Consider the following 144,179-nt stretch of genomic DNA (forward strand, 5'->3'; position numbering starts at 1 on the left):
TAACAAAGTAAATGAATGAGACTTAGAGAAAATCAAATCAGAAATAATTTCTCAGTCAGGCATGATGGCACACACCTAGCACTTGGGAGGTTGAGATGTTAACCATAATGAAAGACATGGTTAACTCCAGAGCAGGTGCAGAATTTTAAAAAAATAGAACTTAGGAAAATGATGGAAACCAAGAATAACCAAAATAGGAAATAAAGGGAATCCATGAAATATATTCAAACAGATATGCAGGAGATTAAAAATTCCTTTGAAAGTGTATGCAGCAGAATGAGCCAATGTGAGCAAATGCGAAAAGAAAGATTTCTGATTATGTCCCTGATGGCAGGGCTGGTTGGGAGACAGAGTCCACATTCTGTGCCCCTCCATTGTACCCCAGATGACATGGTCAGATGGAAGAGTATAAGACCAATGGGAACCCCAAGACTCAGAACATCGGTGATACACACACACACACACACACACACACACACACACACACACTTTTGGAGGGTAAAGTAATCAATGAGGCAAGAAATTTAAGCATCTGAAGCAGCAGTAAGGAGGCAGCAGTTACACCCTGGAGAACTCCACAGACAGACCAGTCCCAGCCACCACATCTAGAAGCCAACATTGGCTCCATACCCTGCACATCTCTGGGATATAACAAGGATATTATCACAGAACTGTGAACATCAAAGAAGGTAGCTTGGTATAGGTATAAAGAACCAACTATATGTGGAATACATCCCTGAGGAATGAACATCTACTGTCCTTCTGGAGACAGGCTTCAATGCTAGTGGTGGAGCTATATGTTGTGGGAGGTTGGCAGGCATCAACGTAGAAGATAAAATAAAAGAAAAAACAAAAGGTAGAGAATGGGAAGACGCAGAGGCAGGATGTAGCCTCAAACCCCCTTCCCACCCGGTATAGGCCTGGAACTTAATGTGATGGATGAAGTTGGAAGTCAAACACTGGAATTTCTGAAATGATAACAACAGAAGTAAAAAAAAAAAAAAAAAGTGGAAAATGCTATAGAGAAAATGACCTCTCATGCACAAAAAGAAATGATACTTAAAATCAAAGATATTAGAGAGACACAAATAATAGATGAGCTTAGAAAAAGATGGAAATAAAAAATGCCCGCATAGGAGATAAATGGAAACTGTGAAACAGATCCAGAGATCCAAGAGATTAAAACCTCCATTGAAAGTATATGCAACCAATTGAATGAAGAAATGGTTAGAATTTCAGACCTTTTTTTAAATTTCAGATCTTGAAGATAGAATTTCAGCTAGTGGTCATGAAAGAAAGATATCTCAAAAATACCAAAAACCATGAGAAATCAGTCTAACAGCTACAAGACAAAGCAAAGATGAATAACACAAGATTGATTAGGGTCAGTGAGAGAAAGCTGGAGATTGTAATGGCTGTAAATGCCATTACAATCATGAAATTACATGCACCTATTACAGGCACACCCAGCTATATAAGACAGTTACTGGTAGACATGGAAAAAATCAAATGAGCAATAATAACACAGTTGTAATGAGAGACCTCCAATACCCCATTATCACAGAGGGGCAGATCAACTATACAGAAAATCAACAAAGAAATATCAGAACTGAACTAAACCTGTGAACAAATGGAGTTAATAGGAAGAAACCATGCCTGAGACTCTGTCACCATTGGGGGGAGCAACAATAAACAACTGACCTGTGCCTCTCCATCACTTAGGGAACCCAGATCAGAGGAACCCAGGTGCCTAGTCTAATCCACTACAGCATGGGACTGACAGCCAACTCAGGAAACCCTCAGGATGCAGCAATGGGTTGATTTGGAGGAACACAAGAAAATGTTAAAACAAAGGTAAAATATGATCTCTGACCTCCAGCCCACACAAAATAAAGACAGCAGACATAGTAGAAATTAGAACTCACATAAATGAAATAAAGAAACAGTTTAGTTCTTGTATTTCATTAATTTTACCTGCCTATGTCTGATGGTCTGGACAGCTTTTTTGAAGATAACAACTTCCTATTATCTTGTTTTGAAGTCCTATATCACTTTCATCATTTGGTTTGGTTTGGTTTGGTTTTATTCTGTTCTGTTTTGTTTGATTTTATTATGCCTGATGGTATGGGCAGCTATTTTGTTTTTTTGTTTGTTTGTTTATTTGGGTGTCAGGGATCGAACTCATGACCTTGCACTTACTAGGCAGGTGCTTATGTCGCTGAGCTAAATCCCCAGCCCATGGGCAGCTATTTCAAAGATAATAAGATATATTATGGCAGCCATTGTTGATTTCCTCTTATCTTGTTTTGAAGTTTTGTATTGCTTTCATTGTTCTGTTTTGATTGGCTTTATTCTATTTTATTTTGTTTGGCTTATTCTCTTTAAAATAAAATTTAAAAATAAATAAATTTTTAAACAAAGAAATAAAAGATTTCTTAAAAACACGAGGAGACCATGAAAAAAATCAATCTAATAGCTACTAGATGATGCAAAGAAGAACAACATAAGACAGATTCAATGAAAAAGCAGGATAGCACAAGTGACATTTTAAGAGAACCTGTTCATGGAAGTAATGACAGAAAATTTCCCAAGCATGGAAAAAGTATTTGACATGCAGATAAATGAGGCATATAAACTCCAATTAACCATGATCAGAAAAATCTACAAGTCATGTAATAGTCAAGATTCTGGAAATTCAACACAAGAACAGAATATTAAATGCTGTTAGAGAAAAGAAACAAATCACCTATAAAGGAACAGTCCATTAGAATCACAAAAGACTTCTCAGCACAAATCCTTAAGTCAAAGAGAGATTGGAGTAAAGTATTTCAAGCCTAAAAGAAAACAACCTCCAGCCCAGATAGATGTATCCTGAAAATTTATCTTTCAAAATTGATGGAGAAATAAAATACTTCTATGACAAAGAACACCTGAGGATATTCATCACCATCAGTCCAGTGCTCCAAAATACTCTGAAGGACATTCTTGAAAGAGATTAGGAGAACTATAATTCCATGAATCTCAGTGGAACAAATCCACAAAGGCAAGGCAAGTAATTAACCAGAAGGGAAATAAAAGAACCATCAATAGGAAAATAACATAGCAAGGACAAGTCAGTGAATATCAGTTATAACCATCAATACTCATGGTCTCAGTTCACCAATTAAAAAAAACTGGCAAAATTGATCAGGGAACAAGATCTAACAATATGCTATATACAAGAAACACATTTAACTTAAAAGTAAATTCACAGAATAAGAGTCAGTGGGTGGGAAACAATACCCCATGTGATAGGAACCCAGTAAAAAGCAGAGGTAAAGCTATTCTATTTGCATTCAAACTAGATTTCATGTCAAGACTGACAGACAGAGACAAAGAAGATCAACATTCTTGTAAAAGGAATAATCCAAGAGGAAGAGATAATAATCATAAATATATGCAGCAAATGCTAGTGCACCCAACTATTTAAAACAAATATTAACAGATATGAAAATTAAATAATTATTAGCACAATTGTATTGGGGAAACTCCATACCGTATTGTCACAAATAGACAGATCAAGTAGACAAAAAAATCAGAACTGAACCAAACTTTTGAAGAAATGGACATAGTAAATTTTTACAGAATGCTCAACCCCACAATGCTGGAATATACATTATTCTCAGCTGCATACAGGATTTTACAAAATAGACCACATACTAGCCCATACAACATGATTAAGTAAATGCAAAAGAATTAAAATTATCCCATGCATATTATCAAACCATAGCACAGTGAAATTAGAAATCAGTGGCCAAAAAAATGCAAAAACTTCATAAAGGGGGATGGGAATTTAGCTCAGCGGCATAATCACCAGCCTGGCAAGAGTGAGGTCATGAGTTCAATCCCCCATACAAAAAAAAAACAAAAACTTCATAAACACACGAAAATTAAATAACATCCTCCTAAACAATCAATGTGTCACAGATGAAATTAAAGAAGAAATTAGACAGTTTCTACAATTAAACAATAATACTTATGCAATATAATAGAACTTATGGATGCAGTAAAATCAGATCTATGAGGGAAATTTATAGCAATGAATTCCCATATCAGAAAAAAGAATGAGCTCAAATAACTTAATACTGAACCTCAAGCTAGTAGAAAAAGCAGAACAAGCTAAGCCCAAATCTTGTACAAGGGAGGAAGCTATAAATACTGAAGCAGAAAGTAAGGCAACTGAGACTAAGAAAACAATACAAGGAATCAGTGAATCAAAGAGTTGGTTCTTTGAAAGATTAAATAAAATTGACAAAACCTTAACCAAACTTGCCAAAAAAGGAAAGAAAAGACTCAAGTCCATGCAATTAGGAAATGAAAAGGCTGAAATCACAACATACCTTGTAGAAATCCAGATCATTAAGACCATTTTCAAGCACCTATATTCTAAGATGGAAAATACCAAAAAAAAAAAAAAAAAACCAGAGTTTGCTAGATACACATGAATTACAAACCTGAATCAAGAAGACATAAAAATTCTAAATAACCCTGTATTATTCAATGAAACTAAAATTTTAATTAAAAGCCTACTAGTCCTATCAAATTCACTACTAAGACTGCCCTGGAGGAAAGTGCCACACATGGAGGAAGCTACCAAGTTCTGCCTTGGCTCGGGCTGCTGTGCGTGCCTGCATGGCTCAGCACCCCACCACCACCACCACCGCTACCAGAAGGAAGGCACCTAGTGGAGGAAGAACACCAAGCTCTGCCCCTGCTTGGGCTTCTGGGCATGCTTCCACCTCAGTGCCTCCCTGCCACTGTCACGAGAGGAAGAACACTGTGCTCTGCCCACATCAGCACCCTCCCACTGCCACTACACAGAGGATGACCACTGCGCTCCTTCCTGGCTCAGGCTGCTGAACCATACCTATGGCCCAGCATGCTCCTCCCATGTGCTGACCCACAGGACTGCTGCACTCACCCTGACTTGACCCACTGCCCTCGGCTACTCTCCCCATCTCTTAGACCAACCACTGCTGTGAAAGTTTGGTTCCCACTCTCCCTCCCAGAACCTCGAACTGCAATGCTGGTTTGACAGGAGACTCAGTGGCCCCTCACTCAGACAGAGGACCCCGGTAGGTTCCAGTTACTATAAACCCAACAAGTGGGCAGACATCAACCACACTGTAGGACCTTGGGACATACACTGCTGACAATTGTGTCTGTTGGGGTTAAATAACCAGATACTGGCCCAGAAGGTGAAAATGACAAACAAAAAGCCAAAATGCAATCTCAAACATCTAGTTCATCAGGTACAAGAACAGGTGATAGCAAAATGGAGGATTTTAAAAGTGATACACCAGACATCTCTAAAAAGATAGCAAATGACATAAAGAAACAAATCCATGAGGATGTAGAGGAAATCAAATTAGAAGTAATGTCTTACATAAAGACAGAAATAACAACCTTAGTAAAGGATTTGCTCAACACAGCTAGGGAAGAAATAGACAAAAAAAATACAGGAGCATGGGAAATTGACAAACTTTGAATGAACAATGTAGAAAACAAGCAGAATCCATGAAACAAATTCCAAGAGACATCCAAGAAACAAAAAATTCTATTGAAAGCTGGAAAAACTGTTTAAATGAAGCTGAGGATAGAATTTCAGACCTTGAAGACAGGATCACAGATAGTGACCGTGAGAAGATAAAACTTATAAAAACAACAAAGCAGCATGAAATGACAACCCAGCAGCTTCAAGATGATAGCAAAATAAATCATGTAAGATGAATATGCATCAGTGAGGATGCAGGAGATAACCCAAAGGACAATAACTAAGCTGTTCACAGAAGTAATAGCAGAAAATTTCCCAAACGTGGGGAAAAAATCTGACATACAAATGAGGCATGTAGAATGCCAAACAGTCATAAGCAACATAAATATACACCAAAACATATAATAATTAAGATCCCAGATGTACAGCATAAAAAGAATATTAAAAGCTGTTAGAGAAAAAACACAATTCACCTATCAAGGAAAGGCTATTAAAATCACAGCAGACTTCTCACACAAACCTTCAGATTAAGATGAGCTTGGAGTGAAGTATTTCAAGATCCAAAAGAAAACAACCTTCAACCCAGACTGGCATACTCAGAAAAACTGTCTTTCAAATTTAGAGGAGAAACAAGATACTTCCATGACAAGAACAACTGAAGAAATTTATATCTACCAAGCCAACCCTAGAAAAATTATTAAAGACATACTAGAAAGAGATAAAAATGACCACAATCTCCAGAACCACAACAGAAAGAAATCACTGCCTGGACAAGAAGTTAAACAAGGGTGGAAAGAGAGACACCAACAACAGGAGCATAATATGGCAAAGTCAAGCCAATACATATCAGTGATATTCATAAATGTAAATGGGCTCAATCCACCTGTCAAAAAAAGCAAGTTGACAGAATGGATCAATAAACAGGACCCCTCTATGTGCTGTATTTAAGCAACACATCTGACTCAAAAAGAAACTCATAGATTAAAAGTCAAAGGATTATTAAAAGCTGTCAAAGACAAAAACAGGTCACTTACAAGGGAACACCCATCAGAATTACAGCAGACTTCTTGGCACAAACCATCAAATCATGAAGAGCGTGGGGGGAAATAATTCAAGCTTTGAAAGATAATAACCTCCAGCCAAGATTGATATATCCTGCACAACTGTCCCTAGAAACTGATAGAAAAAAAAGGTGCTTCCAGGATAAAGAGGAAGTAGGGGAATTTGCAACTACCAATTCAACTCTACAGAGAATACTGCAGGATATTCTTAAAAAGGAAAATACCAAGATCCCAGAAGAGTGGCAGAGAGGCCACAATGAATGGAGCAGAAAGCAAAACGAAGAAGACAAACTGACAACAAACGACAGAAAAAGAGCTCAACAGAAATGAGGCAGAGAAGATTGGATGGTAGGAACAGCTGTTTTGGAGAAAACAAGACATCATAATAGCTAGTACTGATTTAATATCATCTTGTTTTGAAGTCCCATCAAACTTTTATTCTTCTGTCTCCATCGGTCTTAGCATGTTGTATCTTATTGGATTTTATTATATATGATAATATAAGCAAAAACTTTTATAGACCAGGTGATTATACAAAAACCATTGTTCATTTTCTGATAGTTGGTTCTAAATACCCTGTAATACTGTCATTCTCTTGAATGGTTTTACATTGTCTTGATATGTTTGGTGCTACAGTATGCGAAGTTATACTCAAAGATTTCAAGGAAAGAGACACTATGGTAACTACTTTTATGTCAGGATATCTTGTGGTGAAACACTGTTTTGCTTAAATGGTTCTGCTTTGACCTGCATTGTTTTGTTCTTAGGCCCTCTTTTATCTCAATCTCCTTTTTTTTTTTTAACATTTTTTTTGTCTTTTTCCTTTTTATCGGTACTGGGAATCGAACTCACGACTGCCTGCTTGCAAGGCAGGTGCTTATGCTGCTAAGATAAATCCCCAGCCCCTCAATCTCCTTTTTTTAATTATCTACTTTTTAATTTTTATCTTTTTAATTAAGGGGAAAATAAAAATAGCAGGATACATTATAGTAACCCACTTTGATTTCCTATTAACTTGATTTGAAACCCTGTATTGCCCTCACCATCTTGTTTTGACTGATTTTCCCCTATTCTGCTTTGCTTGATAGTACCAAGTTCGAAAGTATAGTCAACAACCGTGAAGACAATAAGATTCATTATGACGCCCATTCTGGTTGGCTATTATCTTCTTTTAAAGTCCTGTAATGTCTCCAATGTTTTGGTTTTATTCTTTACTGTTTTGTTCAACTTTATTATAACTGATGATATAGGCAGTTCTTTTTAAGATAGCAAGAGGCAATATGGTAACCATTGTTGATCACCTGGTATTTTGTTTTTACATTATGTATTATGTCCATCCTTTTGATTTGACTGATTCTGTTCTGTTCTGTCACGTTTGGTTTTACTCTCTTCCAAAAAGGTAATAAGAACTGTGGGAGTGATAAAACCCAAAATGTGTAATTGTCATTGTACAAAAGAAAGGAAAAGAAAGTTTTCTAAAGGACATAACTGCATGTATATTTAAGTGTATAAGATAGGTAACCATATTACTGAGTTTTATTGGATCATTGAACAAAACTGTTTGCAGTCTCACTGTTTGAAAGTCCACTTTATATGGTTTAATTTTGTAACTTGAACAACTATTTCTAAGATAACAATATGTAATCTTTTAACTAGTAATTCCCTACTGTTTATTTTTTCTGAAATTCTGTATAACTTGTACCCTTTTTCTGTTTTTTTTTCCTTTTCTCCTTAAATAAAATTTTTAAAAAAAGAAAATTTCTACTCACATATGGTGGAAAACACAGAGCAAATGCACAGATTCATAGAAACTTATGAACTACCAAAGCTCAGCCAAGAAGATATAACAATTTTGAATACCCAATATAATGAAATTGAAAATGTGATTGAAAGTTTATCAACAAAGAAAAGCCCAGGTCCTGATGGATTCATGGCTGAATTCTACAAGAAATTTAGAGATTTAATGCCAACACTCCTTAAACTCTTCAATTAAATTGAAAGAAAAGCAGTCCTCCCTAAATCATTCTTGGAGGCAAGTATTACTCTGATAACCAAAACCAGAGAAAGACCCAACCAAAGTGGAGAACTATAGAACAATCTCACTAATGATTCTTAATAAAATACTGGCAAATAGAATGCAGCAAATCTTTAGGAAGATAATACACCACGATCAAGTGGGATTTATTTCAGAAATGCAGGGATGGTTCAACATATGCAAATCAATAAATGTAATATACCACATCAACAGAACCAAAAATAAAAATCACATGATCATCTCAATAGATGCAGAAAAGGCTTTTGATAAAGTCCAACATCTATTCATGACAAAAACCCTACAGAAACTTGGAATAGACGGTATGTACCTCAATCTCATGAAGGCCATTATGACAAACCAACAGCCAACATTATACTAAATGGATAAAAACTGAAAGACTTCACTCTAAAATCAGGAACAAGACAAGGACATCCACTATCACCACTCCTTCTCAATATAGTTCTAGAAATGTTAGACAGATCAATCAGACAAGAGAGAAAAATAAAAGGGATAAAAATAGGAAAAGAAGGAGTGAAATTATCACTATTTGCAGATGACACAATACTCTACATAGAAGTCAGTGGACCATCACAAGGAACCACTGCAAGATGCATTTGCAAATTCTTATGTATGTGTAATGACTGAATATCCCAGAGCACTCTAAGAAAGAGTAAATTAGACCTTACTATGTATGAGTGTGCATGTTGAAGTATGTTCTTTAATGGGAATGTGTGTATATATTCATGTGCATGTATGAAACAAGGTATTTGAGTTGAAAGCAGATGAGAGGGGGAATCTTGGGTAGACTGAGGAAAGCATCCTGCACAAAAGAACAGCATGTGCAAATGCTCTGAGGGTCTAATGCTTTCAGGCACTAAAAGACAAACTAGAAAAAAAACAAAACTAGGCCTATCTTCCTGTCCAGTGGAGGCAGGGTCCTCTCAGACAGTCATAATGATGATTTTGGATTTTGCTCCAAGTGCAACAAGAGGCTGTGTAGCTTAGAAGAGACCTGGTCCAACTTGTATTTTAAAAGATGACTCCAACTACTTTGTAGACTATTGAATGGAGTGGGGCAAGAAGGAGTGGTTCCTGTTAGCCATGATGGTGCTCAGAGATTGGCGAGGATGACAGAAAGAAGTGAATAGTTTTAAAATAGACTCAAAGTAGAAATTAAACTGGATGCAGACAGTGAGAGAGAGTGGTGAGAATCTAGGCTGCCTCTGTTTCTGGAGGTTTTATTCAAGGTTATAAGACAGTTGAATGTTCTCCTCGCTACTATATTCATGGTCAAGACCTCAGGCACATAGAACCTGACATCACCAGGTTTGTGTTTGTGGCTTGTTGAGATATCATTTCTTGCTCTAGGATGTTTAAGAATTATGAAAAATCTGGCTTAATTGAAATTTCTTCCTGCTTCATTGTTCACTGTTATATATGCCTCATTACTTCCCATTTTCTAAGGAATGCTGCCACGGCTTTCATTTCTTTTTATATGTCATGTTGAATGAATACGACATTATGGTAAAAAAGGTAGATATGGCTAATAACCATAATAGTTAATATATGTATGTGCTCCCAGTTTTCATGTGCATGGTACATATATTGTCTCACTAGAATCTTTTAATTAGCTGATTATTCCAGTTCTACCTTACAGTGCCTGTTATGGTTTATGTCAGTTATCACACACACACACACACACACGTCTCTAGCAATCATGGACATGGCTGAATCTAGCATTCATGATTGGTTCATTGTCTGGAACTGGGATTGGTGAACTGAGAGTCACCCTTGCTTAGGGGTGGAGCCAGCATAGTGTAATGGTGGGAAGGAGTGTCTTTCTCTTTGGCAGTTTGTGCTTGTTGTTTGCAGCCACTATGAACCACTGTTCCTGAGCTATGTCATTTTGCCTTGTAGCCAACTAAGTATGGACTGAATCCTCCAACCTGTGAGGAATAAACCTTCCCTTCCATAACTTTGGGCATCAGGTATTTTGTCTCAACAATGAGAGAGAAAAGTAACTAAGACAGAATTTGGTAAAGACATTGCTGTGACTATAGCTAACCATGTAGTTCAAAAGCTTTTGGAAACGGCTTGTAGGAAGAGTTTAGAAAGTTTCAGAGAGGTCACCTGAATGCACAGAGCTGGAACAGCTTAGGCTGTTTTATAGGGAAGATTCTGGTCAGACCTCAGGAGACCAGAAGGCAAATAGTAAAAGCCTGCAGGCCAAGACCAGGCTATTAAGGTTCCTGCTGGGAAGCAGGATTGGATTGGTTGTTGGACTCCACATGATGTGTGTCACAGCTTGGTAGAAAGTTTGTCTACATTTTGCTTGTGTCCAGAGACTTTGCCTGAGACTGAGATTAAGGGTGATAGACTGATTAATCTGGCAAAGGAAATTTCAAGACAGTCGAATGTCCAGGTGGTGGCATGGTTATTGTTGGGGGCTTTCATATGGATTTATGTTGTGAATCAAGAGCAAAGAGCCAGCAGGGTTACTTTAAAAATTGTGAGTTTGTCCAGAAGGAAAGCACCAGTAGAGCTGTGGACTGAAAAGACAGAGCTGAGACCTCAGTTGCTGAGAAGGAACAGAGAGATAAAAAAGATGGGCTGGGGACATCCTGGGAAGCAGTGGGTCTCAACCCTTTGCAGTCTCCAAACTGCAAAAGTGAAGGATTTTGCTCAGAAGAGAAAACTGAAGACTACTATGTTCTAGAATGGCAGCAGAGGCCACATGAGGTTCAGATATGGCAGTGGCCACACCAGATTCCAGGATGGTGCTGGCATAGAGAAGCTGTTCCTCACAATCAGGTTTAGAGAGCTCAGTGATTCAGGCACTTGACCCCTGCAACCAAAAGAGAGGAAAGACTGGCTACTGCTCCAGCTGGCAGTGGACCTTAATGGCATCCACATGGTGCTGGTTTTAGGCACGTGGAGGATGCGTAAATTCTGAGGTTAAGGCAGCTTCCACCCCAATTTGAGAAGGCCTGGAAGCCAAGCAATGTGCCCCTGAGAGGGAAGTATGTAAAACTTAGAGTGTGAAGCCAAAGGCGCAGTGGAGACCCCAGAAGTTTGGAAAAGCCAGAAATGTGAATGTCTAAGGAAAACTGCAAAGATTGAGCAGAGTGGGCCTAAGTGATAAGCTGTGGGAGCTAAAACCCCTAAAAGTGCCGTAGGTGTGGAATCACTCAGGCCCTTTGGAGCTCACAACCAGATTGCTTCAGATGCTGAGCATGGAACTCCAGGATTTATGTTTGTTCTGCTGGATTTTGGGCTTGCTTTGGTTCCAATGCTTTGTATCCCTCTGTTTGTAACTTTTGGAATGATAGTGTTTATCTTGTGTGTCAAAAGTGTTTAGCTTTGTTTTCATTTGTACAAGGGCTTGCAGCTAAGAGTCTGCCTTACATCTTGAAGGAGACTTGGGACTTAGACCTTTCAGCAATGCTGAAACTTTGGTAGCTCTTGAAGATGGACTAAATTGCTTTTACATAAAGGATATACATGAGTATTTGCAGGCCAGGGGTAATGGTTTATGTCAGATGGCTCCTCCAAGTCTCATGCAATCATAGATGTGGCTGAATCTAATGTTCATGATCAGTTCATTGTCTGGCACTGGGATTGGTGAAGTGAGCACTACCCCTGCCTTGGGGTGGAGTCAGCACACAGAGATATGACAGGAAGAAGGTGTGTCTTTCTCTTTGGTGGTTCACGCTTGTTGTTTGTGGCTGCCATGAATTGCTGCCCCTCAGCTATGTCATTTTGCCTTGGAGTCAGCCGAGTATGGGCTGAAACCTCCAGATAGTAAGAAATAAATCTTTTCTTCCATAACTTTGGATACCAGGTATTTTGTCTCAACAAGAAGAGAGAAAAGTAACTGAGACAGTGCCCATGGTTAAGAACTTCAACTTTCGGGGCTGGGGATTTAGCTCAGCGGCATAAGCACCTGCCTTGCAAGCAGGCGGTCGTGAGTTCGATCCCCGGTACCGGTAAAAAAGAAAAAGACAAAAAAAAAAAAAAAAAAAGAACTTCAACTTTCCTAGACTCTATTTCTTTTCATAAAATAAAGATATTGGATTGACTGACCTATAACTCTGGTAGGAAACAAGTCACATCTGACTCTTCTAATAAATATGAAGGATCAAAAAGACCTGGAATGATGTTTCAACCTACAAAAGTCAGGTATCAAGATGGAAGAGATACTTCAGATGTGTGATCCCAATTTGCCAGTTATTTAGAGTGTACACACTTAGTGGATTCATTAGTAGAAAAGTGATCAGAGGAAGCCTCAGTATTTGTCCTGGATGGCAGAACTTGCTTCCCACAGGCATTACCAGGAAATGTTACCTTAATCAAAATTGAAAATAGTTGATCAGAAGTAAATATTGCCAAGTTGCAGACTACAGGAGACCAATAAAAATGCTTCCATTCTTATTTTTAATCAGAAGCCAGAATAATTAATGACTTGGCTGGGGATTTAGCTTAGCAGCGTAAGCACCTGCCTTGCAAGCAGGCAGTCGTGAGTTCGATCCCTGGTGCCGAAAAAAGGAAAAAATCAAACAAACAAAAAAAAAAGAATAATTAATGACTTGTTAGTACCTTTCTAGCCATCTCAGTTAGAATACTCAAAAGTTATCATGCTTTCTTTTAATCAATCATGTCCCTTTCCACATCTCTGTCTGAATCGAACTGTACCCATAATTCACATTGTACCACCAGGAACTAGAGAAAGTTTTGATGGATAGATACCTCTCAGTCACATTCCACCTCATTTGGGAGGCTCTTCCCAAATTAAATCATTCCCTGACTGGATCTTCGATGTCTGGCTGACCTGACAGGCTGGTTCTCTTATTTGAGGGTTTTACTTTTTTCAGAAATCTAGATGCCATGAGAGCCTTTTAAAGTTAATAAGGCTGTATTTCAAGATGAGTTCAGAAGAATTCACTCAGAAATTCATTAACTGTCATACCTCATATATACATAATAGATCAAAATTGATAGCAATAATTAAATTTTAACTAGGAAAATTCTTAATGATAGACTTCACAGTCTTTTAAATATCATATATATGCATTCATATATTTTAATTATTTACTTTTAATCTATTTGCATTTATTTCTATACTTTAGATACACATACTGAGAATACACATAATGCGAATTCATTATAAGGAATTTGTTCCTGTGCATGATATATCTTGATTCCTTTTTTATACATTTTTTAAAACATATGCAAATGCTAAATATGTGCCATGCTTTACACTAAGCATGAGGGATTTCAAAGTAAAAATACATTTTGAAAATATACCTATGTACTACCTAATTTATTCAGACAGCAAGCTGTGTTTTCTAAGATAATGTCAATCGAGTTTAGAACTCAAAAAATTTCATACTGTTGAGTTATTTGTGGTCTGTTCTCCAAAGAATAAGACCTGGAAAAATGATATTCAAGTAGAATCTCAATATCATACCCTGAGCAAATACATTCCTTGTGCAGAAAAATGGATTCTGGCTTCCGATCGTCTGTGTGTGACTTGGAAGACTTCAAATTGATCAGCGGGAACTGTCCTACATTGAGGCGGAAACCATTCTTGTTTCAAATAGCATACAGTTGTACCTCAGGAAGAGCGAAAGGCCAAAAGTAATTTCTAGCATTCCAGAAGATTAGGAAGTTGAAAACCAAATATTTGGGGTGAAAGCAAGTGTATAATAAGTGTTTATCCAAATTTTAAATAAGAATCTTATTGCCTGCATATCCCAACCCAAGATGTCTTGCTTTCACACCCATTCTTCCTTTTCCCACATAATCAAATGGCAAATAAAACTCTGAAAGGAAAATATGTAAAAATCTGTTTTCTTTGAGCTTCTTTATATAAATATGCATTTCTTGGTCCAGAACTCTAGAACGGGCCAAAATCTCATCAGTTATTTGCTTTCTACAATTTTGCAAAAGGGAAGAGGAAGGTCCTGAGAAGGCTAATGCTTGCATGCAGATACCTAATTAGTGACAGACATATGAATAAACTAGAATAATTTCAGGTTCCTGACCCTCTACTTAAAGCTGTTCCCGTAGTATTGTATGATTATGCTCTGCATGTGAAGATTGAGGCTAGACAAACACATGAAAAATGAATCTCATCTCTTCCCCTGTGGGGAGAAAGAGATTGTTGCTGAAGAGAGTAAATTCATGTAATTTTCTGTGCCCCAGAGTACTGATACTCAGAAATAATATGCTACAGTTATCCTAATGTTGTGTCTTTCCCATCAGCTGCCTTCTAGCATGAATAAAAAGAAAAAATGAAATACAGAATTCCAGAACCCCCAGCCATGAGCTCCCTTCAGCTTTCACTGTTCTGCCAGGACTTCTCAGCTGTGTTAATACTCTAGTTTTTAAAAACAGAAATGTATCTTTAATCACCACCACCCTTTTTAGGATATCAAAGGACAATCCCAGACATTCATCTTAGTGATGCAGGCACCTGCCTGATTTTCTCATTTATCTCAAGTCACGTGTAGAAAGTTCTTTGGCAGCTGCCCAGGGGAACAAAGGTGAAACCTCCAATTAAGAATAACTTATGTATATTCCTGCCACCAAGAGTCACACTGCCTTGTTAACCTTCTTTGCTCAGCTTTATAAGGTGGGGAGCCTGTGCACTCGAAATTCATTTATTCCTGCTCAGGGTAATTATCTCAGTTTTAGGTGACGCCTCCAGCCATTGAAGAGTGATGATTTTCCATTGAGATATTTCTCTCCATTTGGGAGGAAAATCCTGAGGGTTATGTACTACAAATTAGGTCTCAGTTCATAAACATGGCAATTCAACACACCTCTTTAGAGCACAAGATTCAAATTTTAGGCTCCCAACAGACTATGTGCTTCATGTCTTGGCTGTGTTCTTGAAATCCAAATTGAAACAGGCATAGACTAAAGAACTACGAAGGTAAACTGTGGAATCAAGATAATAGAAAGGACAATTATCCTACACTGGGTTAACAGGTAGCCTCTGACAAAAGGTTCCTTCCCACCAAAATAGAGCATGCTTAGAATTAGTCCACCACCAAAGAGTCATTCCTTCCTGCCCTGGCATCTTTCCTCCTCTTTCTACCCCAAAACCACATCTCTGTTTCTCTTGCCATTCCTAGACACATTTATTTTAAAATAATCACTGTTTCCACCCAATCATTTCTGAATAAATGCAGTCTTTTGGCTGTAAGTATGTCACTTTATTAAATTCTCCTCTGGAATTAGTAGCATCATCCCAATGACTAAATCCTACAAGCAAGTTCAATCCTTCTTTTATAAAACACAAGCATCACTTATGAACTTCCCTTGACCTTGGACTTTACAAGAAGTTGCCTCAATCCTTCTGCACCCTCAGTTCCGGTGAAACCCGGCAGCCCTCTCATTTGACTTTGTGAAAATTTGTGGCATCTCTATGGACAACACAACAATCCATCAAAGCAGGATTTAACAGTGTGCTTATTTTTGCAGATTAAGGGACAGTAGCTCAGGTAATTGCACAGCTGATGAGCAAGGGGCTTAGACTACAGTTAACCCAGCTTCACTTCACTTAAATCCACTCATTCTGGACTTCAGATCCTGCTCAATTCTCAGCTTCATTTTTCTTACCCTCTCCCTCTTCATCATCACACCCTCCCCAGTGTGAAAATCAGCCACTTCTGATAAATAATGATAACAATCACTTAAGTCAAGCACGCATTCATGAAGTTTTACTGAATTGTTGTGGGGCATCATGAAAGTGTCACATCACCCAGAGTCCTGGGCTATTTTCTTATCTCTTCCCCTTCCATCTCCTTTGCTCACTCCTCTGTTGCACAGCTACACAGAGACCTCCACCTTCTCTTATCCCGAAGACTAATTTTTGCACTGTTGACATGGATGACTTTATTATCTATCTAGCATTTATCAAATTTGCTTTTTCTCCATGATAAAATGCTGCTACACTGGACCAGCAGGAACAATAACCTTATGCAACTTCCAGTGGCTCTTTGCCCCTCGGTAGCACTTCTTACTACCTTCACCTTGTTCTCTGAGTTCACCCAGTGTGTCGGTCCGCTTTCTGTCACTGTGACAGAATACCCGAGAAAATCACCTTTAAAGTAGAAAATGTTTATCCTGGCTCACTGATTCCAGCAGTTTCAGTCCCCGGGCACTTGGCTCTGCTGCTTCTGGGCTTGTGTTGAGGCAGAACATTCTGGAAGGAATTATGTGGTAGAGGAAAGCAGCTCATGTTGTGTAAACAGAAGGAAAAAAGAGAGAAGAAGGGAAGGAAGCCAGACAAGAGTCCCTAAGGCCTCTCAGGGTCCCTTCCTTCAACTACATTCTAACTCCTAAATTTTTATCACTTGTTAATAACATCATCAAATTATAACTCTCTCAGAGGATTAATCCACTGATTAAGCTAGAAAAATCATTACCCAACCACCTTCCCAGTGGCCCCACCTCTGAGACCTGTCACACTGGGAGCTGAGCTTTCCACACATGAGCTCATCAGGGGACATACAACCCTACATCATGACACCGTTTTTCCCTGATTGTTCTTCTGCTCCTCTAGTTCACTATTTTTAGGGTCCTTTGGGGATGATTTCTCACATGCTCAATCCCTAAATAAGTATTTCTTCTCTATTTATTCCCTGTATACTCTGTTCTCTCATACGCAGCTCCAACCCCTCTTTGCACCTTACCTAACATGTTTAACCCAAAATATCTCACGTACAAACACAATTTTAGTTGTATCCATATTTCCCAAATTCATATCTCTAGCACACTATAGTTCATGACACAGAGATCAAATATCCTAGTCTACCTCATGTTTCTCTTGGGATATTTCAAACATCTTAACTCCAAACAATTTAACACCAAGTTTCATCTTGTTCCAGAACTTCCTTCTCCTGTGAGGTTTCCTCTCAGTTGCTTGGTCATTCAGGAGTCCCAGCCTGCATCTCAGCATCTTCCCACAAGCCTCCTCCCTCTCATCATTCAGTCAATTCCAAAGCCTCTTGATGTTAACTCCTGCAAATCTTTATGTTCACTTATTTATCTCTATATCTTCTCCCACTGCTAGGAAAAAATCAGTACAAACACTAAGAAGTTCCCTTTTCTTCCATATTGGCTCACTTTCCTTGATCAATTTTCTACATGCCTGTGAGAGACACATTTCTATAACGCAAGTGGGATATGGCCTTTGCTGTGATTAGTACCTTTCCTTGTCTAGAGAGTAAAGGTCACCCTTACCTGACTGTGCATGACCTCTGCAGCCTCATGTTACCTTGGTGCACCCCTGTCTCCGTCCCTTCATGCCTCTGTGTACCAACCAAACAAAATCATTTTTAATTCCAATGACAGTTAGCAACTCCATCTAATAGAGTCTCTTTTTGGCATTCCATCCAAAATTTCAGAAGTTCTTCTACTGATAAGAATTGGGTTTCATGACGTTTTCTGAAGCTAATGTGAACATTCAGCCTTCCTAAACCACATATGGTATTAAGTAAGAAGGTAGATTCCCCATGAAAAATCAGGACACTATTTCCAGGCCAGTGGATAAAGGGCAGGCAGACCAAGTATAGATGAATAAAGAGATAAATAAATAGATGATAGCTAGATAGATAGGTAGATATATAGAAATGAGGAAGGAACAGAAATGTTTACTTCTTTAAAATACTCTTTTGCATAACTAGATTTGCAAGACATAAGAACATTTTTTTTTCTTAATTTTCTTCAAAGAACACCATTGAGACACACAGATGGAGTAGGGAAAGGTAATGAAATGAGAACAATGCCATACTCAACTTCTTTTGTGGGGTCGCAGCCCTTTCTTACTACATTCACCCTGCGTATAAGCTCCATAAACACTAAACAAACAGGTATTAATTCAGGGGTAGGCAACACTCCAGGGTCGAGTCCTAAACATCGAATCTCTGTTTTCTGTCTCAGGGTAAAATATATAACATCCCCTAAGAGAAAGATCCAGAAGCTTGAGGCCCTGATTTCTGAAATCCTAACAGTGTAATAAGAATTAACACAACAAGAGTTAGGATCTTATTAGACAGTAAGAACAACAACCCCAAAATGAAATCAAGAAAACTAAAATGGAGTTTATTGAATTATAACCCTTCAGAGATCTTGCAAAAATATGTGAAGTGTCCTTCAGCTCTCTGGGACCTCCTCAGAGCATGATCAACAGGGAACAGTCACTGCATGAAAACTGCATGAACACTACATAGACTGGGCATAAATGATAGGCAGTCTCCTACAGGGTGGAGTTTTTATTGCTTAAGCCACAGCCTGAGCTCCCTTCTGAACCCTATAAAAACCCTGAGACAGTGGCCCACCATGGGTGTCCTACTCGGAGCTCCTGCCTGGCTATCAGGAATTTTAGTTCCCTGTCCTTACATCTTTTACTTTCCTGCCTCATCTTCTAAGTAAATTTGCTTCCTCCATCTATGGTTCCATTCTTCATCCACACGGGACATGGCCCTGGTGGTACAGTCTCAGCAGAGTGTTGCAGAGCATTCTGGCCTGGTCCTTTCATACCAAATAAAATACTTCAAGGTTCCAAAGAAACTAAATATGTGGATGTCCTCAGCAATTTCGAAAGAAAAAAATGTGTTTGAAGAAAATGTGGATTTAGAAATTGGGAAGGACATAAAACTGAAATTCCTTTTAGAAAAAGCATTTGTCAATTAGTTTTAGGGGTTCTCATCTGTTTGTTTTTAACTTTGTGGCTTTTAAGATACATGAACCTAAGCTAAGAGACCAGTATTCTTAGATTTCTGAGCATTTCACAGTTCAGCTTCTGAGTATAGTAGAGAAATCTTAGAAAGATCACGGACACGGGGCTTCAGAAATGACCAGGGGAAACAATGTATATTTTAAAATCTCAAAGAAACACCAGGTAATGAAAAGCAAAAAGGTCTGGGCTATTCTGTCTCTAAATCCCAGGGCAGACTATTTGGAAACAATGTTTGCAAGTCATACTCACGCTCAGTACCTTGTAAGTAAATCAAACTGACAAAACCCTTTGATGAGGGAGAATAAATGGCCTTTTATAAAGTACAAACTCTGCTATTACATTCCCTCAGCTTTCATGCTATCAAGATTTTTCTGTGTGCCAGAAACCATGCTATGAACTAGGAAGGCAAAAATTTGTTAGGCAAATTCCTGCCTTTAGGAGGTAGCAATCTAATATGAGAGAGATTAAATGCATGTCTCTGATCACTGCACTGGGGGAGTGGCCTAGAAAGGGGGCACAGAAAGGTGCAATCAATTTCACTACCCATTAAATTTTATAAGAAATCAAGTCTATTTTTTAGTGTAAATAATTTTAGTGTGTCACAGTTTATTACACTGTTTGCTACTGAGTTTGAATAGAAAAAGATCTATCATATTTAAATAGTTTCCTTTATTTATAACTTACTTGGATTTTTATGGGGAAGGACTTTTGGATTTTATGATGCCTTTCAGGCAACTATTGATATAATCATTGGCTTTCTTCATGTAATTTGTTGATATAATAAATTACATTGATAGATTTTCTAATAGTGAACCTTCCTCATGGTCTTAGAATAAACCCACTAGGTCATACTATTCTTTTTAACACAGAGCCAGAATCAATTGCTATATGCTATAAAAAAATTTCTATCATATTTGCATAGAAAATTATAGGATTTTTTCCATTTTTCCTAGTATATTGATCGACTTTCAGTATTAGAATTATACTAACATATAAAAAGAATCAAGGAGCTTTCCTTTTCTTTGATCTACAGTAATTCAAATAATATTTTATTATTTTAAAGGATATGTACAATTTTGAGAAGTTCATATATGTGCTTTCTTTCATACCACACATCTTAATTTGGAAGAAGAGGAAGTTTTGTCCTTTAATTCTTTAGAATGCTTACAGTCTTTGGAGAAATGTTTAGTCACTGTATAGGCACAGGCTGTCAGAGTTTGGATTTCCCGTGAAGGAGTCTGTGATTGATCTGTAGTGCAGGCAGCTTGGCGACATGTCCTAGGGAGTGTGGGCTGGAGAGGAGAGGAGAAAGCAGGAGTGAGGAGTTAGTAAGAAGCTGAAAGGGGCAGCTGGAGAGGATAAGACCACAGAGGTCTTAGCCCAATTTACAGGAACCTCCAGATAGGAATAGGAAAATATCTTAAAATCAATTAATCTCTGAAATACAAAGGTTGCTTGAGACATTACAGATACTGGCCAGAAAAAGGCCAGGTACAGGACAAGTACCCAAGTTATCTGCAGCAGGGCTATGGAGCACTTGGGAGGGAACATGTCCTTCAGCTCTATAGCTAAAACCATTTTTATAATGAATGTTTTATAGAGAAAAATATAAAGTGTTTACAGTGAACCTACATTGTCTATAGACAAGAGGATCAGGGAAACATAAAATGGGGAAATTCTTGAGATAGGAAGACATTTCCTAGGAAGCAGTACTTATTGCTTCCAGAGTGATTGGGACTCCAGCAGCACGTGATGGTGTGATTTCCAGTCCTTGTCCAAAGACCTAAGCCCTGGAAGTGATAATAATGTCAAGTTTTAGGCTGAAGATGGGAGAAAACTTCATAGCTTTATGTACCAGCTCAAGCAAGACAGAGACACAGAGAAAGAGACAGAGAGACAGAGTGAGAGACAGACAGAGGTAGACAGAGGGAGAGGTCTTTTTGTTCTGTTTGGTTCTCAACATAGAGGACTGTACCCACACACATTAGAGAGGGCTGTCTTCTTTCTTCAGTCACCACTTCAAACTCTAATGTCACCCAGAAGCATCCTCATGGGTGCACCAGAAATAATGTGTAATAAAATATTGCCTTACCCGCTCACTGGCTGAGAGCTGCTGCTGGAAGGTTAACTGACCTGGGCAGGCAGCCCTCAGGCCGAGGGCAAATCCTCAGGTCATCAGCAGCTGCTGAGGAAGTGAGCTTTTGTAGGTCCTGAGTGGAGCAATCCAGGTGACACCATTATATCTATTGTATGGCTGTCAGTTGGCGTAAAATTTCCAGTTCACCCAATTAGAGAGAATATAATTTCCAGAATTTCTAAAATTTCCTTATGCCTTTTAGGTGACCAATTATTACCATACAGCTTTATCCAGAATTCTCCATGCTAAGTGTATTTTAACATGGCTAATTTTCAAATGGTGCCACCACAAATAAGTGAATCATTTCCTCATTTGACAGGTATATTATTTCAGTATTCAGAAATAAGAATTTTAAATCTCTCAGGTAAGAGTTCTTACCTTCATAGCGTTACGTTAGCACAAGTATAATCACAGCAAAGCTTCTGCAATGTTACTGTAAAATGAACATAACAGATACATTTCAGCCTCCTTTATGTGTTGAGCAAAAAAAAAAATTGGAATCATGCAATCCAAGTGAAAAGTGAAAAGTCACCACATTTATTAACAATCACAGGCAGCAGTGCTCCAGGCAAGTCCATGCCAACAAAAGATACGACACACACAGCAAAGAGGTATCAGGGTGACAAGAAAGCAAAAGCACTGCACACAGGTCACAGCACACAGAAGCAACAGCAGCAGCTCCTCAAAAAACCATGCTTTCAGCATCTAAAGCAGAGGGACCTCCCCTCACCCCTAGGTGTGACTGACAGGAATGGCTGACAGGGCGCTGTGCCATCTCATGAACTCTCAGCTCAGAGCTTGTGCCAAATTCACTCTGATCTTAATTACATGCATAGCATGGAATACATATCTGTGAGCTCCTAACGAGGTTTGAGTAGGGTGAAGGTTCCTGAAGATCGGGCCAGGAGATCCAAATGCGTGCTGCTTCCTAAAGCATCCACAATCTCCTGAGGTTCTGTTTTTTGTTTTGTTTTGTTTTGTTTTTAGGTTTTGTTATTTTATTCTGTACCTCTCTTAGGACAATATAAGGAAGAGTGGATGAAGGGTGCAGCTTCCACCCATTTAATTCTAAGTGACATCCTAGGCTCCATTTTTCTAATTGTCCTAATATCATTTTCACATTTTCTGTCAAACAGAATGATTTGTACTCTCATTGTCTGATTGTTCACTTTTTATGCTTTGCTTTTGTATCTTGAACAACTACTTCTAAGATGGTAATATGTAATTTATCAACTAGTGATTTCTTACTGTTTATTTTTTTTGAAATTCTATATTATGTCTTCTTTGATCAAATACTATTCTGAGATTATCGAATTCTACCTCATGCTTTTATCCCTGATCTGCCTATTTTGAAGGTAAATGTTATGAAAACTTACTGATAAGTATAGGACATTCTCTTATTAATATCTCCCCGTGCTATTTTCATTATTCCCTCAGGAGGAACACATTTCTCATGTGATGTGTGTGCAGTACTGATCGGAAGGAGGTCGGGGCTATCCAAGATCCGTTCTCCATCTAGGTCTTTAACCTTATTCCCTAACTAAGATCTTCCTACCTGCACTGCCAACTGTGCTAACTGCAATGCACTCACCGCATACTGTGGTATTTCACAAGGGCTGTCTTGACCTAGTTTTGAAGTCGTGACTAGAAACTGAATTCCCCTCTGAGGGCAACTTGATAAGCCTGCCCCCCTCAAAAAAAGGAAAACACTTCCCTTGTCAGATTCACAATCCCTGGGCCCCTAAGCATATTCCAATTGTCCCACTTATGAGGCTCTCACATTCCTCCTGGACAAGGCATTGCACAACTAAAGACAGCCTAGGTTCAAGATCTGACTCTGAGATGAGAATTAAAGCATGAAACATGTACTAAGAAAGAAAGTTAAAAGAAGAGGATCAAGAGATGGATGGAGCAGGAAGAGAGGGAGAAGGAAAAAAGTATAACAAAGAATTGGGATGTGTTACATACTTATACCAACTCCCCACAAGAAATGTGAACATCCTGCACTACAAACATGCACTAATAAAAAAAGGTATGAATTTATCAGTCCCTTGGAAGTCTCTGCCCTCCTCACCAGGCCTGCTAAACACCAGCTGCCTTCCTTCCACAGCTACAGCGGGCTGCTCCCCTACCCCTTGTATGTGGTGGCCTTCTCTTGTTTGGACTACAAGAAAACAAGCATTCTGCCTTTCATATGTCCCAGGATCAGTGTGTTAAACATGGCCTTCAAAAGAACTTTTCAGTTTTATAAAGCATAGACTTGCTTATTTGTGACTATACTTCTCTACCTCCAGACACAGATCTGTCCTGCTTTCTCTTTGTGTGCCATCCTCCTGCCTGTCTTCATTCTCAATTGTGAATAATTTATCCATTCAGAGACAGACCTGAAGTTCTTTACCTCCAGGGACCCTTTTCATTGTCAGGGTTCCTCATCTGACTTTCTTCCACTCCTTGGGCCATGGTCAGAGTCTGTACCCTCTCTTTATATGACAGTGCTTTGGCAACAGACCTGTTTTCTCACAAAGGGCAGATCAGTTCACTAGCTATTTGAAAACATGAATTCCTCACATTCTTCGGTGTGAAGTTTGTTACAAAATAGTCACTCTGCAAATATTTATTGACTCCAATTCACCAGAGCAATGCTATACAATAGTCAACCCTGTCCAAAATACACAAGGGACATTTCTACCTTGTAGGATGCTCCTTTCCTCTGATTGCCTATGCAGAGTAAAAGACTAAAGAGTAGATGAACAGGACCAAGGTGAAGCAAACTCTGAGAGCAAACTCTCTACTGCCCAGGAAAATGAGTGAACAGGAGCAAGCATCCAGAACACCAAATCTTCAAGAAGCCAGTCCAGCCCCTTTATGGGACTCTCTTGCTGGCCACCACAGGGACTCTCCCATGGGTGACCAGCATGGGCAGGAAGAAGCAGCCAGTCCAGCCTTTGCATACACCCTAGGCACTATCAGGACTCTCCCATTATTAGCCAGAGTGGGCTGAGAGAACCAGTCAACCACATCTTAACAAAGTTGTGAGTGTCTAGAGAAGCCTGCCCAGCACCCCACTGCCTCCCAGGGAAGAGAAGCTCAGGTGCTCCACACTGTGGATGAGTAGCCAGTGTGGAAAGTGCTTAGGGCCCCATGCTCACCCAGAAGAACGTCAAAATGAAGGAGCACAAGGTAATATCTGGCCTCCAGCCAAAACAGAGCAAGTCCGGGATATGCGCAGATAAAAGAAGAAACGAAAAACATAATAAAAGAATTGCTGCCTCCCCGTTCCTGGCTATGCTTGGAGGACTGTGGAGTTCTAAGCAAGCAGGCAAGCGCCACCAGTTCCAAAAGCCCGGCGGCCTAGGGTAAGTACACCCGTGCACTTCCACCGAGTCCAGCTTGTTCGGGATCCTCATGGCTTCTGGGTGCATTGGGACAGCTTGACAGGTCTGGGGTGCCTGCATTTGCCTCCTCGTTCCCAGCGGTGCTTGGAGAACTATGGCGCTATAAGCAAGCAGGTGAGCACCACAGATTCCAGGGGCCAAGCAGCCTGGAATAAGTGCCCTGCACACTTTCCCCTGAGCCCAGCTAGTTTGGGGCCCTCTCTCAGCCCCAGCCAGGGAACCTCATGGCTTCTGTGTGCACTGGAGCAGCTCAGCAGGTCCCGGGAGCAGGCATCAGCCTCCCCTCTCCCAGCTGTGTTTGGTGGACTGTGGAGAGCTAAGCAAGCAGGCAGGCACCATCGGTTCCAGGGGCTGGGCTTGTGCCCCTGTGCCCCTTGTGCTCCACCCCCAGTGACCCTCCATCAATCCAGGAAACTGGGTGCCAGAATCCCAGGAGCTGAGGGCATAGAAGAAGATTTCTAACAGACCCTGAGGAAGCCTTAGAATAACATTCAAAACACTTGAAACACAGAAATATAGGAAAATGACAACATGAAAGACCAACTTACAATCTGAAACCTCCAGCCCACACAAAGACACCTTAGGAGTGATGTATAGAGAAGAAAATATAAGGCATACACTTCAAACATCGGACATAATAGCAACTGAAATAAATAAGCAACTCCAGGAAGCTTTAAAGGAATTCAAACTAGAAATAATCTCCCAGGTAAAAGAAGAAATGATAAAAGAAATGAAAGAGATGCTGAATATATCTAAAGAAAACACAGTTAAAAAGTTGGAGGAACTAAACAAAAATATAGAATCCCTGGATGAGCAATATAAGAAACAAACAGAATACATAAAGCACATGCACAGAGATATACAGGAAATCAAAAATTCCACTGAAAGCTGTAAAAACTGCCCCAATGAAAGTGAAGATAGAATTTCAGACCTTGAAGAAAAGACTGCAGCTAGTGAACAGGAAAGGAAAGATCTTTTAAAAATAACAAAGAATCAGGAAATAACAATTCAACAACTGCAAGATGATGCAAAAAAAATAAGATTTAAAGGGATTAATGAAAAAGAAGGGGATGACATAAAGGATGCCAAGAGGATATTTAGAGAACTGATAGATGAAAATTTCCCAAAATGAGATTGGAAACTGACATCAGGAACAATGAAGCATAATGAACTCCAAATAGTCATAACCAAAATAAAATTACACCCAAACATATAATAGTCACCATCCCAGAAATCCAACATGAGAATAGAATATTAAAAGCTGTCAGAGAGAAAAGACAGATCACGTATAAAGGAAAGCCTATCAGAATAGCAGCAGACTTCTCAGCACAAAAAATAAAGTCAAGAAGAGCACGGAATGAAGTATTCCAGATCCTAAAGGAAAATGATTTCCAACCTAGACTGATGTACCCTGAAAAAATGTCCTTCAAAATCGATAGTGAAATAAGATACTTTCATGACAAAGAACAGCTGAAGAACTTCATGATCAACAAGCCAACCCTGCAATAAATATTGAAAGATAGTTTAGATACACTTAGGAAAAAACCACTAAATAAAGCAGATAACTAAACCGAACAGAAAGATAAATGTGCAACAGCAGAGAGATAATATGTCAGCAATTAACCAACACATAACACTTATAACCATTAATGTAAATGGACTCAATGCACCAATTAAAAGAAACAGACTGGCAGAATGGATCAAGAAACAAAATCCAACCATATGCTGTCTACAAGAAACCCATCTAGGGGCTAGGGATTTAGCTCAGCAGCATAAACGCCTGCCTTGCAAGCAGGCAGTTGTGAGTTTGATCCCTGGTACTGATAAAAATGAAAAAGACCAAAAAAAAGAAACCCATCTAATCCAAAAGGACACTCACAGACTGAAAGTCAAAGGATGGAAAACAATACTTCACACAACAGGAACCCCAAAAAAAAGCAGGAGTAGCCATTCTGTTTTCAGACAATGTGAACTTTAAACCAATGATGATCAGAAGAGACAAAGAAAGTCACTACATACTTGCCAGGGGAAAACTTCAAAAGAAAGAGATAACTATCTGCAATATATATGCAGCAAATTCCAGAGCACTCAGTTATATGAACAAGTATTAACAGAAATGAAAAATCAAATTAGCAGTAAAACAATTATAACAGGAGACCTTAATGCATCATTGACACCAAGGGACAGATCAACCAGACAGAAAATCAGCAAAGAAATAACAGAACTGAATCACACCTGTGAACCAATGGACTTGATAGACATATACAGAGTGTTCCATCCAACAACATCAGAATACACATTCTTCTCAGCAGTACATGGGTCATTCTCTAAAATAGACCATATATTAGCTCACAGAACATATTTAAGTAAATGCAAAAGAGTTGAAATTATCCCTTGCATGCTATCGGATCATAGCACTTGGAAATTAGAAATTAATGATAAAAGATACTTCAAAAACCCCACAAACACATGGAAACTGAATAACACACTCTTGAGTAATCAGTGGGTCACAGGGAAAATTAAAGAAGAAATTAAAGAATACCTACAAGCAAATGAAAATACAAATAAAACTTACCAGAATCTGTGGGATGCAATGAAAGCCGTCCTCAGAGGTAAATTTATTGCAATGAGTTTCCACATCTCGAAAATAGAATGAATACAAATACATAACCTGATGCTACACCTCAAACATCTAGAAAAAGAAGGGAAAATCAAGCCCAAAGCCAAAAGAAGAGAGGAATGTATAAAAATCAGAGCAGAAATCAATGCAATACAGACTAAGAAAACAATCCAAAGAATCAATGAATAAAAGAGTTGGTTCTTTGGAAGAACAAATAAAATTGACAAGCCCTTAGCCAACATTATTTTAAAAAGGAAGAAAAAGCTCAAATTCATGCAATAAGGAATGAAAAGGCTGAAATCACTACAGACTCTATAGAAATACAGAAGATCATCAACACCTATTTTGAAAACCTCTACTCTCAAAGGTTTGATAACAAAGAAGAAATAAACCGATTCCTAGAGCCATACAAAGTACCAAAGCTAGGTCAAGAGCATGTAAAACTGCTGAATAACCAATTTCTACTAATGAAATTGAAAATGTAATTAAGTCCTTACCTACAAAAAAGAGCCCAGGCCCAGACGGATTCACTGCAGAATTCTACAAGAAATACAAAGAAGACAATGCCAACACTCCTCAAACTCTTCAATGAAATGGAAAGGGAAGCAATCCTTCCTAAGTCATTCCTCAAAGCAAATATTACTCCAGTACCAAAACCTGAGAAATACTCAACTAAAAAAGAGAACTATAGACCAATCTCCCTAATGAACACAGATGCAAAAATCCTCAATAAAATATTGGCAAATAGGATGCAGCAAATCATCAAGAAGATTATACACCACGACCAAGTGGGTTTCATCCCAGGCATGCGCGGATGGTTCAACATACATAAATCAATAAATATAATCCACCATATCAATAAAGCCAAAAGTAAGAACCACATGATCATTTCTATAGATGCAGAAAAAGCTTTTGATAAGGTCCAACATTCATGCATAAGAACCTTACAGGAGATTGGAATAGATGGTCTTTACCTCAATATAATAAAGGCCATCTATGACAAACCAACAGCCATTATCATACTTAACGTCCAAAAATTGAAGACCTTTACCTTAAAATCAAGCACAACACAAGGATGTTCTTATCACCACTTCTATTTAATATAGCACTGGAAATACTAGCCAGAGCAATTAAACAAGAGAGAGAAATAAAAGGGTTAAAGATACAAAAAGAAGAAGTTAAATTATCATTGTTTGCAGATGACATGATACTCTACATAAAAGACCCCCTAAACCCCATTGAAAGACTCTTAGATATAATAAATAAATTCAGCAATGTAGCTGGATACAAAATCAACACTCAAAAATCAATAGCATTCCTATACACTAACAACAAAATCACACAGAGAGAAATAAAAGCCACACCCTTCATACTAGCAACCAAAAAAAATGAAATATTTAGAAATTATTATTACAAAAGAAGTGAAAGACTTATACAATTATAATACACTAAAAAAAGAAATTGAAGATGATCTCAGAAAATGGAAAGACATCCCTTGCTCATGGATAGGAAGAATAAATATTGTAAAAATGGCCATTCTCCCAAAACTCTTATACATATTCAATGCAATCCCAATGAAAATACCATCAACATACCTGATAGATCTTGAGAAATCACTCCTATAATTCATCTGGAGCGAGAAGAGACCTAGATTAGCAAAGACATTTCTAATCAGCAAAGGCAAGGCAGGAGGCATCACAATCCCTGACTTGAAGTTATACTACAAAGCAACTGTAGTAAAATCAACATGGTACTGGAATCAAAACAAAGCCAAAGATCAATGGAATAGACTAGAAGATACAACCACAACTACAAACACACTCAACCACCTTATCTTTGATAAAGGAGCCAAACAGGTTCAATAGAAGAACAACAGTCTCTTTAATAAATGGTGTTGGAAAAACTGGACCTCTATATGCTAAAAACTAAAACTTGACCCATACTTATCACCATGTACTAAAATAAACTCTAAATAGATCAAAGATCTGAATACTAAAACAGAAACACTAAATCTGTTGGAAAACAAATTGGTTAAGAACCTTGAAGACATAGGAGTAGGTAGAGAATTCCTGAACAGGAATCAAACCACATGGGAAATACTTTCCAGAATCAATAACTGGGATCCCATCTTATTAAAAAGTTTCTGCATGTCAAAAGAAATCTCCAGCATAGTGAAAACAAAACCCACAAACTGAGAAAAAATCTTAGTGAACTGTCCCTCAGACAAAGGACTTCTGTCTAAAATATATAAAGAATTTTTTAAAAATCAGATCCCCAAAATTCAAAAATCCAATCCAAAAATGGCCATCTGAGATGAATACACAATTCTTGGATGAATACAAGTGGCGAATAAATACATGAAAAAATGTTCATCATGATTAGTCATTGAGAAATGCAAATTAAAACCACACTGAGATTTCTTCTCACTTCTAAAAGAATGGCCAGGAACAAGAAAACCATCAACAACAAATGCTGGAGAGGCTGTGGGGGAAAAGGAACTCTCTGCACTGTTGGTGGGAGTGTAGACTGGTGCAACTATTGTGGAGGTCTGGATATTTCTCAAAAAGCTGGGATTGGAAGTCCCATTTGTTCCAGCTATTCCACTTCTAGGCATATTCCCAGAAGAACTGAAAGCATCATACCATAGTGATACATGTGCACCCATGTTTATAGCAGCACAGTTTGTAATCACCAGATCTTGGAAACAATCCAAGTGTCCATCAACTGAGGAATGGATAAAAAACTTGTGGTTTTTTTTTATACAATGGAGTACTACTCAGCTATAAACAAGGATCACATTGAGACATTTATAAATAAATGGAGGCACCTTGAGACCATACTCATAAGTGAAATAAATCAAATTCACATGTATAAATACCGAATTGTTTCCCTAGTGTAAGTAATGATAAGAATACATAAAAAGTATGTGATAATCAGCGTCCCCAGTCACACTGGTTTGAAGCCATACATTTTCACTCATTAATTGGAATGGTTTTAATCTGGGTTCCTTTATATTATTGTCTGCGATACTACAAATAGCTATTTTGAAGCAAATAAGACAGCATAATAGCTAGTGCTGATTTAATATCATCCTGTTTTGAATCCCCATCAAGTTGTTGTTTGTCTGTTTCCATTAGTTGTAACATGCTGTATCTTATTATATTTTAATGTATGCAATAGTATAAGCAAAAATTTTTATAGGCAAAGAAATCACATAGAAACCGAAGTTCGATTTCTGTTAGCTGGCTCTAAGTACCCTGCAATACTTTCATTCTCTTGAATGGTTTCACACTGTCTTGCCAAGTTTGATGCTATAGTATATGAAGTTAGACTCAAATATTTCAAGGAAAGAGACACTATGGTAACTACTATTAATGTCAGGCTATCTGGTGGTGAAACACAATGATACTTAAATTGTTTGGTTCTGACCTGTGTTGTACTATTGATATGCTCTTTTTTTTTATCTGAATCTCACCCCCCTTTTTTTCCTTTTTTTAAAAATTAATTTATTTCTTAATATCTTTTAATTAAGGGAAAACCAAATTAAAAATAGCAGGATATATTACAGTAACTTTTTTGTTTTCCTAGTAACCTGATTTGAACCCTTGTATGGTTCTCCACATCTTGTTCTGACTGATTTTATTATATTCCGTTTTGCTTAATAGTATCAAATTTGAGGGTATAGGCAACCACTTTGAAGGCAACCAGATACTCTATGATGCCCATTATGGTTTGACTATTATCTTCTTTGGAAGTCCTGCAAGGTCTCCAATGTGGGTTTTACTGGCCTTTTTAAAAAAATTTTATTTAAGGAGAAAAAAGAAAAAAAAATAGAAAAAGGGTACAAGTTATACAGAATTTCAGAAAAAATAAACAGTAGGAAATCACTAGTTAATTACATATTGTCATCTTAGAAATAGTTGTTGAAGTTACAAAATTAAAGCATATAGAGGGGACTTTCAAACAGTGAGACTGGAAACAGTTTTGTTCAATGATCCAACAAAACTCAGTAATATGGTTATCTATCTTATACACTTAAATATATATGCAGTTATATCTTTTAGAGAACTTTCTTTTCTTTTCCTTTGTACAATGACAATTACACATTTTGGGTATTATTACTCCCACAGTTCTTATTACTTTTTTTTTTTGAAGAGAGTAAAACCAAATGTGACAGAACAGAACAGAGTCAGTCAAATCAAAAGGATGGACATAATACCTAATATAAAAACAAAACACAAGGTGATCAACAATGGTTACCATAATGCCTCTTGTTATCTTAAAAAGAATTGCCTATATCATCAGTTATAATAAAATTGGACAAAACAGTAAAGAATAAGACCAATAAAACCAAAACATTGGAGACATTAGAGGGCTTCAAAAGAAGATAATAGTCAACCAGAATGGGTGGCACAATGCATCTTATTGTCTTCATAGTTGTTGCTTATACTTTCAAACTTGGTACTCTCAAGCATAACAGAATAGAGGAAAATCAGTCAAAACAAGATGGTGAGAGCAATAGAGGGTTTCAAATCAAGTTAATAGGAAATCAAAGTGGGTTACTATAATATATCCTGCTATTTTTTATTTATTTTTCCCTTAATTAAAAGGATAAAAATGAAAGAGTAGATAATAAAAGGAGATTGAGATAAAAAATGGGGGGGGGACATAACAACAAAACAGCGCAGGTCAAAACATACCATTTAAGCAAAATAGTGTTTCACCACAAGATAATCTCGGCATAATAGTAATTATAATAGTGTCTTTTCCCTTAAAATCTTTGGGTATAACTTCGCATACTGTAGCACCAAACATATCAAGACAATGCAAAACTGTTCAAGAGAATGACAGGATTACAGGGTATTTAGAATCAACTAACAGAAAATGAACAATGGTTTCTGTATAATCTCCTTGTCTATAAAAGTTTTTATTTATATTATCACATATAATAAAATCCAATAAGATACAACACATTAAAACCGATGGAGACAGAAGAACAAAAGCTTGATGGGACTTCAAAACAAGAGGATATTAAATCAGCACTACCTACTATGATGTCTTGTTTTCTCCAAAATGGCTGTTCCTACCATCCAACCTTCTCTGCCTCATTTCTGTTGAGCTCTTTTTCTGTCATTAGTTGTCAGTTTGTCTTCTTCATTTCTCTTTCTGCTCCATTCATTGTGGCCTCTCTGCCACTGTTTCTGGAATCTTGGTATTTTTCATTTTTAGAATATCCTGCAGTTAAAAGAAAAGAATGGGAGATCATTGTGGTTGGACCTGACCTTGCTATGGCAAGCAGAAATACCAAAATGACACCCAGGATTTGGAGGACATTTATTTAATGTCAGACAAGCACTGACTGAGATCATTCCCAAATTATCTCAACTGCCGATCTCTGGTAGTTGAGGGCTTATTTGGGATAAGCAAACAGGAAGTACAAAGGCAGAATAGCTTGTCAAGTAGGGAACTGTTTCTTACAATATGCAGCATAATGACCAGCCGTTTCTAAGACACAGAAGTAACAGGAACTGTAATCAGCACTACTACCTACCTGGGTATACTGGCTGGGAGACATTTTCTGTTATAACCTAACTAGCCTAACTAGGAGTCCCATTGGAAGGCACCACCCTCCTTCAGGAAGACAGAAGGATGCAGCACAGGAAGATTCCTGATGCCGGCTCTGAAGATGGAGGTGGCCCCACGGTATGGCTTGCCGGCAACTTTCAGGAACCGTGATTGCTTTGGTCTGTCACAAGGAAATGGGGCCTCAGTCCTAAGACCACAAGGAATTCGGTCAACAACCAAATGAATTTGCGAGTGGTTCTTCCTCAGTGGAAGGAATTCAGCCTGATTCAGCTGTGCTGAGGTGGAACTCTGGACTTACAGACCTGTGAGATGATAAACAGTGTTGTTTTAAGCCACTTTGTTACAACATCATGCATATTGTTTTAATTTTATACTTTGATTTTACAAATAATTATACATAACCATGCCTGTGGGGAAAAAAAAAGAATATCCTGCAGTAATCTCTGTAGAGTTGAATTGGCGGTTGCATATTCCCCTAGTTCCTCTTTATCCTGGAAGCACCTTGGTTTTCCATCAATTTCTAGGGACAGTTGTGCAGGATATATCAATCTTGGCTGGAGGTTATTATCTTTCAAAGCTTGAATTATTTCCCCCCACGCTCTTCGTGATTTGATGGTTTGTGCCGAGAAGTCTGCTGTAATTCTGATGGGTGTTCCCTTGTAAGGGATCTGTTTCTTGTCTTTGATGACTTTTAATATTCTGTTCTTATATTGGATTTCTGGAATTTTGATTATTATATAACTGAGTGTAGCTCTGTTTGAGTTGTAGGTGGCTGGGTTCCTGTATGCCTCATACATCTGAGTATCTACCTTTTGCTAAATTAGGGAAATCCTCCTGGATTATTTCTGTGAATAGCTTTTGTAGTTCATTTGAGTCCCTATTTCTTCTTTTATGTTCTTAATTCTTAAATTATAGATCCTCTTATCATCTTCTAGTCTTTGTATTATTGCTATTTGTTTTCTTGTTATTTTTAAGAAGTTTTTCATTTCATGCTCCCATCTTACAAATCTGTCCTCTGGTTCTGATAATCTATCCTTAGTTTCTTTCAAACTGTTATGCCAGCTTTCAATAGAGTTTTTAGTTTCCCGGTAATCTCTTTGAACCTGCTTCACATATTCTATGTTTTCTCTGTTTTCTCCATCAAACAATTCTCCCCTTTTTTTCTGTTCTTCCATTCCACCATCTGTTTTTTCTTGGGCGGAGCTTAGCATTTCTCTATTTATTGTTATTTCTTGCTTCATTTCATTAAATACTTCATTTTTGAACTTGTCTATGAGGCTCCGGAGGTACCCCTTTATGTCTATAGGTGCCGTGTCTGATATTGCATGTTTTCTGTCTTCATTCTCTTTTGCATTTACCTTTCCTGGATCAGTGTTCTCAGGATTGGGGACTGAGGACCCTTTCTTGTTGCTCCCTTTTCCCATACTTTTTGTTCCTTCCATACAAGCGTATGTAGGAGGCCCAGTTTTTTTTTTTTCTCTCTCTCTCTTTGTCTGCTACAGTTTGTTTGGATCTGCCGGCTAGGTGTTCCCACCCACTGCAGTGTACTAGGGAGACACAGACCTGGGCAGCCTCTGCTGGGCCCACCCCTCCAGGTCAACCTACTGAATGCTTCACTGCTAGGGTGCACCGCCAGGCGCAGGGACCTGATTTGGGCTAGCCTACTGGATCTTAGTCCGTGGTGTCACCAGGCCACGTGCTCCCCACCACTCCCACTTGAGAGGGGAATATGCAACTAAAGTCACTGCAGGGCCCTGTTCTGGCTAGTCTGCTTGTTCCCAGAATGTCCTCTGTTTGAGCCTCCTACTCTATGAAAGGGTCCCCATTTCTCTCACTCACCGCAGGTCAGTGCAGGGCTCCCTGCCAGTCCCGCTCTCAATGTCGTTTGGTTCGCCGATTCCAGCTCTCAGAGCTTTCGCACGTCTCTCTCCCTGCCATGTGGATTGGGACGCTGTATCAGCAGCAGGAAATTCAAATCACAGCTTCCAATGGCGCGGGATCCAGCTTCTGTGCTGAGATTTTATCTGTTCCTGTTATAGCATCAGGATTGCATTTCCAGTTGGTTTCTCTCAGCTTAGTTCGTTCCTGGGTCAGCAGGGTACATCTCTCCTCGCATAGGACTCCTCACATGGCACCGCTCCTGGATTCTAAACTGGTAATCTCAGAGAGCCTCTGTGGCTGCTGTTATTTGTCCGTCATGTTCTCCCGGAAGGGTTTTACTGGTCTTATTCTGTACTGTTTTGTTCAATTCTTTTATACCAGCTGATATAGGCACCTCTTTGTAGGATAACAAGAGGCATAATGGTAACCATTGTTGATCACCTAGTAATCTCTTTTAGCATTATATACTATGTCCATCCTCCTCTTCTAACTGACTCTGTTTTGCTTTGTCACATGGGGGTTTTTTTTGTTCTGTTTTTTTTTTGTCTTTTTTCTTGTATTATATATATATATATATATATATATATAATTTCTTTTCCTCTTTAAAGAAAAAGTTATAAGAACTGTGGGAGTAATGGAACCCAAAATGTGTGATTGTTAGCATAAAGTAGGGAGGAAAGTAAGTCATCTAAAGGATACAACTGCAAGAGTATTTAAAAGTGTAGGATAGAAAACCATATTACTGAGTTTTTGTTGGATCATTGAACAGAACTATCTGTAATCTCACTTTATTAATGTCCACTTTGTATGCTTTAATTTTGTAACCTGGACAGCTGTTTCTGAGATGACAATATGTAATCTATTTACTAGTGAATTCTTACTGTATATTTTTTCTCATGAAATTCTGTATTACTTGTAGCCTTTTACTTCTTGCTTTGTCTTGTTTTGTTTTTCTCTTTAAATAAAAAAAAAAAACACTGAGATTTCATCTCACTCCTGCAAGAATGGCCAGGAACAAGAAAACCATCAACAACAAATGCTGGGGGCTAGGGATTTAGCTCAGCGGCGTAAGTGCCTGCCTTGCAAGCAGGCAGTCGTGAGTTCGATCCTCGGTACCGATAAAAAGGAAAAAGACAAAAAAAAATTGCTGGAGAGGCTGTGGGGAAAAAGGAACTCTCTGCACTGTTGGTGGGAGTGTAGACTGATGCAACCATTGTGGAGGCCAGTCTGGAGATTTCTCAAAAAGCTGGGATTGGAAGTCCCATTTGTTCTAGCTATTCCACTTCTAGGCATATTCCCAGAAGAACTGAAAGCATCATACCACAGTGATGTATGTGCACCCATGTTTATAGCAGCACAATTTGTAATAGCCAGATCTTGGAAATGACCCAAGTGTCTATCAACTGAGGAATGGAAAAAAAAGTTGTGGGGTTTTTTTTTTTGTCTTTTTCCTTTTTATTGGTACCAGGAATCAAACTCACGACTGCCTGCTTGCAAGTCAGGTGCTTATGCCACTGAGCTAAATCTCCAGCCCCAAAAGTTGTGGTATTTTTATACAATGGGGTACTCCTCAGCTATAAAGAAGGATCACATTGAGATATTTATAAATAAATGGACACAGCTTGAGACCATACTCATAAGTGAAATAAACCAAACTCACATGTATGAATATCAAATAGTTTCCCTATTATAAGAAATGATTCAAATATATAAAAGTATGTGGTAATCATGATTTCCTATTATGTGGCTTTGAAGCCTTATAAAGTTTTCACTCATTAATTGGAATGGCTTTATTCTGGGCTGTTTGATATTATTGCCTGTGATGCTATGAACAGCTATTTTGAAGAAAACAAGACATCATAATAGCTAGTGCTGATTTATTATCATCTTGTTTTGAAGTCCCACCAGACTGTTGTTTTTCAGTCTCCATTGGTTTTATCATGTTGTATCTTACTGCATTTTATTATATGTGATAGTATAAACAAAAAATTTTATAGGCAAAGAGATAATATAGACACCATTGTTCATTTTCTCTTAACTGGTTCTAAATATCCTGTAATACTTTCATCCTCTTGAATGGTTTCATACTGCCTTGATATGTTTGAAGCCATAGTATACAAAGTTATACTCAAATATTTCAAGGAGAGAGACACTATGGTAACTACTGTTAAGTTGGGTTATCTTGTGGTGAAGCACTAGGTTGCTGAAATTGTTATGCTTTGACCTATATTGTTATGTCCTCTTTATCTCAATCTCCCCCTTTTTAAAAAAATTTTTTTATTTTTTCATTATTTTTTTAGTTAAGGGAAAAAATTTTTAAAAATTAGCAAGATATATTATAGTAACTTTTTTGAATTCCCATTAACTTGATTTGAAGCCTGTATTGCTCCCACCATCTTGTTTTGACTGATTTTGCTCTGTTCATTCTGTTTGATAGTTTCAAGTTTGAGGGTATAGGCAACTACTTTGAAGGCATTCTGGTTCCCATTTTGGTTTGACTATTATCATCTTTTGAAGTCCTGTAATGTCTGCAATGTTTAGGTTTTATTGGTCTTGTTCTGCACTGTTTTGTTCAATTTTATTATACCTAATGATATAGGCAATTCTTTTTAAGGTAGCAAAGAGGCATTATGGTAACCACTGTTGATTACCTTGTATTCTGTTTTTAATATCATGTGCTATGTCCATCCTTTGTTTTGACTGACTGCTTTGTTTTTTCATGTTTGGTTTTATTCTCTTCCAAAAAAAATAATAATAACTATGGGAGTAATAAAACCCAAAATGTGTAAATGTTGTTGTAAAAAAGAGGAAAAAAGGAGATGCTCTGAAGGATACAACTGCAAGTGTGTTTAGGTGTGTTAGGATAGATGACCATATTACTGAGTTTTTGTTGGTTCATTGAACACAACTGTTTGCAGTCTCACTGTTTGAATGTCCATTTTGTATGCTTTAATCTTGTACCTTGTACAACTATTTCTAAGATGACAATATGTGATCTGTTAACTGGTGATTCCTCCCTGTTTTTTTTTTTAATTCCATATTACTTATACTGTTTTGTTTTTTTTCCTTTAAATAAAAAAATTTTAAAAATTGCTGAACATCTCTGAAGACATAGATTTAAAAAAAACAGAGGAGTATAGAGAAATGAGGATAACCTTGAATGAACAGTACAAGCAAGATTTAGAATGCATGAAATAGATTCAAAGAGATAGCCAGGAAGTTAAAAACTCCATTGAAAGCTGGCAAAACCACTTGAAAGAAACTGAAGACAGTCTTCCAGACCTTGAAGATAGATTTGCAGCCACCAGTCATGAAAGGAAACATCTCTTAAAAAGAACAAGGAACCAGGAAGTAACAATTTAATAGCCACAAGATGATGCAAAGAAAAATAATTTAAGGATAACAGGTGTTGGTGAAAAAGCAAGGGTCAACACAAATGCTATAAAAAGACTTTACAGAAATAATAGCAGAAAGCTTGCCAAGCATGGGAAAGGGATCTGACATCAGATAAGTGAGGCATATAGAACTCCATTTAGCCATAACCAAAGTAAATCTACTCCCAGGCATATCATAATCAAGATCCCAAAAATTCAACACAAGGACAAAATATTAAAGGCTGTTAGAGAAAAGAAATGAATCACCAAAAAGGAAAATCCATCAGAATCATGACAGACTTCTCAACAGAAATCATCAAGTCAAGAAAAACTTGGAGTAAAGTGTTTCAAGTCCTGAAAGAAAACAACTTCCACCCAGGTTGATGTACCCTGCAAAACTATCTTCCAAAATTAAGGGAGAAATAAGATACTTCCATGACAGAGAACAACTGAAAGAATTCATGACCACCAAACCAATTCTACAGAGAGTACTGAAGGACATTCTAGAGAGAGATAAAGATGACCACAGTCCCAGAAACAGCAGCAAAAATGAATCACCAAGTGGAGCAGACATCTGAATGGAGGAGAAAGGTAGGAAACAATGGCAGGAAAAAAGGATGGCAGAGACAAACCAGTGCATGTTGGCTATAACCATTAATGTGGATGGCCTCAATTCACCAATAAAAAGAAATACAGGTGAAGTGAATCAAGAAACAAGATCCATCAATATGTGGTATATAAGAAACACATTAACTAAAAAGGGAATTCATAGACTGAACATCAAAGAAGAGAAAACAATGTTCCATGTGACAGGGAGCCAGAAAAAAGCAGGAGTAGCTTGCCCATCAACCATAGGACAGATAAGAAATGGCATTTTTACACAATGGAAAGCTACTCGGCTATAAAGAAGGATAATTTCAAGGCTCTGGTAGGCAAATGGATGCAGCTTGTGATCATGCTCTTGGGAGAAATGGTTTGGACCCACATAGGTGATCATCTTGTTGTCTCCCTAGTATAAAAAACTGAAGGAGTCAGTGGGATCCAAAGTATACAATAGAGATCAAGAAAGTGAAAGGGGAGGAAATGTCTAAAAAGGGAAGGTGGTAGCCATTGTTAATTCCCTATTATTTTGTTTTAAAGTCCTATATCATTCTATTGTTTTGTTTGATTTGGTTTTATGATATCTGATGGCATAGGCAGCTATTTTGAAGATAACAAGATAAATTACCGTAGCAATTGTTGATTACCTGTTATCTAGTTTTGAAGTCCTGTATCACTTTCACTGTTTTATTTTGATTGGTCTTATGCTGTTCTGTCTCACTATTTGAATGCCCACTCTATATGCTTTAATATTGTAACTTGAACAACTATTTGTTAGATGACAATATGTAATCTATTAACTAGTGATTTCCTACTGTTTATTTTTTCTGAAATTCTGTATAACTTGTACCCTTTTTCTGTTTTTTTTTCTTTTTTCTCCTTAAATAAAATTTAAAAAATAAAAAAAATTTTAAAATTTCAAAAATAATTTAAAAAGAGAATGCTAAGTTTCCAAAAATAATTGGTGGGAATTAAGGGTAGGGATACATAAAGAAAGTCAATAAAGTTTTGTTAGATGCAATGAGATTTCAGAACCTTGACCCATTCCAGGTTTTGGTCCCATTCAATTCATGCCACAAGGCTATAGAAGAACACACTGTACAAAATTTTTTTCTTTTTGCAGATAATTTGCCTTCCTGAATAATTCACATGGTAACTAAGTTCACTTGGCTATAATTGCATAAGATATTGCCTGACCCTTTTTTCAGTGTTGTAATATTTTCTCCCTATAAGATTCTCTGAAAACTTATCATAAAATAGCTTCTTGAGTTAAAAGAAAGAAAACATCAAATAAATTTTTTCTTTCTTGAATCACAATTAATTGAAGATACAGTATACTTAACATTAGTCTAAGACAATAAATATTTATTTTGTTTTTTAATGCAAAGTGCTGCTTACACTGGCAAACTTGTGTGACTTAACAATCATATGGCTACTGAGTGAATTTTAATAATTAAAAGTATGTGTATCCAAAAGAAATACATGAATCCACACTTCAATTTGGATCAAAATCTGCAAAAGAGTGTGAAGAGCTCTCTTGTGAAGAGCTCAGCTCTCTAATTTCAAACTATATCTTTCCTCTCTCTACCTCTTTATCTGTGACTCTACTTCTGCCTCTAGCTTGATCTGTAAATGGCATGTTAAAAGAGACACAAAACAAAAGAAAAACAAACAAAGCATCAAAACCCACCTTCACCTCATTTACTGTACAGAGGGAAATGTGAATTTAGTCTCTTCCATGAACCTCTCTGACGCTGTCTGGCCCACTGTTTGAGGTCTGGGAAAGTCTAACCCCTCATTCCACAAATAAATCAATGCTTGTACTCAAAGCCCATTTTGAAAGCATCAAGATCACACAGACAAACACATGCACACATACCACAGATAACATTAGGGCTGAAATACTGATTGCAAAGAGTTAAATTCAATGATTTCTGGGATAGATCAGAAGGCAGATGATGGTGACTGAATCTAGGATCACAAGGGTAGGAACCCCAGGGTGCGTAACCAACAAAGGGTGAACACTGTCTCCCATCCTTAGGGTAGTGTTGTTCCATTCTTTTCATTCTTCTCTGGTGCTTCCAACTACTTTAACACACACACACACACACACACACACACACACACACACACACACACTCCTAGATATGTGTTACTTCCCAGTCTACTTTGCTTGCTCCATGGGTTTAAGTTTTTATTAGTTCCCATCACACGTGGAGAAATCTGTTATTGATGCCAAAGTAGTCAATTACAATGCCACAACACGTAAGCACCATGATCCAGAAGAGAGACGAAAATCCCACCTCATAGCCTTTGTCCATGCTGAGACACATGAGCAAGATGGTACAAGGCTTCATCACCTCCATGCACAAAACCTGGGGCCAAAGCAACTGCCTCTCTCCTCCTCTCCACTTACCTTGATTCTCATTTGAAGTTCTCTTTTTAAAAATAAGAAAATAAAATAATAGAACGTACTGGATGGTGAGGCATAGCCCTGTCTCTGTGATGATCAAAGGTAGGCACAAAGACAGAACTTCCTGCAGCCCTCTTCCTTTAGCAAAGGCTAGTCCCACACAGTCTTCTCATTCTCTTCATATTTTTCTAGCCTCCACTTTCCCTATTTACTGAATGTATTTCTATGCATTTAAAAATAGATGTAGAAAGAAAGAAAAACAGCCTAGCCCTAACTTTACCTTTGAAACATGCATCCAAAGATGTTTACGATGTTTAAGTTAAGCCCTTTTTAAAGGCTCTGGGGACTTCCTGTCTTCATCACAAATTGGGAAGCAACTTATTACCCACTTGCTATGACTGAGAATCTGGTGTGGAGTTTAGTACAGTCAGTCACACATTACTCAACAACCAGGAAACACAGTGACCGATATGTTGGTCGGTAATTTCATCTTGCGTGAATACCATTGTATCTGCTTTCACAAGCTAAAACAGCCTAGGTGTGGCCTCCGCATAGAACCAGGACACATAACACAAGATGTGGAAGGCACCACATACTTTGTTACAATAAACTTCCTTTAGTAAGTGGGAATATGCTCTCAAATAATGGTAAAATGTATAATATGGAAGGCACATAGGCCAGTAATGTGATCATCTACCTCCGTTGTCAATTATTATATACATACATGATTGTAGTGCTATCCTTCCATACAGCTGGCAGGTAGTAGAATGGTTCACACTGTCATCACCACAAGTATGTGGGAATGTGTCGCACTACAGAGTTATAACTATAGTATCCTAGGTAATAGGAATTTTTTAGCCCCATTACCATCTAATTGGACCACTGTAGCATATAGCATAGGGCAATGTCACATAACATATTATATGTGGTCTGTCACCAAGCACAACTCTGTTATGTTTGCATGTAATACTTGAATTATTTCACAACCATCCCTTGGATATTTATTCTTTGTGTTTTACAAATAAGGAATCTGGAGCTCATAGACCTTATGTATCTACCAACTAGTAGGTATAAGAAACCAGTTTTAAACTTGAGTCTTTCAACTCTCTCTTGCTGCTATATTGAACTTCTAACAGTTTTATCTCTTGTAGCTGGACGGAGTTGGATTCAATGCACAGCATTTTTTCTCCTATCCTAACATCATTCGAGACTCTTGTTTGTATAATTTTCTCCATGTGGATGTCATTATCAGCTGGTGTGATGACATTGGCTGGACATCGGCTGTCCCACCCATGGACTCGTATCTCCTTCATGATCCACTTATCTTCATTGGGATCACTGTTGGCATTCATTAAGAATGCTCTTGGCCACCAGTAACAGACAGAGGCTTCAACCATGAGAGCATCTGAATTAGATAAGATCCTCACTAGTATGGGCTCAAAGATGAATGAGAATAATTCAAAATGAGCTCAAATGTGACAGTTTAATTTTATTGCCCCATTTACTTATGACCAAATTGTAAAAATAAAAAGAAAGTACTGCAGCTCAGGGAAACAAACTAATGATCCTTAATGTCTTCTTTTCTTCCAAGAATGTGCCCAAATTTCACAGCAGGAGAGCTCAGAACTGCACACTAACTGCCCTTGATATAATTTATTTGAAAAAAGAGTCAAGTCAACATCAAATATCCCTCACTATGATCAAATAAAGAGATTCTCACTTCCCGAATTAGAACAGCTTATGTTCTGTTCCTCAAACATCATCAAATCCACAGCATCTTGTTTTCGATCCTTATGAATGATTTAGCAACTGAATAATATCTCCATTCATATATTTCTTTTTTGCAGCAATAAATGGTGATGGTGAAAATGTCAAAACAAACCTCTGGAGGGACGCCACGATTGGAAAGGGATTGTGACCGGTATGCACATTTCAGTGTACACTTCTGATGCACTGAAGCACACTCTGACTGTGAAGACTGGTTTACCCCACACTGCACAATTAGCTCAGGTCCAGGATGTGTTTCATAAATCTTTAGAATTCCTCCATTTCTAGGTGGGCTCAAAGCATCAGAGAATACTAGGTAAAAATGGCATCAACTCGCTGAGTGGGCTGCAGCCTCTCCATTTCAACTTCCTCTGTGATTTGCATGCAGATTTGGCCAGAGAGCCTTCTGTCATTTGAGGGACTCTCTCTACATGCCACTCCAAGGTCACAAATTAAACAATTGATGAAGATCCCCTTAGTACACCATTTCATCAGCATCCTGAATGGAACAAAATGACTGAGGGAAACACTAATTTTTCTCTTACAAATCTGCATTTTTATTAGAAGGGGAAAACGCATCCATGACTGATTTACAACAAACTGATTCAGTCCTTGGGGAGAGGCACTTTGCGTTTTGAACGAAATGTGGGTTTGGTTAAGAAGGATACAGAGAAGACTGGCTATTGGTTAGAGGCTGGCCATGTCTGCTATGCAAAACTCCATGCAGAATGTGGAACAACAATTTTTTTATATGACTCATGGTTTGGGAGGAGAACTGATGTGTTTATATAATCTTAAATGAAGCAAAACACTCAGTCATGTCAAACGATTTCTCTTGATCCAGCTTCACAGGGCAACCAAAGTCTGTCCTGGTTTTGTTATTTCTTTTCAAATCTCTAAGAGGTCTCCAATTTTATTGCTCAATTTCTTGCCTCACTGGGAGTCATTCTTCCAGTTACCATTATAAAAGACTCTGCAGTCAGATTCCCAGCACATGTACACAGAAATTTACAAAAGTTCAATTCCAGGCATCAGCTCTTACCCTTCATTTTTAAACTCACTGACGGGTGGCTCTTGTACCAAGCCTGCAAGCGACAAGTCTTCCTGGCTTCCCTGTGTCAGTGGGCAAATGCCTTTTGCAAAAGAGCATGGCTTCACTGTAACTGGATCCATCCTTCCCTCGGGGCTTAGTTTTTGAACTTTTCTTTTGACGGGTGCTTTGACCTTTAGACCTCTATATTTCCAGCTAATCAATGGCAACCCAAAGTGAATTCCCAAATACTTTCTTACTCCCTCTCTTCTTCTGTATTCACTAACAAATTGAAAGAACAAATGATTTCCATCACTTCTAATGTGGCCAAATCTTATTGTTCTCCAAATTTATCTTTCTTCCAATTATTTTTTATTATTCCAGCATCAAGAACTGTAATTCATTCAGAAGCCCCTTTATGCAGAATTCAAATGCACACAGATTGTAGATCACAAATTCAAAATTAGCAGTCTTTTGTTGCAATCATTGCGTTTTGTAGCAAATATTACACATACAAATTCTCATTAGGGCTTTTATCCTGCACTTCTATACACTCTTTTAGTGGCACTCATTATGATTACAGTAGTGCATGAAAAAGAAGGGCATAGGAAGAAATCCTAAAAAATTTATAGGGAATGTGGCCTAATTTGTAAATTAATTATACACACTAATGATTAATAATTTAGAATGTAATGAAAATGGGATTTGGGTCACTTATTTCTAGGTTCATCTGTGAGTAACAGAGACCATCAAACTACAGTAGCTTAATGTAGACATTTATTTCCCTTTCACTGCTTATACTTCATTGGGCAGGGGGCCAAGGGGAGATGACCAGGGAGGCCAAGATATGTGTTCAACCAGCTCGCAGTCACTGTTCTCAGCAAGCTATCAGGAAGGTGCTAGGGAGGCACGGAAATACAGCTCCTTGGTGTGACAGGGGTTGCTTAGCTAAATATCTGCAACCAGCAACTTTCAAGAAAGAAAGAATGGAAAAGGGGAGACAATTGTCACTGTCTATTATCTCACCGGTCTCTATTCAGTGGACACAGATTTCATTTTAATGTGTTCACTTTGGCTTGCACTGTGCCTCCTTCCGATCCAGCATCCTCAGCAGAGCGACACCACGCTCAAGGGGACACATTGGCCCTTGGAAAGAGGCACAGCAGGTCTCCCTTTCATTCTGTTTAAGATATGACACACATCCAGCACACAACAGATTTGCAGTGTAACTGTGGCATTACACTTTTAGGAGGCAAACTTACAGGAGAAAAAAACCAAAATGCCCTTTGGATGGAGGTAGAAAAAAAACTGAAAAAAAAAAAAAAGTCTGAGAAACACACAGGAGTTTTCAGAAACACACCTCAAGGACAGGCAAGGAGATCTGGATTCCTTATCAAAGCTTCTGTGTAGTGTTTTAAAGACTACAGAAATGCAACAAATTGAAAGAATCAGTCAATTTCTTGTTGGGCTGGCCATTCATCCATGCAAGAATGTTTGTTGAGTACACATTGTGTGAAAATACACTGGATTCTGACACCACTGACTTTAAAAAAAGAAAAGAACAGAAAATTAGTTATGTAATTATCTAGTGGCTTCTGTTACAGATTTTGGCTGAATCTATGTTTCTGGCCCATACTAAATTGGCCACTGCTGACTAACTCTATCTATTTCTTCCTCTTCCTTTCTACCCCATTCACAGTATTCTAATGACTCTGGGACCAGATTTTTCAAACCAGCTGAGGCTCCTGATAGCCTGGTCATCCAGAGGACCTGGGACAGACGGTCATTACACCATTTCACACATGGTATTCATGGAAAACATTCAGTGAGCACCAATGGGCCAGAGTTAGTGGATGGTTAAGCACTAACGTGCCTGGAAAAAATGAAGTGGATCTGTTTCTATGCTTTAAAAGGTGAAGAATATTTGTAACTGAAAAGACTAGGAAAAGGTTATGCACTATGGGAGCATGTGATGAAGATCTGTAAGGTAATGTAACTCCTCTCCGAAGGATGGAAGGGCGGGAGATGGAAGAAGAGAGAATGTGGTTCACTTGCCCATGAGACAGAATGGAAGGTACTGAGTGTTGGCCAGCAAGATGCAGCCTAGAGACACCAGCTTGGGCACTCGTCTCATTCTCTAGATGCTTCTGTGTCCCTATTTCTCCTCTCCTTCTCCTGTTCATTTTGTCTCTTGTGAAAACTCCAAAACTACCTCTCTGAAAAGGGTTTACCAACTTTACCTCTGTCTCCATCCACCAGTTTACTCACTTTCCTTATATTATTCTTTCTCTGTATCGCTCTCTCGCTCGCTCTCTTGCTCTCTCTCTCTTCCTCTGTCTCTCCCTCCCTGTGTATCTCTCTCCCCCTCTCTTTCTCTGTACCTCTCTCTGAATCTTTTCTCTCTCTCTCTCTCTCTCTCTCTCTCTCTCTCTCTCTCTCTCTTCCCCCCCTTCCTGTAACTCTCCTTAAATGTTTCTCTAATTCACACATTTTGCTGCTTGTCACCTCTTATGTCCCATAGTTTACCTTTTCTATGGGCATCTCTTGTATCCTTGATTTGTTACAAATACAGAATTTGAGGTCTTCTCCAAGGCAGTACTCTCCCCCAAAACACAGAGAATGAATCAAAATCTGCATTTCAACAAGATCTTCGAGTAATTCACATGCACATCAAAATTAGCGAAGCCCCTGTCTCATCTCCTCGCTCCATAAAAGATAAGGAACTATACCTCACCTGTACCCTGTGATGGCCACCTTGATAGTCTATCTGCTTCACTGCAATCACTTACTTTCCACTAGGAACTAGCCAAGCTGGACCTCCCATGAAAGATTTGTCCTGTGAAGGTTGTAGTCTCCTGGGAAGTAGTGTGATGATGTTGGGTCATGAGGAAAAGCGTTGCCCTGTGGTCCCATCGCATCTCCCAAATCTGAACATTGTTTCTCTTTATTTCGTATTTGTAAAATTTCTTTTTTGAGTGTTTATATTGTGCCAAGTTAACTTTCTCTCCCATCTTTCCTAAAAAGAACTATCACCTTTATTTCTGTGTTTTTTAATTCAAGGCTTGAAATAATTTATTCTACTTACTTTTCTGTGCCTTTATCATCCCCATGTCTCAATATTTTCAGCAACGTGTTACAGAATTATCTAGACATTTCCCCCTAAGGTATATGGGAAGAGCCCAGTGACTCTTTGCATGTATTTCTCTGCTTTTAGCTAAAGTGACAAATCTTCTCATCTTATCTATATGACACCAGAAAGTTAACTCTCCCCTACAGAAATTACCTCCTTTGCCTTCCCACTGGAATTTCACACACCTTCCAATAAGCCCATAGAGGTCATAATAAGCACACCGAAGATTAAAAACAGAGGGTCTATCAATTCAGAGGCTGAAACCACTCCCCTCCTGACAGCTCTCCCCTCCACCTGGCACTTCTGCATGGGAATCTCTGCTACTGTCTGTTGCACTAGGAACACAGACCAGACACACTGCTTCATTTCCAGTGCCCGGGCCTCACCCTCCTCCTTCCTCCTGGGCGTTATTGTCCATGAGGCCTTGGATGAAGCAGCTAACTCTCATCCACTTTTATTTGTTTATCAATGAAGACAATAACAGCTTCTACTCCATGGGATTATTATTTACCATATTCATTCCTGTAAAATGTTTATAACAGAGCCTGACTTGTCAATCTTAATTATTCTTCCTATTACTATACCTTTTTTATATATGAGAAAAATTAGGTACAAAGAAGCCTTATAACTTTCTCACCTTCTACATATGCTGGTTAGTGACAAAGCAGGCAACCGTAGGAGTAAACCATCAACCTTTGGAAAGTCAGTGAAAGAATCTAACTGAATAATGCAAGAAACACATTTATGTTATGATACAGGAAGTATCCGGAGAAAAACGACACAAGTCTAACAACAGGAAGCCCTTTTATGAGTATTCAACTCAGAAGCTACAGTACATTCCTCCTGCCAAAAGTCAGGGAAACTTCTTAAGAATTCTACAGAGGAGCTCAGAGAATATATTTTTAGAAGATATTTGAAAGTACAAAATTAGTAGAATATTGCATGCTCAGAAATTCTAATTTGCACACATTTGTGAAGTTTCAAACAGAAACTAAAATCACTGATCTACACAAATGCATCCACCTATTAAGCATATAGTTACTGAGTACCTGTGGTTTGCAAGGCAAGTTTCCAGGTTGTGGGATACAGCAAAGAAATATGTTCCCACTTTCATAGAGCTGAAATTTAGGATGCAAAGACCACATGAACAATTTGAGACTGTGATGAGATCTATGGATGAAATAAAAAGATTTAACGTGAAATAATAATAAATACTGAGACAATAGCAAGGCAGAAACCAAGAACTGTCTGCAATGACTACGTGCACCTGTGACTCATAGCTCACGGACCAACATCACACCAGGGTGCAAACCAAGAAATTATTTGCAGCCAAGAACTCCATGGGGAAGAGCATGCTCGTAGAAGTACACAGTGTAAGGACATCTTCCTTAGCCACTCTTAGTAAAATTAGTCTATTCCAAAATGATAATCGCGTATGTTCCCCTGCTGAACTTAGTTACAAAGTACTTGTATACAGCATTTCATCAAAATATTATTTTCTTATTGCTTTATAAAATTGTGCATTAAATAGGCCCTCTGGGTAATATTTGATGAAACCTGAACAACACAGGTGTAACTAAGCCTTATGACTGTGATCACGTAGCTCCACAGAGGTAAATCCCAGACAGCACCCCCGCTATAGAAGGCTCTGTTGCCCCCCACTCTTATGCTAGGTCTTCTGCCATCTGTGGCCTTCTCTTGCGCTGTCTGCAATGGCAACAGCAGCCATCACCACTACCACCACAACTTGTGCTACTAGCGCCACTGCATCCTGTGTCCTGAGCCATTTTCCTTGTTTGTCCTCATTGTCTTGTGATCCAGGCAGTTCTGAAGGAGAACGGGTATGAACTCAGAAAGGTGTCAGCATCACAATCAGCATGATAAACGACTGAACAAATAATACTTTATTTATACTTTCTGCCCTCGCTCTCTTTTTCTGTCCTCCACGTTGTACTGTTCCCCCTCGGCACACACATACATGGATATATTTACCCTCGATATTGTCCATATAGCTAGATAATTTTGCTTACTTTGGACTCAGTCTCATAATACAAGCTTCAAAAAAGCCCTAGGTAAATGAGATTAGTCATACAAGTATTATAAGCTCCCATGAGAGAGGACCAACTCGATTATACTATGGGTAAGTCAAACTTCATGTAGACATAGTAATTTTACAAAAGAAAATCATAGAAATGGCCATTTTTGTGAAGAAAAGTGCTATTAGAAAATAGCGCTGCTAGGGAAAACAGTATTCTCTTCATACTCTCCCTGGGGCTTTGAAGATTTCAAGTACGGTGTATTTTTTCAGACTATTTCAGAAAGAACAGCTATCTCTGAACAATCTAAATAACACTTGTGCCCCATGATTTCAGCAGTCACTGATGTCTTGTGAAGACATTTTCCAACCAAATAGGCTCTGAGGTAGATTTTCCAGCACGCTTTCTTCGGGTGCCTCATGCTTCATTCAGACCACAGAGCAGTAGTTTTGTTGTGCCTTTTTATTTTTAGGCCCAGCTGTCCCAAGAACACTGAGACCATGCCACTTTTCTCAGGGCCCATGAAGCCAGCTCTTGGCCTTGCCTGTCATCCGGCTGCAGCCCTTCCAGGGCAAGGTCACCTGCAAGGTGTTTTCTCCACTCACACTGAAGCCTGGCTTTGTTCAGGGGCAGAAAAGGTCTCGAAAGCCTAACTCGCTATAGGTTCAAAGGTCCCACAACTACTCACTTTGCGGGACATGTTTTCAGATCCTGCCTCTATTATCCTGGGAAGCAGAGGCAAACGCAGAAAGTCTTTTCTCCACACAGACTTTTCCTCAAGCCAGCATCAGGTGGAGGAAAAGCATTGTGACAGTGATGTTTCTAGTCTCACTTTGCAGGTGAGACAGACATGCGAGGTCATGGTGTTGAAGAAGAAAGACAACACAGCAGCTTCTCGGGGAGACTGGATTATGGGCTCAGCCACCGACCAAGTCAGACTCTCGCTTCCTCTCCAGCTGTGTGGCCTGCAGCTAGTTGCCCAAACGCCTGCCTCGATTTTCTCAACTATAAAGACATCTACTATTAGGATTATACATCCCATCAATGGCTGTGGGGAAGAAACGAGGTCACATACACGAGTACCGGGTAAAATGCTGTTTTATGGTTACTATGATTATCATGGTCCTTAAGAGACTTGCACTTTCACTTAGCTGTTGCAGACCTAGTGTATTTCCATAGCAACTGAGATGCTCGCCATGATGTCATGAAAACAAACAACCTCTAAAATCTCATTCTCTTCTTACAAAGACTTTCTGTCACTGTGGTCACAGTTTTTATCTCATGGCATGGAACAACAAATACCTAGCATGAATTTAACCCTGGAGTTGACATAACTCAAATCACCAGTTAATATAGGAACATTTCCTCCACATAGCCAGTAGGATTGAATTGCTTAAGAATTTTTCAGCAATCCAGACTCTGCCTGAGTATCTTAGGCAAAGGAAACTCACTACCTAAGAGGCAAACAATTCCACTGCTGGAATATTATGATTTATACAGTGATGCACCTCATGCTGAGCTAAAATCAGGATAGGTGCAAATTTCAACTCTTTGTCTTAATTCTGATGAAACATGAGCAACATTCCAAGAAAGACCTTCAGGTGTTTGATGAAAGCCCTGGGAGACTTTGCTTAATTCTCTCTCTGAATCATCCCATCACTTCTCATGTGGCAGAGACTTGAAAACCCTCCATACCTTCTTGCAATCCGATTACAAGATACCTAGTAAAAAGCTAATGTTTCAATCAGAGGCAAATATATTGCTAACCCACTTGCAGAAAATGTTGAATTGGGGCTGGAGGTTTAGCTCAGCGGCATAAGCTCCTGCCTTGGAAGCAGGCAGTCGTGAGTTTGATCCCCGGTACCGATAAAAAGGAAAAAGACAAAAAAAAAAAAAAAAAAAAAGAAGATATTGAATGAAGAAAGTTAAAATCTATAATGTTTAGGAGTGTCATTTATTATGCTGTTTATGTTCAACTACTATGGAGTAATGAGATACTTTCAGATATACTTAGTGGAGAAGGAAAAATACTGAGTTGATATTACATAATAAACAATTTATTCTATAATACTAAATATAATTAATGTTTTTAGATTGTCTCATTCCTGATGCTGTTAGGTGGGGCTGCTTTTCAATTGCTTGCTAGAACTCATGGGAAGTAGATGTAACTAAAACACAGCACTTTTTCCAACATCCTCCTAACTCTCAATGGTGAAGAGCTACAGATCTTTGGAAAGGGAACTGGTTTTTTAACCTGAACATTGGAGCCAGATGGCTTTCATGAAAAATAACACCAAAATTTTAATTTAGAAAATCCAGTGACCTTGTAAGCCACAATGGACAAGAATGAAAAGATGGATTACTTTTAGGTTGAAGTTTGATACCCAGGGTCTATGTTAGTGGATATTTTACATTTAGGACTCTCCTCTCCAGCATACATTCTTTACTCATCCTCTTTGCTAATTGTAACATGAGTCACCAAAGACCATTTGCACTTGTTTGAGCTCCACTTCTTGGACTATCTGCATGACCAGCTCCTTCTTGTCATTCAAGCCTTCCAACAAGATATGTCCTTCTTGAGGTTGGGCTTCCCTGGATATGCATGTGCATACACACACACACACACACACACACACACACACACACACACACAACTAATAGTCTCCAATCCATTCTCCTGTTTACTGAACTTTGAAATTTCTTTTGTAATATCTGTTTATTGTCAAGCTTCTTGCCCTCCACTAGCAGGTAAGCCCTTTGCTGGCAAGGGCCTTTCTGTCTAATTCATCAGTTTGGAGAACCTCCCTCGGTATAGGATGAGTGCTCAAAATTATTGGTTTAATGTCTTAAACTGTTGCTCCTAAGAAACGAACTCTGAAGCAGAGATTTGTGCTCAGGAAGTTTGCAGTGGATAATCTCGAGAAAAATGCATGTAATTGAGTGAGGGGAGAATTGATAGAGGGACGAGTCAGACTGTGAAATGGTCGCTGGGCTTAGATGGCCCTTCTGAGATGCAGTCAGTGCAGACTCACAGTGCCTGGCCTTGTTTTTGCACATGTGAGACACTGCTGTCCTGGGGAGCAGATAATTTGGGGGAAGGCAGCGCCCTTCAGCCAGGACAAATCTGCCTAAGGAAGCCCTCAGCTGCTGGAGGAGTCAGAGCCTGGGTTCTGAAGGGGGAATCTGGGCAGCCCATCATACTCATAAGTGAATGAACCATGAACTAATGAATTCTTCCTCTCTAAGTTTGTGTTAAATTGTCATTAATTCTGCTTGGCCATGTCCAAGTTGTCTTAACTCTATTGTGTGACTCTTTTTTCACACATTTTAACAACGTTGTATATAAAATGCACTCACAGCTACGTAATCCTAAAGTTATTTCAATATTAGAGGGTTTTTTACTGTCTCAAGTGATTCTAGCTCATGTTTGTCATCCTAATTTATTGCAGCTCTTAAAGAGGAAGAAACTTCTTTAATAAGCTTGTGACAAACGTTTTCATTAAGATTTGGGAGTCAGGAAATTAGTCTATTTAAAATTTTATCTCCATCACCAGAGAAAGCCCTATAGATATTAAACACTTCTTTAGGTTTATTTGACAGCTTCTTATTACCTAGCTATTTTTCTGCACTGACAATGCTGAGTGAGATTCCAGTTTCTTTGCTTTATCTTGGGGCCTCTTTTGTGAAGGATTTTTTTTCCTCATATGGGAAATGTTTAAACTACTAATAGTAATCCTAAACTGGGGCAAGACTACCCCTGAAAAACGTGGCAGATAAATATGAAGATGATAAAACAGTGATCATTATACTAGAAAGATCCAGGCTGCAAAGAGCAAGGTACAGGTCGATAGTTTCATCTTATGATTTGGGAGGTTTTCAGGCTCCATTTTATGTGCTGCTGGGGGAGAAATTTCTGACTGTGACTCAGCAGAAGAGCTCTTCTTTGAAAGTTCTTTCAAAGGTACCAATGTGCAAAAGAGTAACTAGAAAACACAGGAGCTATTTTCATGCTCAGTTTGGGAAATAAGCCTCACCGCTCTGCAAACATCCCCCTGCCTTCTCCCATTTCCTAACCAGACAACTGCAAGGTTAGGCTCTGCCTGGACGGAGACTCCAAAGTCACCCACGTGTGGGGTCAGGAAGTCAGTGAGTCACTAGCAAATAGGAAGAGGACAGTCCTTAGTAATTTCCTCAGCCTGAGATGTTTTCCTGAACTAGGTCTTGTTTTAAACATCAAGAAACAGTAGACACTGGCTGTAAAGTTGCCACCTTAAAATGACTGGGAAAGATGTAACCTATGTCATGAATAGCAGCGACAAATGGGAAGAAAGGAAATAACTTACTTGCGGCATACAGAATGTGTTTGTGCCAAATTCTTTTCTAATCCGTGGCTGACAAGCAGACTGGCCAACCTCGGTTTCAAGACAGCTTCTCGACCTGCTTAGCCCAGTTTCCATCTCAGACAGTGGCCGATTTATCCTGCGTCTCAGTTCATCCATCACTATAGCTGGGAAATCTGGAAACTGCACCTTGCCTACAAGGGCTACTTACTGAAGTAGGAGACAGATAAATAGGAAAGAAACTCTGAAGTGGGAAGAAGGAAGAAATTTGATAAAGGAGGTTTGTGAAAGAAATTTGGAAGTGAGAAGCACTGGAAATGTTACAGATTCCTATTTTTCACATCTTGTTGGTTATATAGATAAATAGCATTCATTTTTACAGATTCTTAACAGGCATATAACATATTTTAATCCTAATTATATCTCTTGATTCCCTTACCTTTAATATATCACCAACTATAGAAACAATAACTATACTAGGGTATGGGAAAGAGTTGGGCCCATTTTGCTTCTCCCCACCGAAGGACACATTAGAATCTTCATGGGAGATATCAAAAGTGAACACACTGAAAACATCAGCTGAAGCCTACTTCTGATCCATTTGAGGTCATGGATTGAGTGGTCTAGAACCTTCACTTTGTTTACTGCACAAATATTCGAGCTCTCTGTCTGGCTGACTATACCTAAAAGGCATGGAGAGAGAGAGAACAACATAAAATGATTTCCAGTACTCAGAAAACAACCAAAGCATTTAGCCTTTTAGAGGGGAAATTCCACAGCATGGCCTCTATATGTGTGAAGACCGGCAGTTGTTTTCATTAGAATCAGAAGAGAATAAACCTTGGGGTTCCCACTGTGATCTTCAAGGCGGGCTGTGATCTGCCTTTCTCCTTACCAACCCACTTCTTGCTGATTCCACCCCAGGCACCTTCTCTTTCTTTCAAACACTATAACTTTCTACTCCTGTCAGAGTCTTTGTGTGCAGCGGTCCCTCTCCTTCCTCTTTAGATCTTCAATGACCATGCTGACTCCTAATTTAGGTCTCGACTTAAACAACATTTCCTCAAAGAGACCTTTTTTTTCCCATCTCCTCTAAGGCGCCATGCTGTGACCACATCTCTGTTTTATTTTCTTCAGACCTTTTAGAATCACGTGAAAGTACTTAATTTTTTTCTGTGTTTATTGGCTTTATTTCACTGCTAGATCCCAGTTCCTACCACAGTACTGGGTAGGCTCACAATCAGTTGTCATTAAACATTGTTTGAATAATTGATGTGATAGGCCATTTACTATGTTGAAAATGTCAACTCCTTTTTCACCTGTCCAGGGACACAAACTATACAGAGCAGCTCAGAGACTACTGCCCCAGTGATTGCTAGGCATCAGAAACAACAACAAAAAGAAAAAATGAAGCTCTGAGAGCCTGTGGGTCATACCTATGTTTTCCAAGCCCCACTAAAACCTGATGGGATGGATATTTGTGTTTTTCAGTCTGTTTACAAACAAGACAATTGAGCTGGGGGAAGTTAAGAAAGTTGCTTAGTTACATCTTCAGTAGCTGGTGAAGCCTTAATTTGAACCCAGCAGTCTGATTGCACTTGGGAATTCTCTCTGCTCTGTTTCCTCATTTGCTTTTTGAGGTCATTTCTCCATCAACATCTCTTTACTATAAAGCAAAAGAAAAACTGGAGCTGAATTCACTTTTCCCTAAAGACAAGGTGTTGGACTCAGGGATTGTAAGAACAATGAGAATCAGGATATGGAGTTTATAATATTGTTTTATGATGGTCACCCAGAGTTAACATAAGAAAATGCAGGAAATCTGTCCACAACACTAAAGACATAGAATATTTAGCCAAGGACCTAAATCTCACAGCAATGTCCCTCATGAGTCCAGATGAAGACCCAGAGATCATGACAATGCCTCCCACGAGTCCAACTGGAGGTCTAGAGCCTACAAGGACTCATGCCAGTCTCTTTTATGGATCCGTGCTGGGAAGGCCCAAAGGTGGAAGCTAAAAAGTCTATTCCAGCAGGGTGAAGGAGCTGTGCTGATAGGTTGAGGGTTCTATGCTGGAGCCGAGAAGTCACACTCAAAATAGGACCAAGACTGTCCTGAAAAGCACCACAGCCATCCTCAGTGACATGGAGGCCCCGAGTTCCTCTGACAAGAACAGTCAGGTACATGCCAGGAGGCAGCGTGACTAGTTCATCCTGGAGACCAAGCAGCACACATCTTCCCCTCCGGAGCCAGGAAGCAATGCTCGATATGAGGACCAGAGCTTCTCCAGGAGAACTAACGGCTCAAACAGCAACTCATACGAGAACCCACAATGCCTCAAGTCTCAACGCCTAGCTTCTCCTCCACGTCTCTATTTATGCTGGCAACTTTTCTCAGGTGGGACATCTACGCTCAGCACCCTGTGGTGTAATCCAGCTGGCATTAAGTTGACCACCAGTTTTTAATCCATAACACAAGGATGTCTAAAAAATAACGCTAATGCATTCTGTGGTGCATCATTTTTTTCTATTTCTTAAAACCATAAATGCAAGTATTTTATCTCAGCTACCTGAAGCTTGGGATCATCTGAGATTCACTGTGGAAGACAAGCATTTTTAAATTTATTGCCGCTCCAAATGATTGCTTCATTTTATAGTAATTTGCTTCCCTCAGTAAAAAAAAAAAAAATCCCATAACACACACACACACACACACACACACACTGCTGTAAAAGGACAAAGGGAAAAAGTCAAACAGAACCCTGCTCTTATTTCTGAAGTGTAGCGTGCTACATTAACAATGCAAATCAAGCAACCAATTTCAAAATTATTATGGTTCAGACTGAGATGTACGCTAGGTGTGCAGGGGTGGGTGGAACCTGCACTGGTGTGTGCCCTGGGGTGGTAAATCTTACTCCAGCTCTTACCTCCTCTTCCTGCCTCCCAGCCACCATGGTGTAAGCTGTTGCCTCCGCTGTATCCCAATGCTGTGACATTTCTGCCCTGGAGTCAGCTGAATATAGACCGTAACCATGAACCAAAATAAACCCCTTCTTCTTCAAGTCCTGGATGTTGATCATTCTGTATCAGCAACCAAAAAAATGACAAAGACCAATGTCCTATGAAAACCTCACTAGGAAAGAGTGTGTTCTCTTGAGGCTTCCACGTTTACTTCAAGACTGTTTCACCCCTTCCTGGAAAATACTTTGAGAGTAGAAAAAGGAGGGGAAAGGTGGGCAATATGTTTCATTTTCTTACCCTAAAACTGTTGCTGGTTGTTGGTGAAATGTTTTTTTTTTTAATGTCACGTGATTTTTTTTTAAATTTGAGAAACTTAAAGCATAAATAATTTAAAGAACATAAAAAGACCAGTAATAGGAACAGGAGGGTAGACTTGGTGGAGATGGGGAAGATGTGGGGGTGGGGGAAGGAAGAAGAAGTAAAGTGAATTAAGACACAATGGATATATGGACCAAATGCTTGTGATGACTGGATCATAACAAAGGTGGATGTTTTTAAATTAAGAACAAATATATAGTTAACCATGATGAAACTTAGATAGCAAAACAATGTACAAGATCAGAGCCAGAATTATATGGAAAAAAGAAAGGACTTCTAAGGCTACCAATTGGGTAAAACGTGATTTTGTGTTAAAAACCCTGGTTAATATGAGTACTGTGGGTTTATCTCTGAAATGTGCCCCAAATATCTCCTATGTTCATAGAAGGAGCTTTTGCAATATGATTTAATCATAGAGGTGCTGTTTCATAACCTAATCTACTATTAGGAGCCAAGTCTTTGTTCAAAGGAGTAGGTCACTGTTGATGTGATCTGAAAGGGTGGGTTTCTGTCCCTGGTTTCTCCCCTCTCCACTTGCTCAGGTTCTCGGAGCCATGGGCTGAGCACATTTCTCAACCCATATTCTTCATCATTCCATTGATGCTCTGAAGTCAACCAACCATGGAATGGACCATTTGAAATAGTGAACCAAAACAAAATTCTCTTTTATATTGTGGGTGTTGGGTGTTTGTTCAAAGCCACAGCAAAATAACAAAGATTATAAAGACAGTTGTATTCTTATGTAATACTTATTTAGAAAATAAATATATTTCAATTTAGGAAAACATACAGATAACCTTTTGTATCTATTAGAATTCTTAAGGTTAAGAATTGCCTTAGGGTGTTATACATTTTAAGTTTTGCAATGTCTGAAATATACTACTGTGATTCCACTAATCTTGAACCTTCTATAAAACTGACATTATAATAAACTAATTTAAAAATTTTATGTGTATAGTAGACAAAATACATAGCATGTGTGCAACTAACCAGGCATTACCATTAACAGGCACTACTGTTATTCCCCACACTCTGGATGGCAAGGATAGGAAGATCACAAGATCTTGCCTCGCCTGAGTAACAGAAATTTAGAGAGACCCTGTCTCAAAATGAAAAAAAAAAAAAATGAAGACTCATAGTATTGCCTGGTGTCAAGGCTCTGAGTTAAGTCCCCAGCAAAATCAAGTACTTTTATTCAAAACACAATGTAGGTGCTAAACATTTCTAAGCACACTTAAGGTAACCTACTAAGTTAAATACTTCTTATGGCATGTAGGTGCCATAAAATGCACTATTTTAACTCGATGCAACAACAGATGGTGAAGTGTTTTTGACTTGGATCTTCTACCATGCGGACTGAAGTCCCCAGCTGTGCCCCAGTTGCACTGGCAAGAAGCTCCCTGCTGGAGGCAGGGGTTCTGGTGGTCCCTTGGAGGGAGTTACTCCTCTAAGTGCTGGATTGAAGGTCTAAGAGGCTGGATTTTTTGTTTATCAGAGCACATAAAATAAAATTTAAGCCTCTCGATACATGTAAAGAAAATTCTCAGACCACATATGGTTTCCCTTTAAACAAGCAATTCATGTGAAATGTTTTATTATTGAAAAATAAATCAATAAAGAGCTGGAGGCAATCAAAGTAGTGTATATGCTCACACAATTCCCCACAGCTTTGAAACTTCTTTTTCTATATAAATATAATTACTTTTAGAAATCAAATGAAAGCATCTCTTGTGTGTTATTAAACACATGAACAAATCCAAAGTAAATAACTGGAGGAATGGCCTCATTTTATTTAATAGTCCATAGAATGTGATAATGGCAGAAATTCAGCTCCAACCAGGAAAGTTTTTATTAACCCCCAAACCCTGGTTAATCTCAGTGGAAATCCCTTTTAAAGATGATGAGGATTATATATATGAAGTTCAGCTTGATGGTGAAGCCTTGAGGATGCAGAGTTGCCTACGTAAGTATTATGAGCACCTCTGTTCTTTCAGTCACAAAGTCGTCAGGTGAAGAAGATGTGGCTGTGGTCAATGTGGAGAGAAAGCACACAAGACAGAAAGAATGAAGAGAGAGAAAGGAAATCCAAGGTGAATAAAAGCAAAGACAAAGGTTAGACACACATTTAGCCTTTTACAGATGTCTCAGGAACATTTGGGTTTGGGTTTTTTTTTTTAATCTTATCTATAGAAAGTGAATGGTGTTGGGCTTTATAGTATGTGTGCTTGATAATCGTACATTACTGCAGATTGGTCTGCAAGAACACTTTGAATCTTAGAGGATAGGCATATAGCATACACTTTAGAAGACTGTATATCCAGCCTTGGTTTTTCTTTTCTCATAAGATTTGAAATGTGTTCACCATCTTCCGTCAGTATTCAAGTTATCCTCATGCTATTTGAGATTGTACCTGATTCTGTTAATAGCCAAAGTCATACCACAGCAAATGACTGAAAACTTTTATAATTGATCCTATTCTTGTGCCTGAAGTTGATAAAGCTTCTGAATCTAGATCCAGGGAACTGATACTATCACTAAAGCTCAAAACAGTGCCTGGAAATTGTGGTTCACAGAACATTAGACCCAAGTGATGTTTTTATCAGTTTTCCAGCAGGAGAGAGCTTGCATGATCCATTAACTTTGAGAAACTTGAGTTTCAGCAAAATGTAAATTCAATTATGTGGCTTCATGACGCAGATTTTTTTTTTTTTTTTGCCAAATTCCCCAACAAATTTTTGTGCGAAGAACATCGAGTGATCACTGTTCCCTGGGATATACTTGAGGATACATCAGTGTAGATAAATTCCTATTTCATCTCCCTCACTCAACAGTCTATTTTCCTTCAAGAGTAGCTTAGATGACTACCATCCATGGCTACAAAAATTCTACTTAGTTTTATGACTTTTGAAGAAGTAAAAGTCTATTGTCAAATTATTTTAACATTTGTATAAGCCCTAGAGTTCCAGGAGAACTGAAATCATCCTTGTTTTGGCAGAAGAAATAGACCCTGGGAAAGGATCATGACACAGTGAAATAAACAAAGCTTAGAAATTACTTGATGCATGGTGTTGGATAAGGCCTCAACATCTAATTTTCCTATTTTTCTATTCCTATTTTCCTGTTCTCTAATTTCCCTATTTAATGTGAAGGTGATGATGCAGACCTCATACATGGCCTGTGTTTTAAATACACTCGTATGTGGACAGGTACCTTTTCTAGGGCTGGCCTCAGAGCTAACACTTCATCAAAGAGAGGTATCTCCCCTGACTCTCTCCACCTCATTCTCCTCCCCACTCCTGAAGCCCAAAGCGAGCATTTCAGAAAAAACTGCCAGGGCAAATAAACATCCTCTTTAGCTCTAAAAATACAACTTCAAGAAACTCCCTTTGGCATTCCAGTCAGGGTGGAACAGGTTTAATTCCACTCACAGATGATGAGGCTTCTAGACTGTTCCTCCTGAGACTCCATTCTGGAAAGGCCTCCTGTCACAAAACACAGAGATCAATCTCATCCCAAAGGTCACCATGGCTGTCACCTCCTGTCTAGACTTTTGCAATGCTCGCAACCTGGACCTCCCGCAGGGAACCGTCCACTGACAGCAGACGACCCAGACGTGACAGCATGCCTGCTGGTCAGCCTGCAGCAAGCCCAGCACACCCAGGCAGATTCCCAGGCTTGGCTGCTGTTTGACATCAAGTCCAATTTACGATCCGGGCTCTCGAATTAAATCACTAGGCAGTGATGAGCCAGGATGGCTGGGAGACCTTTGCATTCCACACGGCCGCTGATAACTCATTGGCCACAGAGATACTGGGACGCAATGCAGATACCTCTTTATGGAAGTCTGTTTTCAATTCTAATAACTGAACCCATGTGTGCTTCTAGTTAACCACGTAGGTATGTGCCGCCCTGCCTTCCAAGACTAGAGGCTGAGTTTTAGAGCTTCTTAAAGCTCTAAAGTAAGCTGAGCACAGAGAATTTTATCTGCTTTTAAGTTCAGAAGTAGTTAAAATTCACATTTGTGCCCAAATTCTAGCCTCTTCTACAGGTCATTCTCTTAAATTGCTTACAACACAAAGTATATCACCACCTACAAATCCAGAAGGTGTCACATTGGAATATTTTTCCAGTAGGAATGGCATTATTGACATTTTCTATCAGCTCTTCTGATGGGCAGTAATACCTCACTAGTATCTGACAGTCACCTCATTCAGTTCATCAAAAAGTTGCTGACAAGAAGTATAAGAAAATATAATTATGAGCACAACTCTCCCTAACAGGAGGTGCTGGTCTTAAGCAGAGAGCCTGAGTCCATGAGACAAAAAAGGTTTCTTTAAAAAATTAATTGATCTTTTCAGATTCATCTGTTTCAACTTTGACCAAGAATTAAGCTAGCTGGATTGCCATCATTTGGATTTCTGAAGACAGGAGGCTTATCTTCTTATGCCTTGTCAATTTAGCAATAATGTCTTTACTTTTATTTAGATGAGTTCACCTGTCAGAAAGAGCAGTGAAAAAAAGAGGAAATATGTCAAGAGTAAGAAAGCTCCACTTCTCACGAAGGAGAAAATACAAAGGACCAAGATGTATAGTAGATGCTGGGAAATGGGAGGAAAATGTACAAAGGAGAAGGGAAACAAGGGAAGAGAAAAGAAGAAGCAGGAAAACACAATGCAAGGAAAAACGGAAATAAACCTTTTGAAAATACAGAGAGAAAGGTTGAAGGGAGGGAAGGGGGTTGGGAAAAAAAGAAGAATCAAGGCATATTATATACAGGTACAAATTCACTATAAAGAATGTGATCAGTTTGTATATTTAAAATGTATCAGCAGAATTAACTTTTAAAAAAGAAAGAAATCTTGTAGAACCAATGAGAGGAAGCTATGGTTTATACATTATATCAACTTGAGCAGTCTAGAAGCTTAACTAAGTGACTCAGCAGTTCTGCATTCTGGCGTGTAGAGGACAAGCTGTTACAATTCTACTATGTTGCTCACTGTATCGATTTGAGAAGGTCAGAAGTTTAACTAAGTGATTCAGCAGGGGTCCAGGGCCCTCACTTTGTAACATCCTCAGCCTATGCAAGAGCAGGACAGCCAGATGGTGTTAGCGCTCCACCCACCCCAGGGGAAGCAGTCTACATACAGTAAAAGGCAAGTGAGGAGGGACTGATTGATTGCTGGTTCTTTGGAGGAGCCCTAGTCTTCACCTTCAGGTTGGATGTCATCTCCTGGCTTCTTGCACAGACTGTTCATCTTCCTCCTGGGACTGTTCAGCCTTCATTGTAAATCTTCCTTTGTCATAGGCTCTTCAGCCTTCTGGCATGGATTCTTCACTGCTCTGTCACAGACCTGTCAGCCTTCTGATGTGGACTTGCACTGGACACTGTAGTGAGCTCTAGCCCTTGGTCTGGACCCTTCAACCTCTAGTGTGCAGACACCCTCTGCACGCTCCCTCATCTGACTTTGTGGCTGACCACTGTAAGCCAATATACTAATTCCTTATGTGTTTGTGTATCTTGTGTTATATCTGTTTCTCTAGTAAACTGTGACTGATACAAATTTTGGTACTGGGAGTGGCTCAAGAGAAACTGAATTATAATGATGGCATTCTTTAATGGCTCCAAAGGTTCCTGGAGTTGGCTATACAATTTGATGAGACTTAAAACTCCATGGTCTCTCCTTCTACTTCTGTGGGATACACTGATAATCCTTAGTGTAAACTGTTTAACCTCGTGTGGCATGTAGATCCATTTGATTATCCCAATTAATCACTTGTGAGATGTCAGGAATGTAACAACTCTGAATATGACAATTTTAAATTTCAGTAGGAAATATGATGCTGGATGGTTGGTCTTAGCATCCCTGGACAAATTGCTGAATGAAAATGATGAGCTCAGAACATCCATAGGAAGTCTAAGGTCTTCTGGCAGTGAGTGAGGACAAATTGATTAAGCAAAATCAGAAGCTCAAAGATTCAAATTCCCAACTCCAGACACAGAGAAGAGATTTAAGTTTCTCAGGCTGCAGAGGGGACAGCCAGACACCAGCCTTTTCCAGGGAGTCAGCACCATTCACAGACAGTGGGAGAAGAAACAAGAAGTCACCAATACTCCTTGTGAGTCAGTGCCATGCATGGGCCACCGGGGGGCCAGCCAGATGCCAGCCCCTTTGGCACACAGAGTGGGAAGCGAGAAGAGCCACCACCACCTCTCCCTGCACTTTCGTAAGTGACTGGCTATTCCAGAGAAACACAGGCTGCAATGATAGCTATTGAGGTAAAATGCAGTTTAATCCTTACAGTGTTTAGTGCTTCACTGACTTTGCAGTTCTAAAGCTGGTGTCTGATCATCTATTCAGAGGATAACAATACACAGTGTATCATCTATGGGGGAATCTCCTTCTGAAGGTGGTGGCTATTATTTTTTTCTGTTTTTGTTTGTATGTTTACTTGATTTTCATATTTGCCAGCCTAAGAAGTATGAGGTGGTATTTGCTTTTGGCTTTCATTTCCTTAATGATTAATGATATCAAGTGCATTTTCATGTGCTGCTTCATCATCTGTGTATCTTTGGAGAAATGTCTGTTCAAATCTAATTTTTTATATTTAATTTAAAGGAAAAAAACAAAACAGTATAAGGCTACAAGTAATACAGAATTTCAAAAAAAATTAACAGTAAGAAATCCCTAGTCAATAGAGTATATATTGTCATCTTAGAAATAGTTGTTCAAGTTACAGGATTAAAGCATACAAACGGGACATTCAAACAGTCAGACTGCAAACAATTGTGTTCAATGATCCAACAAAAACTTAGTAATATAGTCATCTATCTTACACACCTAAACACACTTGCAGTTGTATCCTTTAGAGAACTTTCTTTTCCTCTCTTTTTTACAATAACATTTACACATTTGGGGTTTTATTACTCCCATAGTTCTTATTACTTTTTTTGGAAGAGAATAAAACCAAATATGACAAACAAAGCAGTCAGTCAAAACAAAGGATGGACACAGTATGTGATGTAAAAACAATACAAGGTAATCAACAATGGTTAGCATAATGCCTCTTGCTACCTTAAAAGAATTGCCTATATCATTAGGTATAATAAAATTGAACAAAACAGTACAGAACAAGACCAATAAAACATAAACATTGGAGATATTACAGGACTTCAAAAGAAGATAATAGTCAAACCAGAATGGGCATCATAGTGAATCTTACTGCCTATACCCTCAAAATTGATACTGTCAAATAGAACAGAACACAGTAAAATCAGTCAAAACAAGACAGTGGGAGCCATACAGGGCTTCAAATCAAGTTAATAGGGAATCAAAAAAGTTACTATAATATATCCTGCTAGTTTTTTTTTATTTTTTCCATTAATTAAAAACAATAATAATAAATAAATAAATTTTTTAAAGGGGGAGATTGAGATAAAAGAGGACATAACAACATAACAATACAGGTCAAAGCAGAACAATTTAAGCAACATAGTGTTTCACCACAAGATAACCCGACTTAATAGTAGTTACCATAGTGTCTCTTTTCTTGAAATATTTGAGTATAACTTCGTATACTATGGCTTCAAACATATCAAGGCAGTGTGAAACCATTCAAGAGGATGAAAGTATTACAGGGTATTTAGAGCCAGTTAAGAGAAAACAAACAATGGTTTCTATATTATCTCTTTGCCTATAAAAATTTTTGTTTATACTACCACATATAATAAAATGCAGTAAGATACAACATGATAAAACCAATGGAGACCGAAGAACAACAGTCTGGTGGGACTTCAAAACAAGATGATATTAAATCAACACTAGCTATTATGATGTCTTGTTTTCTTCAAAATAGCTGCTCATATCATCACAGGCAATAATATCAAACAGCCCAGAATAAAGCCATTCCAATTAATGAGTGAAAACTTTATAAGGCTTCAAAGCCACATAATGGGAAATCATGATTACCACATACTTTTATGTATTTGAATCATTTACTTACATTAGGAAAACTATTCAGTATTCACACATGCGAGATTGATTTATTTCACTTATGAGTATGGTCTCAAGCTGCGCCCATTTATTAATAAATATCTCAATGTGATCCTTGTTTATAGCTGAGTAACACACCATTGTATAGAAATACCACAACTTTTTTATCCATTCCTCAGTTGATGGACACTTGGGTTGTTTCTAAGATCTGGTGATTACAAATTGTGCTACTATAAACATGGGTGCACATATATCACTGTGGTATAATGCTTTCAGTTCTGCTGGGAATATGCCTAGAAGTGGAATAGCTGGAACAAATGGGACTTCCAATCCCAGCTTTTTGAGAAATCTCCAGACTGACCTCCACAATGGTTGCACCAGTCTACACTCCCACCAAGAGTGCAGGAGAGTTCCTTTTTCCCCACAGCCTCTCCAGCATTTGTCGTTGCTGGTTTTCTTGATCCTAGCCATTCTTTCAGGAGTGAGATGAAATCTCAGTGTGGTTTTAAATTGCATTTCTCTAATGACTTATGATGATGAACATTTTTTTGTGTATTTTTTTGCCATTTGTATTTCTTTATCTGAGAAGTGTGTATTCATCTCAGATGCCCATTTTTGGATTGGATCTTTGGATTTGGGGGGTCTGATTTTTTAAAAATCCTTTATATGTTTTACACAGAAGTCCTTTGTCTGAGGGAGAGTTCACTAAGATTTTTTCCCCAGTTTGTGGGTTTTCTTTGCATTATGCTGGAGATTTCTTTTGACATGCAGAAATTTTTTAATGAGAGGTGGTCCCCATTATTGATTCTGGGAAGTATTTCCCGTGCGATTTGAGTCCTGTTCATGAATTCTCTACCTACCCCTATTGTCTTCAAGGTTTTTACCCAATTTGTCTTCCAATAGATTTAGTGTTTCTAATATTCAGATATTTGATCCATTTAGATTTTAGTTTAGTATATGGTAATAGGCACGCATCTAGTTTTAGTTTTTGGCATATGGAGAGCCAGTTTTTCCAACACCATTTATTAAAGAGACTGTCGTTCTTCCACTGAACCTGTTTGGCTCCTTTATCAAAGATAAGGTGGTTGAGTGTGTTTGTAGTTGTGGTTGTATCTTCTAATCTATTCCATTGATCTTCGGCTCTGTTTTGATTCCAGTACCATGTTGATTTTACTACAGTTGCTTTGCAATATAACTTCAAGTCAGGGATTGAGATGCCTCCTGCCTTGATTTTGTTGCTTAGAACTGTCTTTGCTATTCAAGGTCTCTTCTCCACCCAGATGAATTTTAGGAGTGATTTCTCGAGATCTATGAGGTATGTTGATGGTATTTTCATTGGGATTGCATTGAATCTGTATAAGAGTTTTGGGAGAATGGCCATTTTCACAATATTTATTCTTCCTATCCATTTGCAAGGGATGTCTTTCCATTTTCTGAGATGATCTTCAATTTATTTTTTCAGTGTATTATAATTTTCCCTATATAGGTCTTTCACTACTTTTGTGAGAGTAATTCCTAAATATTTCTTTTTTTTTTTTTGGTTGCTAGTGTGAAGTGTGTGGCTTCTCTTATTTCTCTCAGTGATATTGTTGTTAGAGTATAGGAATGCTATTGATTTTTGAGTATTGATTTTGTATCCAGTTACATTACTGAATTTATTTATTATAGCTAGGAGACTTTTAATGGAGTTTTGGGGGTCTTCTATGTAGAGTATCATGTCATCTGCAAACAATGATAATTTAACTTCCTCTTTTCCTATCTTTACCCCTTTTATTTCTCTCTCTTGTCTAATAGCTCTAGCTAGTATTTCCAGTACTATATTAAACAGGAGTGGTGATAAGGGACATCCTTGTCCTGTGCCTGATTTTAAGGTAAAGGCCTTCAGTTTTGGCCATTTAGTATGATACTGGCTGTTAGTTTGTCATAGATGGCCTTTATTATATTGAGGTGAAGACCATCTATTCCAGTTTCCGGTAAGGTTCTTATAAATGAATGCTGGACCTATCAAAAGCTTTTTCTGCATCTATAGAAATGATCATGTGATTCTTACTTTTGGCTTTATTGATATGGTGGATTACATTTATTGATTTATGTATGTTGAACCATCCCTGCACTCCTGGGATGAAACCCACTTGCTCATGGTGCATAATCTTCTTGATGATTTGCTGCATTCTATTTGCTAATATTTTATTGAGGATTTTTGCATCTGTGTTCATTAGGGAGATTGGTCTATAGTTCTCTTTTTTAGTTGGGTGTTTCTCAGGTTTTGGTACTAGAGTACTATTTGCTTCCAGGAATGACTTAGGAAAGATTGCTTCCTTTCAATTTCATTGAAGAGTTTGAGGAGTGTCGGCATTGTCTTCTTTGTATTTCTTGTAGAATTCTGCAGTGAATCCATCTGGCCTGGGCTCTACTTGGTAGGTAAGGACTTAATTACAGTCTCAATTTCATTAATAGAAATTGGGTTATTCAGAAGTTTTACATCTTCTTGACCTAGCTTTGGTACTTCATATGTTTCTAGAAATCTGTCTATTTCTTCTGTATTATCAAACCTTTGAGAGTAGAGGTTTTCAAAATAGGTGTTGATGATCTTCTGTATTTCTATAGAGTTTGTAATTTCACCTTTTGCATTTCTTATTGCATGAATTGGAGCTTTTTCTTCCCCTTTTTTGATAACGTTGGTTAGGGGCTTATGAATTTTATTTGTTCTTTCGAAGAACCAACTCTTTTATTCATTGATTCTTTGGATTGTTTTCTTAGTCTCTATTGCATTGATTTCTGCTCCAATTTTTATAATTTCCTCTCTTGTTTTGGCTTTGGGCTTGACTTGCTCTTCTTTTTCTATATGTTTGAGGTGTAAGATCAGGTTATTTGTTTGTATTCGTTCTGATTTGCTGATGTGGGAACTCAGTGCAATAAATTTTCCTCTGAGGACGGCTTTCATTGCATCCCGCAGATTCTGGTAAGTTGTATTTGTATTTTCAGTTGCTTGTAGGTATTGTTTAATTTCTTCTTTAATTTCCCCTGTGACCCACTGATTACTCAAGAGTGTGTTATTCAGTTTCCATGTGTTTGTGGGATTTTTGCAGTATCTTTTATCATTAATTTCTAATTTCATGGCCCTATGATCCAATAACATGCAAGGGATAATTTCAACTCTTTTGCATTTACTTAAATATGTTCTGTGAACTAATATATGGTCTATTTTAGAGAATTACCCATGAACTGCTGAGAAGAATGTGTATTTTGATGTTGTTGGATGGAACACTCTGTATATGTCTATCAAGTCCATTGGTTCACAGGTGTGATTCAGTTTTGTATATCTTTGCTGATTTTCTGTCTGGCTGATCTATCCCTTGGTGTCCATGGTGTGTTAAGCTCTCCTCTTATAATTGTGTTACTGATAATTTGATTTTTTATTTCTGTTAATGCTTGTTTTATATAACTGGATGCTCTGGAATTTGGTGCATATATATTTAAGATAGTTATCTCTTCCTCTTGAAGGTTTCCCCTAACCAGTATGTAGTGACCTTCTTTATCTCTTCTGATCATTATTGGTTTAAAGTTCACATTGTCTGCAAACAGAATGGCTACTCCTGCTTTTTTGGGGGTTCCTGTTGTGTGAAGTGTTGTTTCCCATCCTTTGACTTTCAGTCTGTGAGTATCCTTTTGGGTTAGATGGGTTTCTTGTAGACAGTATATGGTTGGATTTTGTTTCTTGATCCATTCTGCCAGTCTGTTTCTTTTAATTGGTGCACTGAGACAATTTACATTACTGGTTATAACTGTTATATCTTGGTCTATTGTTGACATGTTATCTTTCTGTTGTTGCATCTTGATCTTTCTGTTCTGTTTGTCTGCTTTGCTTAGTGGTTTTTTCCTAAGTGTATCTAAACTGTCTTTCAATATTCTTGGCAGGGTTGGCTTGTTGATCATGAAGTTCTTCAGCTGTTCTTTGTCATGGAAGTATCTTATTTTTCCATTGATTGTGAACACAGTTTTTCAGGGTATGTCGTCTAGGTTGGAAATCATTTTCCTTTAGGATCTGGAATACTTCACTCCATGCTCTTCTTGACTTTACTGTTTGTGCTGAGAAGTGTGCTGTGATTCTGATAGGTTTCCCTTAAAGGTGATCTGTCTTTTCTTTCTGACAGCTTTTAATATTCTATTCTTATGTTGGATTTCTGGGATGGTGATTATTATATGTCTGGGTGTAGTTTTATTTTGGTTATGACTATATGCTTCACTGATCCTGATGTCAGTTTCCAATCTCATGTTTGGGAAATTTTCAGCTATTACTTCTCTAAACATCCTTTATGTCATCCCCTTCTTTTTCATTAATCCCTATTAATCTTATGTTGTTTTTCTTTGCATCATCTTGCAGTTATTGACTTGTTATTTCTTGATTCCTTGCTATTTTTAAAAGATCTTTGCTTTCCTGTTCACTAGCTGCAATCTTGTCTTCAAGGTCTGAAATTCTATCTTCACTTTCATTGAGGCAGTTTTTACAGCTTTCAATGGAAGTTTTGATTTCCTGTATATCTCTGTGCATCTGGTTTAAGTATTCTGTTTGTTTCTTATATTGCTCATCCAGGGATTCTATCTTTTTGTTTAGTTCCTCCATTTTTTAACTGTGTCTTCTTTAGATATATTCAGCATGTCCTTCATTTCTTTTATCATTTCTGCTTTCACCTGGGAGATTATTTCTAGTTTGAATTCCTTTAAAGCTTCCTGGAGTGGCTTCTTTATTTCAGTTGCTATTATGTCCAACATTTCATATGTATGGCATATATTTTCTTCTATATACATCACTCCTAAGGTTTTTTTGAATGGGCTGGAGGTTTGAGATTGTAATTTGGTCTTTTGTTTTGTCATTTTCCTATATTTCTGTGTTTTGAGTGTTATTCTAAGGCTTCTCCAGGGTCTGTTGGAAATCCTCTTCTATGCCCTCAGCTCCTGGGACTCTGCCACCCAGTTCCCTGGATTGATAGAGGGTCACTGGAGGTGGAGCAGGCCGGCTCAAGCCTAGCCTCTGGAACTGATGGTACCTACTTGCTTGCTTAGAACTCCATGGTCCACCAAGCACAGCGGAGAGTAGGAAGGCCGATGCAGGTGCTCAGGACCCACCACGCTGCTCCAGTGCACCCGGAAGCTGTGAAATTCCCTGGCCAGGGCAGAGCGAGGGTCCCAAACTAGCTGGACTCGGGGGAAAGTGCGCGAGGCACTTACACCAGGCCGCCGGGCCTCTGGAACTGATGGCACTCGCCTGCTTGCTTAGAAGTCCAGAGTCCACCTCAAATGTAATTTTTGAGTTGGATCATTTGATTTTTGTTGTTACATTGTAGGAGTTCTTCATACATTCAAATATTAATCCCTATGGAAAATACAGCTTTCAAATATTTTATTCATTCCTTATATTGCCTTTTCACCTTGTTAAATGTGCCTTTTCTTGCACAAAAGCTTTTACTTTTTTTTATTTTGAAGGTAGTGAAATACAACAGAACAAGACAGAACATAGCCAGTTGAGACAGTACAGTGAAATTGGTACAGAACATCACACCAAGTTACCGGGATAACAATAATAGGTGCCAGAGTATATCTCGTTACCTTCACAGTATTTGTTCTTAAGTCAAGTATAGCAAAATCAAACCAAATACAGAACATTATAGAACTCATCAAAACAGAATATTGAATAATTAGTCAAAGCAAATTAATCAGTCAAAGAAAAACAGTGATAACATTATTTTCCTTCAAAGAGATAGTAAAAGGAAATCCCTCCTATTTGCTATATTGCATATGGTCAACTTCCAGAGAGATGCTCAGACCTCTGGCTCCCATTTCCTAATGGGGATGGGGGGCTGGACAGGGAGATGGGATGTTTGAATCTCAGCACACGTGCTGGAAGGTTCACAGCTGCCTACCAGCGAGGCAGGCTGGTTTCTTGGTTTCCCAGTGCCCTGAATTCCAACATGGCATGGATCTTGGGAGATGCTGGGTGGTTCTCCCCCTGGGGTGGACGCAGCTTGGTGGTAGCTATTATTAATTCTTATTGTCTTTTGAAATCTTGTATCATTTTCATTGTTTTTTGGGGTGGGGTTTTTTATGTTTTGTTTGATTTTATTATATCCAATGGCATAGGCAGTCATTTCAAAGATAAAATATATTATGGTAGCCATTTTAGATTTACTACTATCTTGTTCTGAAGTCTTTTGTTGCATTCATTGTTTTTGTTTTTATTGGTTCTATTCTGTTCTGTTTTGTTTGATTTTTACTATGTGTGATGGTATCTGCAGCTTTTTTGTGTGTGTCTTTTTCCTTTTTATCGGTATCGGGGATCAAACTCACGACTGCCTGCTTGCAAGGCAGGCGCTTATGCCGCTGAGCTAAACCTCCAGCCCCTATCTGCAGCTATTTTGATGACAAGAGACATTATGATAACCATTGTCGATTTCCTATTACTTTGAAGTCCTGTCACTGCATCGGTTTGTTTTGATTGGCTTTATTCTGTTTTATTTTGCTTGGTTTTACTCTCTTTAAAATAAATAAAATTTTCTATAAAATAAATAAAAATTTCTAAGTGTGACCTGAAAGAAAAATCTCCTCTCTTTTAGCCACAAGACTGAGACTGCAGGAACCCAGAAAAAAATCCCTCTTAATTCAATTGGCTGAACTGCAACGCAAGGTTAATGCTCAGCTTTGAAGGGTGTCTGAAGCAAAGGTAAGGGCGCTGACCGGAAAGGAATGGGATGCCATAGCCTGGGATGGAGACAGATGAGAGGACCCTGAGGAAGCTGAGAAAATTGAGTTTCTGGGTGCTGGTGAGATATTTTTGCCAGAGGAAGAGATTTCCCCACCCACTGTGGCAGAGGTATTACCACCTCCACCCCCTGTGATGTTGGCATCTCCCAGTATGCCTGGGAAAAGGAATCCTGTGCTAACCATGCAGGATAATGCTGATGCTTCTCAGAACCCACCCTCATCACCCTTTTTTGCCTCTAGACTTATTACCAGGCTTAAATCACAGAAGGCTCCTAATCATGAGGTATATAGAATGACCCATGAGGAGGTCTGCTATTCTTTCAAAGAACTTCTTGAATTTTCTCACTCTTACAAACAGAAGCCTAATGAGCAAGCTTGGGAATGGATTTTATGAGTGTGGTATAATGGTGGAAAAAATATACACCTGGCTCAGGCTGAGTTTGTTGATCTGGGCCCATTAAGCAGAGATTCTGAATTTAATGTTGCAGCTCATGAAATGAAGAAAGGTGTTAACAGTTTATCTGGTTGGCAGAGGTATGGCTCAAAATGTGGCCCACTGAGAATGAGTTAGAGATGCCTGATATCCCATGGTTTACTACTGATGAAGGGATTCTGAGGTTTAGGGAAATGGAAATTCTAGAATGGATCTGTCAAGTTAAACCTAATCCTCCACTTTGGGATGATCCAGAAAACATACCGTTCACCAGCACCTTGAGAAACAGATTTGTGAGGGGAGCACCAGCATCCCTGAAGGGCCCTGTCATTGCTCTTCTTTGTATGCCAGACCTTACAGTGAGGACTGCAGTTACTCAATTAAGACATTTAAGGGCAATTAGCTTGATTGGATCCTGGAATGGCAGAGTTCAAGTGGCAGTATTTAATCGCCAAGAGCAGGATCTCTCTACTTACCATGATGGACAGCAGAAGTGGAATAATGGCCAGAATAATCTGAAACATGCAGACCTATGGCCCTGGATGATTAGCCATGATGTTCCCAAAAGTGAAGTAGATAGGAAGCCCTACTAAATTTTTACTAGATTTATATAATCAAAAGAACTTAAGACCATATGAACAGATGCCTACAGGGTAACAGGGATCCCAACCCCTCAACCAGTTTCCAAATTTGAGCCAGTTTACAGACCCAAAACCCCTTGAATGAAGGGAAGGCCAGGTCCTCTTGAGGAAGGATCTTGATGTACCAAAAATTTATGTAGTCTTTCTCCCATCATCCCCAAAGGAACATGAGGCTTTTTGCCTGAGCAATTGTACACTGGGGAAAGAGCAGTGATCAGACATTTCAGTGACTACTGGACACTGGTTCTAAACTAACACTAATTCAAGGGGATCCAAAGTATCATGGTGGCCCTCCAGCAAAAGAGGGGCCTATGGATATTGGGTGATCAATGAAGTTTTAGCAAAGGCCTGACTTACAGTAGTTCTTCAAATGCATCCTGTAGTCATTTCCCCTGTTCCGGGCTGTGTAATTGGGATAGATGTACTTAATATTTGGCAGAATCCTCACAATGGTTCCCTAACCTGTAATGTAAAGGCTATTATGACTGGGAAGGCTAAATGGAAGCCACTAAAGTTACCTTTGCCTGGTAAAATAGTAAACGAGAAGCAGTATCGCATTCCTGGAGGAATCCTAGAGATTACTGCCACCACCAAGGACTTGAAGGATGCAGGGGTGGTGGTGCCTACCACTTCTCCATTTAATTTCCCCATCTGACCTGTGCAGAAGACAGATGGGTCTTGGAGGATGACAGTGGATTACCGTAAACTGAACCAGGTGGTGACTCCAATTGCAGCTGCAGTACCAGATGTGATTTCCTTGCTTGAGCTGATTAACACATCTCCTGGTACTTAGTATGCAGCTGTTGATTTGGCAAATGCCTTCTTCTCCTTACTTGTCCATAAGGACCATCAGAAACAATTTGCTTTCAGCTGGCAAGGCCAGCCATATGCCTTCATTGTTTGCCTCAGGGGCATACTAACTTGCCAGCTTCGTGTCACAATTTAGTTTGTAGGGATCTTGATTGCCTTTCTCTCCCATGTGATAACACACTGGTCCACTACATTGATGATGCTATGCTGATTGGGTCTAGTGAGCAGGAGGTAGCAAACACTCTAGATTTTTTTGGTACAGCATTTGAAAGCTAGAGGATAGAAAATAAATCCAACAAAAATTCAAGGTCCTTCTGCCTTGGTGAAGTTTTAAGGAGTCCAGTAGTGGTATGGAGCATGTAGAGATAGTCCTTCTAAGGTAAAAGATAAGTTGTTGTATCTGGCTTTCCCTACAACTAAAAAAGAGGCATAGTGCCTAAGGGGCTATTTGGATTTTAGAGGCAGCACATTCCTCACTTAGGTGTCGTGCTCCAGTCCATTTACTGAGTAACCTGGAAAGCTGCTAACTTTGAGTGGGCCCCAGAACAAGAAAAGGCTCTGCAACAGGTCCAGGATACCTGAAGTATCAGTAGCAGGAAGAGATGCTGTTTCGAGTCTCTGGCAGGCCTCTATAGGTGACCGCAATGGAGACCTTCAGGCTTTTGGAGCAAGGCTCTGCTGTTGTCTGCAGACAACTTCTCTCCCTGTGAAAAAACAGGTCTTGGCCTGCTCCTGGGTATTAGTGGAAATTGAATGACTGACCATGTATCACCAGGTCACCATGTGACTTGAGTTGCCTATCATGTCCTGGGTATTATCTGATCCAATAAGGAATGTCCATAAGGCTGGATATTCACAGCAACAGTCCATTATTAAATAGAAATGGTATATCCATGATCAAGCCAGAGCAGGTCCAAAACGTACAAGTAAATTATTGTAAACCCAAATATTGAGTTCAGTCATCCAAGTATTGTAATCGTCTTTTTAACTTTCCTCACAATCCAGAAGGTTATATTTATAATCCCATTAAAATGTTATTGGAATCCCAGCAAGTTAATTTTAATCTACCACCACCAATGCAACCCACAGCAAAAGCAAAAACACCAAGACATATTCCATTAAGGGTAGCCAAGAGGTCCTAAGTCCAATCCTTATGAGGACAAGTGGACAAAGACCTTGATCATAGCACTCTCTCAGCATTTATTACCTTGTGAAGAAGGGGGTGGCTCAGGGATGAGTGACATTGAGGATGGCAGGAATTACATGAGTAACGAGCTGGTGGCCAGGTGCAAGATGGGCATCTCTATAAATTGCAGAGATAAAGATACGTAGAAGGATCAATTTATATAATCCGGGGCTGGGGTTTTAGCTCAGCGGCATAAGCGCCTGCCTTGCAAGCAGGCAGTTGTGAGTTCGATCCCCAGTACCGATAAAAAGGAAAAAGACAAAAAAAAGAAATTTACATAATCCAATTAAGGTAGCAGTAGAATTGTTTTGGGGGGTTATTGCTTTGATTTCTGATATGTAAACTCTTGTGCCCTGGGGAGTCATAGTCTCTTATCTTGAGGCTTATATCTAGTTGACATTTTCAGAACTGTTTGCTCTAACATCTCGTATGCTCATATCCTGTATATATCTGTATTGTAGAGAGAACACTATGCAAGGAAACAGGACTGTCTGTTGGCTATAGAGATTGCATATTTGCACTTTGGCTAGCCTTATTTACGATGCTTAGGGCCAATTAAAGAGAGAAGAAAATACCCTAGCCAGCTTTTTATGTATCAGTATAAGGAAATGAGTCTCTAAATAATCAAAGTCACAGTAATTGTTTTGGATTCAAAGGGAGTCACTAGAGTTGTCTCCCACAAAATTACATGAGGAAGTTGCCCAGAAACCTATGGCTCCTACACCTACTATACTGCCTTCTGTTTCCAAGCATGCACCCTTGTGGGTTATAGCATATGATCAGCTGTCAGGCGATGAGAAGGCAAGGGCCTGGTTTAGGGCTCTGCATTTTATGCAGGCACCACTCACAAGTGGACAGCTGCAGTATTGCAACCCCTTTCTGTGACATCCCTGAAGGACAGTGGTGAAGGGCAATCATCCCAGTGAGTAAAACTTCAGTCAGTGCACTTAGTAGTACATTTTGCCTGGCAGGAGAAATGGCCAGATGTGTGACTATCTCTATACTGATTGATGAGCTGTAGACAATTGTATAGCTGGGTGGTCAGGAACTTGTAAAGAACACAACTGGAAAATTTGTGACAAAGTTATTTGGGACAGAGTTATGTGGGTAGACCTGTCCATGTGGACAGAGGATATAAAAATATTTGTTCCCCATGTAAATACTCACCAAAAGGTGACATCAGCAGAAGAGGACTTAATAATCAAGTAGATAAGATGACCCAGTCTGTGGATGGTGGCCAAACTTCTTCAACCACCCCAGTTTTGCCCAATAGGCCCATGAACAGAGTGGCTGTGGTGGCAGGGATGGAGGGTATGCATGGGCTCAGCAACATGGACTCCCACTGACCAAGGCTGATCTGGCTACCTCCACTGCTGAATGCCCAGTACACCAGCAGCAGAGGCCAACACTGAGTCCCCAGTATGGCACCATTCCCCAAGGTGATTACCTACAACCTGGCAGCAGGTTGATTATATTGGACCACTTCCATTATGGAAGGGACTGTGCTTTGTCTTCACTGGCATAGTACATATTCTGGATATGGATTTGCCTTTGCCATATGTAATGCTTCTGCCAAAACTACCATCCATGGACTCACAGAATGCCTTATCCACCATTATGGAATTCCACATAGCATTGCCTCTGACCAAGGAACACATTTTAGAAGTAAGTAAGAAGTAAGACAAGGAAGTAAGACCAAGGAACATATTTAAGAAGTAAGACAGTGGGCTCAAGCTCATGGAATTCACTGGTCCTACCATGCCCCTCACCATCCAGAAGCAGCTGGATTAATAGAAAGTGTGATTAATAGAACTGTGTGAAGACACAGTTACAATGCCAGCTAGTTGGCAGTACTTTGCAAAGTTGAGGTGAGTGCTTCAAAAGGCTGTATATGCTTTGAATCAGCATCCACTATATGGTACTGTGTCTCTCATAGCCAGGATTCATAAGTCCATGAATCAAGGGTGGAAATAAGAATGGTACCATTTACCACTACTCTTAATGATCAACCAGCAAAATTTTTGCTTCTTGTCCCCATGACCTTATGTTCTGCTGGCTTAGAAATTTTGGTTCCAGAGGGGGAAAGACTTATACCAGGAAACACAACAATGATACCATTGAACTGGAAGCTAAGACTTCTCCCTGGTCATTTTGATCTCCTTGCAATTCTGAGGAAACAAGCTAAACAGGGAGTCACAGTATTGTGAGGGGTGATTGATCCAGACAGTCAAGGGGAAACTGGACTACTACATCACCATGGAGAAAAGGAAGGATATACATGGAGTCTAGGAGATCCTTTAGGGTGCCTCTTAGTATTAACATGCCCTGTTATTAAAGTCAATGGCAAATTACAACAACCTAATCTAGGCAGAATGAAAGTGGCCCAGAACCTTCAGTAAGGATGGTATGGGTCACTCCACCAGAGAAAGAACCAAGACCTGCTGAGGTACTCACTGAAGGACAAGGGAATGCAGAATGGGTAGTAGAAGAAGACAGTTCTAAATACCAGCTATGACTCCATCATCAGCTACAGAAAAGAGGATTGTAATTGTATGTGTCTCTCCAGTGTGGTTCTAATGTAATATAATGTTGATAGACTTAACACTGGTTCTTATGGACTGTTAAACTGTGTTATAATATTCAAGTTGTGAAATAATGAGAATAAGAATCACCCAAGAGACTCCGGGAGAACATGGCGGACAGACAACAGCAACTACTGAAGGCTCTCTGAAAGGCTCGGCTCAGAGGCCAGGAATGATGCGGACTAAGGAGACACGAATCAGTAGAGATATGCTCTGCTGACTCAGGAATGAACTGGGCTGAGAGAATCCAACTTGGGATGCAGTCCTGGCGCTAAAATAGGAACAGAAAAGTCTCAGTGTGGAGGCTCGAACCTGCGCCATTGGAAACTGCGATTTGGGTTTCCCGCCACCCGGCGGCTGGCTGTCTCCACAGCGGCTCGGCAAGGAGAGACGCGCAGAAGCTCTGGGAACGGGAGTCTGCGAACGGAGTCGGAAACAGGACAGACAAGGAGGCGTACACGAAAACTGACTGGTGGCGAGGTGAGCGAGGGACTGACCCCCTACCACAGTTTGACTCCAGCGGAGGTTTTTCTGGGCTCAGGCAGTCCTGTAAGAGCAGGGCGTGGTGGCAACTCCAGCCACACATTCCCCTCTCGGACGGGATTGGTGAAAGGTGCCTGGCCTGCGTGACGCTGCTGGCGGACTCCCTAGGCTGGCCTAACCCAGATCCCAGAGCCTGACGGTGGCCCGGAGGAGCGACTGACTCCCGCGTAGGCTGCCTCCTCCGCAACTCCCTGGTGCACAGCGGTGGGCGGGAACAACTAGCCAGCGCAATTTGATCAGGCTGTGGCTGACAGGCAGGGAAGCCGGGCCTCCCATGTAAGCTTGCATTTTATAAGGAACAGAAAATATGGGGAAGGGAAGCAACAAAAAAGGCTCCTCAGCCCCCAATTCTGAGAATCAGGCAATAGTGGACACCGCACCAATATACATTAAGCGCCATATAGAGAGCCTCATAGACCAATTCAGGAATGAAGTTATCAATGACCTGAAGCTAGAAGTATGCAGAATAGTTAGAGAAATGCTAAGCACCACCCAGGAAAAAGCAGATGGTGGAATGGAAGAACAGAAAAAGAGGGGAGAATTGCTTGATGGAGAAAACAGAGAAAGCATTGAGTATGTGAAGCAGGTTCAAAGGGACTATCAAGAAATTAAGAAGTCTATCCAAGACTGGCATAACAGCTTGAAAGAAACTAAGGACAGACTATCTGAACTGGAGGGCAGATTTGTAATATGGGAGAATGAAATGAAAAACTTCTTAAAAATAACAAAGAAACAAACAGCAATAATACAAAGACAAGAAGATGATAAGAGGAGCCATAACTTAAGGATTAAGAACATAAAAGAAGAAGTAGGGACACAAACAAGTGAACTACAAAAGCTACTCACAGAAATAATCCAGGAGAATTTTCCTAATTTAGCAAAAGGTAAAGATACTCAGATGTATGAGGCATACAGGACCCCAGCTACCTACAACCCTAACAGAGAAACACCCAGGCATATAATAATAAAAATTCCAGAAATTCAATACAAGAACAGAATATTAAAAGCTGTAAGAGACAAGAAACAGATCACTTACAAGGGAATACCCATCAGAATTACAGCAGATTTCTCTGCACAAACCATCAAATCACGAAGAGCATGGGGAGAAATAATTTAAGCTTTGAAAGATAATAATCTCCAGCCAAGATTGAGATATCCTGCACAACTGTCCCTGGAAATTGATGGAAAAACGAGGTGCTCCCAGGATAAAGAGGAACTGGGGGAATTTGCAACCACCAATTCAACCCTACAGAAAGTATTGCAGGATATTCTAAAAAAAGAAAAATACAAAGAACCCAGAAATAGTGGCGGGGAGGCCACAATGAATGGAGCAGAGAACAAAATGAAGAAGACAAACTGACAGCTACTGACAGAAAAAGAGCTCAACAGAAATGAGACAGAGAAGATTGGATGATAGGAACAGCTTTTTTTGGAGAAAATGACATCTTAATAGGTAATGCTGATTTAGTACCATCTTGTTTTGGAGTCTCATCTAGCTTTTGTTCTTCTGTCTCCAATGGTCTGAACAGGTTGTATCTTATTGGATTTTGTTATGTACGATAGTATAAGCAAAAACCTTTTAAAGACAAGGAGATTATACAGAGACCATTGTTCATTTTCTGTTAGTCGATTCTAAATACTCTATAATGCTGTCATTCTCTTAAATGGTTTTACATTGTTTTGATATACTTAATGCTACAGTATATGAAGTTGTACTCAAGGACTTCAGGGAGGGAGTCAATATGGTAACTATTTTTGGGTCAGGATTATCTGGTGGTGAAACACTATTCTGCTTAAATGGTTATGTTTTGATCTGCCCTGTTTCGCTGTTATGTCCTCTTTTTTCTCAATCTCCACTCCATTATTTACTTTTTTATTTTTATTCATTTAATTAAAGGGAAAAATATAGCAGGATATAATATAGTAGCCCACTTTGACTCTCTATTATCTCGATTTGAAGCCCTGTATTACTCTCACCATCTTGTTTTTGACTGAGGTTCCTCTATTCTGTTTTGCTGGATAGTATCAGGTTCAAAAGTTTAGGCATCAGCTGAGAAGATAATGAGATTCATTATAACGCCCATTATCGTTGACTTTTATCTACTTTTGAAGACCTACAATATCTCCAATGTTTTGGTTTTATCGGTTTTATTCTTTACGGTTTTGTTCAATTGTATTACAACTAATGATATAGGCAATTCTATTAGAAATAGCGGGAGGCATTATGGTAACCATTGTTGATCACCTTGTATTATGTTTTTATATTATCTATTATATCCACCCTTTTGACTTGACCGATTCTGTTCTGTTATGTCACATTTGGTTTTACTCTCTTCCAAAAAAGCAATACGAACCGTGGGAGCAATGAAACCCAAAATGTGTAATAGTCACTGTACAAAAGAGAGGAAAAGAAAGTGCTCTAAACTATATAACTGCATGTATATTTAAATGTATAAGATAGAAAATGATATCACAGAGTTTTATTGGATCATTGAACAGAACTGTTTGCAGTACCATTGTTGGAATGTCCACTCTACAAGCTTTAATTTTGTGACTGGAACAATTATTTCTAAGATGGCAATATGTAATCCATTAACTAGTGATTTTCTACTGCGCATTTTTTTCTTCTGTAAATCTGTATAACTTGTACCCCTTCACTGTTTTTTTTTCTTTCTTTTCTTTTCTCCTTAAATAAAAATAAATAAAAAAAAAAGAATCACCCAAGATAAACTTATCTTCTATTCTGATGAGGGCATTAGTACATTTTCATTTGTACACAGGCTACTCATAACATATTAGGCCTGATTATAAGCAGTCTTTGCATCTGGAGACTCATTTTAAAAAATGTGTCTGGTTGCCAAGTTGACAAGGGATGGATTGTTATGGTTTATACATTGTGTCAACTTGAGCAGTTTAGAAGCTTAACTAAGTGACTCAGCAGCTCTACATCCTTAGGGTGTAGAGAACAAGCCATTACAGTTCTAGGATACTACTCACTATGTCAGTTGAGAAGGTCAGAAGTTTAACTAAGTGATTCAGCAGAGGGCCAGAATCCTTACTTTGTAACATCCTCCTCCTGTGCAAGAGGAGGGCAGGCAGAAGGTGTGAGTGCTCCACCCACTCCAGGGGAGCAGCCTACCTACAATAATAGGCAAATGAGGAAGAACTGATTGCTGGTTCTTCAAAGGAGTTCCACCCAATCAAAACAAAACAGCAAAAGTCATACAGGACTTCAAAACAAGATAATAGGAAATCAACATTTGCTAACAAAATGCCTCTTGTTACCTTCAAAATAGCTGCCCATATGCAATAAAATATCTATCCAGACACAATAAAATCAAATGAAACATAACAGAATAAAACCAATCAAAGCAAAGCAATGAAAGCAATACAAGACTTTAAAACAAGATAAAAGAGAATTAACAATGGCTACCACCTTCAGAATGAAATCCCTCATAGTTGTTAGCCTCTAACTAGATGCTTAGACTACCAGCTTTACGCCTGCAAAGTCACTCAAACAAGCATTAGGTTGCTTTTTTTTTGTTTGTTTGCTTGCTTTTGTTTTATTTTGTTTTACTTCAGTAGCTATCAACTCAGCCTGTGTTTCTCTGGATCAGTCAGTTGCTTATGGGGGTGCAGGGTTCTTCTTTCCTCCCAACCCTCACACAGGCTGGCTCCCAGGAAGGCTTTTTGATTCTCCTCCTGGTCTGCATGGCTGTCACTGGCTCACAGAAAGGGGCTGGATTCTTATTTCTTCTCCTGGCAGCCTACATCTGCCACGATCTCAAAGGAAGAAGTTAGCTTCTTGTTTCTCCCCACAGTGGCCCATGACTCTTTGGCTTTATTCTGTTCTGTTCTGTTTGATTTTGTTATATTTAACAGCACAGGCAGCTATTTCAAAGATAAGAAGATATATTAATGTAACCATTGTTGATTTCCTGTTATCTTGTTTTGAAGCCCTGTATCATTTTCATTGCATTGTTTTGATTGGTTTTATACTGATTTTTTGCTTGTTTGATTGATTTTATTATATCTTATGGCATGGGCAGCTACTCTGAAGAACAAGAGGCATTATGATAATTGTTAAGTTACTATTATTTTGTTTGGAAGTCCTGTATTGTGTTCACTGCTTTGTTTTGATTGGCACTATTCTGTTTTATTTTTTTTTGTATTCTCTTTAAAATTTTATATATACATATATATGTATATATATATAATTCAGTGTAAATATATATATATATATTCATTGTAAATGTTAAAAATTATAATAGTAAAGCACATACTGCCATTAACACCCCTCAAAATACTCTATTTGTTAGCTCTAACAAGCAAGTCTAGAAAAGGGAAAATATTATTAAGCATCTACTATGTTATAGATGACAGGTTAAGGTTTATTCACATATATTATCTCAATAATTCTTCAAAGTAGGCATTCTCATCTCCATTCTTAAGATGAGAGAACCAGGACCAGTGAGATTGCCATATCTGCTGCTACCAAGATTCAATATTCCATACTTTCAATGTGTAACTGAAGACTTTGGAGCACTTTGATTATGACTAACCGCACATTTGATTGATAATGAACTAATCAAATAGTATTTAGTATTTCTCAAATAATAAAAAAACCTGGAATTAAGTAATGAAAGCTTTGTACCATAGGTTAGTGGTAGATCCACTTCCATCTGAGTCTCATCACTGGGCCACAAGGGTCACAAGATGGCTGCAGGACTAGATTCCAAACATTCCAAACTGGGTGAGGGTGTATGTATTTGTGTGAAAGATATCTGAAGCTGATAGAATTAATGACATAAAACTGTAAAAAATTAGAAGTTTCTGGAAAAACATTCTCTAATTTTCTCTTAGTCTATTTTTGTCTAGAAAGGTAACTATGGAAGTCAAATGTTGATACAAGACCACTTGGAAACACAGCCGCCATGAAGCTACCAATTTAGAAACAGAAATGAGCTAAACGAGTCTAGTGAAGATCCCTATAGTAAACAACAGTCACTCTGATTCCCAAGGAAACTTTCTTTAAAGAAATAAATTTAGCTATTGGTAAGATGGGCTCTCCCTTCAACCCTCCACAGACGAGACTTGCTATCCATCTACACTGGCAACAAATGTTAATTCTACGACTTTGTGTGCAGAGTTAAAAACAACAGAAGTGTGCAAAAATGCTCCTTGTCACCCATAACTGGCCCTCACTCTGCTAAAGCTCTGAGGTTCATCCTATGCAATATGCTTATGAGACAACAGAACTGAAATTTGGACTTCCAAGACCACATAGCTTGCAACCTTACTTCCCACTACAGCATACTGTGTTCCATTATTAAAAAACCACAGTTTTAAGACACATTTTATTTTCTAGAACAACTATGCATCTTTTTCCAAGATCTTCTTTATATTCATCTTCTTCACTATCTCTCTATCAGGCTTTCCTCTCTTGCATTTTATTGCTCTGTTTTATGCTAGAAGTTTCCTCACCAGCTTGTAGTATCTATTTTAGAAGTTACACATGTATCTCTGGGATAGTTGTATTTCTTTACATTCTGCTAAAGTACCTTCCAGATGTCCCTGAGAAGTCACATTGCCAGCAGGTTTGTAGAATTAAAGCTGGTACACTTCCTGCTAGCCTTTCTGTCACACATGGCTCAAGCAAACAAGGCAGAGTTGCTTACAGCATATAATCAGAAAAAGGATTTGGTGTGCAAGAAGAGCAATTTCAAACTTTAACATTCATGTAGTCATTGTCCTCTTTTAGATGGGAAAAACCATAATAAATATTTCATCTATACGTATTTTCATATATATTTTTTCCTTGAAAAATGATAACCTGAAGTTCCTGCTTACCTGTCAGATTTCTAATCTTTTGATGGGATTCTTCTTCTAACCCTAAAGTACTAGGGGAAAAAGAGAGCATAACCTGTAGTTGATAATAAAGCCATCACTCCTGGGCCACGATAGTGGACACAGTAATAGTAGACCTTCAACAGTGGGCAGCATTCTAGGGAAAAGAAGCCAGCTGGCTACACGGCTGGGAGAAGTGGAGGAACCAAGGAGATAAATATTTCTTTGAGATGGATAAACAAGTTTAGCAACCTGGTGATTAGATTTGGGTCTTCTGAGCACAGCACTTTCCCCAGGTACACACAAGACTCTTCAGCCTATGGGATGCAGGCCAATCAGGCAGAGCAAGCTGCTACCCTCACCTGTAGCCATGTCCCAGTGGCTCACAAGGACATGCCTGGGAAGCAGACAGAGAGTCACAGACCTAACAGCGCTGGGGTCGCCTCCCGCAAGTCACATCCCTCTCAGATCTGATCCTTCCTCTGGGAAACGAGGCACTTAGATCATCAGTATTACGACAACCCTGAGGCCACTTCCAACCCCAAAATGCAATAAATGCAATAGTTCAGAATTATATGCTCTGAGCTCAATCCAGTTACCCACAGAGGGGAGAGAAGAACATATGGACTTGGCCACTTACTCTCACTGACCACTGGCTTACCATCATAATTTCTTTGGAGCTCCTTTTAGCACTTGTCGATGAACATCAGAGTAGGGTTTCCTTCTCCTTTTGTCTCTTTCTTTTTCTTGTCTTATCCTTTTTACCTTTTTATTTGTGTATGCTTGTGATACATAATAATTACACTCATTTTATGGAAATATATATGTATTCCTGATCACTTTTTATTCTCAACACACACCCTCTCCTCCTTCCCGTTTCCCAGATCTTCTTCCCCATCCTCAAAATGTTTTTCCTACCACTCACATTTGTGTTCCTTCCTTCAAATGGGGCCTTTGATCAGATGGGAGGAGGCAAAAGAGCCTCTGATTATGAAAACACAAAACCTGTGCTTCATCTTCCTCGTAGGTGGAAGATCAAGTGAGGTTTCCCCATCCTTCTCATGGAATCAGGAGCATATTATTTTCCCTACAGCTCAGAATTTTCAGTTCAAGGCAACTTTAGTATCAACTGAAGCCAAAATAAACACCTAAGAGTCCCCCTTATTAAGTAATTAAATCCAAACATTTAGTAAGTACTTCGTGTCTAACAGTGTAGGGCAGTTTGAAAAATGCCTTATATAAATTAAAAGAAACATACATTTTTAACTTAATCTTCAATAACCACAATCACTCAGCTACTCAAACACTGGAATTAGATTAATTACTTTGGACACCATCACCCTCATTTCCTGTTACACATTGCTGGTTCAGTGTGTTAACATTTAATCATAGCAACTACCAAACACCCAGCTCTGCTGAAACACAACTCCATCAAAAGCAGTGCAGCACTGTCTGGTACTAGAATCAGAGCTTACATCATGTCTAACACAGGCTACACCATTTTTCTCAAAAGTTTTAAAGCTTCATCATGGTGATTCCTCTGATCTTGCTTACAATGGTGTCTCCAGACAGAATTGAGACCCACAACTCTAGCTACTTTCAAGGAGAAATTTAAACTATTGTCATTCTGATTACCAGGGTACTAGAAAACCAATGGGAGGAAGGATGAACGACATATAGACAGGACCACAAAGGTGGCAGAGGGGAAGATGCTAAAAAAAATGGTCTCTTACTGCCCATCCAGGATAGATTTTATGAATAGAGTTGACTTAGTGGGAAATAAGGGGTAAAATACACCCCATTTCTATGCCTCAGACCACATGAATATAAGAACAAATTTACGTGTAATTCTCCCCAACTAAATTAATACCAAGCACCGAAATCTTACCATTTTAGTATTCTTCTAAACATGTGATTCAATACATATTGTTGTACTGAATTCTCTTATCTAAATCTAATTGTCAATTAGTTGAATGTGCTAATTAATTTGTTCTGATTTGTTTTACACCTTTGGAGTTAGAGCCCATTAGAATTCCATGCAAGGATTACTGGAGCAGCAGAAGGCCTTTCTACTGTCCTGCTACTAGGACCCTTCACTTCCTTATTGGAATGCTCACATGAGGACCTGATTCTTGGCTTTTTTTTTTTTTAAACTAAAGGAGCAAAGGAAAAAAAATGCCCAGCAATGAGTAAAGTCCACACTTGTTTTACCTGCCGAGTGACATCTGTAAAGGCCAATTCCTTGTCTTTTTAATGTGCAAGCTGTAACATATTAAAGAACTGTTTCCTCGCTTCTGTTAGCCCTTGATCTAGCGACGCGATCAAAATGCCAAGTATGTCTGTTTCATCATTTGGCAGGAAAACGTATGACAAAATTATTGCTATCTGGGAAGATTAAAAGAATACCTGTTTTTGTTTTTGCTGTTGTTGTTGTTGTTTTAGATGGCTGCTGATAAAAATTACAGATTTGGGTCAGGGATTTAGCTCAGCGGCATAAGCACCCACCTGGCAAACGCAAGGTTGTGAGTTCAATCCCCAGGACCACAAAAAAAAAAAAAAAAAAAAAAAAAAAAAAAAAAAAATTACAGATTAAAAGACAAAATCAGGTAACTAAATACGGAGTAGGATAAGTGGCTTACATTTCTCTTGCGACTGAAAACTTTATTACAGTTTCAATTTACAGGCTCTTAAGAGAGGCTTTTTGTTTGGTTGGTCTCTTTTTTGTTGTTTTGTTTTGTTTGCTTTGCTTTTTAAATCTAGTTACAATATTTTGCTCACATCCCCAGAGCTGTCCTTTGCACTTATCTCTCCCACCTTTCATCAGAAAATTGTGAACCACTGGCAGCCTGTGTGGCCACACCCTCCCCAGTGGTTGCACACAACATACAAGCCAGCTTTAAAAAAAAAAAAAAAAAGAAATCAAAGGGTTGAAGAACAGACCACGGAATTCACAAGCAAAGAGCTCCGCTGTGAGCGGTACATGGTGGCGTACTGTACGTACTTTATGGTAGGGAAGAAATGGGATGGGATCAGTAGCTCACATACCAAGAAAAACAAGTAATTGTTTTTGCCTAGAAATATACTGTGGCTTTATAAATACCATATCCTTCACCCACATTTAACAGAAGAAGGAACTGAGGTCACCAAGGCTGATACATGTGCCTGGACCAGCCACAGTGCAAAACCTGTAAAATGCAATCTTTCGTTTAACCCAACATGCAGTCAACATTTTTATTCTCCATTTTATTTTTCAAAATAAGGCTTTGCTGTTAGCAGTTCAAACTAGGAGAAACAGCACTGGGCTTGGGGTTCGACTATTAATCCTGCTGGTCAATTTGGTTGGATTAAGAGGTGCCGAGAGAAGTGATGGACGGTGAGAGTGCTGACCCTCAGTGGACTAACCCAACCCATTAAACAGCTCACAGGTGAACGTACCCTCAGGAGGTGGGGCCTCGGGAAAGGAAGTAGCCACTGGGAGGGTCTTTGAAGGGTGTGTCTTCCCTTTGGCTCTTTGTCTCCCTGCTTACTGGCTGCCTTGAGATAAATGAGTTTCCTCAGTCACGCCCTTCTGCCACAAGGTTTCTGACTCTCCACAAACCTAGAGCAATGGAAGTGGCCAGCCACAGAGTGAAATCTCTTCAACTGTGAGTCAGAAGATATGTGATTACTCCTGTAAGTACTGTGTGTCAGGTACTTTGTCAAAGTGATGGAAAATTACTAACAGAGGAGAAATACAAAAGCTTTAAATAACTTTTCATCTGAAGCCCAGAAGATCTGGTTAGCATTATCACACCTCTGGCTGGACAGGTGACCCCTAGGGAAAGGCATAAAAACCCTGGCACTGAAGGACCTCTCAGAGATAACAGCAGGTCTCCACACATAACATGAGATGGTGAGAAATGCATTTCAAAGTGAGCACGCCATCCTCTTTCCGTAAATGTGATCCACCTTGTCATTCCCATTATAAGTACATACATCTCTCATCCTAATTTTCAAGCTTCCTCAGCTTGACTTGATTAGCTTTTATCATGGATAAAATTTGGTCAATCAATTTCATATTTTCTTCCTGATTTCAATGAGTTGAAACTAAAAATGTAAAAGTTGGACTAGCAACCACAATTCTTCACATTCCTACACACTAGGCCACAGATACTTTTTCTCAAGTATTAATTGTGTAAGGACAGAGAGAGCAATAACTAATCACAATACAGAGCCTGTGAACAGTTTTTATTTGAGCCTACAAGTCTTCCCAGCTGGTGCTTGTCAACTTTAAAATAATCAGTAGAAATCAAAACTTGTATGTTATCTATTGTTTTAGGTCAGGGTCTCCTAGAGACAAAGCCAGAGACAAGGATTTAGATACCAGAGATTTACTGGGAATTGGAACTTCACAAAAAACCTGGGAAGAATGAGGAACCAGGAAAGGAGGAGGAAGAAACAACCTTGACCCTGGTTTACAGGTGGCAGGGTGTGAAGGGAAGAGGGCCCCTCCGGGGTGTAAATCATACCACAGAGCAATCCTTTCTCTCTGCAAGGAACCAGACTTTGCCAGTCACTCTCTGACTGCTGGAGGTGCTGGTCAGGAAGTCAGCCACATTCTGGGAATCACTGCGAAGGCAGCCCACACAACCAAGGATAATTCCCGGAGAACCAGTAGACCAAATTCAACACCAGGAAAACCTGCTAGAAAAGGAAGCTTCCTGATGGCACCACGAGCATCTTCCTGGCATTCCCATATGTGGTCCCAAATGGGGACTTTTTAGGATTCAAATTCCTGGTCCCCACCTCAGACCTCCTGAATCAGAAACACTGCACTGGAACAGCAAACTATCTGCACACACTTTCCAATGATTCTGATGCACTCACCGGATGCCTTCCCCCCAGTTTTTAACAAATCACAACATTGTTCCCGATAGTCTTAGATTAGTGCAAAAGATGCTCAAACTTGGAACCTCCTGAAAAATATTTTGATTCAGATTTCTACAAAAGCCCTCCCTGTGAACAATGCCTCGCTTTGATTAATCACACGTTTCCACCCTTGGTTTTCCTCTACTTTCCCATTAATTATCTGGACTCTTTCCATGACTTGAGAGCTCTAAGAAATCTCTTCCCTGGAGTCTTTTTTAAGAAGATTTAATTAGTTTCCCTCATTCATAGGGTCCTCAAGTTCTTCTCCCACCAAAATCAAGATTTATAGCCCAGTAAAGATGTGTTTCCTTACATCCTTTACCTCCTCAAACCTACATTGACATTTTGCAATCATTTTGCTCGGAATGAGATCTAATTTTCCTGAGTGTTATAGTTAAGATATCCCCAAGGTCTCGTGTGCCCACACGTAGGACTTTGGGAGGTGACTGGATTATCCAGGAGTGACAGTCATTGTGGTTCAGTCTGCTGATGAGCTCACAGCTGACTTCCTGTTAGGAAACAGGCTTGGCTGCAAAGAGGTGGGTCTCCAGGGTATGGCCTGGAAGGTTTTGACTCTCCCTGGCTCTTCCCTCTCCCTCCTGTTCTCTCTCTGCTGCCTACTACCTTGCCACAGGCTGCTTTTCCTCTGCCATGCTCCTTGCTATGCAGGGTTACCTTGGAGCCAGCTCACTACAGACTGTGAGCCAAGATATATCTTTCCTCCCTTACGTTGTGGCGTTGGCTATGGCGTCTCTGTGATGAGAAAATAGCTACAACACAAAGCAAAGGAGAAAAAGAGGCATCCCTGCAATAAATGTTTCTTTGGGAAACTATAATCTCAGACAACTTTATTATTTCTCTCCTAGATAATAGAGAGTAAAATGTGATTTGAAACTGATTTTTTTCACTTTTTTTTCAGTAACACCATCATACTCAACTTTGCACACTTTGGTTTTTTCTTGCCACAGTTTAAAACCTGTTATCCGTAAGCTTGATTGTGTCAGCTCGATTGACCCAGGAGCTTGGAGAGCACACTTCCAGGTCTGTCTGTATGGATCATGGAGATGTGTGTGGCCTTGGGGCCTGTGTCAGCTCCCTCACCTCTTTGGCACTGTTCTGTCCTGCCTGCTTCCTGGGTACCATGAGCTGTGCATTTTTACTCTCCATACATTTTTGTCATAATATTTCTTCCTTAGAGCTTGACCATGCACAGAATCTCTGAAACCACCAGGCAAAATAAACCTCTCTTCTAGGTTGTGGATGTTGGATATTGGGTCCCAGCAACCAGAAATCTAATGCAAAACCTCTACTTGGATATTGTACTGCACACTGGAAAATATTATAAACATTGTTTTATAAACTCTTTTTCAGAACTATTTATGTCTCTTTTGTTGTTGATACTTTGTGAGCTATTTTTGAACATAGAGGAAAGCTCAGGAATAATGTGACCAACATTTCTATACTTCCTGTGACTATTAATTATGATTGTCAGCATCTCTGGATGAAGAAACATCTAACAGATGAGTAAAGCACACTTCCTGGGTATCTGCAGTGTGTTTCCAGAGCAATTGGTATGTAGGCCAGCAAACCTGGGGATGGGAAGGGTCATCCCGATTGTGAATAGCTACTTTCAATGGGCTTGAAGCCAGGCTAGATGGGAAGGGGGTCTGCCTGCATTTGTAAGTTCAGTTCTGCTTGAGCAAGTAGGCCTTTGGTACTTCCAGCACCTGTGGGCATCGGACTCCAGCTTCTTCTGCCTTTTAGTGCAGATTGGTACCACCAGCTCTCCAGGAAACTTCCAGGCCTTCAACCTCAGCCTGGAACTGCACCCTGATCCCCTCTGTCCTGCAATCCCACTTCTTGAGCAGCTACTGGATCCTCAGTGACTTGATCACAGAGAGAGCCACTGTGGACCCTCTTACCTTTGACCCTGAAGCCTATCTGATAAATCCCCCTGCATAATATGTAGTAGGTGTGTGGTTGGTGGATGTTTAAATTAAAAATAAAAAGTCACATTACCATAAATTCCCCTCAGAATATTCTGCTTCACTTCAACACACTTACCCCATTGCTCTTGCCACTCTGAAGCAGCTCTGGAAGTCTCCTTTCTTGTTCCTTTTTGGGGCCATCTCAATGTCCTCATTGGTTCAAAACATTTCCAGCAATTTCTGTTGAATAAAAATATTACAGTGTTTCTTCATCTACCTTATTATCAAATCTGGCACTGTGTGACTTCTGGCTCTTTCTCAAAGTCAAAATGACAAAGCAAGTTAATAAATAAGTATAAGCTATTGATCCTATTCCTCTAGGGAACCTTAACCAGTCCCTGTTTTGGTACTGAGGCTTGTTCTAGAGCAACAGAATTATAAGGACAATTTCTTTAACAGGATTGGTGGTTTCCAGGGCTGGATCTCCAGTTTGGTGAGACCTACAATCGTCATTGTCCCTCTTCTGATAATGCACAATCATGGTAATCCACAGTGTTAGCTGCTTAAAGAAATGGGAAACACAGATCCACTCAATACCTCTAATTACCATTTGTTATATGCAAGGAATTTAGTGACACAATACCTTTACACATTTCTGGAAGACTAAGAAACACAGTGATCTTGGCTGTTTGTGCTTAGTGGCTCTGGACAAGGTAATAAAGAAAAAGAATGAGCTCAAAGATGTGTATTTCTAAATATGCATGGACAACCCCACAGTTTGTAACTGTGTCATGAAGGAGAACATTCTCACCTGCAGCGTTAGGGTTAAAAATGGGGAAGGGGACACAAGTCCTTCTCACACCACTGGCTAAACTGCAGCTCAAGCTTAATGCTCAGCCCCCAAGGGCACCAGCTGCTGAAGCGAGGCTGCTGATTAGAAAAGCATCAGATCCTGTGAGTTGGGGTAAAGATAGAGATGATTGGATGAGGCTGGGAACATTGAACTACTACATTTTGATGAATTTATCTTGCCAGAGGAAGAGATTTCCTCAGCCTCAGAGGCAAAGGCACCTCCATCCCCCATACCTTGGCCTGCTGGCCTTTCCACTTCCGCCTGAGGAGATGGACACTTCACTGTCTGTGGAAGCAGAGATGACCGTCCCTGAAGCATTTTCCGGCCCCACAGTGCTAGTGCTGCTCAGCACCAGGGCTCACCAGTCATTTCTGTCCCCTGCTTATACCCAGGGTCAAATCTCCAAAGGCTCCTAGAGATGAGACACACAGTGTGACCCACAGAAAGGAATGCTTCACTCCCCCAAGAAGTTCTTGAGTTTTCTAGTTTATGCAAAGATCTGGGGAAGTGGATTTTAAGGGTGTGGGAAAACAGTGGAAGAAACATAAAACTATTGTGGGCTGGATTTCTTGCAGTGGGTCCATTAAACAGAGATACTGATTTACAGTTGGAGCTTCTGAGGTTGAAAAACTGTACTAAGTTTCTTTAGCTGGTTGATTGAAATGTGGATCAAAAGACGGTCCCTAATGAATGAACAGGAAGAGCCCCATATTCCTCAGTTTACTGTTGGTGAGGGTACTGAAAGGCTCGGGCTGGTAGAAATCCTGGCAGGGATTTCCCAGCTAAAACTGACACCTGTGCACCGGAGGGTGCCAGACGCACCCTTGGCTACTAAAACCCTAAGCAACAGGTTTGTGAAACAACAACCAGCATCTTTTAAGAACTCTGTCACTTCTCTTCTCTGAATCCCAGACTTTACAGTGGGGACCACAGTCACTCAGTTGAGAAACTTAAATGCAGTGGGTAAAACTGGAATCTGCAGCACTCAACCATCAAAGACTAGGTGAGTGTATTTAGTGTAATTATCAGCATATGCAGGGCAAGGTCAGAAGGTTCTAATTCCTATGGACCTGTGGCATTGACTGAATCATGGCGTTCCTAGAAGTTATATGGGTAGAAGTTCTAGTTCTGCTAAACTTCTACAGGATCACCTAACCATAAAATTTCAGGTCAGTGGTGGGGATGTAACTCAGTGGCATAAGTACCTGCCTGGCGAGCACGAGGTCTTGAGTTCAATCCCCCCCACAAAAAAAATCAGGAAACAGCTCAAAATTTACCTAAATTAGAAAACAGAGAATGATAGCCAAACAATTCCCAGAATTTATTCAGTTTTTGCACCCAGAATTCCTTGAATGAAGAGGTGGCAAGTTCCTCTTGAGGAAGAACCCTGGTGCTCTATCAAAAATTAAACTGCTCATGTTTGCCCTGTTATCCCCCAAAGAGACCACCAGCCTTTTACTCAGTAACCATTCACTGTGGAAAGAATACAATCAGCTCTTCAGGAACTGCTGGTTGCTGTTCCTACATGGACACCGGTTCTCGGAACTCCAAAACATCATTGTGGACTCCAATAACAATAAGCACCTATGGAGCCAGGGGATCAATGAAGTTTTAGTTAAGGCTCAAATCCTGTGGTCATTTCCCCAGTTCCACAGGTTTACTTAGTACTTACCAGAATCCCTACACTGGGTCCTAAGCTGTGACGTGAGATCAACTATGGTGAAAAGGCCAAATAAAAGTCATCATAGCTCCCTCTGACTAGGAAAATAGAAAATATTACATTCCAGGGAGATTTCAGAAATTAATGCTGCCCACAAGGACATAAAAATATGGAAATGGTAGTTCCAACCACCACCCCTGTTTTGTCCTGCATAGAAAATGAATCTTAGAGACTAACAATGAATTATCTTAAATTTAATCAAGCGATGACCCCAGTTGTGGATGCAGTGTGAGATGTAATCTCTTTGCTTGAGCAGATAAATAAATCTCCTGGTACTTGGTATGAAGCTATGAACTTGACAAATGCCTTTTTCCTCATAGCTATCCAAAATCTGCTTTCACATAACCAGGCCAACAATATACCTTCATCACCTAGCTCACAGTTATACCATAATTCAGTTCATCATTTAGTCATAATTTAGTTCACAGGGATCTTGACTCACTTTCTCTTCCAAAAAGTATCTCACAGGTTCCTTTCATTAATGATATTATGTTGACTGGACCAAGTGAGCAAGAGGTAGGAATCACTCTAGTTTTGTTAGTGAAGCATTTGTGTTTCAGAGGATAGAAAATAAACCAATTAAAATTCTAGAGCCCTGTACTGCAGTGAACTTCCTAGGAGTCCAGTGGTCGGAGGCATCCTGGGATACCCCATATAGGGTAAGTCATCATATCTGGCCCCTCCTACAACCAGGAGAGAGGCACAAGGCCTAGTTGGCCTATTTGGATTTTGCAGGTAGCGCATTGCCCACTTGGGCATGGGATTCCAGCTCATTTACTGAGTGACTAAAAACGCAACAAGTTTTGAATGGGGCCCTGCTACAGGTCCAGGCTGCTTTTCAGGCTCTATGTTACTTGGTCCATATGATCCAGCCAATCAATGTACCTAAGGTGTCAGAGGCAGACAGAGATACTGTTTCCAACCTCTGGCAGACCTTATAGATAAATCATTCTGAAGACCCTTAGGATTTTGGAGCAGGGATCTGCCATTATCCAAAGATAACTGATTTTTTGGCCTTCTCTTGGACGTTAGTGAAAATTGAAGGCATGACCAGGGGACACCAAGTTACTTGAGCTGCTTATCCTGAAATTGGTATTATCTGACCCACTGAACCATAAAGCTGGGAGTACACGGCAACAGTCTATTATTAAATGGAAATGGATGCTGCGGCTGGGAGGAGCCCATCAGGAAGAAGCAGCCAACTTGCCCTTCTGGCAAGCGGCACAAGCCAGGCAGGGCCAAGAAGAGAGAAGCCAGGTAGCCCGTGAGCTGACCAGTGCACCGTCTGAGAATCAAGAACCCCAGGGGCAACCAGCTGGTTCAGAGGACAGGTTGAGTTGATAGAAACTGAGGTACAAAAGGCAACTGAGTGCTTGTTCTGTTTGGTTGACTTTACAGGCATAGGGCCGGTGGTCTGAGCATCTCTTGGAAGATGACAGTATACAATATAGCAAATATGGGGGATTTCCTTCTGTTTTGTTTTTAAAGTCCAATATTGTTCTAACTGTTTGTTCCAATTTATTGTTTTTCTTTATTTAATGTTCTGTTTTGATTGATTTTATTCTGCTTTGTTTGGTTTGATTTTATTATATCCGATGGCATGGGCAGCTATTTCAAAGATAGCAATATACATTATGGTAGCCATGGTTGATTTCCTATTGTCTTACTTTGAAGTTCTGTACCAATTTCACTGCTTTCTTTTGATTGGCTTTATTTTATTTTGTTGGGTTTTATTATCTTTAAAATAAATTTTTAAAAAATTTTTTTAAATTCTTAAATAAATAGAAATGGTGCACATGTGGTTAGACGTGATTGGGACCTGAAGGCACAAGTAGATTCCATGAAGTAACCCAAATGCCCACGGTTCCTAGTCCTGCTACACTGCGTCTGCCACCCGGCAGGCACCTTCAGTCCCACAAGGTGGACCTATGATCAGCTGACGGAGGGGGAGACAGGGGCCTGCTTACAGATGGCGCTGCATGTCAAGGGACCATTTGAAGGTGGACAGCTGCAGCACTGTGATCGCTTTCCAGGACATCCCTGAAGGACAGGGATGAAGGGAAATCCTGACAGTGGCAGAACTCCAGACAGTGCACCTAGCACACATTTTTTTATTTGAAGAAAAGGTGGCCGTCGTGTGACTATATGCCAATTCCTGGGCTGTAATGATGGTCTGCTAAAAGGAATATGGTGACAAAGAGTATCCTGGGAGTGCAGGAAAATCCTGACAGTGTTTTCTTCTATTATTATTATTTCCTATTATTTGGATCCCAACCCAGACAGGATGATCAATGACGCAGACCCTTCAGGAATGATGGCATGGTTCACCCTACCAGATAAAGAATGAAGACCCACTGAGGTACTTGCTGAAGGTCAAGGGAATGAAAAATGGATTGTAGAAAAAAGTACTATAAATACCAGCTATGACTCTAGTTAGAGAAGTGAGGATTCTACCATGATTCTTTCTTTCTTACTTTAGTGCATATATACACATACATTAGCAGATATCTTTGTTCCCTTTCTCTGCATTCTTACACCAACTAGTATAACACTGATTGACTTAATATTGATTCTTAGGTGTCATAAATATAAATTATGATATTTAACTTATAGACTATCAGGAGAAGAGTAATATTGGAAGCATCATCGGGAGAAAAACTTGGCCTCCTATCCTGGGGAGGGCATCAGTGAGTGTCACTTGTGTGCGGGGTGGCCCTATCATGTCAGGTGGAATGGAGAACTTGCTGTTGTCTTTATCTGGATTTTAAGTACAGTTTAAAATGATGTGTTTGATTGTCGTGTTGATAAGGGGTGGATTATGATCACTAATCACGATTGTCAGCTGCACTGGACTAAGACATGCCTGGAAGATCAGTAGAGCACACATCTGCAGGATGTTTCCAGCAATGATGGGCATGCGAGCCAGCCAGCTGAGGAGAGGACCCAAACGCACCGTGGGTGGCGTCCTCCAGGAGGCTTGACACCAGGACATGATGTGGGCACAAGAGAGGAGTCGGCCTGCGTCAGAAAGCTCAGTTCTGCATGAGCACTGCACCGTTTACTGCCACAGCTGTGCGGCTGTCACCTGTGGACAGTGGGTCCCAGCTTCTCAGTCTCTCAGCGCGTATTCTCCAGTGCCCTCCCTGGAGCTTCCAGGCCTTCGGTCTTCATTTCTCCTATGAGCAGGTAGGCATATGTGTTTAAGACTTAAGAAAAAACAATATAGACACAGGAAACTTAAAGTCGAAGGAACTGAAGGCTAGAAAACTAATGGCTAAAATGAATAGCAAAGGAATAAAAGCGGAATAGTTTTGTAATATTGGAGGCTAGAAGGACTTAAGAAAATCCAAAATGCCCAAAGAAAATTTAAAAATTATAAACCCAACATAAATCAACTTTTCACGTAAGCAGTAAATTTGGAGGTAATGCTCGCAGCATATCAAAATATAATTAATATGTAGAATATTTAACAATCTCTTAGTAATATTTAAGAGATAAATCATTCCCTTTCACTCAAAAATGTGTATCACAAAAACTTCTAATGATGGAAAGTTAATATGGAAGCTTGTTCATTTGTTTGTTTTTTGGAGACAAGGTCTTGTATGGTAGTTCAGGTTGGCCTTAAACTCACTATGCATCCATGCTGGCCTTGAACTACAGCAACCCTCCTGTCTCAGCCTCCCAAGAGCTGGGATTACAGGGAAGCAACAACTTGCTCAGCAGGACACTGCTTTATAAAATCTATATAATTCGTGGGACATAAAGCAGCAAAACTTACAGACTGAGTCAAAAAATATTGAGAAATATTAGGGATAAGTACATATAAATGATTTCTATTCTATTCTATTCTATTCTATTCTATTCTATTCTATTCAGCATTAGATTTTTCTTTCTTTGTAACAGACTGCCCAAAAACTCAGCAGTTTAAACAACAAACATTCATTATCTGACATAGATCTTGAGACTATGGAATCCAGTAGCAGATAAGCTGGGTGGTACCAGCTAAGAATCTCTCATGGAGAGTTATAGTCAGGAATCAACCAAGGCTCTAGAGATCACAAGACTCAGCTGGGACTAAAAAGTACCACTATTCCAAGATTATGTGATAGGGATTGGACAAACTCAGGTCCTCAGTGACTGGAGGCTGGAGGCTTCATTTCCTTCCTATATGGGTCTTTCTGTAAGGTGCTTAAAACATGGTAGCTTATATCCTCTGGAATAAGAGAGACAGAGACAGGGAGACAGAGGAATAAAGAAAGGCAAATCACTAAATCCAAACCACACACTCAAGGATAGGAAATTGTACAACAACATGACTACCAGAAGATGTGAATTATCCAATGCCATCTTGGAAGCTGGCAGTCATAATTATTAAATTTAAATACATTTATAAATTGTAAAATCTGCTTTGAAATGTAAGTTGCATATATTTCTTAATTAAATGTTTTCTAAATCTTGGATTCTCTTAAATACTGTGCGAGATTTTTCATGCAGAATACTAATTTCAGTTTGACAATTTCTTGGTTAATGTTTAGCAATTATTCTTATCTTCACTGATGTGGTAGCTCAGGTACTTTTTGCCCCTGACATTAATAGGGATCTTTATTCAAATGGATTCAGGAACAAGAGATGGAAGGAAGGAAGGAACAGGAGATGAGAAAAATCATGAAAACAGAGTTTTTGTAAATGAGAAGGGGACCAACAGTTGGAAGGACAGGGAGGGATGAGAAAGACAGGGATTAAAAACAAAGAGAAAAGGAAAAAGAACTGAATGTATTATATCCATGTACCAACTCCCCAGGATAATTGTAATCTTCATGCACCTCAAATGTGTTCTAAGAAAAAAACTAATGATTCTTAAAATTTCTAAATAATTTAAAATGTAAAAGTAATAGTTACGTGTATTTCTCCATATTCCCTGCTTCTTTGTCAGAGTTACAGGGATTACTTCCAAGATGGGGGTGGAGGCCAGAGGGACAGGAATGAAATAAAAGAGAAGTGAAAGAGAATGAACAAGTCTAATGTCCACATCACTATCAGCTGTTGGTCACATCAAAGGGAAACTGGTCACTAAGTGCCATGTGTTCAAGGCATGGGCCCCAGCCCAATGCACCAGTGGTTCTGGTAGAACCTTTAGGAGGTGCAGTCCTAGGGGAGAAAGTTAGGTTATTGGGGGGGTCTCCTTAAAGGAGACATTGGGATCCTAGCTCCTCCTATTTATTTCTCTGCTTCTAGGTCACCACGAGGTGGGCAGCTTTGCCCCACAGCATGCCCCCACCCATGACACCTGCTTCACCACAGCCCCAAAACCCAGGAGGCTACCCATCATCAAATGAGACTCCTGAAACCATAAAAAAAACTTCTATCTTTGTAAGTTTATTATCTCAAGTATTTCATCACAATAGCAGAAAACTGACCAATACACTAAGCAGCAGCCACTAAGACTGCTACAGTCACATTTGACATGGGAGCAATGGGCAGAATTAGGTCAATCAACCTTTATAAATGAGACTCTAGATGTATCCAGTTAGAAAGTATGTTAATACAGTTTATGCTCAGAATTGTACATTACTGTTAGAGTAAACAAAGGCACAGCTGAGATTCCCAAGGCAAGCAGAGTTTAAGCAACATGCAAGGATTTTATTGCAGACCTGGTGAGGCTGGGTCAAGGATGAGAAGATCATTGGCCCTGAGTCAGGGATGAGAGTGTGTTTTATAGGGAGTTCAGGTAAAGGAGTGGGGCACTGGTGAGGAGGTACAAAATTCAGGGTCTTCGAGTAGGGTGTTTGCACCTGGCTGATAAACAGGGTTGTGTTGGGTACATAGGGGTGTTGGCAGGCACAGCACACCTCTTGTGGTTTTTTATGGAATCAGCTTTCTGCAGGTTGTGCTGTGTGGGACAACTGCTGGCTTCCTGTTAACACTGCCTGCTAACCTGAGTGACAGATCTGCTTGGGGAGTGTTTCTCTCCTGGCTGGGTGGTGACTTGACAGTTTCCAAACAGTGGGAATCACTGCATTATAATTGTTACAGCTCTTTAGAAAAGCTAATTCAGCCCTTGTTGCCTGCAACATATCATGAGCTATGACAATATCTACTTCTTTTTCGGCTGCCCTTGTCTAACTGCTCCAAAGGCTGTATATCTATGCTCCATTTACGTGGCTATGCATCATTTGTGCTGCTGTGAATTTTGACTCTAAAAGTAGACAACTGTTGGGGCTGTGAATGTAACTCAGAGACAGAGCACATGCTCAGCATGTGAGAGGCCCTGGCTTCAATCCTCAGCACTCCTCCCACCCCTGCAAAAAAAAAATTATAACATTTGCTTTGCTTATCTTTCATGTACTCTCTTTCTACGACCTAGATATGGTGCATGTGTGTATTAGATTACCAGCCCCTACACACTTTTCTGTCTAGGTGCTAATCTCCAGTTGATGGTGCCTTAACTTGATGTGATCTTATTACCTGCTAGATCTACTGAGATGCACTAGAATCTTTTTTTTGGTGCCAGAGGTTAAACCCACAACCTCGTGCTTGCCAGGGAGGCACTTATGCTACTGAGCTAAATCTTTGGAATAGTCATCCAAGTCTTAGTTTCTATGCTTATAAAATTGAAAAATACAGCTCTACCCTGAGGATTTTTAAAGAATAAAAATCTGGTAATGGATGTGAAAAATTTTTTGGAAACAGTGTTTATTGATATATTATTACTTTATTATTGTCATTGATCATATTAGACATAAATTGTATCCCATTATAATAATTGTATCCCAAGGATTTTTAGCCCATAATGGGTTTCTTTGCAAGAAATATCTGGTAAATATATGCAATGACTTGAGGCTTGGGAATATCATTGTTAGCTCAAGGTACAGAATACAGTAATAAATTTAGAAAGCTTGGCTTACAGTAATATAACTATAATTAAATCTTCAAACGTTTGAATATCTCAGTTTTAAGTTATGAAACTAAAGAGGAAGTGGTAGCCAGGAGGCATGACATGAAATCAGTGCACACGCATTTGGATCTATTACATCCTTTGATCTACTATGTGTCCAGGTAAAAACAAGACTCTCTAGGCAAAGTGATGAGGAAATGAGCTACGAGACCTGGATTCTGCCCATGACAAACTTATTGACTATTTGAGGGACCTTCTTTAACAAGACACTTCACACTTCCTCACCTGTGAAAGGTAAGTGTTAGACTGGGTCTGAGTATCTGGAGTACATTTTATGACAATCTCAGAACTCCACTGGCTCAGAAAAGGGCTGGGGTACTGTGGAATATGTTGGGTTCAGGAAACCTGATACTTGATTAATTCTGATTTCTATTTAAGAATATCTCACACATGTTTATTTGAAAAATGACTAATTTATTGTTGCTCTTTGTGCCACAAGCACACCAAACTTATCATGTCCAAAACTAAATTCAATATTTTCTTCCCTTCTCCATCAAACACAGAAATATTTGCTATTTGAAAAACTACAGTCTACAGAATATATTTTTTGGAGAATACCAAACTTGTAAGGAGAAAAGATTTCTTTTGCTCATGGCTTCAGGGGTTTCAGTTGAGAGTGGCTGGCCTCATGCCTTTTGTAGGGAAGCAGTGTAGCAGGGAGCATGTGGTATGCCAAAGCTACTCACCTCATGGTAACCCAGAAGCAAAGAGAGAGAACAAGAAGGGGCCACGATCCCGGGATCCCCTTTAAGAGGATGCTACCTACCCCTGACTCATCTGTGGAGCATCCCAGACAGACTCACTGTCACCCCACATCTTCCATTTTCCTCACCCGATCCCAACATTCCCACATTTAGCTAAGCACCAAGTCTTATCTAGAAAAAAATGAGAACGTGAACTGTAGAAAATACTTAAGATCTTAGTCTTATTAATCAAACGTTTTAAAATGAAAGTTACGGCGCTGGGGATTTAGCTCAGTGGCATAAGCACCTGCCTTGCAAGCAGGCGGTCATGAGTTCAATCCCCGGTACCGATAAAAATGAAAAAGACAAAAAAAAAAATTTTTTTTAAATAAAATGAAAGTTACAATTACACTTGATAAAAATTCTTAAAAAGAAAATAATGCTTCAGTACCAAACCCACTGTACTTCTCAACAAGAAGACTATAATTAACATTCTGATCACAGAAATCTAGAAGAATTTAAAACAGAAAGTTCTTATACAAAACTAGTGTGTATTTGTTTCCTGTGCTCTAGTTCTCAATATAATGAATAATAATTCATTTTTAAAGTGCTCAAGATATTCAATTGTTAACCATAAGTATTTTTCATTTATTTGGGTTTTTTTTTATTTGATTTATGAGTAAAATAATTTTTAAACTTGAAGTCTGATGATTATGATGCTTCTTTGTATAGAAAATTGGCTTTGTTCATTTCATCATAAGGTATTTTCATATAAGAAATTTTATTTGTGTATAAGCTATAGAAATATTTTCTATAAAGAGCAATATTCTATAAAATACATTGTTGGAGAAAACCAATATTTTCACTGTAAATGAATGGTATTAATTAACCACCTCCAGCAAATGAATTTATGATTCCTATGATAATTAATCCTTCATTGTGTATGCTGAGTCTGTTTTCTTATTACACAGAAAGTATTTTCCCTGGTTCTCTTCAACAACTGCAAAAAAGCCCTGTTGGAGGAATCTTACCCAAAGTGATCACTGAGTTTGATTTCTGTGACAGGTTTACATGGCAGCTTAAACATATGCATAAAGTCATGGCATACAGAGAGGAATCTGCTTGAAGTAAGGAATACAAATTTCATGTCTTGTTTCTTTTGTACTACTCTCTTTACCTTGCCTTTCCCCTGCATTTTCATCCGGCAAACTCTTAACAGATATTTGATAACAGGGAGGAGGAGAAGAAGAGGGAGAAGAAAGGAACAAGTGGGAGAGAAAGAAGATGGAGAGGAAGAGACAGTGTGTGTGTGTGTGTGTGTGTGTGTGTGTGTGTGGTGTTTCTGTGTTCTCTTACTCTCTCTAGCTAGCTCATTGGATGAGGACTTCTTGCAATCTCTTTCATGTTCACCTAATACATAGAACATTTTTCAACTATGGCACTGTCATGGTCTACTTTCTGTTGCTATAAGACAATACCTGAAGCCAGATATTTTTAAAAAGGGAAGACATTGGCTGATGGTTCCAGAGACCAGAAAGTCAAAATTGGCATTAGCATCTCGAGAGTCCTCTGCTATATAACATGTTAGAAAACCAGAAGGGCTGGCTGGTATATGTGAAAGAGATAAAACATGATGGGTAGTCTTCTTTATAAAATTCCATTCTCCAGATACTAATCCAACCTCTGAAGAATTAATCCACTCCCTCAAGAAATACATTAGTCCTTCTTAACCTCCCCTTTCAACACCGTTAAACTGGAGACCAAAATTCCACGTGAATACTGGAAGGGGAAAACCATAATCAAACTATGTCAGGAACTTAGCACATTATATATACTACCTACTTATATGCCTTTCTGTCTGATCCAAAGGGCCTTTATGAAAATTCCATTTCTTATCAACTGTCCAATCTCAAAGTCATCCAGAAGAAATAAAATATAATAGCCATCCATCTACTAGTTCTTAAATTAAAACTGTACAATTAGAGCAGAGTAGGGTTAGTGTTTGAAAGACAGGAAGACAACTATGGTCTTGATGGGGTGGGCATCTTGGAACAACTGTAGGAGTGGAGGTTTACAGAATACTAAGTAACTTTCTAAAGTTTTCCAAGAAATCTAATCAATTTGAGAAATGCATATCTGGTGATTCAAACAAGGTATCTGTATACTAAGAACCTTGAGAAAGTGGGTTGGGTAATGCAGCACCCATCTGTGGCCAAAAATATCCATACCAGCCCTTCTCTGAGAGCCACTTGCCCACCCAGGCATAAATAGAGGACATAAAGGAGGAGTCAAAGGGTACAGCTGGAATCTGTACCCTAGTGTGTTTATTTGAGAAGAAAGTAAAAGGAGGGATAAGAATCAATGTCATTTACACACAAACATGTCTAAGAAGGAGCAAGAACCAATACTAAATATGAGGGGAAACCTTGATATATGACCCTCTCCCAACAGAAGGGTTGGATTTAGGGATAGCTCTCTGACTTTTGGTGCACAACGAAAGTTAATTCCCACAATGAAGGTCAATGAGCAGTATGTTTCCCTCCAAATTCGCATTTCCTAAAACATGGAGGAACCATATTCCTGCAAATAAGAGGCAACAAAAGTCCCTCCTGGAATCTGTGCCATCACCACCGGCAGCATACATCCCATAACTTTCTGCAACAATGCAGAGAAATGTTGGTTTCGGTGGCCAATGCTGGCCAAAAGGGTAACCACCAAGCACGTGTGATATCCAATACTTGCTCAGTCACTAGGTTCACTGAGAAAGTGAATGTCTGACTTTCTGTTCCATTAATCTTACATTTAAATAATCACATGTGCCTGGTGACAACTATATTGGACATTGCAATTCCCCAAGATAAGCTTTCAGGTTTTTCTGACCATTGTAAGCAGAAAGGGATTAAGACAGAGCTGCTCACAATGGGAAGAGATCCACGCGGGCTACCATGCACTCAGACTTCCCACCTGCCAGACTGTTTCAATTTCTAAGTATTTAACATGGATTCATCTTCATAGCAATCCCTGTAGCCAGTAAGTTTATTGTTTCTCTTTTTGTAGTTAGGACCATAGTTAATGAATGGCAGAAATGAGATTTGAAACCTGGAAGTCTGGGCCTGCTACAGAGACACCATATAGATTATAGCAGCCTGTAAATGTGTGAGGGACAAGGGAGAAGTAAAGATTTTGAAAGAATTAATAGGATACGACAAATGAGAAAGAATGACAATCCTACAATCACTCTCACCCATAGCATTTTTCACCCCCTGTTAAATGCATAGCAAGATTAAGGTGACATTAAAGTCTATTGTCACATCTGAAAAATGCTTTTAGAACAAAGTCACATTACAGAACCAAGTCACTCTATTTGCAGAGGAGTCATAGATAATAATATAATAGTAGCACAATGGATGAGACTGTTACAAACTAAAGAAGCGCATACAGAAACTGTGCCCCACAGAATTCACCAGTAAGTAATGAGATCATTACCAGGCAGTATTTCAAGGCTTACAAAAGCAACATGTCTTTTCACTGATTAGGTAGAATTAGGGAATAATGCTCCAAAATTTAAAATGAAAAAGGACCCTAGACACAATCTAGTCCAGTCCCTTCATTTAATTAATAATTATGCTTAAGAAAAGGTTTCTGAAACAATTTGAGCCCAGATAAAATTAGTGAATCATTACTAATTTTATTAGGTATAATACTACTGCTATTATTTTTGTTCTTTTTTTAAAGTGCTTTGTGTTAGAATTATATACTGAAGTTCTTATAAGTGAACTATGAGAGGCAGGGTTAATGGATAAAACAAGATTGGAAAAATGTTGAGAAGTAATTAAGCCAGGTGTTAGAAATATGCACTAATTGAAATGCTCCCTCTACTCTCCTGCGTGTTTGAAAATTTCAAAACTTTTTTTTTTTTTTTTTTTTTTGGTACCAAGGATTGAACTCGGGACCTTGCAGTTGCCAGGCAGGTGCTTATGCTGCTGAGTTATATCCCTGGCAACATTTTTAGTGGTAGTCTAAAAAGCATTAAGACATAGTTTTCAAGATGTGACATAAACCTACAAAATATAGTCAACCTCTTTTCTAGGAAGAGAAATAGAAATAACAAAATACATCTAGGTCCTGTGTGGTTAACAAGTTTTCAAAATGTCACAACATTGTCTTCTGCTGAACTAAGGGGAAGCAGAGACAGTTCTATGTAGCTGACGGAAGAAAGGTGACAACAGACTGTTTGGGTCAACTTGAGCTCTGAAAAAAAAAAGATGTGTTCAGATCCTAACCATGGTACCTGTAAATGGGAGCACTGAGGCTTTGCAAACATATCCAAGTTAAAATGAAGTCAACATAGATTAAGGTGGGCCTAATCCAGTGTCCTTATAAGAACATGGAAATTTGGACACAGACACACACCAAGGAAGAACATTCCATGAAGATGAAGCAGAGGTTGGATTCATGCAACTACAAACCAAGAAGCATCAGCACTGTAAGCAACCACCAGCAGCTAAGAAGAGTCAAGGAAAGACTCTCTCCTGGAGAATGTCAGGCCTCACCTGGTTTTGAGATAGGACGTGAAGACGGAAGATGTTCATATCTTTCAACACTAAGTAAAAGGTTCTGGTGACTCCTACCTTGTTTCATTTTGTAAATCCAATATTATTGAGTATGTTCAAATTATTCTTTCTTACACAAAAGTCTCCATGCTACACACTCTCAAAACTGGCTTTTGTCTCTTAATAGTATGTTGCAGAAGTAATACATATTGTTTCACAGAGATCTTCACTTTTTTAAACTGCTAAATGTTTAAAATTTTTCCATTGCATTTATATGCCATAATTTAATCAATCTTTGCATATCCTGATATCTTCTTTGATCTCCTATTTCAGAGTACTGCAGTTTCCAAGTCGTTCATTAGATTGATTCCTAAGTATCTCATCTTTTAATAGTATTGTGTAAGGTGGTGTTTCATTAATTTCTCTATCACTGAGTTGGATATTTGTGTAGAGGAATGGTACTGATTTTTGAGTTGTTGACTATATCCAGCTATGGAACTGAATTTGCACATTAAATCTAGAAGTCTTTTGGTGGAGATTTTAGGGTCTTTTACATACGGTAGGTAGCATGTTACCTCAAAGATAATTTAATTACTTCTTTTCTATCCTTATTCAATTTTTGTTTTTCTCTTATTTAGTGTTTCCACAACTAAACTGACTAGGAGTGGTGACAGTGGTCATCCTATTCTTGTTCCTGACTTTAGAGGGAAAACTTTCAGTTTTTGCCCATTTACACTGATATTGGCTATTGGTTTCTCCTAGATGCCTCTTATCAGATTGAGATAAAGACCATATATTCCAAGTTACTTTAAGGTTTTTATCACAGATGGGTGTTGGGCTTTGTCAAATGCTTTCTTCTGCATCTATTGAGATGATCATGTGATTTTAGTTTATGGCTCTGGTAATATGGGGTATTACATTTATCGATTTGCATATGTTGAACCTCCTTGCATCCTTGGGATAAATCCTACTTGGTCATAGGTATAATCTTATTGATTTGTTACATTCTGTTTGCTGCTATCTTACTGAGAATTTTTACATCTATGTTCATTAGGGAGATTGACCTATAGTACTCCATTTTTGTGGATCCTTCTCTGATTTTGGATTCAGAGTAAAGCTTGATTTTAGGAATGATGTGAGGAATGTTGCTTTCTTTTCAACTGCATTAAAGATTTTCAGCAGTAGTGGCACTAGATCTATAAATTTCTTGTAGAATTCAGCACTGAATCTGGCAGGACCTGGACTTTTTTTGATGGTAGGTTTTTAGTTGTATCTTCAGTTTCACTGACTGATATTGGTTATTTAGAGTTGTTGCATCTTGATTCAGCTTTGATAACTCATTCTTCTGTATTTAGCATCATATTAGAATAGAGCTCTCAAAGCAGGTATTGATGACCTTCTGATTTCTTTAGGATCTGTTGTGATTTTACCCTTTTCCTTCCTTACTGCATGGATTTGAGACTTTTATTTCTTCTTTTTGATAATTTGGCTAATCTTTCAAAGAATCAACTCATTCATTGATTCTTTGTATTGTTTTATTTGTGTCAGTTGCATTAATTTCTGCTCTGATATTAATAATTTCATCCCTCACACAACCTGTGGGCTTAGTTTGCTCTTCTTTTCTAGAAGCTTGAGGTTCAAAATTTGCTTTCTCTGAGCTTGCTCTGTTTTTCTGATATGAGAATTCACCACTACAAATTTCCCTTCTAGAACTGCTTTCTTTGCATCCCTTAAGTTCTGGTATGCTGTGTTGGCATTATCATTTAATTGTAGAAACTGTCTTAATTTCTTCTTTAATTTCATCTATGACCCTCTGGTTGTTCATGAGGGTGCTACTTAATTTCCATGTGTTTATGAAGTTCTTTGGTTTCTTTTGTCATTGATTTCCAATCTCATTGCACAATGGTCTGATAATATATATGGGATAATTACAGTTCCTTTGCATTTACTTAACCACGTTCTATGAGCCAGTATGTGGCCTATTGTATAGAACATCCCCTGTGCAGCTGAGAAGAGTGTGTATTCTGATGTTGTGGGGTGGAACACTCTGTAGACATCTACTAAGTTCATCTATTCAAGTTTAGTTCAGCTCTAATATTTGTTGATTTTTTTGTCTAGTTTATCTGTCTTTTTGTGACAGTGGGGTATTGAGATCCCCCAGTACAACTGTATTAGGGCTTATTTCATTTTTAATGTCCATTATTATTTGTTTTATATAGCTGGGTGCACTGGTATTTGCTGCATATGTATTTATAACTATTATATCTCTTCCTCTTATAATGTTCCCTTTGCAAGGATGTAGTGACCTTCTGTGTCTCTCTTAGTCTTGGCTTGAAATTCACTTTGTCTGCAAATAGGATAGCTACCCCTGATTTTTTCTGGGTTCCTGTTACATGGAGCCCTACTTTCCATCCTTTAGCTTTCAGGCTATGAATTTCTTTTTGAATTAAATATGCTTCTTATATATGCAACATATTGTTGAATCTTGCTTCTTGATCCATCTACCGGTCTGTGTCTTTTGATTGGTGAATGGATACTATTAACACTGATGGTTATAACTGATACGTATTAACTTATCCTTGTTCTGCACAACTCATGTTCCAGCATCAGAGCCAGAAATCAGAAGTAGCCTGCACTTCAGTGAAACCTTGGCTTTCTGCGATTATCCACTACCCTGCCATAAGCCCACAGCCGTGTTGTTGGCATCAATCAACATAAATCTGGCCTCTGTCTACTAGTGACAGCAGAGACGCACCCTGGAGTGGACACTTTCAATTAAAATGGTTTTCTTTTTCTTTTATTTTGCTTTGTTTTTTCCCATTTTTCTTGATTGTTTGTTCTTATTTTTATATGAGTATGAACATTGTTCATAGTTTTATTGTTTTGTTCTTGTTTCTTTTTCTTTCTTCTTCCTTTCCCTCCTGTATTCTCCACAGTTTTCCCAAAGTTTATTGTCTCCCTTTGTTCTCCAACCTTGATTCTAATCACTTTCTCTCCATTTCTCTATTTTCCCCACCAAGCCCTCTAAACTTTCTCCCCAAGAGTAAAATTGCCACATTGAGGGCTTATTTACTGTATGCAATTTTCTTGTTTGTTTTACATTTTATTATATAACTATATAGTCTATATAGTTAAAGGTGGCAAATTGATCGTTACCATGGTTTATCATTTTAAAGGCTGTGTTTGATGCTACTATTACTGATGATCATACTACTTCAGTTAAGGTGACATAATGGTTCTAATCAGTCATTCTTTCTGTTATAACAAGACTGAGATTGCATAAAGGTCATAAAAAATACTATAGGCCAGTGCCAAAAAACCAGGGCCACGGCAAAAAAAAAAGCAGCAACCTCTCATTCCCAATAAGTTAAAGAGGTAGGATTTTGCAACCGACTCAAAACCCAAAAGTCAGCTACAGCTGGGAGACATCTCTGAGAAGTAGTCATTTCCTAAGGGTTCTAAATACTAACAATAAAGCTACCTGCCATAACCAATTTACAACCATAAACCCGTGAATTAAACTTAAAAAAAAAAAAAGAAAGAAAATGAGAAGAGACTTAAACAAGGTGAAATCCTAGACTTCCAAGTTACCAAAGCAAACTCAAGATATAATGAGGGGAAACAATTTGGAAGCCACCCTCATGCATTCTCTGAAGTGGTAACAGCAAAAGTAACAAACCAGATGAGTCAGACTTTAGGAAAAGTCAAATCAGAAGTTATCTCTCAGATAACTACAGAGATGATGACTGTAATGAAAGGCAAGGTTAGTAATTCTTGTTCAGCCCACACACTTTGGGTGCCTCTTTCCAGCTTGACCCTTGGCTCCCTGGGGCTGACACTCAGCTGTGCCTCCTCCTGGCACTGGGCTCTGCTAGATGGAGCCGACACACAGCTGCTCTGATTCCTAAATTCAATTGGCCTCTTTCCAAAATAGCGACTGGCCAATTGCCCTCTCCTGGGTTCTGAACTGGCATAACAAACCCATTGCAGTTTTCAGAATCTCTGCCCCTTCCACTGGTGTGGCAGCCTTTGCGAGTCACCAATAGTCTGCAGGTTCGAGCTACACATGAGCCAGTTCTCAGGGAAAAAGCATCATCTGCCACCTCCCACTTCTGCACTGACATCCCGCTCTTCACTTCCAGAGGCTCTGATTCTCATTTGAGATCCTGCCCAGGGCCTGGGGACCCCCCTTCCCTCCCTCTCTTTCTCACAGTGCTATGTTCCAATGTCAGGACTCCATCACTAAAGATAATAAAATAGACTCTCCTGCTGCCCGTCATTCCACCATCTTCCTGGACATCCCACCTCTTTTAATCATGTTAATGTTCTATGTATTTTTTTTTTTGCTTTTTTTTTTTTTTATCGGTACCAGGGATCAAACTCACAACCGCCTGCTTGCAAGGCAGGTACTTATGCTGCTGAGCTAAATCCCCAGCCCCGTTCTATGTATTTTAAAACCTAAACTTAACTAACTCTAAAAGGATGGAATTAACTATGAAATTTAACTTAAATTGTGTGTCAAACTGATGGCAACACATTATTTGTCAATAATTAATTCAAGTAAATCTTCAACCCAGTATATTAACATCACCCTCCACAAGATGTAAGTACAACATCAATTACAAAAAAGAACTCAAACTTTACTTCACAAATTTGCTGATATTGATGTTTCATGTTGTCTTATAAAATAGAACAAATGAACACATAAAATATGTTGACATTAACCTTACAAGTTTTTCTCTATGGAATAAATGCAAAAGACTAAACTTTAAGGACTAGGAATAAATAGATACTCCTGCTAACCTGTCTACTTGAAGAATTCAGAAGCAGTATCACCTTAAAAGAGCAAGCGACATAGCTGGTTTGCCCACTCTCTCCCCATCTGTTGTACTTTCTGTCATTATTATTTTCACATTGTTTTCTCCACAGCATTATCCACCCTTTGAGTCCCATCTTCAGGAATTCCTCTCCAGTATTCATCTAACTACTCTGAAACTCCACCGTATGTTCCTTTCAGCTCATTTTTACCTATATATACTTCTCTCCAGTACTGGCTCCCCAGATCTTGAGAGAGAAGTACAAATATCCAGTTCAACTTTAGACTATCAAAATAGCTCCAGCACTCTTCAGAGTAAGTGTGCTTTACATGATTATTTAATTGTTAACCGTATTTCTGCATGATGTCTCTCAAATCACATGGCTTTGACTGCCCAGATGATGGTCCATAATTGCATTATATATTAAACACTAAAGATGATAAAATAGAAAAGGAATTACATAAAATAATTTGTTAAAACTGGCATGATTTTAGTATAAAAACTAATCAAGAGGTATATTGAAACCTATACTTTTAGGAAAGGAAATGACAGTATTTTCCAGCCTGCTTTCATTTCAAAATAGATGGCTTTGCTCCCTTAACTAGAAACAAGAACGCAAGAAACTTTACTAAAACTTTTGTGTATGATTGCCCCATCTGTTTGAGCTCTCTAGAAGCAGATCATGAAACATGGATCAAGTGCACAGGGTTTATTTGGGAAGTAGCTTGGACCTGAGTAGGGGAACTGGAAAATGAAGCAATGTAAAAATAGCAAGCAGCTAACAAAGGGTGAGGGGTCAAAGCAGGCAGCACACTGAGGGATGAGACTTTTCTTCTGGAACAGACTTACAGACACTGTAAAAAAAAAAAAAATGCCAGAGTTATCCCATGGAAAAAAGAGAAACTTACAACAAACCTAGCTTTTAAAGTTTTAAACTGACTCTGCGATTCAAGAACTAGGAAGCAGGCTGCACCAAAAATGACTCCACGTGATTTTTATCACATGAGCACGTTATATCGATGACAAAGGGAGCAGCAAGCACACAGAAGTAAGTGACTTTCAGAGACAGCCCAGTGGTTCCAACAGTTCCCCCTTGACTGAACTACTAACAGGCTACAGTCTGTTTACACATCCACTTAAACTGTAGCTCACTACGTACAGAGAAGCATTAGGCCAAACGTAAAAGATACCGAGAGGCAGCTGTAGACCAAAGCAACTCATCACCACCCAAGACGCAGGGGAGCTGGGGTACTGTACACCTGCTCAGTCACTCAGTGCTGAAGAGCTGCTCCTCCTAGACACTACCAGTCTTCTTTCCACATAGAAGTAAAAACTCAGGTGAAATAAATAAATAAGAACACAATTAAGTGTTGTTGAAGAAAAATGGTGTGCACTGAGCTGGTAACGGGGAGATCTGGGGAGAGCACCAGCATTGTCTACTAGGCTAACCTTGAGTATTTCATGTATCTTTGCTATTTCACATTAAAAAAAACCTCTTGCAGCCTCTGTTTAGGTTTCAGGATCTGGACTTGGTCTTGAGGAAAGATGGATATGGTATCCATAATGATAAAGTCTATATTCCAGTGGATGATAAATAGGTAAACAAACATAAGTACAGATGAGTAAAGGAAAAGATGGAAAAATTAAATTTTTACTGCAGAAGAGGATGGTCAGAAAAACAGATCTATAAAGATTATGTGAAGACCAGATTCATTATTATTTAAAAACAAAACCAGTAAATACCTCTCCCCCCTCTCTCTCACTCTCTTTCTCTCTCTTTCCTTTTCTCCCCCACCTTTCTCCTCCCCTCTGCATCTCCCTCATTAAATGAACACTTACAAATGTCCAGATGCTATAATTAAAAGGAAGTCATGACACCCTTTCCTATAACAACTACTGGGGAGGAAAAACAGTCCCAGTTGTAGACAGCAGTGATGCTGGTACAATATCACCAGGAAAAACCTTCGATAAAGGTATTGTTACCCAGCCAGTCTAGTTCCCTATTGCCCTTCAATGGCATATCTCTTTAAAAATCTTTTGAACAGGTCACAACTACACTCCCTGGTGAAGTGTCCTGCCACACTTCTCAATGGTTGAAGACTCAGGATCGATATAAAGAGAAGCCTGAAGGCTGATCTCTGGTGAATTCCACCCAGTGAACCTGACATTCTGAGGCAATAGAGTGTTAGATGATAGTTTAACACCTATCACTGCTGTGTTTATTATATTGAGTCAGCACTGGGAAGGTTCACACAACTACCCACAGAGCTTTAAGTAGATAAATATTGCTCTTTGAAAGATACCACTTCAGTGTTCAGCAGTGACTATTAAGGCAATGAAACACCACCTGCTCAATGAGAACAAGTTTTGCCTTAAAAATAATATAAAATATATCATATAATTTGATGAAAATATATTCCTCCTTTTGGGGGAATAGGAAGCAGGACTGTTTCAAAAGAACCTCAGCGATGCTCTCTTTCTGGAAGTTGGAAGCAGAGTCAACCTTATTCGTAGCCTTGAAGCAAACAAAGGCTGCTGACAACAATGGATTTCTTCCTTCTCAGAAACAGATATTGTTGCTCTGTGCTTACAATAGGTCTTCTGTATCCCCAGAAAAGCCCCACTCATTCCCCATTAGGATGGCGAGGAGACTGGAAATCAGATCTAAAGCATCCGTTCTCAGGTCATCAGGCAGAAAACTCACCTGGGCCTTTCTGAAGTCTTTGGTGGGAAACTGCACAGATTAGAAAAAAACAGTGACAAAGCTCTGCTCCATCACTGCTGGGTTCAGTAGCTGACTGGTCACTTAATCTCTCTTATGCTTCTTCATCTGTAAAGGGTAAATTATAATGCAATGTAAAATAAAAGTGCAAATAGTATTGTGGACATTGAGTAAATTTGCCTTGCTCCTTATCTAGCACAAAGTTACACTATGGATATTTGTTAAATAAGCATTCAACAAATTTGTATACATATTTACTTTCATTTCCAAAAGAATCCTAAGAATGCCTTGTTTTCTTAATGCTACAAACAGCAATTCAGCTTAGAGTGCATATGGATCCTTCCACCTTAGCTGAAAGCCACCATGGTCAGATCTGTATTGGCTATTTCTTTTTGCACCACTCCTTGACTTTTACCTATCCACATATAGCATCCAGCCTCTAAGCTGGACCTCAGTGACACTTGCTTCCTAGCATCCATGGGTTCACATAGTTCCCTCCCATAAAGACACTGCAGTTGCAACAAAGCTCCTCCAAGGAAGGTCAGCTGAAATCCTCCCACCCCGGTCTCCTTTTATACCATCCCAACAACAAGCCTCCTCAAGTGGATCTTCCTCGCCCAGTACCATGCTGGCTCCACTCAGCTGGGCATGCCCCACTAAGTGCTAACAATTAGTCAGTTAACCACCACATACACCGTAAGTAAGAATGTAACACAAAGCACTGTTAACTGGTGTGAAACTGTTAACTACTACTGTGTTTGGATATCATCTCCCTCTTAAGTTTCCTCTGTTAGAAGGTCGGTCCCAGCATCGTGGTGGCACTGAGAATTGGTGGGGAAACTTTGAGGTAGAATTCAATGGGAAGTTCTCACATCACTCGAGTCATGCTTTTGCAAGAGATTGTTTTATTTCTCTCAGAACCCTCATAGCTCAAGGTTACTGTAAAAGCCTGTTTAACAGTGTAATTTCTTCCTCTGTGCATGCACCTGCCTTTGCCACCTGCCATGAGGTGATTCAGCCACACGAGGTGCCACTGCACAGACCTTGTGCTGTGTAGTTTGAACTCTCAAACTCCAGAACTATGAACTGAATAAACCTCTTTTCTTTATAAAGTTAGCCTGGCTCAGGCATTTCATTTCAGTAATTATATGGGACTAATGTAACTAGATAACTGATACGGTGGCAAGAGAATGCTGAATTACCAGAATGGCAGGATCATTACCACTTTAAGAAAGGAAGGAATAAGGAGCCATTCAATGAGAATTACCAGCTTATAAAGTGGTAAAATCAAGAACTGTGCTGAGCCCAAACCAGAGCTCTGAGGGGGAGTCACATGGGGTCTCAGAGCTCCAAGGAAACCTGGCTTTGAAAATATTGCCAGGCCACCCTCACCAGCTTCTATGGGAGGTCACTCATGCTATGGGTGACAGTGCATGGTGGGGTGATGGGCAAAGGAGCAGGAAGCAGACAACACCCCCAGATTTAAAAAAGAAAACAGAAGTAAGTTCCTTCTTAACCTCCCAGCCTCTCCGTCTCCCCCTAGCATTCTATCTGAAAGTCAAAGCTGGAAAAAACAGAAACGTAGTTTGCAGAGTCTCAGCCCCAACATTAAAAAGCAGACATGGTAAAGAAGGCTGAGACCAAATAACTTAATAAAGTAAGAGTCTTATATACTCAAAAAATTAAATTAATTTTCCAAGAAAGGCAAGTCATAAAATTGAGAACAAGCAGAAACAGATGAGCCTGCTGTATGAAATCAATAACCACCCACAGAAAAGAATTGTCTCAAGTAAAATAAACTGACTGCTTTTTCATATATATTTTTTTATTCTAAGAGCAAAAAGAACTACAGAGATAATGTGAAACCTGACTCAGCATGTTAATTGTTGGGAAAAATATACTTTAAAAGTTGTTATGCATCTTCTAAGAAAAGGCGAATGAGTACATTAATAATATTAAAAACAAAGATTGTTCCATGCTGCGAAAAATATGCACCAGCATGTTTTTTAAATCATCTATCCTATTAAATTTAAGGAGAAATAAATAAAAGTTTTTTTAAATTTTTCTCTAGTTCTATTTACTGGAAAATCTCAGTAGCAATGAAATCTAGCAGCATGAACACACCAGATCTAGATTTCTAAACATCATTCTCTACCCACTGTGACAAACCAGGTTACTTGCAGAAATGGCTAATTCCACATTTAGGGTAAAGAAAGTACAAACAACCTGGGATATTTTGTGCCTGCAAAAGTAAGAAATGTCCACAAGTCACAACAATAGGACACAAGGAGCTTATTGAATCAATTTCCAACGTTTAATTTTGGGAAAATTGGGTTGTCAAAAATATACTAATTATAAGTAATTATTTTAAATAATAAATATTACTTGAGTTTACAGTAAAAGTCAAAATGAGAGAAAAAGGTCATAAAAAGATCTTCTATGTAAAATAATGCCTGGTAACAAATATAAAAATAATTAACTAAAAAGTCACCGTTTTACAACTTCTTAGATAAACACTGGCTTAGAAATATATCATCAATTAATGTCAAAAACCATCTGGCAAAAGATTTTTGGAAAACGCAATCACCCCCAGATATTAGTTACTAATTTAAAGAAGAATACTCATGCATCATTTCAGTGGGGTGGACTGGTGATCACCCTGACAAATCAATCAGACTTAGTATTGCTCGTGTTGGAGGCATGATATAATATTCCTTCTTATCTAACACAATATGGGATACACAACTGAACCCACACAGTAGTCAGGGAAAATTAGTTTAGTCAGATATAATCAATTCTTCAGGCTGAAGTCAGAGGAAATACAGAAGATGCACCAAGTTAAATGATACCATGAAGACACAGATAAATCCAAAATGTGGGATATTCTCAAGAAAGATTGAGTCCTCTCAACTAAATGAAGCACATGAAGCATGGATCTAGACTAAATCCATTTTTCATTTCAAAATATACAGAATATACTCTTTGAACAATTGAAAAAATCAAATATGGACTGTCTACAGTATGATATCATATATTGTTAAAATTTTAGTTATAATCAAAGTACTATGATATTGGAAAAGTACCGTGCTTATAAGATGCATTCTAAAATATTTAAAGGTTAATGGTCATATCTACAGCTTATTTTCAAATAATCTACATGAAACATACTTTGTATATATATAGAGGAGTAAATATGGCTGAAAGCTAACATTTTTTGAAATTAGATTGAAGTTATCTGAATATATGCTATATTGTCTTTTAGGAAGTTTAAAATTTTTTACAATAAAAATCAAAGTAAGAAAATGTATTCATACAAAAAAAGTAAGTTGAAAATTTATTGAAAAAGTAATACAATAATACAAGAATAGTGTAAGAAATAGGGCAAGGGCAGAGCAGAGACAAGATAAAGTCCAAGAGGATTAAATCAAGAAGTTCAGTATCTGCATAGACACAGCAAAAAGAGAGAAACACAAAGTGCTGAGTAAAAAATTATCAAAGATCTGGGTGCAGTGGTGCATACTGTAATCCAAACACTTGGGAGGCTGAGGCAGGAGGATCACCACAAGTTCAGGACCAGCCTGGATGCCATAGTGATCTCAAGACTTTGGAAGCCTAAATCCTAGCAATTGTTTGGAGGACAACAATATGCAATGTAGTAATTACTGTGGATTTCCTACTGTCCCATCATTGTTTTCTTCTGTTTTATTGCTCTATTTCTTTTAAAATTAAAGAGAAAAAAACCTGAAGGAGTTAGTGGGATCCAAAATGCACAACAGATATTGTGAAGGTGAAAGGGGAGGAAACGTCTAAAAACAGAAAGTGGTACACATTGTTAATTTCCTATTACCTTGTTTTGAAGTCCTGTTTGTTTTCATTGCTTTGTTTGGTTTAATCTGTTTTGTTTTCTTAGATTCTATTATGTCTGATTATATGGGAAACTGTTTTGAAGATAACAAGATACATTATGGTAGCCATTGTTAATCTATTATTTTGAAATTCTGTATTACTTCCATTGTTTTGTTTTGATTGGTTTTATTCTGTTTTGCTTGATTCTATTATGCTATATGGTATGGAAAGCTACTTTAAAGATAGCCTGAGACATTATGGCAGCCATTGTTTATTTTCTGTTATCTTGTTTTGTTTTTTTTTTAATTTTCTGTAGGGTTTTTTTTTTATTTTGAAAGTATACAACAGAACAAGTCAGAATAAAGCCAACTAAGATCATACAGTGAAATTGGCACAGAACTTCACAGCAAGTTAACGGGATAACAGTAATAGGTATCACAGTATATTTTATCTTTATAATAGTTGTTCTTTCAATCACATATATCAAAATGAGATGAAATATAGAACACTATCGAACTCATCAAAACAGAATATTGAATAGAGCAGTACCATTAATCAGAAAAGAACAAAACAGTAATAAAAATATTTGCCTTCAAAGAAATGGTAGAAGGAAGACCCCTTATTAGCTATGGTCAACCTCCCAGGAGATGCCTAGATTTCTGGTTCCCATTTGCTAATGTGGGGGGGAGGGGAGAAGGAGGATCAGGGAAGTGGGATATTTGACTCTAGGCCATATAGCAGTAGGTTCACTATTGCCGAGCAGGGAGGCAGAATGGTCATTTGTTTTCCCAGTTCCAACATGGCACGGATCTTAGGAGCTGCTGCTGGTTCTCCCCCTGGAAGGGCTGCAGTCTGCCATGCTGCCTCCACTTACCAGAGAAGGGAGGTGCTTGCTTGGCTTCCCAGAGTCCTGAGTTCCAACATGGAGTGGATCTCAGGAGACACTGCTGGTTCTCCCCCTGGAATCTGTTATCTTGTTTTGAAGTCCTGTATTGTTCTCATTGTTTTGTTTTAATTGGCTTTATTCTGTTTCATTTTGTTCTGTTTTGTCCTCTTTTAAAATACATTTTTTTAAAAAAGAAAATTTACTTATTTCACATTAAAAACATCATAGTGTATACATTTAAAATCCCAAAAAGCAAAGCAAAAAACCCAAAATAATTATCAAAGAAATGACACATTTCACAAAGTTGAAAAACACAGTTCTTCAAACTGAATGGTTACAGTGAAAGTGGGAGGAATAAAAGGAGACTAAGATCTAGATTTGTCTGGCCGATATTTCGAACATCCTGTGACAAACAGAAGCACATAAAGCATCCACAGTAACATTAAGTATATCAGCATCTGTTTTATCACGAATGCTGAAAATCATGGAATAAGGCTTTAGAAGCCAAAGGGAAAATAATTCTGAATCCAAAATTCTACAGCCAAACTATCAATTCAAGCAAGATTCCAAAATAAATCATTTCCAACTCAAACATTTACTGTCCATGAGCCCTTTCTTGGGAATTACTTGAAGATGTCTACTGGCAAAATAAAATTAAAATCCAAAAAATAGAAAGTTTAAGTCACAAAGAATAGTGAACATTTAAATTCCAGGTTCACTGCTACATATCAGATCAAGCAAACAATCCAGAGATTAACACAGAAAACCAAAGAAATCCAAAATAACCACCATTTAAAAAGACTGTTAACCAGTCAGATACGAGCATATAAGAAGCTTGGAAATTTCCACTCTGTCCCAATAAGTAAAATGCTGAACAAAATGAAAGATCAACAACTCCTCTCAGTTACACAGGAGAACTCAAACTTAGGGTCAAACTACTGACCCCAAATTAGAGAGACAATTACAAAGAGATAATCAGAATTTACCAGAGTACAAATTTCCTGAGAAATGAAACACAGCAGAAACATTTCAACTAAAATGGATGAACTGGCAACATCTCAGTGTATAAAAGTCTGAAAGAAAAATTCTTTACAGGATCTACTTTGGGGAAACTCCATTATTTGTGAGATTTACCTTTTGGACTCAATCAGAGTCTCACATTAAATATGAGAGAGAAATTCCCTTGTGTGTACCCATCAGAGGGCAAAATAAACAACTTTAAAACATTGCAACATATTCTGTTTATCAAAAGAATGTTTGCCCTCAGCAGAAACTACTTAACGAGATCTAGAGTTTTATTATCAGCGTTAACTACTGGGAGAGAGGAGATACCCAACACAACCCACTCAAAACATCCCATCCCACCTTAGTAAGGAAAATCTTAAACTGCATTTGTTAAATTCACCTTTCGAGGATACAAGTTCACTAAAAGACTGAGAACTGATCACAGGACTTGTGTATACTAACATCTTTCAGCCACATCACAAATAGCCATTATCTTACAGTACATGTTTGCAAGACATGTTTACAGTCCTTGTGGGGAGTTAGTACAGGTACATAGTACATCTTAATTCCTTAATTACACCCTTTCCTTCCCGTTCCTCCCTGCTCCCTCAAACTCTTGAACCCCTTAGCAGTTGAGAAGGAAATTTTTTGAGTACAGCCATTTTCACTATGTTTGTTCTTCTTATCCAAGAGCAAAGCATATATTTCCTTTTTCTTCGATGTCCTTTTTTATGGTTAATTTTCACTACATAGAACTTTAACTTCCTTTGTTAGATTCATTCCTATTTCTTTTTTTTTTTTTTTTAAGATTTTACTGTGATGGGTGTGCTCTCCCTAATTTCTCTCTGTGGGTTTGTTGCTTGTATATAGCAATGCTATTAACTTTTGAGGATTGAATTTGTATTCTGTTATACCACTAAATTTGGATACTAAATCTTCACATTTTTTGGTGGAGTTTTTGGAGTCCTCTGTGTACAGAATCATGTCATCTACAAATAATAATTTAAATGCTTCCTTTCTTGTCTTTATTCCTTTTTTCCTCTTGTCTAATTGCTTTGGCTAATGTTTCCAGAACTATTTTGAGTGGGAGTGATAACAATAGGCATCCTCATCTTGTTCCTGATTTTAGAGTGAAAGTTTTCAGTTTTTGATCATTTAGTATGATATTAGCTGTTGGTTCGTCATAGGTGGCTTTTATAAGATTGAAGTAAAGACCATCTATTTCAATTCTTTGTAGGTTTTTATCATGAATGAGTGTTGGACTTTGTCAAATGCTTTTTCTGTACCTATTGAAATGGTTATATGAATTTTGTCTTTGATTCTGTTAATATGGAGTATTACCTTTATTCATTCATGTATGTTGAACCATCCCTACATCCCTGGGAGGAATCCTACTTGATTATAATCTTATTAAGCATCTTATTAGGCATTTTTGCATTACCGTTCATTAAGGAGATTGGTCTATATTTTTCTTTCTTGATTGGGTTTTTCTTTGGTTTTGGAATCAGGGTAATACTTGTTTCCAGGAATGATTTTAGAAATATTGCTTCTCTTTCTATTTCTGTAAAGAGCTTCAGCATTAATGGCATTAGTTATTCTCTAAATTTCTTGTAGAATTCAATAGTGAATCCGTCAGGGTCTGGGCTTTTCTTTGCAGTTAAATTTTTAATTACATATTTAATTCATTGGCTGACTGGTTTTTATATCTTTTTGATCTAGTTTTGGCAATTCGATTATAGGTGTCCATTTCTTCTGTGTTTTCCATCTTATTAGAATATAGCTTCTCATCGTAGGTATTAATGATTTCTGAATTTCTGTGGGATCCATTGTGAGTTCCGCCCCCCTTTCATTCCTAATTGATTGAATTTGTGTTTTTTCTTTACTATTTCTGATGAGATTGGCTAATGGTTTATCAATTTTATTTATTCTTCCAAAAAACCAACTTTCCAATTCATTGATTCTTTATATTGTTTTCTTATATTTTATTGCATTAATTTCTGCTCTTATCTCTATAATTTCGTCCCTCTTTGGGTTTGATTTGTTCTTTTATTTCTAGAAGTTTGAAGTTTAACATTAGGTTGTTTATTTAAGCTCATTCTGTATTCCTAATGTGGGAGTTCATTGCTATAAATTTCCATCATAGGACTGGTTTCACTATATCCCATAAGTTTCAATATGTTGTATCAACATTATCATTTAATTGTACATAACTTTTAAATTCATCTTTAATTTCCTTTGTAACCCATTGGTTGTTAAGAAGGGTGTTGTTTAATTTCCATGTGTTAATGTAGTTTTTGTGGTTTCCTTTGCTGTTGATTTCATTTCATTGTGCTATGGTCAGACAGCATGCATGGAATGATTTCAGTCTCTCTACATTTACTTAAATATGTTTTGCCGGCTAAAATATGATCTATTTTGGAGAACGTCCCATGTGAAGCTGAGAAGAATGCATGTTCTGATGCTTTCAGGTGGAGCACTCTGCAGGCATCTATCTCCCAAGCCCACTTGTTCACAGGCTTAGTTTAAATCTAACATCTGTTTGTTGATTTTTTGTCTAGTTGATCTGTTCATTTGTAAAAGTGGAGGATTAAGGTCTCCCACTACAATTGTGTTAGTGTTTATTTGGTTTTTCATGTCAGTTAATATTTGTTTTATGTAGTTAAGTGAACCTGTGTTTGGTGCATAAATATTTACGATTGTTACTTCTTCTTTGAGTTTTCCCTTAGAGGGTGTGTAGTGACCTTCTTTGTCTCTTGATCAGTTTTTCCTTAAAGTTCTCATTGTCTGCAAATAGCATAGCTACATTTGCTTTTTTTCTGGGTTCCTGTGGCATGGAGAATTGTTTTCCATCCTTTGACTTTTAGTCAGTGAGTTTCTTTTTGGGTTAAATGTATCTCTTCAATGCAGCATATTGTTGTATCTTCTTCTTGATCCATTCTGCCAGTCTGTTTCCTTTAACTGATGAGTTTACACCATTTACATCAGTGATTCTAACTGATAGTTATTGGCTTTTCTTTTTCATGTTGTTTCCTCATTGTTTGTTCCCTGTCTTTTTCCTCTGTATAACAGCTTTCCCTGCCTGGTGGCTTTTTGTTTCCCAGTCAGTGTCCAGAAGGGGCTGGCATTTCTCTCTCCCCGCACCGTCCGTGCATGGCACTGATTCACAGGAAGGGCTTGCTTCTTGGTGATTTCCTGTTCTCTTCTCCCAGTCTGTGAATGGCACTGACCCATGGGGAAAGGCTGGCATCTAAATTCTGTTTTTTAATAGTAAAATACACAAAGCATAAAATTTACCCTATTAAACAATTTTAAATGTGCAGTTCAGTGGTATTAAGCGCACTCTGTGTTCTGTAAGCACACCACAATTCACCCCCAGAACTCCTCATATTGCAAAATGGAAATACCATGCCCACTAAACAATAACAACTCATTCTTAATACCATTAGTCACTGTAAAATGCTAATTTAAACCACAGTGAGAAACCTCTAAACAACCACTAGAATGACCTTCATTCAAAATATGAAAATACCAAGTATAAACTGCAACCTTGACACATTCCTGGAGGGTATGCAAATGGCAAGGCCACTTAAGGGAATAGTTTGGCATCTTCTTACAATGTTAAATATACATCTAGGATATGAGCCAATGATTCTACTCCTAAATATTTACCCAGGAGACATGAAAATATTTGTCTACACAAAGACACAAATTTTAAAGCAGAATTGCTCAAAATAGGCAAAAAAGGGCAATCTAAATATCTATCAATGTGTTAATGTGTACACTTAATGTAGTACCTTTATACATTGAAACACTATTCAGTCATTTTTTAAAATAGAATTACTGGTACATGCTATGACCTCAAAAACGTTGAGTGAAAGAAACCAGACACAAAAGATTACATACTATATGATCTGTTTTTATCACATGTACTAAGAGGGCAAATCTGAGAACAGAAAGCAGATTAGCACTTGCCTGGAATTAGGGAAACAAGCAGGAATTCGCTACAAAGAAATGCAGAGGAACTTTAGGAGATGATTGAAATATTTTAAATCTGTATATGGTAATGGTTGCACAACTCTATAAGTTCACTAAATAGTCACTGAATTCCACACTTAAAATGGATGAATGTATGGAATATAAGTCACATCTCAATGAAACTATTAAAAAGCAAAAAAAAATTCATAAAAGGATGCCATGAATTATATGTGCAGTAACTACAATGATGAATGATTCTGAATCATTGGTGAAAAATAAGAAAGAGGATTCCTTTATACCTGGAGAATAAGATTTATATTGAAATACAGAAAAGTAATTATAATCAGAGCATTTTTGTTTAACCATTAACAAATCTTACATATCTTAAAAATATAAGCACTGCATTGCTTTTCTGTTTTCAGAATCGGGCTGTAGACAGCGGCCTATAGACAGCACATGGAGGACCATAATTATGATTACAAAAGATGTGAGGGGCTGGGGATTTAGCTCAGCGGCATAAGCACCTCTTGCAAGCAGGCAGTCGTGAGTTTGATCCCTGATACCAATAAAAAAAAAAGATGTGTAAAAGCTCACTTCCTTAATGATACTAACCCATGCACAGTTGACAGAATGCTTTAGTCCACTGCTCTAACAAAATACCATAAACTGGATAGTTTATAAATAAATACATTCTCTTTGAAGTGCTAGAGCTGAGAAGTCCAACGTCAAGGTACTACAAGGTCCAGTATCTGCTGAAGGTTCACATCCTGATTCATAAAGGAGTCATCTCAGGATGGTCTTACACTGAAGAGAACTCTGGTCTCTTCAGTCCTTACAAGGACATTAATCCCATTCGTGAGAGCACCATGACCCAACCATTCCACAAAAGCCTGTCTCCTAATGACACCATTTCAGGATTAGATTTCAACATATGAATTTGGAAGGGCTGCACATTTTCAGTTCAGAGCACTGGAGTTGGAGAGAAGATAAGGCAGGAAGGGAAAGGTATTAACTGTTCATCTTTAAAAAGAAGAAAGGGGAATTGGGAGATACATTTGAAAGACATAGAGCTGGGAGAGTCGATTAATTACAGTACTGGAAAATCACAAAAATAACTAAAATTAATGATGAAACCTTCCAAAATTGGGAGAAAAGGATATTTTGGACAATGTGAGTGAGCTATGCTCTCCTATACCAATCATTATGAGCTCCCAGAGAACAGACAATCCTAATGCTGCTTCTGTTGCTGTCCTGCAAGAGCTAAGTAGCTAGGGTTCCCTTCCATTTCCATGGTCTCTTCTACTTCTCTGCTGTTTAGCTTATACCGGTCTTAATTTTTTCCCGTTCAACCAAAGGGGCATATGGTAGAACATGGATATAGAGATAAACAGGCTATATTAACAAACAAACAAATTGTAAGAATAGAGAGCCTATGTTTTCTTCTTTCTGGTAAAGAAAATCCTATCAGCATCATATCCCACTCTGTACCTCTAGTCTTCTCAAGGAGAGGAGTTTAGAGTGAGTTTGCAAATAAAAGTGATGACATGCACAGTCCACCCGCTTCTTGCCTGTGGAGCGAGCTACCAACGGAGTCTAGATTCTTCTCACTTCAGCGCTGTCAGTCTGAATGGGCTGCCCAGAATGGACAGAGAGCTGCTGACCAGCAATACCTGTGAGTAGATGAGGAAGTCCCTCCAATAACGAGTCTCTGAATCCTACCAAGAGCTATAAAACTACCATCCAGTCTTGATGCCAGTAATTAACGTGACATTCTGGCATCCATTTGCAGTATACCTTTGTTGATAATTTTCAGTCAGTGTAAAAATGATGGAAAAGAGTGTGGTTTTGGTTTCCACAAAGACCATACACTAACAACATGACATTCCTACTGTTGAAATATGTGTGCATGAGAGGACAAAAAAATTTTAAGCACTGGAAAAAGGCATGCTAAAATGTAATCAGTTATAACTGCTCAGTATCGGTGGAGGGGGTGACATTTGTTTGCTTCTAATCTCATAGATGTTTTGAATTATCTTTCCAAGAAAAATCTGCATGGATTTTACTGTATTTTTTTACTTTTTTTCAGAGCTAGGGCCTTATCGCTGCTAGACCAGTACTCTATCACTGAACTGTGTTCCCCAGTCTTGCATTTTGGTATCAGATTTTAAAAATTATTTCCAATCTGGAAATTGTAACAATTTGGACCTCATGTTGGAAAAAGGCATGATGATCAAAGGAAGGCTAGAGACGGCGTGAGTTTGTGTCTCAGCAGCAAAGTGAGCTACAACCCTAGAACCTCCTTTCCTTGGAGGTACTAGCTGTGACTGTCTTGGGAAGGCCAGGAGCATCTCACATGTTTGAAATGCTCAGAGCCAGCAAACTTTAGTGCCCCAGCTGGCTTCATATATCTCTCTATCCACCGTTAGAAACTTCCTGACAACATTTTGGTGGTACACTTAACTTTAGAGAGAATCATCATGCTTCAATTCATTATTTGGAGATCAATAGAGAGAAGTAGAAATACCACAAAGTATAATCCTAGTACAGTCTACCCTGCTGTTAAGTAAAACTGCTTCCTGCTTTTCATTGACCAAAAGTATGGCTCGCACCCAACCAGCCACTGCTTGGGGCCAGAGTTAGAAAATATTCTTTTCCTAATTTATGTTCCATTGACTTTTGATGGAGGCAGATATTGATCTCTCTTTGTGCCATCAGATCAGATGCTGCAACCCGATTCAGAGTCAGGATCATGACTTTAGGTGATCTGCCTTTAATGTGCAAGAGAAATAGAGGTAGAAAAGGTGATTTATTTTGCTTCTGTAGGTCTTTTGTTACAGACACAGATGTTAGGCGCTCTCCCAGTGAGAGTGGGCTGTGGAGCCGGGCAGGTGCGCTGCTCTGCTTTCCTGGAGTGCCACAACCATAAAACAAACGGAGCATTCCCGGAATTACTCATCTGATTACAGCAGCCAAAAACAGCACCACGAGCAAAAGAAGAAAAAAAGCAGGAATTTTTTTTCAGCAGACAAAGCTGAACAAAGAAACAAAGGAATGATGGTCTGCTCTTTCTATAAAATTAGGTAGACTGGAGCATTGTTACTATCTTTGTTCCGGGACAGATAGCTAGGATGGCTAGACTTTGGTTTGGGTAGTGTTCTTCTGTCATTTATATTCCTTTATTGGTTCCCCTGAATGTATTTTAAGGAGACTGACTCCATTGTTAAAGCAGAAATCCCACGCAATGCACTCCAAAGACTGACAGCACCATTACTCTGGGTCGGAAGCCTGCCCTAACAGATATCAGGGCTGTAAAAAATAAGTGGGCCACCTGAGCCTGAGAGATCTTGTAGTTATGATAACCTCTGGTGGTCTGAGACTTGTACAAGGAAGCCTTGTTGCCTTGTTACACAAACGTATAAAAGAGAAGGTAACATTTTAGAAACAGTGCATCCCTGAACAATAAAAATGATGAAGAGAAATTCAGATTTCTTTAACTGCCACCTGCAGCTTGAAGAAGAAATATGGAGGTGATTGGAATGTTGGGCTAGGACTATATGTGTTTGTGTGTAACTCAAAAGTTTTAAACACCTCCCCCAGCGATTCCAGTGTGCAACCACAGCTGGCAAGCACATTCCTTTGCAAATGTTTTAAACTGGACCATGGGCTCACTTGGAAGGCAGTGGTCAGTGACATACCAAACAGCTAAACAGCAATATGTTGCCACCCCTAGCACCTCGCTGAGCAAATGAGGCCTTCTAGAAACACTTGTTGAAATAAATCACTGGGTTAGCCTGAGAATGGGATCACCATGTGGGTTCAAAATGCAAACAAGATTTTTCTCAAATCACCAATCCCCATAAAATAGAAGGTCTAGTGTTTGTATCAATTCTAAAAGATACACAATCCCAAAGTCATCCCTGGTATTAATTGCATGCTTCCATTGAATTTTAACTTTCCCAGTTCCAAACTATCAAAACCACACAAAACACTTAGCATAAACGTACTATATTCTGCATCATATGACAAACATAAAGTCCCATATTAGGCTTCTCCACTAAGTCTTGTTCACCATCCTAACATCAGAAGTTTTATACTTCCCTTGCCATTCTGTGTAACCCTGCTGTTGAATTATTTTGAAGGCCAAGCCACCTCCTCCCTTCCTCTAGCTCATTGTCCCACAACCCCCAATCAAACCTAACACCCAGGTTTTTCATCTCAGGACAGAGCCCCCCTTCCTGGCTCTTTTGCTAAGCAACTGCAAGCCTAACTTTGCACCTCCCCATTTAGGTGCTCAGATTAACCTGATGGGACTCTTATTGTTAGCAACACAAATGGCAGAAGGACTCTAAGAACACGGTTTTTGACAGTGATCTTCAACTAGGGCTGATGCTGCCCTCTTGCAGGCAGAGGGGACAGACTGCCACGTAGATAATGGAATCATGGTTTCTCCAATACTGATGCTATTTTAGATTCTACATCTACATAAAACACGTAAGACCCAAGATTTGATTGGAAAACCCAATATATTCCAACTTTAATCCAAGACTTTACATGGATTACTAAGATGCTTCTAAACTTTGAAACCTACTCGCTAAAAAAGAATTCTTGCTGTGTGCCAGTACCTACAATATGCTAATTTACTTCAAATCGCTCCATTTAAACTGAGGCCCTCTAAAGGTATGCAGTTAATGTTTGAAATTTATTTATCAGTGTAACCAATGCTGGAGGATTTTAGTAAGAACTTTAAATATGGCTACCAAAATCAGTACCAGAGGGCTTGCTTACTGGCCTAAAGAACATTTCAAACCATTCTTCTTTAATAAAATAAATGGAAATAGTTATAATTGAGAATCTAGATAGATCGTTACGGCTTCACCAGCATGGCTTCTACCAGGAGAAAAAAATCAGCAAACCCAGATCCTAACACAACGGAACACTCTGGCATTGTGTCTGGTGCGAGACACTCTCATTTCAGAGAAAAGTGTCCTCTTTCCCCAGCAGGAAGCTTGTGTTCTGTCACCAGAGTGGTGTTTCCTCAGCTCACACTGAAGATGTTTCTGGAATGTCAATAGTTAGAGGAGAGCACCAAATGTTTCTATGACTATTCTGATATCTCCCGGCCAATAAAATTAGGAAGGTTTAGCAGAATTTGGCCTACAGCTATTGTCAATAAAAAATACTGTCTGGTAGGAAAAAAATGGAAAAAATGAGCATACAAGGAATTTTTTGGAATTTTAACAAATATTGCTAAACAGTCAAATTAGCTAGAACCAGTTCCTACTGCAGAGCTGTCTTGTTCCCAAACAGAAAGACGTAAGCAGCATTTTTCAGCACAGAACTGGCTCCTAGTGCTAAGAATCATTGGCTGTGTGTTCCACATTGAGACACTTGCCTGGACTCACACAACAAGCTAGGCTGAAAACCTCTGGTAGTTTTTAGGATCTTAGGCGCTTCTCTCTCACAACTCCTCTGAGACTTTATTTGTTTTGAAGAAGTAGTAAAGTGCCCTGCGTCATAGCAGCGCTTCAAAGCTGTCCTCCTCGGTCTTCAGCGTGCGTAATAATCAGCTCAACTTTAATAAAAATGCAGATTGCATTCCCAACACTCAGCCCCTATATTTCATTACATTTAAGGCAAAATCCTGAAATCTGCGTGCTGATAATCAAACTGTTAGAGACTGATGTGCATGAGACCACAGTTGTGTACATCCTTCCTAGCTTGCTCTCCCAGACTTCTTTAGAAGAGTATTAATTAGGGCTCTCCAAAGGAACAGGATCAATAGAAAAGACATGTGTGACTACACGGAGGGATTTATTAGGGAGACTTACACATGGGCAGTGGAAGAGTCCCAACGGACATCTACGGGGTCAGAGGTGAAAGAATCCAAAATGGCTTTCTGCACATCGGAGTCAGAGGAGCTTGTGGTAGCCAAAGTTTGCAGGCCTGGAAACTCACTGCAGAATCAACTGGGTGAGTCTCTGCTGGAAGGCCAGAGACTGCATTGGAAGGCTGAAAATTCTCCCACAGAAGGCTGCAGGAACTGGAGCTCAGTGTCCAAAGGGAATGGTGAAGAACACAACTCTTTCACAATAGAGGAACACCTTCCTTCTTTCTTCCCTTTTTATTCTGTCTAAACCTATTGGTTGGTGCCACCCACATGTGGGGAGGTGGGTTTTCCCTTTCACTAGTTTGCTGGCCTGATGTCAGTCATCCATGCACACACCTCGAGCTTACTAACTTGCAGGCAGTTCTTACTGAAGTCAGGTTTATGTGTTACAGTTATCAATGGCAAGAGGTAAGGAGAGCCACTACAGTAGCAAAGTCCAAAGAGCACATTTCTGAGCACTTGCCCTAGAAAGCAGAATAGGTGGTTTTCAGAGAATGAAGAAACCATTCAATCCATAAAGAACCTCCTAAGTATTTATTAAATTTGGGATATCTTTTCTTTGAACATTATATTCCTTTCCTCCCAGTACTACATCTATTTATTCTCATATAAATATTCTGTCTAGAATATTACTTTTCTAAATCCAATCACTGAATTCTACATATTCTTTTAGTACAGGCTTTTGGTTAGTAAATTTATTAAAACTTTATCTAAATATTCCCTTTCAGGAGTGGTTCTCAAACTTTAGTATACATAAAAATCTCCTAGAAAAATAAGGGTTACTTCTCTGAAGTAAAGCCTTTTCTTTGAAAAACAAAAATATCTACCTACATGTGCTTTGTCAACATGAGAGACAAATGCCCACTTGATTGGCTGAGCCTAGTTCTGAGTGTCACTGAACGGACTCACTGCAGACTGATGACCTGCTCTGGGTGTGGGTGGCACTAAACAATAGGTTTGTAGTCTTAACGGAATAAAAATAAGGAGAGAAGGGAGAAAGCTCCCTCATGTTTCTTTGGAGGAGCACCAGTCTTTGCCCTTGGACATCCATCTCCTGGCTTCACGCATGGACCCTTCAGCTTCCTGGTGCGGACTCACACGAGACCCAAAAGTAAGTTTCACGCCTTTTCACTTCTGCCTGGTTCCTTCAGACCTCACCATGCAGATGGCCCTTTGCACTTTTACACACCTGTCTCTGAATACAGCCATTGGAAACCTATCTTATAAATCCATATATCTTACCAGTGAACTTGTTTCTCTAGGGAGCATTGACTGATACACTGACCTATGAGACACCTGAGTGCAATCCATTGCCTGAAGACAAAGGGAGGAACTGAGCTGTGTAGAGAACATCCAGTACTGCATCATGGCCGGCTAGCACTGCAGCCATCCTAGGGGCCATCCAGTGCCACCTGTACAACTGTGATCTCTGGCATCAGAGCCACCTGAGAGCAATGCAGATGCCTGGGACGTACCTAGATCTATTGGGTCAAAATCTCTGGGAAAAGGCCTCCAATATGTATTTGACAAAAATCTTTGGTGATTTTTATTGACAGTTTAAATTCAACCTTTGAAGGGGACCTTCACAACTAGATTCGTGCCTTTCAAAAAATCTCTTAACCAAATATCTGCTATTAGATCTATGTGCCTCCTTAGAGTTTAGATATGGAGAAGTGACACTTAAAGCTAAAAGAATTGAAACCAGAGTAAATACATGTGCAGTTAGGGTTACAGGCAGACATTCTGCTAGAGGTTCTGAATCAGAAAAGTTTTAATGCAAAAAAGATGACTTATAGTTAAGTAAGATACTATGTATAAATCACTACATTGTAACCACTTATTTTTAAAAGATAAATACGGTGTTTAAAAAGTGCCAATGTGATTATTTTATCTTTATCATAATGCATATATTTGAAGACAAAAATTATGTCACACAATACAGATTACTGACTAGCAAATGGAGTCAATCATCCATCCTGACATGCAGGATCCAACTACGGGGGCTGTAGTACAAATCTGGCTGCTAATGACCAAGCCTAGAGTGCAACCTGGTAAGTGACACGCAAAGGGGCCTCAGCCAGAGCACAGAAATCTATTTCTGTGCCAAGTAAGAATAGTTTGTAGGGCACAGTTGTGGCTGGTAAGGAGAGAAAGAGTCCAGTGATCAGCAGAAAGAGGGGGGCAGCAAAAATCACAGATTGGTCTTTCTGTTGATTTCAACCACGTGTGTCACAAGCAGTGGCTTATCAACAGTAGCATGGATCAAGAATGCTGTGGAGGGCTGGGGATTTCACTCAGTGGCATAAGCACCTTCCTCACAAGTGTGAGATCATGAGTTTGATCCCTAGTATCACAAAAATGTGTTGTGGAAGGTTCCAGTTCAAAAGGACCTTAGATCATCCAGTTAAACCTTCTCGTTTAATAGGTAAAGAACCTGGGCAAATAATATAGCCTCTCTGAGCTTTGATATCATACCAGCTCACTCAATCCCAGGCAAGGTAGCATCTCCAAGGGTAAAACATCTCAGGTCAGACCCTTCCCACTACACAAAATCCCAGAATGTAACGCTCTGCTAAGTTGTGATATGAGGTTAAATTTCCTAATGGCCACTTAGAAATCCAAAAATCAGAGGTTATATAAACTATGCTTCCTTTATGCCTCAACTATTTATTGAATAATTCCCATACCTAAAATATTTTGTTAAAATTATTGTTGGAATTGATCATTTCCTCTAAAACCCCAAGCAAAGACATCTCATAATGAAGATGTCTCACAGTGACTTGTATCCTGGAGGTGTTAAACTGTTTTTGAACAGTGGCCTGATAATAAATTCGGATGCCCACATTTACTTTCCACTTATTGCCTACTAGGATTTTCATAAGAATCAGTAATATGTTTCCTGGTAACCTCCCTTAATGTCAAAGAAAAGATTAAATGAATGGAGTGTTTTAAAATATCTGTCTTCCATCACCTCTTTTATCAAATAGAGTTAGGCCAGAGAGGCAACTGAAGGTTTACCAGTTGTCTTTTCAGGGAAGAAAGGGATCTGTTTGCACTGCTCAGGACCAGCACTGCCACACATGGCAGCCTATGTGTGCAATCCCAGGTACTTGGGAGGATGCAGCAGGACTGCAAGCTCAAGGCCAGGCTGAGAAACCTGACAAAACCCCAGATGAGAATAAAATTCTAAAGGACTTGGGGATGCAGGTCCCTAGGATAACAGTCACCCGACAGGGATGAGTCCCTGAGCTCAACCCTCAACACGAGCAAAAAAAAAGAAAAAAACAAAGCTACAGCTTCAAACTGTGCAGAGCCCATGAGTCCATGAAGATGCTTCTTCTAGCACAGCACACAGGCATAAGTAGGCTACGAAGTGTGGTTGTGGGCGGAGAAGCTCTGGATTCAACCCAAAGCGCTCTTCTCTAGCGTACCTCCGATCTGGGGTTTCATAGACCCTTCCATCCTCCCATAAGAAATATTTTTTCTTGCTAATGAAGCTTGAAACCATCCTCACATAGATCAAAACTTTTAATTTCACAGAGCGGCATGTGTAACACTTTGTCACTACTCAAATGTGGCTTCCAACTCTATTTTCTCATACGTATATTTTCCCCTACATGTGAATGTGTTTAGATCAGGAGAATCTAGTGTTCTTTCAAGGAGAGGAAAACAGAAAAAATACTCTGTTTCAACGGCTTTCATTGAGGATCTGTGTAACTGTGAGAATCCTAGAAATCTGTCGGTCAACGCCCCTTTCTTTGCTAAACTCAGTATGTTCCTGAATACTGGTCTTTGAAAGCCTTAACTGTAACTACAATGGTAACTTTCCTACACAATGGCAATCATAGATGTCCACAACACTTTTTGAGTGAAACTGTAGAAGGAAATCTGTGTGATCTCTACTTCAGCACATAATTAAAGGTCCTGGTACCATCTGCGAGGGCCTCTGTGGGTGTTTTTAATGGGAGGCTCACTGGGCGTGCAGTAGCTAGTAGACTGGCCTTGCTAAACTGAATACAACTCTATCCTTGTTGAATGGATTAGTGAAATAATAATCAGCAATAAAACGCTAGGGGATCTGAGAAGTTAAATACACGGTAATAGTCAGCCCAATAAAACTGTTCTGGCAATGACTAATGAATCGTCTCAACTTAATAGTGTCCCCGTCACACTAGGAAAGCAACAAAAAGAGCCAAGTAGCACATTAGAAGCTCCTGGAAGTCTCTGTGAACTGACGCTTTCAGTTATGTCTGACAAGTTCACCAGCGATATTTACTGGGTGTGGGCTGACAGCCACTGAGAGAGGTGCAGTCCAGCCTTTGTTTCTGAGGCCACAGTTTAGATCTTTCAGGAGTCAGCAAGGTCAGGAAAGCGACAGAGCTTGGCACCAACAGTCTGCCCATAGCGCTTCAGCTCTGCTGACCCTTGGGCTTGGGAAACATGGAACAGAAGGTTGGCGGGGACCTCTTAGCCTCACAACTGCCTTCCAGAGATGGTCTCCATTTAGATTCAACTCAGAGACCCCAGCAGAAAAAAATATTTTCAAGATCAAAGTGAGACGAGAAACCAGAGGGGCTTTTCAGTTGTTTTTATTTTTTGTTTTATGAATTCTATGAGTATGACTATAGAGGGAGTATTATTTTTCTGTTGCTGTGACAAAATACTTGAGATGATCAATTTAATGAAAGAAGAGGTGTACTCTGGCTCGGTGTCACAGATTTCAGTCCACGCACACTTGGCCCTGCTGCTTGGCACAGACCTCATGGTAAGAGTGGGGATTAGGAGGCCTGTTCACCTAACAGTGGCAGGGATGCAGAGAGAGAGATGCAAAGGGGCTGGGGACCCACTGTGTCCCTCCAGGCCACACTCTCGGTGACCTATGGTCCTTCCACTCTTTCAAGGTTCCACACTTCCTGTATGCCAAGCTGAGGAGCAAGCCTGTGACATACATGCCATTGGGGAACATTTGAGATCCACACTCTAGCATACAAGTACCATCCTGGGGTACAGTCAATGCAGTGAGGGAGCAGCTTCCTGCCAAGAGAAGCTGATAACAGGGCCATGAGGGGCAACAGAGCCACTGAGGAAGCAAACGGAGAGAAACTAGCACTGCTCAGCAGACAGGAGAGTCAGCCTGCACGGGCAGGGGCTGTGCACTGAGGCAACGTGAGGGTGGCTGATCACAGGCTGCCCAGCTCCTCGTCTCCACTGGCATTTTGTATCGTACTAAGCAGGTAGAAAGCCAGAGCAGGTTTCCACAGGGCTTTTCCCCTCCTCTCCATTTGACTTCCTGTTTTCCCACAATGCCTTCCCAATGTGATTCTTAAGAGCCGCAAGCTATCTTTTCATCTTTCCCAGATGCAAGAAGATCAGCACTAACCTAAACAACTGTGCAACCTCAGCCACCTTTATGGAAGACGGAAAAGCCGCAGACTCAAGGGTGACACCAGGTTCCTACTGACAAGTAAAGAGTAACACAGAGCTCCTCGTTGTCTAAGGTCCTTCCAGAGCTACTGGCTGATATGCCCTCCATGTTCCCTCTACTAGCAGGCCTTTGGTTTTGTACCTGCAGTCAGCATGATCCTTTTTATGGAAACCCTACATCTGTAAAGGTCAAAAGCTCAGAAGGACATTGAAAGGAGATCTAAACTCTTGTGGTCATTGTCACAGCTCCTGCCCAATCACTATTGAGCTCTTCAGCACAAGACTTGCTGTTGTCCCTGACTTTGAGTTCCTGGGGTTGTAGATACACATGCTGTATTTCCAAACTGAGCTAAAGGACCCACAGAGCAATGAGCAGAATGACGATATGGCCACCTGCTGCTGGAATACCGAATAACTGCTCTCTGACCATACATGTCCATGTTCTCCAAGTGAACCAGGCACAATCACTCACACCACAAGTGAGTAATGTCTGGTAGCTCTTAAGTTTTCCCAGCTCATAGCTGCACCTGGAGAACTTTTAAAGACACAAAAGCCCCAAAGCTGGCCTATTAAATACGAACATTGGATGGATGAAGTACAACTAAAGGAAAGATCTCAGGCCATTCTAACTGAATTCCGTGAGTGGTACCTTAGTGCTGCTGTCACAGAATACCAAAGGCTGGGTCCTTTACAGAGAACAGAAATTCATTCTCTCATAGTCCCAGGGGCTGCGAAGTCCACAATCAAGGCACTAGCATATACAGTGGGCTTTCTTGTATCATCACATGGTAGAAGGGAAGAGAGCAAGCTAGCCAGAGGTGGTATGAAGCCTCTTTTATAAAGAGCCCTTATCCAATTGATGAGGAAGGAGCCTTCTCAGCCTGTGCACCTGCAGAAGGTCCTGTCTCTTCACACTGTCACCTGCATTGTGGAGGGGGCCTGGTTAAGCCATGACAAACAGTGTTTTCATGGTAACACACATATTAGCATCCAGGAGGGTCTCTCAGGCTTGTTAACCTCTGTCCTCCATCCTCCTTCCTCCTTAGTCCTAACATCTCACACAAATAGTAGCATCACTAATAGGAGATCCAGAAAAATATTTGCAGCTGAAATTAAGCAGACCCAGAACCACGACAGTTCTAGAGCATGGGACCAGGCATAATATGGATGCGAAGACTCCTGACCGTGAGAGAATGAAAAAAGGCAAGTCCCATTCGAGGATACCTCCTCCTCCTCTATTCTCTCGTAATTTTATTTCAAGACATTTGGGTTTGGCTCTGTTGCAGTGGAAGCTTCAGGTACATACACTTTTCAAAACCTCCGCCGTGACTTTAATGTGTGCTGGGGTTGAGAACCCAATGATGTGAGGTTCTTAAACTGCTGCCCATTAGAATCACCTTGGGAGCTTTTAAAACCCCTGATGCCCCAGGACGTACTCTTCACCAGTTAAACTAGAGTCGCTGGGGGTGGAACCCAGGTATTAGCATTTTAAAGTTTCCCATGTGTTTCCAATATGTAAGTCAAAGTTGAGGGCCAGGACTTAAAAACCCCCGTGGAGGAAAAAAAAAAATCACAAAGAAAGAGATTTCTGGGCTGTGCTTTGCCACCAATCGGTATATTGGACATGTCACTGTACTAGTCTGAGCCTCAAATTTCCCACCTGTACAGTGATATCCAAAACACAATTCCAGCCCAGATGCACAGTCCTCTACAAATATTCAAATGACTCTACTAATCTCACTTACTCCACCATATACCCTGCCTCCTACAATTCTGGCTGTATCTACAGCTGTCTATGCCACTGAAAAGAAATGCTCACCTGCCTCAAGGATCAACAGTCCTGGGCTTTGTCTTAAAGTAGAATATGCTATACAATTCTTCCATACCTGTCTATCAGACTGAAAATGCCATGCAACTGTGGTCCTAAGACTCACTACCAGTTTGACCAAAAGTCATGGTCAGAACAAGGTTCAGGAAGTTTTGGCTGACATACATGTAGAAAAAGCTGTACATTAGTAGGTTGAAGGATTAGTAGTTTTAGCTCATTCTCTGGAGCTCAATGGATCAGACACACATTTCTCTGTGCCCGGTGAAAACTCCTGGAACCCAATGCATCAGGCACAGATTCCCCAGGGCCAATGCTCCTCACCACTTGTGAAGCACTTAGAATAGAACACATCAGCACCAAAGCCCTCTGGACTTGAAACAGCCTCATTTCTTATTTATTTCTAATACAGTGCTCGGGCAACATCACTAACAAGGAGAAGATAATTAGCAACCAGGGTCTAGGACCTTCTGCATAACACTCAGTCTCATTTCTTGGATTGTTGAAGACCGTGTTCCAGCCCCAGCCCACCCCTGAATTTACTGTGTGACTCTGGGTAAATGAATCTCTGCTAATGAGGTCGTCAGCCTCACCCTCTGCAGGACACAGATCACACCTGCTGCTGCTGCTGCTCAGAAGGGTGTGTGTTGAGTGAAACTGCATAACCAGGGCATTTGCTAACTTCATTCCTCTTCCTGTATTCCGTTAGATTTCCATCTCTCACAATGCATCAAAATTCATCTTTAGAGATTGAAGTTATTCTCTGCTGTGATCTGATTCACCCACAGTTCAGTGTTTGAGATCCCAGAGACCAAGTTGTTGTAAGGTAACACATGGGAAGGAAGCGGGCTGTGTGGAGATGCTACCAGTTACCAGAGAACTCAGGAAAAGGCAGTGGTATAATTAGTACAGAAATGAGCACTGTTCTCCTTCTCAGCTCTGTGTGAGCATTAGATTTTACCAGCAGTGAAAGCGAAGTCATGCAATTAGGCAGACTCTAAATACAAGGCGGAAAATAAAAAGGACCTGGATTGTTCAATAAAGTGAAATTACTCTGCAGCAGCAGGATGGCAGACCATTTGTTTAGTGAGAAGTAAAATTTCATAATCAAATAAATTTTAATTCATCAATTTTAATACATTCATTTACTACAACATAATTCTTCACCCCTTCCTTGTTCCAGGGCTTCTAAGCCAGGAGTTTTTTCCACACCAAGGACAGCAGATGTATTTAGCTCTTGAATGAGTTCAACCTGCTACCAGGTGACAGGGAAGGAAAGGGCACCTACGCCAAGGGACCCTTGCCTACATGTTGATATAGGTTGTTGGAAAATGATGTGAAGGATTTGAGCAATAAAATAGTGATGAGCTCTCCTAAATCACAGGTATCATAAAACCAAACAAAGCCAAAACAGAATAAAACCAAACAAAAGAGAAGAATGAAAATGATACAGGGCTTCAAAACAAGTCAATAAGAAATTAGCAATGGCTACCACCTTCTCTCCTAAATTACAGAGAGGAAAGTGAGATTTAGAAGCTTATCATAAAACCAGGATGTGTGGTGTGTGTGTTGGGACAGCCAGGTCCTGTACTGGCTAAGCACACAGTCTACCACTGAGCTACACCCCCAGCCCTACAACAAGACTTCTGATCCAGTCTCAGATTTCCTCTCCACATCCCGTAATTTCAAACAAACAAAAGCACTTTCTCCATTTATCTGAAAGCTAACCTACTGTCAAACTTGATACAGCTTCAAAATAGAGGTAACAGTCATAATAATTAATCATGTAAGCCAGACATGGTACACATCCATAATCCCACCATTCAGGAGACTGAGGCAGGAGGATCGCCGCAAGTTCAAAGCCAGCCCAAACTACACAGTGAGACACTATGCCAAGTGCCTGTTATGCTCCAGACAGTCTTAAAGGTAATTTTCCTATACTGACCCATTTAGTTCACAACTCTTTGAAAAGATACCATTTCCCTACCCACCCATTTTAAAGAGGAGGAAACACAGGCACAGAGACCTTAAGTAGCTACCTGAGGTCACACAGCTAAAAGCTTCCAGAGCCACTGACTCTGCGTCCCATATGTCCAGTCCCTATTTGGTACGGTAAGGGAAGCAAGACTGTCTGCACCGCTAAGAAGCACCCTCCAGCTCTAACATATTCCCATGCTGTGCCATCTTAAGCCTTTCTTGAAACCTCACCAGCTCTTGATTAACAGAGATTGCAAATCTCTGTTAACAAAATTGCAAATCTCTCTTTTCACAGAAACAGCATGACCTGAGCCCTGATGACAGCTTCCCCTTCATCTTCTTCCCTTGTGCCCATCCCAACAGCCTGCTCTAGCCACCCCTCAGAGCCAGCACACCTGCCATGCTCTTTGTTTGCAACTTCTCCCCACTAATCTGTGCTTGGTGACCTTCTTAGCCTTCCTAACTCGGTGTAGGTGCTGCATCCTCCTGGAGCCTTACCCCCATTCTACTGTGCTGTAGCATGTTCCTATTGGAGAGTCTCCGCAATGCGTGAGCATAGACCGGCTACGCCATCACTGGTTCCCCAACAGCAAGAGTGCAGAAGCTCTACTCAGCCCTCTGCTGGCTATGCCTGGTGTGCACTAGAAAATAACACATGTGCAATAAGTCTTTTTTGATGTGTTCATTAATTGATGGCATTGTTTCCCAGAATTTTCTTAATAATGCTGTGAGATGTGCAAGCGAGGGTATCATTAAATTCATTTTACAGATGAAGGTATTTAAGACCATAGGGGTTTACAGTGATTTGCCATAATAACTCCTCTAATAAATGGTGGAGCTGGGACTCATTCAAGGCCAGGTGCTCCAGGTAGCTAACTCTGCCTCTCATCCTCTCCACGAGAGGGGCTAATTGCAGAGCAGGCATCTGTTCTCAGCAGCCAGAGAGTCACGTACTCGCAGCATTGGGAAAGGACACTATCAAAAACAGATGTGAGCCCCGTTTGCCTTTCTCCTTTCCCCAGTGAGAGGAAACAGTAACATTCTGCTGTCACTGGACAGTAACCCAAGTCCACGGTGTTCCAGGATCTACACAAAACAAATCTGTGGTACTGAACATTGCTTAACAATACGTAATGTCTAATTCAAAGTAATTGCTAGTCATCCTTTTGGTTTAGTCCAAAACGTTGATGAGACTGACTCAGTGTTTGTTTAGAGGTGACAGAAACAGTCAACTAAATGTACAGCAATAATTTTCTGTCTTCAGCATATCATTGCCCTCACAGGCCCTGGCATTCCTTGTGTGAGAAAGGACAAGCCTGCACTTGGGTAACCTTGAAGACTTCTTCTCAGAAGGCATGGCCTTTCAAATGCACTTGCAGATTTAACTCCTTATACCTTGGCAGGATAACTTTTCAATACACACTGTTTTTCATAATTTTTCTTCCTCCCATTGAAGAAGTGCCTTAGCCACTTCTCTGATTGCTGAGACAAAGTATACAACTTTTAAGGAGAAAAGGTTTATTTGGCTCACAGTCTGTAGAGGTTTCAGTTGGTAGTTGGCTGGTTCCAAGGCAGGGTGGCACTTGGCAGAGGGGCATTGAAGAGAAGAAACAGTGTATAGTGAAGCAGAGCAAGCAGAAGCAGCAAGTAGCAGGCAAGTGACTCGTGACACACAGCAGGAGCAGCCTGTTCCTGTCCCTTTCTATTCTAACCACCCTGAGGGCTGGCAGCACTCACACCCTTAATCCTGGCATTGCGTCCTTGATCCCAGCATTATACACCCTAGATCCAGTCACCTCCAAAAAGCCCCACCTATGACTGCCTGAGGCTTTAGGGGGATATCGAAGCACAAACCATAACAGGGTTATGTGGATGAAACCAGAAGTCAGAAGTTGTCTGATATGCAATTCTTTTGCTAGCTTTTATTTCCAAAAGGCCTACAACCATACAGGAGAAAAGAATTAGAACAATGAAAGTTGAGAAGAAAGAGGTCTGTAAATCTAGAAAGCAGAAAACTTATAAATTGTTCTCTGCTATTATGGCTTATATCTACATGTGCCTCAGGAGCCTCACATGCTCACAGGCGAGGCTTTGGAGAGTGCTTGGATCTCGGGCCTCACAGCTGACTTCTGTTAGGAGTTGGGGTTTGGGACACTGGGGGTAACTCTCCACTCCTGGTTCCTTCCTTCCAGGCTGATGTGAGCAGCTTTCTTCCACTCGGGACTGTCTGCCATGCCAGCCTGTGCTGGAGCCAGACGACTGAAATATGAACTAAAATAAACCTCCCCTCCCTGAAAACAGGCAACAGGCGTTCTGTCTCAGTGATGAGAAAATTGACTAAGACATCTGCAAATGGCCAAGTGACAGCTCTGCCAAAAGGAGCCTTGTGACACATGATAAAAGCTGTTCTTTAAAGGCAGAGACTCACCGAACCTCACCAGGACCAGGCATGATCCAAAAGCACGAGGGCAGCCACACCTGCAGAGAATGTGTCATTCTAGGAAGTGGTGTTCTCATAAGGTCCCACTAGTACAGGAGACAGCTGACCACAGGAGGTGTGCCAACATCAGCATTGCCTAAGATTGCAACACTTGGGGGGATCGAGTCTACATTAGGTACAATTGAGGTTGAAGACATCATGTTGAAATTAAGTTGATTTCCAGAGGGAAGAAATGAATGCAACATTTCCTGGACTTCTGAGTTAGTCAATGTAATTACTTACCACTCAAATATGTTCACCTGTACCAAGGTCAGTGTGAGCTGGTTCCAGTGCCAGTCTTGCAGAGGAGAAAATGTGACAGAGATTTAAATCCTGAATGAAAACATCAGAAAAGAAAGCTTCCCCTTGATTTGACTGGGTGAGAATTTCTGGCTTCTTCTCTGAACAGAATATACAATTCAGTGCTTTTCTTTAGTACTAGAGTCTAGCACTTACATAATAGACATATTTTAAGTGATCAATTCATTCTAGTTTTTAGTTACTGGTATAAGCATTCATTTAAGTTATATTATTATATTAAGAACTATCTCAGAAATAAATTTTCTACGTTCCTATAACCGTAGCTACTTTAGCATGGCTGACTTTTAGCACCCTATATCTCTCATTGTCAATTGAAAACATACATCTTATAATTAAACATCCCAGCAAAGATAAATGAATAGTGAATTCATGAGTAAAGTTTCTTTTTATAGCATTGTTATAAAGAATAAAGACTTGAAAGTGAAATGCTCTACATAAATTAAGAATAGCAGCATTTCCATCCTATGCTCTACAGTTAACCCCCAAAACTTTAATGTGAATTAATAAAAGGAGTACAACCTCCATTTTATAAAAACACAAGGAATTTACAACCAACAATAACAACATATTAAAATAGAAAGATGACAGAAGAATGAGAATGGCCATTTCTCCATGAAAAAAAGCCAACGTAACGCACATAAGTTTAAGAATTCATTCCTTTAACATGAAATATCCAGAATAAATAAATTCATAGGACAGGGTGCAAATTGGTATTGCTAGAGTCAGGGGACAGGAAGGGATGGAAAGTAGCTGTCAAACAGGTGGGGGTTTCTACGTAGGCTGATGGCAGTGTTTTGGAACTGGATAGCAGCAGTGGTTGTACAATGTTTTAAATGTGCCAAAAGCCACTGAATTGCTATAAATTGACTAATTTTGTTATATGAATTTGTCTTAATTGATGATTTGTTATCACATTTATGATTAGTATTTTTTTTTTTTTTTTGGTACCAGGGATCGAACTCAAACTCATGTCCTCACGCTTGCCAGGCACGCACTTGTGCTGCTGAACTAAATCTCCAGCTGATTATTATTCCTCATGGAACAAAATATCACTGAGAAAAGACCCCAAAATATAGCTATACAGGAAAAAAGTAACGTGAGAAAGAAAAAGAAAAAAATCCATAGGAAAAGAGAGCTACTAAGAAAGGCTTTTTAAATTTTTTTTTTTTACTTAAGTAAAAAAGGATATTTTATGAGAATTTTTTCTGTATATCAGGGGAAGAAACACACAACATCAAATGGCCTTGAAAACACTAGATGAGTCAGAAATTCATGTTATAACCAGAACCTTGAAAATATTGCAAAGTGATCCTCAGTGCAGATACCTGCTGCATGGCCAACAAATATGTTACTGCCAGCAAATCTGGAAGCAAAAACTTCCTACAAATTGGGGAGTTTTTTTGTACATTGTTCAAAAGAGAATTGCACTGGAAAGATAAAGCAAGGACGTGATTCATTCATGTAAGAGTTCAGTCTTATTACCCCATTACCTTCTAAGTAAAGACATAATGCAAACAATGCTGTGTTTCTGTTCAGACTGCTCTTAGCCAATTCCAGATATTAAAATAGTTATCTTAAGCTGTTATTGCCCCACAGACAAAATGAATAGCATAGGAACCATAAAACTTTGCAAAATAAAACATATAAGTAATCAAACTGGGCTTATCACACCCCTGCCAGATAAGAAGGTTGATCGTCAGTCAAGAAACAAACACATTAATCCTGAAAGAAAGAGTCTCTGTATTTCTCTAATGCCCAATTCTCCTGTGGCAAGAGATCTTGTTGTTGAAACTTAATGTGATTCTACCAAAACAGTTTTTAAATAGTAGTTCAATGCTAGCAATTCTTTTGCACAGAAACGAAACAAAAGTCATCAGTCTTCCAAGGGATAATAAATTTTCAGAAGTAATTGTTCTTCACCAGAGATTAAAAGCCCCACTATTAATGTGCATGATTTTCTCGATAATATTAAAAGCAATGCAATTACAGTTATGGTAATTGATGCAGTTCTTACGTGATAATGATCACAGGTCAAGAGTTTAAATATAAAACAGAACACACTTCATGCTTTCTGGAGTCCAGAAACCATGTGCAGCGTGGCCAGGCTGCTGCTGGCCCTGGACTCTCCACCCTAATGGCTCCAGGTGGACTGCAGAGAGAGAGCCGAGCAATGCCCTTATCTCCCCCAAACCAGCGCTGTTCTTTGCTTGGGAAACCAGGGTAATTCTCAGTTATCTGGCCAAATGAAAGCCATGCATATAACAAGGATAAACTTATTTCATAGTTAATCTGGAACCCCAGTTCCAGCCCCGTTTTATTAGAGTCCCTGGTTCACTTAAAAGATTGCCTAAATGGAATCCAGAGGTGAAATAAGCCCTTAATTCCTTTGGAAGGTCAGCTTGTTTGGAACCAGGAAGTCCTCTCAAGGACCCGTTAGGCTATGCTGAGCCTGTCCTTCTGTCCCACTGCTGTCCGCTCCTAGCCGAGAGCCTGGTGATACACTTTCTGACAGGAGAAGCAGAACGTGGCACAATTCAGTTCGACCATTTGGAATATTCATTTGCTTGGGTATTTATGAACCGAATCCAACGGAGACACAGAATTTACTCAGGTGTAAAAAATGAGGAGAAAGATCATTACCTTTGATGTGACAGATAACTGGAAAGCTTAAGAGGAAAAAAGTCTCAAAGAGAAGTCAATTTTTCAATAAGCTGGACATCACAATCTAATATGCCTATGGCACTATCTAAGATCACTTTTGAGCGTTTAATGATGCTATGTGATTCTATGAGCCAGAAACAAAAATCCATAGCGTTATCACATTAAAATATTGGCATACTTAAAAATCAGTGAGTACACGGAAGAATGTTAACAGCATTATTAATCAAGTTTATTACAGGGAGCTGAGATTATGAGTATTCTGCACTTATTTATATTTTTAATATTCCCCATGTAAATATATGTTGCCTTTATAGTAAGAAAAAATCAATGATAATTTGTTTTTTAATTTTAAATATTAACACCGTACATTCTTACTGAGCTGGAAATTCTAACTAGTACTCAAACCATCTTCTCAAGTACACAGATATTCAGGGTCATTGTTCAAAATTTCCATTTTGTTTATTAAAATTTCAGCACACAGCAGTCTGAGAGGCCGAGGCAGGGGGATTACAGCTTGAAGCCCAGCCTAAGCAATTTAGGTTTAAAAGCCCACCTTAAACAAAAGGCCACCTTAAAATAAAAAATAAAAAAGAGATAGGAATATAGGTTATCGAATTCAACTCCCAGAGGGAAAAAATTCTACTTAATATTTCTTAAAAATAAAAAAAAGTGGTTCTACTGGTTGTTGAGAAATAGAGCCAGGCAAGGTGGTGTATACCTGTAATCCCAGACTCAGAAGGCTAAGGCAGGAGGATAACAAGTTCAAAATAGCAAGACCCCTCCTCAAAACAAAACAAAACGGGAAAAAGAAAACCACAGTTGGAAGCTACTGTTCTATTTCAGAGTTCTTGGGGTTTTAGCCAGGAATAGTGCCCCACACTGTAATCCTGGCACACTCTGAGACAAGAGGATCACAAATTCAAGCCCAGCCCAGC

General features: G+C 39.2%; 1 long non-coding RNA gene across 1 annotated transcript; it reads right to left on the reverse strand.

Moving 5' to 3' along the window:
- Positions 1-32,500: 32,500 nt before the first annotated feature.
- Positions 32,501-113,468, reverse strand: LOC134476224 (uncharacterized). The gene is made up of 4 exons (XR_010047799.1): positions 112,941-113,468; positions 96,182-96,404; positions 90,792-90,895; positions 32,501-32,766 (listed from the first exon to the last, which is right to left on the reverse strand). It is a non-coding gene; the product is annotated as an uncharacterized LOC134476224 (long non-coding RNA).
- Between the last annotated feature and the right edge of the window lie 30,711 nt (positions 113,469-144,179).

Source organism: Cavia porcellus, unplaced genomic scaffold, assembly GCF_034190915.1.
Source record: "Cavia porcellus strain 051 isolate PalLab524CR breed Dunkin Hartley unplaced genomic scaffold, mCavPor4.1 scaffold_1, whole genome shotgun sequence".
Lineage (NCBI taxonomy): Eukaryota > Metazoa > Chordata > Mammalia > Rodentia > Caviidae > Cavia > Cavia porcellus.